At 42.1% G+C, this 119827-nt stretch overlaps 5 protein-coding genes and 1 pseudogene across 10 annotated transcripts in view; 2 read left to right on the plus strand and 4 right to left on the minus strand.

Moving 5' to 3' along the window:
- Positions 1–1010: 1010 nt before the first annotated feature.
- LOC116466905 (phospholipase A1 member A-like) lies at positions 1011–10236 on the minus strand. The gene is made up of 2 exons (XM_032150093.2): positions 10155–10236; positions 1011–1450 (listed from the first exon to the last, which is right to left on the minus strand). The coding sequence occupies exons 1-2, from the start codon at positions 10225–10227 to the stop codon at positions 1185–1187; spliced, it is 339 nt and encodes a 112-aa protein (XP_032005984.1). The 5' UTR covers positions 10228–10236; the 3' UTR covers positions 1011–1184.
- Positions 10237–18274: 8038 nt separating this feature from the next.
- ADPRH (ADP-ribosylarginine hydrolase) lies at positions 18275–28066 on the minus strand. Of its 2 annotated transcripts, none has more exons than XM_032150094.2 (4): positions 27934–28066; positions 25750–26083; positions 21582–21942; positions 18275–20762 (listed from the first exon to the last, which is right to left on the minus strand). In XM_032150094.2, the coding sequence occupies exons 2-4, from the start codon at positions 26045–26047 to the stop codon at positions 20348–20350; spliced, it is 1074 nt and encodes a 357-aa protein (XP_032005985.1). In that variant the 5' UTR covers positions 26048–26083; positions 27934–28066; the 3' UTR covers positions 18275–20347. The 2 variants fall into 2 exon arrangements, with proteins under 2 accessions (XP_032005985.1, XP_032005986.1); XM_032150095.2 differs by lacking the exon at positions 27934–28066 and adding an exon at positions 27746–27832 and having other exon boundaries at positions 18667–20762.
- A 21982-nt stretch (positions 28067–50048) lies between these two features.
- Positions 50049–86111, plus strand: CD80 (CD80 molecule). Of its 5 annotated transcripts, XM_032150097.2 has the most exons (7): positions 50050–50585; positions 52073–52372; positions 65126–65443; positions 72619–72900; positions 80120–80215; positions 82202–82310; positions 84251–86111. In XM_032150097.2, exons 2-6 carry the CDS (start codon positions 52273–52275, stop codon positions 82270–82272), a joined length of 867 nt encoding a protein of 288 aa, XP_032005988.1. In that variant the 5' UTR covers positions 50050–50585; positions 52073–52272; the 3' UTR covers positions 82273–82310; positions 84251–86111. The 5 variants fall into 5 exon arrangements, with proteins under 5 accessions (XP_058293435.1, XP_058293436.1, XP_032005989.1 ...); XM_058437452.1 differs by lacking the exon at positions 80120–80215 and having other exon boundaries at positions 50049–50585; XM_058437453.1 differs by lacking the exons at positions 82202–82310; positions 84251–86111 and adding an exon at positions 77032–77117 and having other exon boundaries at positions 50049–50585; positions 80120–80153.
- Positions 77124–78993, plus strand: LOC131383238 (cysteine and glycine-rich protein 2-like; annotated as a pseudogene).
- TIMMDC1 (translocase of inner mitochondrial membrane domain containing 1) lies at positions 85938–111808 on the minus strand. The gene is made up of 7 exons (XM_032150100.2): positions 111420–111808; positions 109505–109670; positions 106744–106832; positions 106341–106408; positions 96317–96395; positions 92727–92837; positions 85938–86399 (listed from the first exon to the last, which is right to left on the minus strand). Exons 1-7 carry the CDS (start codon positions 111611–111613, stop codon positions 86249–86251), a joined length of 858 nt encoding a protein of 285 aa, XP_032005991.1. The 5' UTR covers positions 111614–111808; the 3' UTR covers positions 85938–86248.
- A 3945-nt stretch (positions 111809–115753) lies between these two features.
- Positions 115754–119827, minus strand: part of POGLUT1 (protein O-glucosyltransferase 1) — a 25603-nt gene continuing 21529 nt past the window's right edge. Inside the window, exons 10-11 of the mRNA XM_032150101.2 lie at positions 118748–118804; positions 115754–118053 (exon numbers count right to left, since the gene is read on the minus strand). Coding sequence (XP_032005992.1) covers positions 117897–118053; positions 118748–118804 — 214 coding nt within the window. The 3' untranslated portion in view covers positions 115754–117896. The remainder of the gene's footprint in view (positions 118054–118747; positions 118805–119827) is intronic.

Raw genomic sequence — 119827 nt, forward strand, 5'->3', positions numbered from 1 at the left:
TTTTTTTTTTCCTTCTTTCTCTTTCCTTTCTTCCTGTCTCTTTCTTTCTTTTTCCTTCCTTCTCCTTTCTTTCTCTCATTCACCCACTGATTTATTCAACAAATATTTATTGAGTACCCATGGGCCAGGCAGTATGCTAGGTGCTTTCCAAAAAATAAAGACAAATAAGATATAGTCCCTATCCTTCTGGAACTTACAGTATAATGGGACTTTTCCAGGAAAAGGAAAATGATAGAAAAACGTTTGGAAATCTTTCCCAACAGATTGGGATCAGGAAATAAGTTTTTTGATGGCTCCCAGTATAGAAGCAAAGAGAGCACGCTCGTGTGGACAGAGGAACGTGGACTGGGTGTGTGCCAGGGAATGGGGTTGCGGGATTTAAGAGCAGACAGAGTGCCTCGCCTGACGAGCTCTCCACCTTTATTAGCTACCCTTGGGTTGGAGGTACACACTCAGCCTTGGAAAGTGGTGGAATGTAAGATATGCTAGAGGAGAGGCTTTGACACAAGAGCAAGGAGAGATGCCTAAGGAAACATGTGGCTGAGTCCCCGGAGTCCAGGGATCTGAGAGGCAGAGACAGGCCAGAGATCAGGAAATGGTGGTCCTTTGTGCACAGCCTTTGTGTCTACCTTTTCACTGGGTGCCCCAACTCTACTTGCTCCATAGTGCTGTTACTTTACCATTTTCTCTCCCTCTTTCCTCCCAGAAACCTTTCTCTGTTTCTAGCCCTATAGATGGGCTTTGGAGAAAAGCTGTTAAAAGAAAGGATGGTGATTGGAATTGAGACCCAGTGACTGTATATTACAGCAAAATGTGGCCTGGAGAGTATCAGAGAAATTGAAGAAGAGAAGTGCATAGCTCCATCAAAGCCATAACCTCTGGGTATGATGGAAGTAGCACCCATAGATGGAAGTTTCTTAGGTCATAAAACCAAGAAAAAAGTGAAGAAGGGAAATAAAACCCTGGGTAATAAAGGTCTGTGTATGGAGATTTGTCCAGTCACAGACATGTACTGTTTGTGAGTGTGTAGACAAGACTGGGTGGAGAAGTAACGTATACGACCAATAAGAATGAACACTATGTGTGCATGTTGACATGAGACCCCATCAAAGACAGCAGGATATGAGGGATGGGACAGGTGACCATTGGTAAATTCATTCCTCCTCTTGTTGCCCACTAACTTCTTATGGTATTATGGTTACTTGATCATTCTTAGCTGAGAGGTCCTGTTGGTTATTTAACTCCCACCTGAATCCATGGATAATTAGTTTGGTTCCGAGAGTGGCATTGAAACCAGAGTTTTGGAGGTCACTGCTTCCTTCTACTAGCTGCCCACAGCTAGGATTCGAACGGACAAAGAGGAGAAACTGGACTTTGAGATCGGTGCCTTCAAAAAGGTTGGCGCTCTGGAAGTCAGCGCACTTTGGCTGTGGGGTAGGAGGTGCATCCCCTGGAGGAAAACAAAACAAAACAAGAAACATCCAAGGTGAGGTCATCTGTTCTTAGAAGCAAGAAAGACAACCTTGGAAGGAAGCAAGAAACGGGGGCCTATAGGCATGGGATTTATTACACATCCGCTAGTGCAATAATCACTCGTTTATTACAGCCTGCATCACTTCTGTAATGAAGCTGTGTGAATATTTTTCATGCCTAAGGACAAAATAGCAGAGAAGGAATATTGTTCAATTAGACGAGATTAAAGGCCATGGTAAAATGGCTGTTGTTCCGGGCTGAACTGAGTCTCATCCCCCAAAGTTCATATGTTGAAATCTTAACCCCCAATACTTCAGAATGTGACTGTATTTGGAGATGAGGGTCTTCACAAAGGTTAAAAAGAGGCCAACAGAGTGGGTCTAAATCAATATGACTATTGTCTTTATATAAAGAGGAAATTTGGACACAGACAGAGAGAGGATGTTGTAAAGACATAGGGAGACAGTGGCCATCTACAAGCCAAGGACAGGGGCCTGGAACAGATCCTTTGCTCATTGCCCTGAAGGAACTAACACTGCCAACATCTTGATCTCAGACTTCCAGCCTCCAGAACTGTGAGGCAATACATTTCCATTGTTCAAGCCACCCAGTCCATGGCACTTCGTTATGGCATCCCTAGCAAACTAGTAGAGAATTCTAAATAGAACCCTGGGCAGCCAAATGAACAGTTGCCCTGGGGACTAGCCTCACTCTAGTCTGAACACTCCCTCCCAGAAGGATTTCCAACCCTTTAGCCCCACCTAATCACTTCTTGTCCTTATGAGCAGGCAAGAGCCCTGCCATAGCCTTCCAGTGCCCAGCCCATGGCCTAGACAGATGGTAGAGAAGAGCCTTAACAAGCCTTACCTACTTCACAGCACCTTACAATAGATACCTTTACAATGGAAATCCTCTGGCCAAGGTAACTGCAGGCCTTTAAAAAACACTGAACAGAAAAGGCAACACGAAACTCCTGCTTCCCACGGAGCTGAAAATCTGGCCCATTTTCAGCACCCAGCATCCCACCCCAATCCCCACTTCTGTGATGCAGAGGTGTGGTCCCTGACTTCCATGCATCCCACAGGGAGACTGGCAGGAGCAGCAGGGTGCATGCTGACCCACAGAACACAGCCCCACACAGCATTGCTGCCACCAGACAAAGTGATTCACAGAATCAGAGGTTCAGAGGAGACGTCCAGATTGCAGACTTTGGTTTGTGTGGGCCCCTTTGTCGAGGAAGACAGTAACTTTAGATTTCTGGAGTGATTATCTGCTATCAGAGGTAACTGGGAGCCCATATACAACAGGAGTGTGGTTCTGGGGTGCTCTGGGATATAGTGCTATGAGTGAATTGTGGGAACCCCACCTGTGGAGAATACCTCAAGCCATGAGGCCTTCTGGAGCATTGCTGAGGTAGACTAGAGGTTTCCCCATCACTGCTTCTGAGCCCCAGACTTTGTCCCCAATCCCCTTGCAGAGGCAGACCAAGGAGGCAGGTTTGGAGGCTCCTGGAATGAAGCCCACTCTGAGAGTGTGGGCCCTAAGCTCTTCAGCCTGCGGCTTGAACTCCCACAGCACAAGAGAGATAATGCCTGACTCCATCATTTTACCAGCCTCCCCCAGCATTTGGCTCTTTAAAGAAAAGATGAAAAGACTGTGCTTCAGCATGAGATACAAACCACATTAATGAGTCAATCTGCTCTATTGTTCATATAGGGCAGCCTGCATCCATCAGAGAGTTTGAGTTCTTTTAAATAAGCATAATATGTCACAAAACAGGCCCAAATAATCACCAAGGAATCAATATCATCTAAATAAAATGTAATAAAACTAGAAATCAATAACAAAAATTATTTTAATATACATTTGGACATGTAAAAACACCCCCTCCCTTTTTTTTCAATAGGACAAGCCCATCCCATGTGCCTGTGGTATTTTTACCAGCCCATACAAAGAGAAACTCCTGGGCACAATTCCTCATGGACATATATTGCTGAAGCTTGTTCAAGATTTTTAAAAATTTTTTATATTCAGGTAAAAAATATATATAAATTATCATCTTTACCTTTTTTAAGTGTACAGTTCAGTGGTAATAAATACATGCACATTCTTTTCTCCCCTTCATTCCCAACTCCTCTCTCCTTCTCAGCCTCTGTGAGCCACAGTCTACTACTCTCTATCATCATAAATCCACTTTTTTAGCTCCTGCATATGTGGGAAAATGTGATATTTGTCTTTCTGTGCTTGGCTTATTTCACTTAACATAATGGCGTCCAGTTCCATCCATGTTGCTGCAAATGACAGGATTTCCTTCTTTTTAAAGGCTGAATAGTATTCCTTTGTGTATATATACCACATCTTTTTTTTATTCATTCATCAGTTGATGGGCTGTTAGGTTGGTTCTATATCTTGGCTATTGTGAACAGTGCTGAAATAAACATGACAGTGCAGATATCTCTTTGATATACTGACTTCCTTTCCTTTCTTTTGGATATATATCCAGTAGTGGAATTGCTGGATCATATGGAAGTTCTATCTTTAGTTTTCCGAGGAGCCTCCATCAGTGGCTATACTAATTTACACTCCTACCAACAGAAAAACACCCTTTTAACATTTTAAGGAAGGTATGGGTTAAAGAATAATCACAATGAAAAGTACAGAATATTAAAAACTAAATGACAATAAAACCAGCACATATCAAAACTTGCAAAGAGTGGCTAAAACAGCACTTGGGTTGTTAAAATAATTATTTGGGAAGCCATTAGACTGAGGAAGCTCTAGTGCTTGAGTTCCTACAGAAGCTCACCACACCCCAACTCATATGAAGAGCTGTGTCCTAGGAAATTGAGGCTTAAGCTTTACCACTCAGAAGCTTCCAACTAACCTCTGACTAGGGACTTTAAGGTACTGCTCCACTTTAATCAATCAAATATTTTCTTTGCCTTGCTTCTTTCATAGGCACCTTATAAAATTTCTTCCTCACATCCCTTTGGTGGAGTCCTGAGCCACTTGCAGTGTGAAGCTGCCCAAACCATAAATCACTGTTTGTTCAAATAAACTCTTTAAAATTTTAATATGCCTAAGTTTACCTTTTAATAGGGAAAAATGTGTAACCTTACATGCAAATGTTGGTGCGGGTGGGGGGGAAGGGAAAGACTTAGATTAGATAAGTTAATATTTTAACTCAGAAAAGAATACCACAATAATTCCAAATAAAATATAGGGAAAGAAATATAAAGGTAATAGTTGAAATCGAAGAAATAGAAAATAAGGAAATAGGAGCAACATTGGTAGCAAGTTAGTCATTACAATTTCTCAGGCTTTGCAAAGTTGCCTGGGATGTCTTTGACTCTTCCCTATCTCTCACATCCCACATACAGTTGGTAAGTTCTGTTGGCTTGACCATCAGAATGAAATATTTGGAATCTAACCCTTCTCAGCACCTTGGTCCAAGCCACCATCATCTCTCACAGCCACTGCCATAGCCTGCAACTGCGTTTCTTGCCCTCTCTTTTGGCCTCTTCAGTCTGTTTGCAGCACAGCAGTCACGATTTTTTTTTAAGTCAGTCAAGTCATGTTACATCTCTGTGCAAAAGTCTCCAAGCCTTTTCACTCAGATTGAAACATGAAGTCCTAACAATGGACTGTAAGGCCCTAACTGAGCTAATCTACCCCGCTCCAAGAGTCATTTGCCTTATGCTACAATCACTCACTATTGCAGCCAGTTGTTCTCCTTGCCCTTCTTCACTCTAGATGGCTTCCTGCCTGAGGGTCTTTGCCCGGCTGTTACTTCTGCCTGGAATGCATTTCCCTTATGTATCTACATGGCAGTTCCTTCCCCTCCTCCAAGTCTTTGCTTGTCAAGTGCTCTCTTCTCTACTGTCACATCCTATTTCAGTTGTAACCTGCTTGTGTTCCTCACCTCATTTCTCTCAATCATCCTTCCCCTGGTCTATTTATTTGTTAGCAATCATCACCTTCTAATCTACTATGGAATTTGCCAAGTTATTATACTTATTGTCTATTAGTGGTCAGTCCACGTTAGAATGTACTTTTGAACAAAGCAAGGATTTTTAAAATCCATTTTGTTCACTCTACTGCCTAAAGTAGTACCTGTTACACACAAAGAGCCAGTACCCAAAACTGGCTCTTTGAAAAGAATAATGAGCTAGATGTACTTTTGATAAGACAGAATAAGAGAACAAAGGGAAGTTAAAAGTAAACAATATCAGGAATAAAAAGGGGATATAAATACAGACAGTAGATTTCCTTACACCATTAAAGAGTTTATATCCACCCCAAAACTGAAAATACTGATATTTTGCTAGGAAATGGATGATTTACTAGAAAAATGTAACTTACCAAAACTTAGTCAAGAAAGGAAAAACAGAAAATCAAATGTAAAACTATAGCATAAAGGAATTGAAACACTAGTTTCAAAACTATCCCTCAGAAAAGTCTAAGAGGCCTAAGAGTTTCACAGAGGAATTCTATTGATCCCTAGCTTACACATGCTGTTCCAGGAATAGAAAATGGGAGACAGGATTCCAGTTCATTCTACGAGAATATCCAAGGTACCAAAAGTGCAAAGGACAGGGGAGAAGGAAAAACTAAAGGCTACTTTCATTCATAAACATAAACAGAAATCTAAGATAAAATATCAGCAAATCTAAATCCATCCAGGATAACAAGACCACAAAGTACATCATGGCCCAGTAGGGTTTGCTGGGCCAATTCTTTGCAAAGAACTAAAGGCTGTTTTAACATTAGAAAAAGTATTAATATAATTCACATATGAACAAATTAAAGAAGAAAAACCATATGTTCATCTCAATGGATGAGCAGAAAAAAAGAACACTTGACAAAATTCAACACTCTTTAACATAAGAAAGGATATCTACTAAAAGCCTATAGTAAGGATTAGATTTACTTGGAAATATTAGAAGTATTCCATCTAGAACAGGGAACAGATAAGAAATGTCTGCTATCACTGCTTCTATTAAATATTGTGCTAGAGGTCCTAGTCCTAACCACTGAAACAAGACGATACAATGGGATAAAAGTTATAAAGTTTGAAAAGGGAGAGAAGAAAATTGCCAGTATTTGAAGCTGATAAATAGGGAAGCATATTCAGATACTGCCTCTACCTAGCCACCACTCCAACCAAAGAACAGTGACAGATGAGTATCTGGCCAGGCTGACCAGAGGTTTATAAACAATAGAAATGAGGGGTGCAGAATGAAATACTGGTTTGTCTGAGTCTGAAAAGAGCCTACGGTTTTCCATTCTTGAGCCTTTGACACTGAAGAAGTGTTAGAGAAGGGTGAGTAAGGCCTGCTAACACCCATGTTTCCATAATGGAAAGTGACTCTCAGGCATATATGACAGAGCTCCCTTCACCCGCCTGGGCTGCTCATGGCTCCCATGGGTGGCCTCTGTGATCTGTAAATGCTGGAAAGGTGCTCCCCTACACTCCCACCTGCACCTGTCTCAGGTGTGTTCTGTAGATCGGTATCCCCCATGGTCTTTTGTTTCGTACAAGTGTTATTTTGCTAAAACAGTTTTGATGTGTGGCCTGGACCAAGAAGGGATGGGTGCTCTGGCAGTGACAGAGTTGGCACAGAACCACATCAGACACTTTGTTATCAAATGTAGAGATGACCGAGGAGCCATCGGTGCATGTGTTGGGAAGCGGGCGCCCTCCTCCAGGCTCCTCGGGAAGACACTGCAGGAGGGGAGGAGGGCAGAGGCCCCCTCCCAGTAGCTGACTTGAGGGTGGCTCTGCCACGCATGTAGGGTGTAGCACGAGCTTCAGGCCCAGGCTGGCCTTACAGAGGCTGGTGTCACAGGCTGCTTCTGCCGCCAGCTCAGCACTATGGGCCACTGAACTTCTTGCCACCCCCTTGAGCCCTGGGCTCCCCACAGACAGAGCTGTGCTATCAGATGACCTGTGGATCGAGGCATCAGCAGCCAGGAGTGTCTCTGAAATGGGCCACCTTCTGGAACCCTTCTTTGGCTGAATTGTTTCAGGATGAGTGTCACTTAATCAATCTGCCCTAATGTCAGGAAGTAGAGATGAGGACTGCAGCCCGCTCAATTTCTTTCTTCACAGTTACCAAGGCCTTTGGCTTATTGAATGTGTCCTGTGTGCCTGGGCCTGGGTGAGGCTCTGGGGATTCAAGAATGAAGAAGACGCCAGCCATAACTGCCCTTTGGGAGCTCAAAGTCTAACGGAGAAAGGGAAAATAAGCAGGAAGCCCCACAGCAAATAGGGATGTAAGATCTGTGACCAGGAAACATGGGTACTGAGAGAACACGAAGAAAGACCACCTACCCCAGATGGAGGAAGACTTGTGCACCCACCTGGAGGAGAGGGCGCCTGAGCCGGCCTGGAAGCTCAAGGGCCAGGTTGATCAAGGAGCTCAACAATCTAAAGCTCCACAGTCCAAGGAAAAGCTGGGTGTGATTGGGGTTGTCATGAAAGATTGTCTGGGCACACAGCCAGGAAAGTGAGTGGAGGCTGAACTTCCAAGAGGCCCATGTGGGTCAGCTACTGCCCTTGTGTGACAGCAGGCACCTGGATACCTCCTGAACCCCCTCCCTCCTGATCATTTGAGCTCTTCCTTTCCTTTACCTTGAGCTCTCTGCATCCGGCATCCTCTTTCTTTCCACCTACTTCATCTAGGCTGTCCGAAGACAATTACATCCTTTTTCCTTTTCCCTTTGGCATATTTCTATCCCTCCCAGCCACAAACACACACACACACACACACACACACACACACTTCTATCTCTGCCTATCCATCAACTCACTTAATTTCTGAGATAGCACTACTAAAAAAGTAAGAATAAGGAACATTAACTTAATAAATATTGTCGCTGTTGACAGTGAAACACTCAGTTAAGGTGGGAAAGGAAGAGAAGCAGATGGGAAATAGAGAATACCTCACCGGGTAAGTGTGAAAAGAAAGATACCAGAGACAAACAAAGGCAAGAGGACAGGGCAAGGAAACACCCAGGCCCTGCTAACATGTCATTACAAGTCCACTTCCTGCCCAGAGCATCTAGAATGATTCCTACATATGTGGCTGGAACCTGATCAGCTTCTGCCCTGACCCTAACCCTGCTACCTGGTTCAGAATTTCTGAGCTTCTCTTATCTGTGTGACAGAAGCCGCAGGCTTACTGACAGATGAGCTTCCAAAAAGAGTTTGATGCCAGTTTGCTATTAGTCCTCCCACTCCTCAACCTTCAAATCAGGACAACTAGCAAATGCCTTCTAGCCCCTAAGGAGGCCTGGGGCTCCTGAGCAGGGACAAAGTGGGCCTGCAAAGCCCACTTATCAGAATGGGACCCACAGCTCTCCTAGGTGATACCTCCCACCTTCTCTCCAAGGTGGCTCATGACAGCCCTGTTCCCTCCACTTCCATCAGCCTAGACAACCATTTGCTAATAATAAAATCACAAGGGAATAAGCAACTGCAAAAGTCAGACCGTGTGCACAGATGATCTCATTCAGTCCTTACAGCATTCCTATCTGGTAAGGATCATCTCCAACTACAGGTAAAGAAAGCCACTTCCTTAAGGTCACATAGCTACAAAGAAACAGAGCCAGGATTCCAGTCCAGGTTAGCCTGACCCAGACAGAGCCTATTCCCCATCAGCTCAACCCATTGCCTCCTCTAAGCATCAATGCAGCAACATTCACTGGACATCTGCTGTATACAGAGCACAGCACTAAGTATGCTAAAAGAGACAGAAGCCTCAAATCCTTGCCTTTTAGGAACAACTAATTGAGGTAGGAGAAAGCACATACAGAGCTCAACAGCACCTCCGAAAAACCACCCACGAGTGCAAGGAGAGCATGCAGTCACCCAGAGGAACTTTGTAGCAGGGAGGGGTGCTAGCAGAAAAAGAATGAGTACAAGGGAGATAGGAATACAGAAGCCCCCTTGGAAGATGCAAAGAACAGAAATCAATCCAAAGGTGATGTAAGCAACTCCAGGCAGAAGCAATGACATATTCTAGAGCCAGGGAATGAGAATTACATGTCCGGCGGAGAAGACAGAAAAGCAGCCTGCTGTTGTGAGCAGAGGGAGGGGATTTTTCTAAGGGTGAGGTCACCACCAGAGGAAGGAGTCTTACGAGAACTTCTGAGAACTCAAAGTAGAGCAGGTTAATTTTCCCAGGGGCATCTGAGGTTAGCAGGGACTAGTTCCCATCACCCAGCCGGGATGACGAACCACTTGAGTTAGGTTGCTGGATTAGAAAGGACATCTAACAATCTCGGTGACAAAATCGTTATTAGTTTGGAAAACCTAAATTTTAAAATTAAATATATCTTGGAATGGTGGATATTTATGGGGTGAAAAATGAATATCTTAGAATTAACCAGATTTTATTTTCTTACAGTTGGTCCTGGCTTATGCAAGGTGAAAGGGTTTTTTTATGTGGGCTTTAGAAAAATGAGTCGGATAACCAGGGAAAGTTCAGGTTTTGTGACCTGTTTACCATCATTCCGATTATGATAAAAGGGGTTTTTTCCCCTACTCTTTTAAATTCACCTCAGAAGAGGCAAAAGGCTTTCAGGGGATCTTCCAAAAGTTAGTACTGCATAAGTAATTGGAGAAATACTATCATTGACTGAAATAAGTTCCTCCCAAGGCCTGAGCCCTGGCTTACCTGAACTTCCAACGCTGAGCCACAAAAGGAGGCCCCCCACCCAGAAGCAGCTCTCCCAGGGACCTGGGGGCATTGCTGAGCTGGAAATCTCAGAGCTGGTATGGAGTAATTCCCTAAAGCCAAACAGATCATATAACCCAGCCTCTCAGAAAACACCCACGTGGATTTCACTAATCATTAACTAGCCTCATGACCTGAAAAGGAAAAATAAATTCTTCCTATTTATGTAAATGCCAGAGTTTTCGGTTTCTTCTTCTCAATGAAAATAAATACACTTTCTTTTTTGTTAACCAGAGTGCATTGAAACACACTGTCCCTCTTTGAGCCAAACATGATCAGGAAACTATTTCCTGCACCTCTCCCACTTCCCATGATAGGATGTTAGTAATAACCAAGCCAGAAGTCCTGCATCTCTGGGCGGCCAGAAACCCCTTATTGTGTTGGAGTTATCTGTGGACATGTGTGTCTCCCTAGAAGATTCTGAGTGACTTGAGAGCAAAGGCTTTCTCTTTTCATTTTTGAATCCCCAGTGCCTAGCACATGACTGAGATAATACTATATATTAAGTGTCTATTTAATGGGTAGAAGGGAAGAAAATGTTTCCTCTGGAGAGTACTATCATTTTGTAGAATCTTGGGGCTAGGAGTCAAGTCCAACTTTGGAGATGTTCAACTTCCTGAATTCACAAGGAAACTGCATATTAGAAAAAGAAAATGACCTGTAGCGATCCCGTTGGTGGAAGTGGCAGAGCTGGGCCTGGAACCAAGATGGTTCCAGCACCTTATGGCCTCTCCACCCAAAGAAGTGGCAGAAACCACAAAGAGCTATTTCTAGGCACGTCAGTGGGGCAGAGGCAGAGGGCAGGGCACTTCCCCGCCACTCCCTAAATCATAAAACATTGCTGCGAGGCAGACAGCCCACGGGCAGGGCCAGGATCATCTTTTCTGAACAATAACTCTCTGAGGTGAGTATTATCACAGAGAAGTTAAGTAATTTGTACAACAAATTACTTATTTGTATTATTATTGTATACAAATTACTTAACTGTGATAATTACACAGTTAGTAAGCACAGATAAGTACAAATTACTTCTCTGTGATAGAAGTAATTTGTATTAAGTACAAACATTTGTGTTTTTCACAGCTGGTAGGGCACAGAGAATTTAAGTCATTTGCCCGAGGTCATGCAGAGCTGGGATTTAAAGCGGGATGAGCCAGCCCCAGAATCCATGCTCTGAGCAACGATACTCTACAGCAACAACTCCTGAAGAGGCGCTGGGACCATGTCATCATGGCTGAACACAGGATACAAGTATTTTGGAAGGGCTAGCCCTTACATCACCTTGTGCACATGATCTCACTGCTCAAGTGCTGCTGCAACCAGGAAGGAGTGTGGCAATAAGTAGCGGCACAGCAGAAGTCACTACTGAAATCTGTCTTGATATTAGAGATCAAGCCAAGTGTATGAGTTCAGGTCCTCGGAGAAGAAGACGCCAAGATAAGACAAGATATGCAAGAGATTTATCGGGCTAACACCTGTAAAGAATAAGAGGTACTAGAGAAGGCAGGAAGAGCCTTTAGATGGTGGTGAACATCTGATACCTGTGAAAGAGAATGGGCAGGAAAGAGAGGATTACATAGGAAGAGTCTCGGGCTGCAGCGCAGTTTCTAGAATATTCTGACCAGGCCAATGGGGACTCCTCAGGCCAAAGTCTTTTGTGACAGCAGATCTGTGTTTTGTAGAAATGAGCCTGCATTAGCAGCCACAACCTGCTTGGTCATTAGCCGAAGTGAGCCTCAGCACAAAGACAGAGGTAGATTCAGAAGGCAGCAGCTGGAGCCATCAGTCAATCATTTTCCCTACAGCAGGAGACCTGAGGGCTGTTTTCCTGGCCACCCACAGCATGGCCAGAGATAGTTAATCCAGGGTGCCCTTGTGCATGGCATGAATAAAGCTGACGTTGAGAGAGCACTTTCACTTTCTTTCACATCCAACATCTAGCACAGAGCTCTCCAAGCGGGGTCAGAGTGGTCCCTTCCAGAACCACCTGCCTCACAACCATCCAGTTGACTTGGGACAGATTGCTGGACCCACCCCAGACACACAGAATGAGAATCTTTGGAACTGGGCCCAGGACTCTGTAGTTCCAGCAGGCTCCTCTGGTGATCATACACATGCTAGAACCGCTAGTCTTCTGTTAATACTTACAATAGCCATGTCCATTTCACCAGTGGAGAAACTGAAGCTCAGATAGGCCAGGGGCCTAGGGACACTGCTTGAGAGGGCCAAGGAGAAACAAGATATGCAAGAATTTTATTGGACTAAACCTCATACTTCTGAAAAGTGAGATTACATATTTTAGAAGGTGAGGATGAGACCCTTCTACCTGGAGACACTGAGAGAGCCACAATTCATATTCAGTGTGTGCTGTCCATCTCCCCCAAGGAGAATGTCAGCCTCAGAAGGGCGGAATCCTGGCCTGTTTTGCTCACTGAGATATCCCAGTACCTAACACAGTACTTGCTACACAGCCAGTGGTCAATAAGTATTGCCAGGGGAAGGCATTGTTCAACTGGTAGGGTGTGCTGGTTAGTTCCCACCCCTCTTTTAGAGAGGGGGTCCTACTCATTTTAAGGTGGAGTCAGATGGTTTTATTTGCCTAGGATCTGGGAACACAAGGAGCAAGGGACCGGGGCATCAATGTTCAAAATTCTGAAATGCAGTGGTGTGATAATGGCTCAGCACAGCCTCACCTCTTGAGCGCATGCAATCCTCCTGCCTCAGCCTCCTGAGTAGCTGAGACTATAGGTGCACACTACCACACCCAGCTAATTTTATTTATTTATTTATTTTTGAGACAGGGTCTTGCTCTATCACCCAGGCTGGAGTGTAGTGGTGTAATCGTGGTTCATGGCAGCCTCGACCTCCTGGCCTCAAGTGATCCTCCCACCTCAGCCTCTTAAATAGCTTGGAGTACAGGCACCCACCACCATGCCTGGCTAATTTTTTTTAATTATTTTGTAGAGATGGAAGTCTTGCTGTATTGCCCATGCTGATCTCAAACTTCTGGTCTCAAGCAGTCTTCCCATCTCAACCCCAAAGAATTGAGATTAGAGGTGTGAGCCACCATATCTGGCCTAATATGTATTTTGTAATAGGTCTGCATATATATGCTTTTTTAAAAAATACAAAAACATGGTTAAAAATAAATCTCCATCCCCTTCCCCCAAGTTTCCCAATCCTACAGAAATCAGGCATTGTCATGGTTTTCTTGCTTATCCTCCTAAAGATATTCTATCTCATGCCTTTTAGATTTTTACACCCTTCTTTTGATCTACTACCTTTTTTTTTTTTTTTTGACAGTGTCTTGCTTTGTCACCCAGGCTGAAGTGCAGCAGTGCAATCATGGCTCACTGCAGCCTTGGCCTCCTGTGCTCAAGTGATTCTCCCACCTTGGCCTCCCAAGGAGCTGGTACAGGCACACACTACCATGGCCACCTAATTTTTCTTTCTTTCTTTCTTTCTTTCTTTCTTTCTTTCTTTCTTTCTTTCTTTCTTTCTTTCTTTCTTTCTTTCTTTCTTTCTTTCTTTCTTTCTTTCTTTCCTTCCTTCCTTCCTTCCTTCCTTTCTTTTCTTTCTTTCTTTCCTTTCTTTCTTTCTTTCCTTTTCTTTTCTTTCTTTTTTTTTTTTAAGAGACAGGGTTTCACCATGTTGCCCAGGCTGGTCTTGAACTCCTGGGCTGAAGTCATCTTCCCACTTTTGCCTCCCAAAGTGCTCAGATTCTACGTGTGAGCCACCATGCCCAGGCTTACGCAAACTCTTTTGAACATTGAGTTTCACGCTAAACAAAATACTTTGGAGCTGCCTCATTCTTCTTTTAAGGTTGCATAGAATTCCATCAGATAGAATGTGTCATGCAATTTTAGTGCTCAACCCAAAATGGCTTGAAGCCCTTATCCTACCTGATTTTCAGAAAGTCCAATCTTGCCAGATTCCAAATTGAGGTGAAGAGCACGATTATGGAGTCTCTCCACTCCTGCTGTCCTATATGTCCTGCATGTGAACATGGGTACATGCACGCGCGTGCACACACACACACATGCACCTTCTCAGAACAAGTCATAAAATATAAGTGTAGTGCAGGACAGTTTTCAAGGTCTTGCACTGGGCCTGGTTCTTTCAGCTTTCTGGCTTATAGTTCTCAAGAATAACTGTAGAATGTGCTGGCAATCCAACATCTTGGGATCTGTTCCACTCCCCCCACTACCCCACACCACCAAAATATGATATCCTTCAATGCTTTAGCTCAGTGATTCTTGTTTCCCTTGAATATAAAACCCAGGGTGGGCTGCCTTCCTGGGGGTCCTCCACTGTGGTACAAGTGGGCATGTGCAGATGAGGCTCTGTGTGCCCCAGGCAGCTTTCCTAAGCCTTGGGGACTGGCTCACATGAATTTCAGGCTTCTGTTGTCTGCTGCCTAGCTGTAAGTGATAAGCCAGATTCCTGTAACTTATTGCGTGCATAGGTGTTCTGTCTCCCAGGACTCAGACAAATCACAGTGAACCTGCTTTTCACATAGGACAGTCTAAAACCTTATGGAGAAAGAGAACATTTCATGCCTCTAATATGCCAAACCACATTATTTTAGCTTTCATTTAAAAACATCTATATTCTGTCTCTGTTTCTCCAGGAAGAATAAGTAGAGACCAGCTTTGTATTAGCCCCAACAAAAAGGTCACTTGTGGTTTTGCCAGAACAGAGAAGCTGTGCCAAGCCTGCAAGTGTTGAGAAGGCTGAAAATTATTTGTAGCTTTAAAATGACAGTTTGATACTAAAATTCAATGGTTTAGTGTTTATTCCCTGAGATCACCTAACTTCAAAGTAAAATTGTGAACCTTAAGGGCTTATCTTTGGGTGTGCATTATGGTAAGGGTGTATTGTGAGAAGGCTGAAGAGAAAGAAAACCCTGTGAGTACCCAGGGTTGTGTCAAAAGTTTCCCAAATGACAGAAGAAACTGGCTGGAGGTGGTTGTCTGGGAATTTCCCTGGGTCTCTCATTTCATGACAGCTTGGTAAGAAGAAGACATTAGGCACATTTTTTAAAAGCTATCAGTAATATATAGATAGTATATGTTAATATATCTTTTTCCATTTTTTGTTTAACTGCTTATTATATGCTAGATACTATGCTGTGTAAAATGTACAACAATCCCACAAGGTAGATACTATTATTAACCCCACTTTCCACGTGCAGAAACAGGCAGTGCAAGGTTTAATAACTTGCCCAAGGCTACACAAAGTGGCAGAGCACGGATCTGAATTTGAAAAACTACCACCAGCAATAGGTCCTTATCCATTCCACTGAATTTATGCTACCTACTCTCATTCTCACCATTCTCCTCAAGGTGGGCATTATTAGCCTCAACTTATATTAGTCCTGAGCAACCTGAGGCTCAGAGGCATCTGGTGGCAGAGCCGGGTTTTAATGGCAGCTCTCTGGAAAAGATCACAGAGTACACCTTTTCTAAGTCCTAATTACATAGCAATTACCATGTTCCTGCAACAAGGAAAAAATTCACACCTTCAGATCACCCTCCTCCTAGGTCTCCTGGATTTAGGGCTGGTGGAATAAGGGACAGTAGAGAGTCCACCTCACCCCAGAATGTCACCTCCACTAGAGCAGTCTCCAATAGAAAGTGTATTTTAGAAGGAAGATATAGTAAGAAGACACAGCCAGCCCCTGAAGTGGGCCAACAGATGGACTATGTCACTTCCACCTGCTGGCATTGACAATGGGGAGGAGGGTTGTCCATATACCAGCCAAAATGATGAGAAACACTGCTTTGAAGCATGGCTCTCTATTAGTAAATACCTGTTTCTATCCACAGCTCTGTAGATTGGGAGACCAAAGGATTCTTTCTTTGTTCTTATCTCCAAGTTAGACAACCCCATTTTAGACTCATGTTCTTTGGGCGTTAGTATTGAAAATTCAGGGGCTCCAATCTCAAATACCCTGAGAGGGGTCACTTGCCTGAGGCTACTAGTTGGTAGAGACAATGACCTCAAGGCCCACAAAGGTGAAGGACCTTGGCAAGTGGGGACAGATATAACCAAACGCAGTGCGAACAGATAAGTCTAGATCATGTCAGAAGCACCGGGTGGGGTCTCCACAGTGACCAAGGGGCAAAATGAGTGCAGAGGTGGGGGAGCTGCCTGAGAAGGGGAAAGAGCCTGAAGGGGAATGAAGATTCTCTGCCCACTTCACAATTTTTCCTGGGCTCACTCTGTCCCTTCCCTTCCCCTGCTGCCGAATGTGGATCTCAAACCCACACCCAGCCTTTCCTCTTGACATCACCATTTAGTTGTAGGAAGGTGAAGAGAGCACAAGCTTACACTGTCACCATATTACACCATTTTGACTCTAAGGAATGATTTTCTAATACTTAAACAGCTAACAATTAGAGTGTAGTAGAGTGCGTACAAAGAAAATGGGCTTTAAAGACTGTGGTATGATGATATAGTAAGAAATATGTATTTGGTCTCTACCCCTGAGTTTCTGATGCAGAGCTCCTAAAACGCTTGTAGATAAGGGTGCTAATCTTTTGTTCAAATATTTGGTCTTTGACCCTGGTTCCTGACACAGAACTCCTAAATCCCTTGATATTTCCCGGGTGAGAGGAGCATCTTTTGTTCTAGTGAGGTGACTTTTTGGTGGGCTCCTGGATAGCCTCTGGATGGGGGCTTGTTGCCAGGGGGATCAATCATGTGATTAGAGGGTTGCAGCTTTTGTCCCCATCCACCTCATGACCCGCAGGGAGGGGTGGGGGCCTAAAGGCTGAGTTGATTCCAAATGGCCAATGATTTAGTCAATCATGCTGGCACAATAAACCTCTAAAAAAACCTAAAAGAACTGGATTTGGACAGCTGAACCCATGGAGCTTCCTAAAGGGTTGTGTACCTGGAGAGGTCACTGAAGCTCCACACCCCTTCCCACATGCTTTGCCTTATACATCTCTTCCAACTGGCTAGATATTTGTAGCCTTTGTAATATCCTTTAACAAACTAGTAAACTAAGTGTTTTCCTGAGTTCTGTGAGCCACTCCATAAAATTAACCAAATCTGAGGGGGGTTTTGTGGGAACCTGATTTACAGCTGGTTGGTCAGAAGCACAGGCCACAACCTGGGACTTGTGGTCAGCATCTGAAGCAGTGGTGGGGGGGAGGAGGGGGCAGTCTTGTGCCTTAACTTGTGGAATCTGATGCTATCATCCAGAAGATAGCATCGGAATTGAATTAGAGGACACCCACTTGGTGTCTGTTAGAAACTCGCTTGGTGCATGGAGAAGCAACTCTCACACCTTTGGGTGTCAGAAGTGTGAGTGTTGCATGAGACTGGGAAAAGCACCTTGGTTTGGTTCTTTTCCATCCTTTATAGGACAAACAGACCTGATTTTAAACACCAGTTCCATCTCATCCTGTGTGACTTTGGACAGATGGCAACCTCTCTGAGCCCAATTTCTTCATCTATTAATGGGTTGTTGTGAATGATCTGACATACAGCAAAATTCTCTTCCTCTGTTCTTTATCCTTCCCCAAATGGAAAGAGCCTCACCTACTCCCTAGGAGTTACTCTTCTCAACCCCCAAGCCCAAAGAGTAAAACAAATGATGGTAGGCTGCTCCCCAGTCCCTATCTAAATGACCTGTGGGTCCTCAACCTGACCCCAGGCAGCCATTGTTGAGAAGCTGGCCCCGGAGCCTGGTTGGATTGTGAAGTTAGTCCCCATTCCTTCCCCTCAATGTCCTAGTAGCTCAGTGGCTGTTTTAAAAAGATGCAAGTTTACTCGCTCCAGAGAGGTACAGAAAGAAGAATAAATGGAGAATGTGGTGGTTGGAGAATCTTGAAGAAGGGTGAATGAGGTCAATGCTAATTTTGTAGATCTAAAACAAACAAATAAACAAAAAACAACTATTGCCAAGACTTCTAGACAACATGTAGCAATCTTGGCTAACAAAGAAAGCAAATGAAGCAGCATCACACAGCAGGTCCAAAAAGTATCATTTCAAATGTCACATATGACCTCTTCTGTTGTTCAATATGCTGATAAGAACGGCAAATTCATACAATGTGTCAGACCATCTTTATTGATTTACCCTAATGTTATGCATAAAGTTTATCTCTTCCCCTCATTCGTTCTCATCCTCCCTTCTCTCTCTCTCTCTCTCTCTCTCTTTCTCTGACACACACACACACACACATAAGGAAGCAAAGTCACCAGCTGAGAGCGAAGTTTGGGGTGGAAGTTTTGAGGTTTGAGAAAAAAGAAGTCTGAAAGTCTAACCTCTTTTTGAAATGTGCCTGTGATGAAGAGTGACAATCGACAAAGCAAATCTAATAGGATCTCTAAAGAGCTTTTTCCTGTTGTTTACAATTGTGGCTAAAGCCTTGCACTAGAAAACAACAAATGCTAAGATCCTCCCTTCATCCCCTACCCGCCCCCCCACCCCCTGCGGCACACACAACCCTCCTCCACTACATTCTAAAAAGACTGGAAGGACTTGGAAAAACATTCCTATGGGATGAGCTAGAAGGTGGCAGGACTGCTATCATGAGACCTCATTTCCCCACCTCTCCCAGCTGAAACCCAGGGATTTCACAAAGGAAAAGTCATGAGAGTCATAGTTCTGTGGTTTTCTCAAAAGGAGAAGGAAGGGACGCTCTTCCTTCCCACCCCTGAGAACAGGCCAAATGAGAGCAAGCCCACTGGCTGGACTGAGGGTGACCAAATGAATGTGACGATGGCATCTCATTTCCCAGGTGGACATCTGCTGGGCAGCATGTGCCTAGGATTGACTCAGAAGACACACAGCACCACACAACAGGATTGATGTGATGACAAGGCCAGGACAGAAGGCTGTGGGAGGAGTGAGGAGAAGGTGGCGAAGTGCCTGAACAATCAAAGCAGGTTTCACCCAGGAAGCTCTATCTATCTGAGTTGGGTCTTGAAGGACAAGTAAGAATTTATTATCAGGTAGACAAGGATTGGGAAGAGCATCAAGAAATGAAGAAAGGGTGATGTATTCATTGGAACATGATTAGACCATGATTAGTTTAGCATGGTCAGTTTGTTATTCATAAATATAACTCTGGAGGGTAATGAGGGAAGCATGAGCTAGGAGGCTAGTTCATAACACTCAATAGATACTGATTAATGCCTATTGGCTGCCCAAGTACTGTGCTAGCTTCTTTCTAGAAATAATGCAAACAAGCAAATAGACAATAACAAAATTGGTAATGTGTTAACTGCCATGATGAGGAGAGTACTGAGAGCAGCTCAGAGCAGCATCTCCCAGACTTGAGTAGCTTGGATTGCAGAAATCCAGCTGAAAAATCCTCAGTGCAAGAAGGTAATAGAGGTGATAGATTCAGAGTATATTTAGGAGGTAGACCAGCCTAGCAGATATTGTTAGGACCCCACATATATCCCTCACAGTTCCCATGCCCTTTACAGCTTGCCCCTGCAAGTATATCCGAGTTTTTACCTGAAGACACTCAGGTTTGGTTTGTAAAAAGGGCAAGCCAAGAAGTACCAGGGAGTTAGCATCCCTGGCAGTGGTCCTCCACCAGTGTCAGATGGAAGTCAGTGGATAAATACCCCAGGTTTGCTTGCCCTTCAAATGGGACAGTTCTGAGGAATGCTTTAGGCAGAGGACTCAGATGGCAGAGTGCCAGCTGCCCACAGTGAAAACATGCTCATTAACATACCCCGTACTAGCTCCCTTCCCTTCCTGGTTTCATTTCCCCATTCTCATATCGGTATTTCCTGGAATCATCTCCCATATAAACTGCTTGCATTCAGATCTTTGTCTCAAAGTCCACTTTGTGGGAACCCAACTTTAGACAAACAGAAAAAACTTTTAGAACAAGTAGATGATGAAAATGAAGACTCAGATATGAGGTCATGAGATTTTTTGCTTGCGAGACACTGACCCTATCAATTGAGCTAAAAGACCCTTCAGTGTAAGAAAAGGGATGAGCCTGAAAAAAACTGAGCTTAAGGTGCCCAAGGGACTTGTTACCTCAAAATTCCCTGAGTACAAGGTTAAGACTCTTGACTTCGGAAAAAGTGAAAAGAAATAGCAGAAAAGGAAATACAAAAAAGAAGAATCCATCAGAAGTGAACATCACATCTCCCTAAAGAGAAATTACAGAGTCTTCTTTTGACCCGAGAGAATATAAAGCCCTAGCTGTCTCTTCCAGCCGGTTTCTGTATTCTAGTTTCTCATAGTTGGAGGGACTCACTCCTTTAAAACCATACATAACTCCCCACCAGCAGCCAGCAATGGCAGCTGTAGAATCACTGTCTCCACCATGGAAAAAGGCTCGGTGGGCAAGCTCCTTCCAGGAGTCTCCTGCAGCAAGAACAGCATCGTAGGCAATCATGGGGGCATCATGCCCACTGCTGCCACCCCAGCCAGAGTAGCTCAGGGAGGTGTAGAACTGATCCCTCTCCTTCACACCGAAAGGCTCAGGGAAGGTAGGGGCTGATTCTCCATCCAAAATCCCTCTAAGTTTTAGGTAATTTTCCCATTTGGTTTGGAAGTAGGACCTGTAGAAAGGAAAAAATCTAGAGTCAATTGAAAAAAATAAAGTGAAAAGTCAAAACAAAAAGCACCAGATGGATGTGTGAACAGAGAAACATCCAACATAACTTCGGCTTCTTGCAGTAATACCATAAACTCTTTAAACATCAAAATTATTTCTATATAAGTACCATTCATTCAATACATTTTTCATAAGGATCTACATAAATAAGGCATTGGTCCTGTTGCTAAATAAAGAGATAATATCAAGTTAAAGGGTAAGAAATACAGGTTTGTTTTTCCTGGGAGGGTCGAGAGTAATGACCTTTTAAAGGGGAACTTCAAGACATCACAACTGTGGGTGACTTCAGCAGAAAGCCTCTTTTTATACTAAGAAAGATAACGTGAAGTGAACTCACAAGAAGGGGAAGATGTAGCCTTACCACTTATTAGTTAGCTAGTGGAAAAACCTATCTCTGGCATTTTAACCAAGGATTTCAAAATATTATTTGTGTACCAAGACAACACTGAAAAAGCAAATTCCAGGAAAGTAGGAAATAGGCATGAAAATTCATGGCAGAATAGGATAGCCACAAAAATGACAGGATCCCTGTGTAAGAGGGAAACACCACAGCTGCCCTATTCATTGAGGTATCCACTTGGCTACTTTGTACAATCATTACTGGAAGGGAACTTGAAATCCTTAGCAGATGGGTAGAAAGGGGGCTGGGCGGTGAAAACCATGAGGGTTGCTGTGATCTCTGAATACAAGACATATATGTGCAGGTGGAGGTACACACACAGATTCAACCATGTTTGAGCAAGGCATGCACCTACAGACTCACCAGTGTTGAAGATTTTCCTCTACAAAGTAGCCTGATTGGACAATGTACTTTTTAGCTTCTGGTAGCAGCTCCATCAGTCCTTTTCCCCACTGCAAGGGTGGTCTGGCATTCACAGCATAGGCTGTAAAAAGAGCAGACGCAAGGGCCCCCAGGTAGCCTGTTGGGTGGTGGTGGGTCATCCGACCGCTCTCGATGCTCACTTGGATCAGTGTGTCCAGCTGGCTATGGTGTGGGAACCTGAGACCGATGCACATGGCCCGCATGGCGGCCCCACAGCCACCCTCATGGCTGTTGAAGGGAATCCTCCAGCCATTGGGCTTGCCGGGCTTCAGCTGCATGGCGTTGTGCACCGAGGCATTACCTGGGGAAGAGTCGGATAAGGGATGGGGGTTAGCATAACCAAAGCAAAGGCCCCAGCAGGAATACATAACTAAACTCTATCTCCAAGTATTTTTGATGGAAAGGGAGGGCCAAAAAAATATGATGATGCATGCCCCAAAACTCCAAACCCCACCCAACAATGTGCCTTTCTTTATGTATAACCCTTGGCAAGATAACGCTAATAAAGGCAGCAGACTCATATAGGGACACTTTGAATCTTTACCAGTCATTACTGAGACATCACAACAAATTTAAGAAGTATATTATTGTCTTTTTAAGTAAATAAGCCTTTTAAGCTCAGAGCCTAAGAAACTTCCTCAAAATCACATAATCAACTAGTTAGTGGCTGGGTAAAATCCATCAGACTCCAAAGCCCAATCCCTTATGAAGTCCAGTAAGAACCTTACAATTAGGCTGGGCACAGTGGCTCATGCCTGTAATCCCAGCACTTTGGGAAGTGGAGGCAGGCAGATCATGAGGTCAGGAGATCGAGACCATCCTGACTAACACGGTGAAACTCCGTCTCTACTAAAAATACAAAAAATTAGCCGGGCGTGGTGACAGGTGCCTGTAGTCCCAGCTATTTGGAAGGCTGAGAAAGGAGAATCGTTTGAACCAGGGAGGCAGAGGTTGCAGTGAGTCGAGATTGCGCCACTGCACCCTGGCCTGGGTGACAGAGCGAGACTCCGTCTCAAAACAAAAAACCAAAAAACAAAAAACAGAAACCTCACAATTGGAGTTCCTGAACATCAAAAAGAGAGAAAGAGGCCACAAATTCTAGAGTGAAGCCCTGGGCTCAGATGAGGAGCAGTGGATTCAGGGAAACAATGTGTCTTTGGTGAGTCACTGAACCTCTGGGCCTCGGCTATCCCCTCGTGACAGTGATGTAAGCAGGCTCGTCCCCCTGACCTGTCCTACTGGGGACCTGTGAATACGCATGCGAGCCAAGCGATGGCAGCAACATACGATGGAGTGTGGCACTGCTGTTCCTTTACTGGTCAGTGTTTTCACAACAATGTTCATGGACAGCACAGGTGGACAAAAAAAAGTTTCCACTTGCTAAACTGATGAGCTATCAGATGCCGAGAAAGAATGAACAGAGATTGGCATCTAAAGCCAATCCTTGGAGTGCCCCTTGGTATGGTAATGGGAAGCTTTCATCAGGAGGTGTTATGTGCTGAACTGAGTCCCCCAAATTCAAATGCTGTAGCTCTAAGTACCTCGATTTGGAGATAGGGCCTTTAAAGAGGTGGTTAAGCTAAAATGTGGCCTTTAGGATAGGCCCTAATCTAATCTGCCTGGTGTCCTTATATGAAGAGGAATGTGAACACACAGAAACACCAGGGATGCATGCACACAGAGGAAAGACCATGTGAGGACACAGCGAGGCGGTGGCTGTCTGCAAGCCAAGGAGAGAGGCCTCAGAAGAAACCAAGCCTGTCAATACCTTGACTTGGATTTCCAGTTTCCAGAGCTGTGAGAGATAAATTTCCATTGTTTCAGCCACTCAGTCTACGCCACTTTGTTATGGCAGCCCTAGCAGCCTCAAATAGGAGAGGTAGGTCAGATGGGCCAGAGAAAATCACCTGGTGGCCCAAGTGGCACTAAGTTGCCAAAGTGGGCAAGAACCACTTGTGAGCAAACCTGTAGCCAGAAGTCTCTACAAAACCCTTTGCATTTTTTTTTTCTTGAGATGGGGTCTCACTCTGTCGCCCAGGCTGGAGTCCAATGGTGAGATCTTGGCTCACTGCAACCTCTGCCTCCAGGGTTCAAATGATTCTCGTGCCTCAGCCTCCTGGGTAGCTGGGATCACAGGCGTGCACCATCATGCCCAGCTAATTTTTTTATTTTTAGTAGAGACAGGATTTCACCATGTTGGTCAGGCTAGTCTCAAACTCCTAACCTCAGATGATCTGCCCGCCTTGGCCTCCCAAAGTGCTTGGATTACATGCATGAGCCACCGTGCCCAGCTGCATTTTTCTTTAAAAATAAAAAATATACATTTTTCTTTTTACTTATTCATCACAGAAAACTTACAAATACAAATAAGTAAAAATAAAAAACTATAAATACTCCCATCACCCAAATATAATTAGTAACATCTTTGTACATGGTATTCAAGACCTTTCTCAACACAGAAATACATTATCTAAAAAAAAAATTTTTTTTTTGGCCGGACATGGTGGCTTATGCCTGTAATCCCAGCACTTTGGGAGGCTGAGGCAGGTGGATCAACTGAGGTCAAGAGTTTGAGACCAGCTTGGCCAACATGGTGAAACCCCATCTCTACTAAAAATACAAAAATTAGCCGGGCATGGTGGTACATGGCTGTAATCCCAGCTACTTGGGAGGCTGGGGCAGGAGAATCACTTGAACCTGGGAGGCAGAGGTTGCAGTGAGCCGAGATCGTGCCACTGCACTCCAGCCTGGGCAACAGAGTGAGACTCCATCCCAAAAAAAAAAAAAAAAATTTTTTTTAACTGGCCACTCAAAAAAATTTTTTTAGAAGACAGGCTTTTGCCATGTTGCCCAGGCTAGTCTCAAACTCCTGGACTCAAGCAATCCTTTCGCCTTGGCCTTTCAAAGTGTAGGGATTACAGGTGTAAGCCACAGCACTCGGCCCCACAGATCTATTTTTTAAAGGACAGTAGGTTCATAACATACATATTATTTTATAACCTATTAGTGTATAATAATACCTTTCAATATTAGTAAATATTATTTGCAAATTTTAAATTTTTATTAATATTTTAATTGACAAATCACAATTATATACATTTATTTGGTATAATGCAACGATTTGATATATGTAAACAATGTGGGATGATCAAGCTAATTAGCATATCTATTGCCTCACTTATTTTTTTTGTGGTGAGACATTTGAAATTTACTCTCTTGGTTATTTTGAAATATACAATACATTGTTATTGAGTACAGTCACCCTGAATAATTTTAAATGGTTGCAAATGTGTCAGCTTAATTAATTATGAGAGATTTAGGTTCTTTCTATTTATTTCTTTATTTTTTAGAGTCAGGGTCTTGCTCTGTCACTCAGGCTGGAATGCAGTGGTGCGATCCTAGCTCACTGCAGCCTCAATCTCCCTGGCTCAAGCAATCCTCCTACCTCAGCCTCCCAAGTAGCTGGGACTACAGGTATGTGCCACAACACCTGGCTAATGTTTTAAAAATTTTTTTGGAGTGGTAGTCCCCAACCTTTTTGGCACCAGCGACCGGTTTCACAGAAGATAATTTTTCCATGGACAGGGTTGGTTGGGGGAGGTTTTGGGACGAAACTGTTCCACCACAGATCATCAGACATTAGATTCTTATAAGAAGCCCACAATCTAGATCCCTCACATGTGCAGTTCCCAACAGGGTTCAGGCTTCTATGAGAAACTAATGCACCACTGATCTGATGGAGGCAGAGCTCAGGTGATGACGCTCCTTCGTCCATCGCTCACTTCCTGCTATGTGCCCCAGTTCCTAACAGGCCACGGAGAAGTACCTGTCTCTAGAACAGGGATTGGCTACCCCATTCTAGAGTCAAGGTCTCAGTATATTGCTCAGGCTTGTCTTGAACTCCTGGGCTTAAGTGATTCTCTCACCTTGGCCTCCCAAAGAGCTGGAATTACAGGTATGAGCCATCACCACGGCTGTTATTTCTATTTTTATCACATTTACAAACACTATTGTCTCAGTTATTTAAATCTCCATCAACATTCTTAATGATTTCCTCAAGGTTGTTTTATTCTTTGCCCTCCTTGCACCTCCCACCGGCTGTGCTCACCTGGTGCCCGCCCATCCATGTCTTCCATGCAGTCTTGGTAATGCTTAGCAAGGAGGTAATACAGTCGAGTCAACTTAGGTGCTTTCCCAGCTTCCACAAGAGCTTCTGCTGTGGCCAAGTGCATCACTGTGTCGTCACTAACTCTCCACCTTCCCACGTCTAGGGCATCCAAGCCACCCAGCTGGGTCAACTGCCGGTGTATCTTCTCCCCATCCTGGAGGAACTCCCACTTCCCATTGTAGTACCCCAGGGCATCTCCAGCTGCACTCAGCACCATAGCAGCCACATACTTCTCCATCAGTCCCTCACACTTGCTGGGCTCTGCAGAGGGTGTCTTTGTGGGGAAATTAAGACAAAGGAAATAGGATGAGGAGCAAGAAGAATCAGAAAAAACGACTCCAGCTATATTTTATTGAGCACTCACTACTTGCAGGCATTGTATCAGTGGCATCTCATGTAATCCTCATCCCTGCTCTATGAGGAATGTAAAGCCCATTTTATGTATGAGCAAATGGAGGATCATGGAGATAATGCAGTTTCAGAAATGTTCAGTGACTTGTCTCAGGTCACAGAGCTAATAAGTGGCAGGGCTGGGATCCCAACCTAGGTCCATCTGACTCCGAAGTCTATCATCATAACTACAACTGTATCTCTTGCCTCTTGGTGAGTAGTAAGCCCACTAAATTCTGCAAGTCAAACCCAGCTCATCATTTTCTCTTCTTAGCTGGGATTTGGCCTTAGAAGTGCAAGGCTTAACACTTCCAATTAGTGTCACAATTCGTAGTTCACAAAGCACCTGCACATTCATTGTCTCACTAGTAGGGAGGGATTACAGTATGCATTTCACAGATACGAAAATGAAGGCTCAGATAAGCTAAATTCACAAAACAAGAGGAGTGGAAGTACTGGAACCCAAATCTTCTGATTCCAGCCAAGCCAGGATGCTTGGTATCACACCACTCAGCCTCAGCCCAGATCTTCCTACCTTGGGCAACCTCTTGGTGCCTGAGCCTCCACATTTATAAAATGGCACTGATTTTAAAAAGTAACAACCTCCTGGATTTGTTGTTAGGAATAAATAAATTAAATTTCATAAAGTTGGCTGGTCACGGTGGCTCACACCTGTAATCCCAGCACTTTGGGAGGCCGAGGTGGGTGGATCATCTGAGGTCAGGAGATCGAGACCAGCCTGGCCAACAGGGTGAAACCCCATCTCTACTAAAAATACAAAAATTAGCCGGATATGGTGATGCGTGCCTGTAGTCCCAGCTACTCGGGAGGCTGAGGCAGGAGAATCGCTTGAACCCGGGAGGCGGAGGTTGCAGTGAGCCGAGAGGTGAAACTTTTCCCTCCTCTCCACTTATCTAAACCCTATTTACTCAAGGTCTAGTTCAAGTCACGGGGCTTCCAGAAGTGCCTCTGCAGCTGCACTGCTGTTGGCCATGGAATGCAGGCTGGAGAGCCCCCTGGAGAAGGAGTAAACGACGAAGATAGATGCGTTCCAGTACCCAGTTACTGGTAATGCTGAGTTTCTGAGCTCACAAAGGATATCTGTAAATGTTATTTACATAGTTTATTATTTACAGTGAAGCCTAGGCACTGAGGTTCTGGGCTACTGGACCTGACTCTGCCGAGACAGAATTGTGGAAGAACAGACACCCGGGACCGCGGTTTGCCCATCTGTAAATTGGAGGGGGAAGTGGGGAGGTATAGGCTCCCGGAAGTTCCGTCCCGCCCTGTGATTTTCAGACACTAGCTCCGCTTCTTGGCCTCTGAGGACTAACTTTAACCCCCCATACCCTCTCTCTCAATGTCCTCATTGTCCTTTCCGTAATTCCTTCTGGCTCCTCCCTAATGTGTGTTTCTGTGAGTTGCAAGCTGGGATGGGGGAAGAAGACCGGCATCTTTTTTCGGTTGTAAATTCCCTTTAACGTTCGCTTTCAGAACGCTGTAATTACTTAACTCCTCTGAACTTTCACGGGTCACATTCTCGTACCTGAACTATACATTCAGAACTAAGATCTGATCAGCTGCTTCTGGGCCATGCCCGGCTTTGGAAAGAAACGGGGAAGTTGACACGCTCCCACGATTTGCAAGACTGGGAATCCTCACGGCCCCGCCACACTCGGAGCGCGCCAGGGGCCGGGGAGGGGAGCGCGGGGCCGAAGGCCAGGGTCGCGGTACCTGCTCGTAGCCTGGGCTGGAACGCGCGAGCGAAGGGCGCGGCGCGGGCTCCCGGGGCCGGGAAAGAGGCCTGGCTGCTGCCGGTGGGCAAGGGCGCGGGCTGGGGCGGAGCCGGGTCCCCGGGTCAGCAGCGCGGCGGCGAGCGCCCCCGCACCTGCGCTTGGCGGCGCTGAGTTTGAGCGAATCTTGGAGCCTCCAAGGCGGCTTCCCGGCACCGCCGCGCCCTTCTGCACCCAAGCGACAATGGACAGGACCTCCGTCGCCCGCCCCAAATGCTCTGAAGAGCCCGGAGCCTGGTGCCCGGAATGTGGCGACACCGGAAAGCCGGCTCTCGCCTGGCTGTGGTCAGTGACTTCCGTGTGGCCCAGGCTGACGCCTTCGCCCGTGCTCTCGTCCGACTTTGTAGGACTGTAGTGGACCGGGTGTGCCCAGATGCTTGGAAGAGCGTACCGAGTGCGCCGCCCTTGCCAGGGTTCTGGGCCCTCACGCATAAAGTGGGATAATAATATCTGCCTCTGGCCGGGCGCGGTGGCTCACGCCTGTAATTCCAGCACTTTGGGAGGCCGAGACGGGCGGGTCCCGAGGTCAGGAGATCGAGACCATCTTGGCTAACACGGTGAAACCCCGTTTCTACTAAAAATACAAAATATTAGCCGGGCGCGTTGGCGGGCGCCTGTAGTCCCAGCTACTCGGGAGGCTGAGGCAGGAGAATGGCGTGAACCCAGGAGGCGGAGCTTGCAGTGAGCCGAGATCGCGCCACTGCACTCCAACCTGGGGGACACAGCAAGACTCCGTATCAAAAATAATAATAATAATAATAATAATAATAATAATATCTGCCTCTTAGAATGGTTGTTAAGGATTCAGTTAGTTAATTTTAACTAGTCATTTATTTGGCAGCAGCGTAGAATTCTTTTATCCTGATCGTAAATATAAGCAAAGAAAAACGAAGAGTATTTTTGTCTAAATACATTAATCATGTCACTTTTAAAGCAAATCAGAATCACCATATGCAAGTATTCTATATATTTCTCCAAAGTTTTAAATTTGCTATGCCTATTTTCTTGCTGTAATGATTAGCCTCGGTCTGACAGCTTTTTAAAAAATTGATATGTAATTTATATATAATGAAATGTCCTTACACCATAATCAAGATATGAAATATTTCCATCACTTTAAAACATTCTCTTGTGGCCTTCCCCGTGAATACCCATCTCCATCTCCAACTCTAGCCTAAGTGACTTTTGAGTGTTTACAAAAATCAAGTTCACCAGTAAGGGAGGCAGAGATCACCTCCAATCCCCAACACTCTTTAGCTCTTAATGGGCTAATCAGCTGCATCTAGAAGCCAAATTGACACTAGGCAGATTAACAAGAGAAAAGTATACAAATTTTATTAATTTTACATGTACATGGGGATGTTAAGAGACTGAATCCTGAAGAAAGTGTCCAAAGCAAGATGCTTTTATACTTTTTAGAAAAAGAGTGATAAATTTAAGAAGAAACGACAGGACAAAGAAAATCCGGCTAGGGTGGTAAAAATTTCTAGGGGAGCCCCTAGGAGATATATGGGGGATGGGGTGTAAAACAGGTGGAAGATAATGGTTGCTTTGCAAGAATATTTATTCCAGTCCAAATGCCACCTCCAGTTCCAAATCTCTGGTGATAAGGGCTATTTTCACACTCTGGCATGGAGAACATACCTCTCCTAGAGGAATCTTTATTGCTGGCTGCATGCAGGAAGAGACAGTTCAGCTCCTGTCAGGGAACCAGGCTCATTTGCCTTTCACACAGTATGCCAATCACTGAGGTGCACAAGTTTTGCAGTAGAGAAAGGGTGTATTCACAAGGCAGCCAAGACAGGAGACTGGAGGACAGGCCTCAAATCTGCCTTTGCAAAGATGGAATTTTAGGAGTGCTTATGGGATAGGGGAGGAAGGTGGTCCAAGGTTCAGAGAAAGATGAGGTAAGGAAAAGTGAGGCAATCGGTAATCTGAGCAAGCATAGTCAAGCTTCATGGCTGTTCATAGAACACATGTTCACAAAATCGTCACGTTAGCATGATCTGAGGGTGGAGCTTTGGGCCTTCTGATGTCAAAAGGTCACCCATTGGACACTCACGCAGGCCTGGATGAAGGGCTGTTGGCTTGAACTGGACAAGAACTGACTCTAAGTTCCTGAAAAATAACTTAAGCAATAATTTCCATGGTGTCCTATCAAAGAAGTTATCTATAAGGAGGCAAGTGGAATTTAGTTATGTATTGTCTAGCTACATGACTTTTAGCTACGTAGGTTTTAAAATCGACTAGAAGCAAGTGACTAAAAGCAAGCAAGGCAAATTAAGTGTCAGGCCTAATCAGGTCAGCCCTCAGTTTTACCCTTTCTGAAACTATAATTTCTTTAATGTTTTCAACTCAAAGTAATCAATATATTATATGGCATATTTGGGGATGGCACATCCTTCGTTCTTTCAACTATCAAAGATTTTCAGCCTCTGAGGATACAGTCAAAGCAAGTTCTGTAGTAAGAGACATTTTTAATAATAAGCATCCTGATAAAACTCAACACAGTTTCAGCTTAAGATGTCTGCCGAGGATATTGTTCATATTATATAGTGATCTTTCTGTGAGAATCCATGGGAAAGGGTGATTTTTTGTTTTTGTTTTTGGCTTAAATGTAAAGAATAACTGGGGCTGGGCACAGTGGCTCATGCCTGTAATCCCAGTACTTTGGGAGGCCGAGGGGTTCAGATTGCTTGAGAGCAGGAGTTTGAGACTAGCCTGGGCAACATGGTGAAACCTGTTCTCTACAAAAATACAAAAAGTATCCAGGCATGCGCCTGTGGTCTGAGCTACTCAGGAGGCTGAGGTGGGAGGATTGCTTGAGCCCAGGAGGCAGATGTTGCAGTGAGCTGAGATTGTGCCACTGCACTCCAGCCTGGATGACAGAGCAAGAGCCTGTCTCAAAACACAAACAAACAAACAAAAACAAAACAGAAAAACTGGGGTTGTTAGCAATTAGTTTGCTTTTAACTTTATGGTGCCTATGAACTTTGTGACCATTAGCATAGACTCCTGACACATCCATGCTATCTGGTTTCAAACCCTTGTAACAACACTTGGGGGCCGGGCACGGTGGCTCACGCCTGTAATCCCAGCACTTTGAGAAGCCAAGGCGGGTGGATCATGAGGTCAGGAGTTTGAGGCCTGACCAACATGGTGAAACCCTGTCTCTACTAAAAATAATAAATTAGCAGGGCATGGTGGTGGGTGCCTGTAATCCCAGCTACTTGGGAGGCTGAGGCAAGAGAATTGCTTGAACCCAGGAGGCGGAGGTTGCAGTGAGCCAAGATCGTGCCACTGCACTCCAACCTGGGTGACAGAGTGAGACTTCATCTGAAAACAAAACAAAACAACACTAGCTTGAGTAAGTGACTTTAGACAAGTCACTTCATCTTGCTAAGCTTCACTTTCTTTTATAAAGTAGGAAAAATAATAGTACATATTTCATAAAGTTGGTTTGAAGATTGCATGAAATAATTAATTGAAAAATTTTAGCACAGTGCTTATCAATGTAGTAGTCATGCAAGAAAAAATTACTACCAGGTCAGATATTTCTCTGTATTCCCAGCTCTCATCTCCATCACACACATGAGCCATTCTACCTTCTTTTCACATTAGTTAACACCTACTTACATCCTTTCTCTTCTGTCAAAATTAGAAAATGTTTTTGGGCATCAAGGACATTGTCGTGTAAACCAAAAGGATAATTTATCAGTTAGCATGTTTCCAGCTCCAAATAATGGCAAATAACCATCACTCTTCCCCACCCCCAAAACACCGCATACTCACCAGGCTTAAATAATAATGACACTTATTATCTTATGTAACAAAATGTCTAAAGGTAAGAAGTCCCAGGGTTAATTTAGCAACTCAATACTATCATCAAAGGCCCTGTTCTTCTTATCTTTCTGACCTACTATCTTCAGTTATTTTTATCCCCAGACTGACGTTTTTAACTGGCACAAGATCATATTTTTCCCCATTTTAATTCATTTTATCAAATGTATATAGAGGTCCTATCCTTCGGTGTGTTTTTGTTTAAACCATTTTGCTATTTTGTGTCTGCTAGCAAGCCCAAGAGGCCTTGCCTATTAACCATTTACTGTTAATTCCTTCGAAAATTTTTGTTTAGCTCTGATTATTTAACTAGGCAGTCAAGATAATGTGTATGCATAATAACACATTGCAGTTACAGTTATAGACAGTGTCCAGTGGAAAAATAAAGTGTTTCTTCTTTCAAGATGAAGAAACTATTCGCAAAGATCCTCCAGAAGTCTAAACCAATTCCTGGCAGGCAGGTTGGATTATGACGTTTCCCTTAGATCAAGGACAGACACATCTTCCCTGAGAGGTAGAGGTAGGTTCTTTTACAAAAATCAGGGTTTGTTTGCAAAGGAAACAGTGAATGTTGTTCTGCCAAGAAGAACAAATAGTTACTTGGCATCTTACTAGGTGCTAGGCATTAGTATAGGTCCTGGAAAGACAAATATGTTGCATACTTGGTTCCTTGCTCTTAGTTTTATTGAGGAAGACACATCATAGGCATCTTCATTATTCACCAATGCAGAATCAATTGCTATGCTGAGGCTCTTGCTGAGAAATAAACTTGTAGGCCTTGGACCTGATCTTAAGATACTTCAGACACTTCATCTATAAGGTCGGAACAATGACACTGTTCTTAACAAACTGGTCACTTACAAGAATGATCTTTATACATTCTTCAGACATTGAACAACTGCTGTGTAAGTATATGCTAGGCCCTGACAGCCCCTGCTCTTCTAGGGCACTCAAGTGATCTCATTTTTCGGCTGCTAACATATTTTTAAAATTACCAAAAAAAGTGTTTATATGTTTTCTTAAATCACTTTATTGAGATATGACTGGCATACAAAAAGCTGTACATATTTCGTGTATACAACTTGATGAGTTTGAAGATAAGTATGGTAACTTTTTATGACAAAAGTAATGTATAATTGTAGTCAAAATGTTCTAAAAGAAATACCCACACACATTCACAAATATAAATGTTTCTGGATGTTCTGCACAAAATGTTCCCAAAGGGAGAAAATTGGAAATATCTTCAATATCCATCTACAAGGGAGTATTCGTTTCCTTCCCCTAAATTGTGACATAACTATTTATGGAAAAACTATACTGCTGCTTAAAACCATGAGATAGACATAGACATGCTCACCTGGGAAAAGCTTAGAGACACTTAACTGAAAAAAAAACAAAATTTTAGGCTGGGCGTGGTGGCCCACTTCTGTAATCCCAGCACTTTGGGAGACCAAGGTGGGTGAATCACTTCAGGTCAGAAGTTCAAGACCAGCCTGGCCAACATGGCAAAACCCTGCCTCTACTAAAAATACAAAAATTAACTGGGCATGGTGGTGCAGGCCTGTAGTCCCAGCTACTCGGGAGGCTGAGGCAGGAGAATCGCTTGAACCCTGGGGGTGAGGCTGCAGTGAGCCAAGATCACGCCACTGCACTCCAGCATGGGCAACAGAGCAAGATTCTATCTCAAAACAAACAAACAAACAAAAAATTAAAAAGATTTAAAAAGATGAATATATATGGCCTTATTTTATTCGTGAAAAAAGCTCTGTGTTTGTGCATGCGCAAATGCAGGTATATTGGTGTAAAATGGCTAGAAGCATAAATATTGAATTTTTAATAATGATTACAGTTATCTCTGACGATGCGGATGGGAGAGTTGTCAGGGATTAGGAAGAGAGATAAAGGGAAACCTAATGTTTGCAATAAGCATTTTTGTATATTATGTGTATAAAGAAATTTTAGAAAACATAGACAAAATAGAAACCATCCACAGTCCACAGTCCATGATTCAGGTTGTATATATTTACAGTCTTTATTTTATGTACATGTTTTTTCAACAAAAATGGAATAATTTTGTGTATGCAATTTTATATCCTTTAAATAAAACTACTTACTTTTACATTATAAGCGTGTCTGTCTCGTTTGCAATAGTATTATGACCATAATTGATTCTAAATGTTCAGATAAGGTCATGCTTTTAGAATAAACTCCCTTCCAGTTTGATACAAAAAAGTTTAAGGCCCTGGTGGTCAGCTCCTTTCCTACCACATGGTGGCTAAGACTGCTTCAACAGAAGGCAGAATCAAAAAACAGGAATTAACTCTTTGCCACTTTGTGGGGCTGAAAATGTGATTATACATACATGACTGCCTAGTTAAATAATCAGAGCTTAAAAAAAAGTGAAAGAAAAGGGTGTTAACAGGAAATGGTTGATAGGCGGGGCCACTTGGACTTACTAGCAGACACAAAATAGCAGAAAAGTTTTGAAAAAACATACTACAGGATAGGACCTCCATATACATTTGTTAAAATGAATTTAAATGAAGGAAAATGAAGAAAACAGAAGAAAGCTAGTACAGGAGAAATAAGAAACCAAAAGTAGCTGCTCACGTATCCTGTGTTGTCAATTCAATTCAAGAAGATTTAGTGAGCATCTGTGATGGCTAATTTTGTCAGCCTGGCTAGGCCACAGTGCCCAGATATTTGGTCAAACATTGTTCTAGATGTTTCTGTGCTGGTATTTTTTAAGATGAGATTCACATCTAAATCAGTAGCCTTTGAGTAAAGCAGATTACTCTCCCTAAGGTGGATGAGCCTCATTCCAATCAGTTGAAGGCCTTTAACAGAAAAAAGACTCGCCTCCCCCAAGGAAGAGAGAATTCTGCCAGACTGCCTTTATACCGAGCTGCAACTCTTTCCTGGGTCTTTAGCCTGCTGGCCTACCCTGTCGAACCTGCCAGCCTCCACAATTGTATAAGCCAATTTCTTGAAGTAAAGTAAACTTTCTTTCTCTGAATGTGTGTGTGTGTGTCCATCCTATTGGTTCTGTTTCTCAGAAGAACCTTGACTAATACAGTATCTAAAATGTGCCAGCCAGTCTGGCACGGTGGTTCACGCCTGTAATCCCAGCACTTTGGGAGGCCGAGGCAGGCGGATCACTTGAGGTCAGGAGTTCAAGACCAGCCTGGCCAACAGGGTGAAACCCTGTCTTTACTAAAAATACAAAAATTAGCTGGGCATGGTGGCGGGTGACTGTAATCCCAGCCACTTGGGAGGCTGAGGCAGGAGAATTGCTTGAACCCGGGAGGCGGAGGTTGCAGTGAGCCAAGATTGCACCAATTGCACTCCAGCTTGGGCAACAAGAGCAAAACTCTGACTCAAAAATAATAAAAATAAATAAATACATAACTAAATAAATAAATAAATAAACAAACAAAATGTGCCAGCCAAGCACATGCTTGGTGCTTCTTGCACGTACAGAGGTAAGGCAAAAATCACACGAGGAGAGAAGACACTGTATAGTATAATGGCACGAGGCCTTGAGGAGTATGGAAACAGAATGTTCAAGGTAGATGGTTGGCAACTATGAGAGAGTTAATGGTATCAGCTCCGTCAGGGTGTTCGGAGGCGGCATCCGGAAGATCAGCTCATCAAGGAAAACAGGCTCAGACTCCACCGCTGATTTCAACCAACCACATGACTGCTGTCCCTTCCTTTTGCAGTTTTGACACAACTGACCATCATTCTGTCCTCATAAGAGACCACCAATCACAGATTGGTTCTGGCCAGCCTACAGAGGACCTGTAGTGAGGGTTTTTGTGTCCTCTGCTTCACCTTTTAACATCAGAGGGCCGAGAACTCCACCGCCAGATCATGCTAATGCTGCCATTTTTTTGTAAAAGGGACTCTTGAAGGGGCATGAAGCTCAATTGCACATGTTTCTCCTTTCATAAATATTCATGACTCCTCCTATAGCTTATTAAATATGTGTATTTTTGTAATCCTAGCTACTTGGGAGGCTGAGGCACGAGAATCGCTTGAACTCAGGAGGTGGAGGTTGAAGTGAGCTGAGATTGTGCCACTGCACTCCAGCCTGGGTGACAGAGACCTTGTCTCAATAAATAAATAAATAAATAAATAAATAAATATGTGTATTTGGCCGCTCTGCTCAGCATACATTCCTGTTCCCTTTGCCTTTCCCTCGAGGTGCCTCTTTTTGGCTTTTGGCTGGAAGGCTACACTTCCCAGACTGAGAATGGCCACCCTGCCGTCTGCAACCCTTTATGAAAAATAAAGCTCTCTTTTCCAGATTTATAAACCTTGTCAATTTTCAGTTGACAATAAGTTTCTTTTTTTTTTTTTTTGAGATGGAGTCTGGCTCTGTCACTCAGGCCTGAGGGCAGTGGTGCAATCCCAGCTTGCTGCAACCTCCACTTCCCAGGTTCAAGCAATTATCCTGCCTCAGCTCCCCAAGCAGCTGGGATTACAGGCGCTTGCTACCACGCCCGGCTAATTTTTGTATTTTTAGTAGAGCGAGGGGTTTCACCATGTTGGCCAGGCTGGTCTTGAACTCCTGACCTCAAGTGATCCACTTGCCTCAGCCTCCCAAAGTGCTGGGATTATAGGCATTAGGCACCATGCCCGGCTGACGATAACTTTCTAGGGAGGAAGCTGAGGCCAGTGAAGACAGTTACTCAGAGTTTATATAACTCAGTTTCACACATGGAGAGAAGTGGGCCTGGAGCCCATGCCCTCTGAACTCCCAGCCAGGACTTCTTCCATTCCTTCTACTGTCACTTAGAAAAAAATTGAAAAGACATGGTAGACTAAACATCTATTAAAGATATGAACCTCCTGAGTCTGATTTTTTAAATATTTGCTGGGCGCAGTGGCTCATGCCTATAAACCCAGTATGCTGGGAGGCAGAGGTGGGAGGATCACTTGAGCCCAGGAGTTCAAGACCAGCCTGTGCAATAAAGTGAGACCCTGTCTCTACAAAATAAATAAATAAATAAAATTATCCAGGTGTGGTGGTGCACACCCGTAGTCCTAGCTACTGAAGAGGCTGGGGCAGGAGGATTGCTTGAGCCTGAGAGTTCAAGGTTACAATAAGCTAGGGTCACACAACTGCACAGTAGCCTGGGTGACACAGTGAGACCCTGTCTCTAAATAAATAAATAAATAAATATTCTATACCCCGCCACCAAAGAGCCTTAAGCCTCTTGTTAATGACAGTCTAAAAGTTGTATTTAAAGAAAAATCTAAGATATGCATTGTAATTCTAACAAGCAGGCAGTAATCAAATATAGCAAGAGATAGAGATGGGAGACTATATGGAGAGAAGCAAAAGAGATAAGTGGATACAAACTGGTGTTTTAAAACCTAGGGGTGGCCGGGCGTGGTGGCTCACACCTGTAATCCCAGCACTTTGGGAGGCCGAGGCAGGTGGATTATGAGGTCAGGAGTTCAAGACCAGCCTGGCCAACATGGTGAAACCTCCTCTCTACTAAGAATACAAAATTAGCTGGGCGTGGTTGTGCATGCCTGTAATCCCAGCTACTTGGGAGGCTGAGGCAGGAGAATCACTTGAACCTGGGAGGCAGAGGTTGCAGTGAGCCAAGATCGTGCCACTACACTGTAGCCTGGGCGACAGACTGAGACTCCATCTTAAAAAACAAAACAAGACAAAAAAAAACCCTAGGAGCAGCTTCCACCCTTCTATGCAGAGCAGAAAGAGACCCGAGGGACGTCCATGTGGATGTGAATCCTGCTCCTCCCAACAACGCAGTAGCCTGCTCCTGTAGGTCAGGGCTTTCCAGCCTTTGCTCTGGAGATTCACCAGTAATTTTCAAATCTTCTTTGGCACATTTCCTAGCAGATGACCTCTGTTGCTCCCTTTCTCCTGGTTTTGCTGGGATTTCCCACAGGAAGAGAAGCTCAGCTGGCCAGCTGAGTCCCAAGTTCCGCTTCCAGGGTTTGCAATGAAACATCAATGCTCCTGCACACAGTCCCATCCTAAGGGGACTTTACTGCCTCCTAGACTCTCAGTAGGTGAAAATACAGCTTCTAGGAAGTAAAAAGTGACTGCTCCCTAAACCAAAAGTTTGGGGGGCCTTACTGAAGTTATCTTTCTTTCATGTAGTCTCTGCCCCACAATCCCTCCACTGGGGTCAACCTGGGCAAACATACATGAATCTACTCTCATTTCTATTTCTAGAAGAATCCTTGAGACAAAAGGTAAAGAAAAATCTAGTCAGGGGACATTTTGTTCCTCTTATTTTTCCAGCAAGCTCCTTCTCCCTCTGATGAGGCAACAGTCCCTCATCCCTTGGTCTCTGGCATTCATTCCTAAGATTACTCTCTAGAGAGAACTCCTGAAGTTTAGGGTGGGGCATCTAAACAAAGGACACCAAAAGGTTTCAAATGGATGCCAGTTTAGGCACATTTCCTAGTTGTGTCTGGGGCCATTGGAGGAGTCACTCAACCCCAGTGGCCACTGGAGAAATCAGTTCAAGGCTCAGGAGAGATTCAATCTGAGAGTGTTGTTAAGGATCTTCACTCCATAAAATCCTGTTCTTCATCATGTGGTACTTGTATAAATCAGGCCCTCAAGTGGTCAAATTCCTTCTCGTATTCAAATAATAGGTAAATATCCACATAAGGTTAACTTTTTTGGTTGTTTTTTTTTTTTTTTTTTTTTGAGTCAGAGTCTCACTCTGTTGCCCAGGCTGGAGTGCAATTGTTCAACCTCAGCTCACTGCAACCTCCACCTCCCAGGTTCAAGCGATTCTCATGCTTCAGCCTCCAGAGTAGCTGGGATTACAGGCACCCACCACCATGCCCAGCTAATTTTTAAATTTTTAGTAGAGATGGGGTTTTGCCATGTTGGCCAGGCTGGTCTCGAACTCCTGACCTCAAGTGATCCACCCTCCTTGGCCTCCCAAAGTGCTGGGATTACAGGTGTGAGCCACTATACCCGGCCACACGTTAAGTTTTAAATGTTGACCCTTCTAGAAAGAGGTAGTGAAGGGGAACTTCCCCTTTCCATTCAAGCCTCGCAATTTCTCTTTAATTTTAGGAACAGAATCAAATTCCTTTTCCGAAATCTGGAAACCATGACCTTTGACGTTGTGGACCAACGTAATATAAAACAAATGGCAACTGTTTGATTCACTTTTCAGAATAATACAAAAAAAGGAAGAAGTGGGGGGCAGAGCTGGGGAGGAGAGAGGGAGGAGGAACAGGCTGTCTCCATGACCCTTAAGCTCTAATTCATTCACGCCATGGTGACCCACTTTGAAAGCATAGATCATGTCTGGCTTCTCCTACTGCCTAGTCCTTGGTTCCTGTTTCTCAGGGGACAGGGAAAATGAAATAGAAAACTGAAAAGGGTGACTTTTGTAACTTTGTTAGTGGTTCCGGTGGACAGTGTGGTAAGGCGGGGGATTGGCAGCCAGTGGCAGTGACATTTAATGCCTCAGGTCCTAGAATCGTGGACGGCCTAGGATTCCACCATAGTCCCTTACTTTCAGACAGAGAAATCTCTGTTTTCCCCAAACAGGATTTGTCTCTTCTCTTCTTAAAGCATCAGGCAATAAAAATTTGCAACCTTCTTTGAAAGTCACCTTTTCCAGCTTCAACACAAAAAAAATGCTTCCTTAAACACAATCAAAATTTATCCTGATTACATGTAGATTATTTTCTCCAGTTTGGTCTCCTACAGATGTAGAAGGCATTTATGTCCATGACTAGCTCAAAACAAAGAAACAGACACACCTCAAAACCACAGAGGATCATTACCAAAGACCTCAAAACCACTTGGCCCGTCTAAAACATCTTGGCTCCCCATTCCTCTGTTCTCTGAGCTGCCCAGTTTAGCATCCTTTTTGTTATTGTTTGTTACCTTCTGAAGGATCCTCTCCACATTTAGTTTGAAATTGGACGTAGTATTTCAATAAGGATCTGGGTTCATGTAGAAAGAATCCAAAAAGATAATTTCTGGCCATGGTATGTCATATTGCCACTCATATCTCGCAATATTTTGTTGGCATTTTTGCCACACTGCAGACTTAAATTCAGCTAGCTGCCCTGCTCTTTTTCTGCTACTGTTTCTTTTACTTAGGATCTGTCCACGTTGTCCTTATCTCTCCTGGTCAAGCCATTTTGCTTCCCCAATGTTTGAACCCTTCCAGGCACATAGTAGGCACTCAATAAATTTGGGGGGGTGGGGAGGGATTGGATTGGTGCTAAATGAGTGGCACAGACATAGGACCTCAGAGAAGGGAAAGAGCAGATGGAGATTTAGAAGAGTCAGGAAACCTTCTTGGGGAAGTAGCATTTGGCCTGGTCCTTTGAGGAAGAAAGATGTTTAGATGGGCAGAGAGAATGGAGAAAGGCAGCCAAGGAAGTTGGGGGACAGTGTGTCAAGAGTCACAGGCAAGGATTATGAGGCAAGATGGCCGAATAGGAACAGTTCCAGTCTACAGCTCCTAGCATGAGTGACGCAGAAGACAGGTGATTTCTGCATTTCCAACTGAGGTACCAGGTTCATCTCACTGGGGTTTGTCGGACAGTGGGGGCAGGACAATGGGTGCAGCCCACTGAGTGAGAGCTGAAGCAGGGCAAGGCATCGCCTCACCTGAGAAAGGCAAGGGGTCAAGGAATTCCCTTTCCTAGCCAAGGGAAGCAGTGACAGACGGCACCTGGAAAATCGGGTCACTCCCACCCTAATACTGCACTTTTCCAATGGTCTTAGCAAATGGCACACCAGGAGATTATATGCCATGCCTGGCTTGGAGGGTCCCACGCCCACAGAGGCTCACTCATTGCTAGCACAGCAGTCTGAGATCGAACTGCAAGACAGCAGTGAGGCTTGGGGAAGGGTGCCCACCATTGCAGGGGCTTGAGTAGGTAAACAAAGTGGCCAGGAAGCTCGAACTGGGTGGAGCCCACCGCAGCTCAAGGAGGCCGGCCTGCCTCTGTAGACTCCACCTCTGGGGGCAGGGCATAGCTGAACAAAAGGCAACAGAAACCTCTGCAGACCTAAATGTCCCTGTCTGACAGCCTTGAAGAGGGTAGTGGTTCTCCCAGCACAGAGTTTGAGATCAGAGAATGGACAGACTGTCTCCTCAAGTGGGTCCCTGACCCCTGAGTAGCCTAACTGGGAGGCACCCTCCAGTAGAGACAGACTGACACCTCACACAGCTGGGTACCCCTCTGAGACAAAACTTCCAGAGGAACGATCAGGCAGCAACATTTGCTGTTCAGCAATATTCGCTGTTCTGCAGCCTCTGCTGCTGATAACCAGGCAAACAGGGTCTAGAGTGGACCTCCAGCAAACTCCAACAGACCTGCAGCTCAGGGTCCTTACTGTTAGAAGGAAAACTAACAGATAGGACATCCACACCAAAACCCCATCTGTATGTCACCATCATCAAAGACCAAAGGTAGATAAAACCACAAAGATGGGGAAAAAACAGAGCAGAAAAGTCGAAAATTCTAAAAATCAGAGCACCTCTTCCCCTCCAAAGGAACACAGCTCCTCACCAGCAACAGAACAAAGCTGGATGGAGAATGACTTTGATGAGTTGAGAGAAAAAGCCTTCAGATGATCAAACTTCTCCAAGCTAAAGGAGGAAGTTGAACCCATCTCAAAGAAGCTAAAAACCTTGAAAAAAGATTAGACGAATGGCTAACTAGAATAACCAGTGTAGAGAAGTCCTTAAATGACCTGTTGGAGCTGAAAACCATGACACGAGAACTACGTGATGAATGCACAAGCTTCAGTAGCCGATTAGATCAACTGGAAGAAAGCGTATCAGTGATGGAAGATCAAATGAATGAAATGAAGCAAGAAGAGAAGTTTAGAGAAAAAAGAGTAAAAAGAAATGAACAAAGCCTCCAAGAAATATGGGACTATGTGAAAAGACCAAATCTACATCTGATTGGTATACCTGAAAGTGACAGGGAGAATGGAACCAAGTTGGAAAACACTCTGCAGGATATCATCCAGGAGAACTTCCCCAACCTAGCAAGGCAGGCCAACATTCAAATTCAGGAAATACAGAGAATGCCACAAAGATATTCCTTGAGAAGAGTAACTCCAAGACACATAATTGTCAGATTCACCAAAGTTGAAATGAAGGAAAAACTGTTAAGGGCAGCCAGAGGGAAAGGTCAGGTTACCCACAAAGGGAAGCCCATCGGACTAACAGTGGGTCTCTCAGCAGAAACTCTACAAGCCAGAAGAGAGTGGGGGCCAGTATTCAACATTCTTAAAGAAAAGAATTTTCAACCCAGAATGTCATATCCAGCCAAACTAAGCTTCATAAGTGAAGGAGAAATAAAATCGTCTACAGACAAGCAAATGCTGAGAGATTTTGTCACCACCAGGCCTGCCCTAAAAGAGCTCCTGAAGGAAGCACTAAACATGGAAAGGAACAACTGGTACCAGCCACTGCAAAAACATGACAAATTGTAAAGACTATCGATGGTAGGAAGAAACTGCATCAACTGACAAGCAAAATAACCAGCTGACATCATAATGACAGGATCAAATTCACACATAAAAATATTAACCTTAAACGTAAATGGGCTAAATCCTCCAATTAAAGGACACAGATGGGCAAATTGGATAAAGAGTCAAGACCCATCAGTGTGCTGTATTCAGGAGACCCATCTCACACGCAGAGACACACATAGGCTCAAAATAAAGGGATGGAGGAAGATCTACCAAGCAAATGGAAAACTAAAAAAGGCAGGGGTTGCAATCCTAGTCTCTGATAAAACAGACTTTAAACCAACAAAGATCAAAAGAGACAAAGAAGGCCATTACATAATGGTAAAGGGATCAATTCAACAAGAAGAGCTACTTATTCTAAACATATATGCACCCAATACAGGAGCACCCAGATTCATAAAGCAAGTCCTTAGAGACCTACAAAGAGACTTAGACTCCCACACAATAATAATGGGAGACTGTAACACCCTACTGTCAACATTAGACAGATCAACAAGACAGAAAGTTAACAAGGATATCCAGGAATTGAACTCAGCTCTGCACCAAGCAGACTTAATAGACATCTACAGAACTTTCCACTCCAAATCAACAGAATATACATTCTTCTCAGCACCACATCACACTTATTCCAAAATTGACCACATAGTTGGAAGTAAAGCTATCCTCAGCAAAAGTAAAAGTACAGAAATTATAACGAACTGTCTCTCAGACCACAGTGTGATCAAACTAGAACTCAAGATTAAGAAACTCACTCAAAACCGCTCAACTACATGGAAACTGAACAATCTGCTCCTGAGTGACTACTGGGTACATAACAAAATGAAGACAGAAATAAAGATGTTCTTTGAAACCAATGAGAACAAAGACACAACATACCAGTATCTCTGGGACACATTTAAAGCAGTGTGTAGAGGGAAATTTATAGCACTAAATGCCCACAAGAGAAAGCAGGAAAGATCTAAAATTGATACCCTAACATCACAATTAAAAGAACTAGAGAAGCAAGAGCAAACACATTCAAAAGCTAGCAGAAGGCTAGAAATAACTAAGATCAGAGCAGAACTGAAGGAGATAGAGACACAAAAACCCTCAAAAAATCAATGAATCCAGGAGCTGGTTTTTTGCAAAGATCAACAAAATTGATAGACCGCTAGCAAGACTAATAAAGAAGAAAAGAGAGAAGACTCAAATGGATGCAATAAAAAATGAAAAAGGGGATATCACCACTGATCCCACAGAAATACAAACTACCATCAGAGAATACTATAAACACCTCTATGCAAATAAACTAGAAAATCTAGAAGAAATGGATAAATTCCTTGACACATACACCCTCCCAAGACTAAACCAGGAAGAAGTTGAATCCCTAAATAGACCAATAACAGGCTCTGAAATTTAGGCAATAATTAATACCCTACCAACCAAAAAAAATCCAGGACCAGACGAATTCACAGCCAAATTCTACCAGAGGTACAAGGAGGAGCTGGTATCATTCCTTCTGAAACTATTCCAATCAATAGAAAAAGAGGGAATCCTCCCTAACACATTTTATGAGGCCAGCATCATCCTGATACCAAAGCCTGGCAGAGACACAACCAAAAAAGAGAATTTTAGACCAATATCCTTGATGAACATTGATGCAAAAATCCTCAATAAAATACTGGCAAACTGAATCCAGCAGCACATCAAAAAGCTTATCCACCATGATCAAGTGGGCTTCATCCCTGGGATGCAAGGCTGGTTCAACATACACAAATCAATAAATGTAATCCAGCATATAAACAGAACCAAAGACAAAAACCACATGATTATCTCAATAGATGCAGGAAAGGCCTTTGACAAAATTCAGCAGCCCTTCATGCTAAAAACTCTCAATAAATTAGGTATTGATGGGACATATCTCAAAATAATAAGAGCTATTTATGACAAACCCACAGCCAATATCATACTGAATGGGCAAAAACTGGAAGCATTCCCTTTGAAAACTGGCACAAGACAGGGATGCCCTCTCTCGCCACTCCTATTCAACATGGTGTTGGAAGTTCTGGCCAGGGCAATCAGGCAGAAGAAATAAAGGGTATTCAATTAGGAAAAGAGGAAGTCAAATTGTCCCTGTTTGCAGATGACATGATTGTATATTTAGAAAACCCCATTGTCTCAGCCCGAAATCTCCTTAAGCTGATAAGCAACTTCAGCAAAGTCTCAGGATACAAAATCAATGTGCAAAAATCACAAGCATTCTTATACACCAATAACAGACAAACAGAGAGCCAAATCATGAGCGAACTCCCATTCACAATTGCTTCAAAGAGAATAAAATACCTAGGAATCCAACTTACAAGGTATGTGAAGGACCTCTTTAAGGAGAACTACAAATCACTGCTCAACGAAATAAAAGAGGACACAAACAAATGGAAGAACTTTCCATGCTCATGGGTAGGAAGAATCAATATCGTGAAAATGGCCATACTGTCCAAGGTAATTTATAAATTCAATGCCATCCCCATCAAGCTACCAATGACTTTCTTCACAGAATTGGAAAAAACTACTTTTAAGTTCATATGGAACAAAAAAGGGCCCGCATTGCTGAGACAATCCTAAGCCAAAAGAACAAAGCTGGAGACATCACGCTACCTGACTTCAAACTATACTACAAGGCTACAGTAACCAAACAGCATGGTACTGGTACCAAAACAGAGATATAGACCAATGGAACAGAACAGAACCCTCAGAAATAATACCACACATCTACAACCATCTGATCTTTGACAAACCTGACAAAAACAAGAAATAGGGAAAGGATTCCCTGTTTAATAAATGGTGCTGGGAAAACTGGCCAGCCATATGTGGAAAGCTGAAACTGGATCCCTTCCTTACGTCTTGTACAAAAATTAATTCAAGATGGATTTAAGACTTACATGTTAGACCTAAAACCATAAAAACCCTACAAGAAAACCTAGGCAATACCATTCAGGACATAGGCATGGGCAGGGACTTCATGTCTAAAACACCAAAAGCAATGGCAGCAAAAGCCAAAATTGACAAATGGGATCTAAATAAACTAAAGAGCTTCTGCACAGCAAAGGAAACTACCATCAGAGTGAACAGGCAACCTACAGAATGGGAGAAAATTTTTGCAGTCTACTCATCTGACAAAGGGCTAATATCCAGAATCTACAATGAACTCAAACAAATTTACAAGAAAAAACAACCCCATCAAAAAGTGGGCAAAGGATATGAACAGACATTTCTCAAAAGAACACATTTATGCAGCCAACAGACACATGAAAAAATGCTCATCATCACTGGCCATCAGAGGAATGCGAATCAAAACCACAATGAGACACCATCTCACACCAGTTAGAATGGCCATCATTAAAAAGTCAGGAAACAACAGGTGCTGAAGACAATGTGGGGAAATAGGAACACTTTTACACTGTTGGTGGGACTGTAAACTAGTTCAACCATTGTGGAAGACAGTGTGGTGATTCCTCAAGGATCTAGAACTAGAAATACCATTTGACCCAGCCATCCCATTACTGGGTATATACCCAAAGGATTATAAATCACGCTGCTCTAAAGACACATGCACATGTATGTTTACTGTGGCACTATTCACAGCAGCAAAGACTTGGAACCAACCCAAATGTCCATCAATGATAGACTGGATTAAGAAAATGTGGCACATATACACCATGGAATACTATGCAGCCAGAAAAAAGGATGAGTTCATGTCCTTTGTAGGGACATGGATGAAGCTGGAAACTATCATTCTCAGCAAACTATCACAAGGACAAAAAACCAAACACCACATGTTCTCACTCATAGGTGGGAATTGAACAATGAGAATGCTTGGACACAGGAAGGGGAACATCACACACAGGGGCCTGTCATGGGCGGGGGGAGGGACAGCATTAGGAGATATGCCTAATGTAAATGACGAGTTAATGGGTGCAGCACACCAACATGGAGCATGTATACATATGTAACAAACCTGCACATTGTGCACATGTACCCTAGAACTTAAAGTAGAATAATTTAAAAAAATTTGATAATAAAATATTAATAAAAAAAAAAGAGTCACAGGCAGGAAGAGTAAGATGCCAAGTATAGGAGGAAGAGTGGGTTGTGGGCAGTAAGAAGAGGGTCCTCACTTTGAACGAGGGCTAGCTCTGAAAGTCCACTTTTTCATTTTAAGCATTTTGGTGATTTCCATCTCAAAGAACCAGAAAGAATGTGACAGCATTTTAAGAGGAAGAGGTGAATTCTCCCACTTTGATGAGTTTGCTGCCAGCTTTAGCAGACTGTGGCACTCCAGGGGAGCACCGTAGCCTTAAAGCCTAGATCAGCCGCCCTATGAGGGGTGCAGGCCTTATAGACATGCTGGGTTAAAGTAGGGAAAGGAGCCAGGAGCATTTCAACCCTCCACGGAGAAGCTGAAGGTCACTGTCGCCATATTCTGTGACAGAAACCAGTGTGAAGACGCTGGGGAATTGTCTTGAAATGGTCAGAAGGCTTCCTGTCATCCTTCACTGCCACATCTACAAATGAACTTCTAAACTTCACTGAAGGGTCATGTTAGAACATGAAAAACTCCCCTGAAAATTTTTGTCAATGCAATAACAGGTTTTGTTTCCTTGGCAACAGTGAGCCCACTGTAGGAAAGGGGTTTTCCCAGCAGTCAGGCTAGCACCGTGGGCCCTGAGTAGGCAACATGAAAATGATAGCACTTACAAGAATTCTGAGGCCACTGCAAGGAGCCAGCCCAGCCCTCCCTGTGGATGCTGAAAGGAAGGGTAGGAAGGTTGAGCTCAGGCCGACTTAATCAGCATGAGGAGGTGAAGCGGCTCCAAGGTCAAGAGTGGAAAGATGGAACCTTCATTTCCACAGAGATCATCCTGTTCAGGGGTAAAGCAAAGGGCCAGGCTTCCCCTATGGTGTCGCAACAGCCTCTGCACCAATCTCTGAGTGGCAAAGCTGCATCTCCCTCTCGTCATCTCTTCCTGCCGGGTCCTCTACAGTCTGTGATTGTGTTTTCCTTCCTCCTATACTTGGCTTTTTGAGACGGAGTCTTGCTCTGTCGCCCAGGCTGGAGTGCAGTGGCGCAATCTCGGCTCACTGCAAGCTCTGCCTCCCGGGTTCACGCCATTCTCCTGCCTCAGCCTCTCCGAGTAGCTGGGACTACAGGCGCCCGCCACCACGCCCGGCTAATTTTTTGTATTTTTAGTAGAGACAGGGTTTCACCGTGGTCTCGATCTCCTGACCTCGTGATCCGCCCGCCTCGGCCTCCCAAAGTGCTGGGATTAGAAGCGTGAGCCACCGCGCCCGGCCTGTGATTGTGTTTTCATTTCATTTATGGTGTCTTTCATTGTGCAAATATTTTTAATTTTTATGAACTCAAATCTGTGTATCTTTTCTTTTTATGTGGCTTCCAAGTTTTGTATCTTGCTCACCCTAGAATTATAAAAATATACTTTCATAAATTTATCCTTTTAATTTTTCACATAAAAATTTTTAAAAGAATTTCTTTCACTTTTATTACAGTAAAGCCAAGGATGGATTAAAAAAATAAGTGGCACTGAAGAATTTACACTGAGGAGCAGTAATTCCTGCTCTATTCTTCTCCAACCCTGGGCCTGCTCCTCAGAACAAACTCATTTAAAGTTTTTTTGTTTTTTTGTTTTGTTTTGTTTTGTTTTTGAAACAGAATCTTGCTCTGTCACCCAGGCTGGAGTGCAATGGCACAATCTTAGCTCACTGCAACCTCCGCCTCCGAAGTTCAAGCAAGTCTCATGTCTCAGCCTTCCGAGTAGCTGGGATTACAGGCGTGGACCATCATGCCCAGCTTTTTTTTTTTTTTTTTGTAGAGATGGGGTTTCACCATGTCGGCCAGCTGGCCTCGAACTCCTAGCCTCAAGTGATCCACCCGCCTTGGCCTCTCAAAGTGCTGAGATTACAGGCATGAGCCACTGCACCCGGCCTCCTTTTAAATATTTTACTTGGTTTTGTTTTGTTTTGTTTTCCAGTAATATAGGTATTCGGGTTCAGCTTCCTTTGCCCTTCTTCATCCATCTCACCTTCAGTGTCCAGAAATTTACCTTAGAAATCTGTGGTCCACAGGTCATGCTCCTAGACCCATTGTAGGAGGAAGAGGAATTAAACACATCCCGTTAGTACATAATCTTTGAAGAGAAGCCTGAATTTTACAATCAGGATTGCGGAAACCCTGCAAAGTACCTGTCTGGTGTTCTTTTCTTCCAGCCTCTTTGATTAAGTCACATCAAGATGCTAATGGCAAAGTTGTTTAATGTGTGTTTTTCCAAGGCAGGTTAGGATTTCACTGGGATTCTTAAAATTTGAGGGTGTCTGTAATCATCAAAATTTTTATTCATATAGTCCCTCATGAAATTTCTAAAACTCGGCTGGGTGTGGTGGCTCACACCTGTAATCCCAGCACTTTGGGAGGCCGAGGTGGGTGGATCACAAGGTCAGGAATTGGAGACCAGCCTGGCCAATATGGTGAAACCCCATCTCTACTAAAATACAAAAATTAGCCTGGCGTGGTGGCACACGCCTGTAGTCCCAGCTACTCGGGAGGCTGAGGCAGAAGAATTGCTTGAACCCGGGAGGCGGAGGTTGCAGTGAGCCAAGATTGCACCACTGCACTCCAGCCTGGGTGGCAGAGCAAGACTCCATCTAAAAAAAAAAAAAAAAGAAAAGAAAAGAAATTTCTAAAACTCTGTATTTCTTTGCTCTTTTAAGTTGACATCTCTAACTTTCTATTACTTTAAATACCTGGAAAAAAAATCACTTCCAGTGCATTGTAATAATGTATCAAGTAGAAGTGGCAAAAATCAGTGAAAACATTTCTTTGATCTGAATAAATGTTCAAGAAAATAGAAAGCATGAACTTACCTCTAATCTATGTTCCCTTTACTTGAAAATGTAATGTTGATCTACTAGAGGTAAGGCAGGAATTGTCAAGTCCATATTCCTTGCAATTATTCAAAATATGCATCTGAGACCAGAACAAGACACAGGTGAAGAAGGGTGCTCACTAGGCCCCTTCTGCCAATACAGAAGGTGACAGTGCAGTGGAGTCCTTTCATAGCAAGTTCTGCCTTCATGATTTCCAAAGCTTCAGTATTCCAAATCTAAGGTGAACAGGGTGGTATCCACTAAGCCCTGCCACAAACTTATTGCTGAGATGAAGGAAGTCGCCGCTGCAGTCAGTATTTCTCACCCACACGCTTTGCTCTCTTTCTGGCTGGTATGGGAAGGATGGCGCCTTTTTTTTTTTTTTTTTTTTTTTTTGAGACGGAGTCTTGCTCTGTCACCCAGGCTGGATTGTGGTGGTGTGATCTCAGCTCACTGCAACGCATACAAGGTGCTGTCAGGTTCCACCTGTGCAAACAAGCACACTAGTCCAGCATGGGTCAGCTGCTCACTCACAGGGGCTCCAGAATCCTACAAAGGGACACACAGGGGTGGGTGGCAAGCTAGTTGGAAATGGGAGTGATGGGCATGACTAAAGTCTTCCTCACCCCACCTGAGATGCACTCAACTGTGGCTAGGGTGACCAGAATTCACTGTCCAGTGTGGCTGGCAGGAGCCCACTCTCTGAAGATGGTGGGATGCAGAGGTGGGAGTACAGTTGGGTGGTCCTGTGAGCTGAGCACTCTCCCAAAAGTGTTCCCTACATATGAGGTCGACAGCTTATTCCTGCAGGGACTCAGGATTAACTCTGGGTGCTAAAACAAAACTTGAGACCAGCACAGAAACAGCCAGCCCATGAAGCTCGCCTCCTATCACACAGCAAGGCTAGCGAGATGCTCCTGCCTCTTCTAGGGCACCATTCTTCTCTTCCCCTAGGCCGCCTGGTGCTCGTGGTTTTCATGTTTATTAGTCTGTGCACAGTGGTGAGGGAGGCTGCTGTGTGATTTGCCCCAGCCACAGCCTCTACAAAAGCAACCAGGAGAAGACAGCAGCAGACGGCGCTTCCTCAAACACCCTGTCCAACTCCTGGCACTGAAGAAGTACTTCTGAGCTAACTCAAACCCTCTGTCAAGTAACGGAAGTTAGAAGGGGAAATGTCACCTCTCTGAGAGATCACCCAAAGAAAAACGGAGTGACTTGTCATTGCTTTACAGACTGTAAGAAGAGAACATCTCAGAAGTGGAGTCTTATCCTGAAATCAAAGGATTTAAAGAAAAAGTGGAATTTTTCTTCAGCAAGTAAGTACATTTACTATTATCTTACTATGGGATAGCTTGGTAGAACTAGTTACCAGCAACCTCACTGCTTTTTAAACAAACAATACCTCCACTACCGTCTCCTGGATCCATGCTTGCCCTCAAAGGAACCCTCAGGGTCTCATTCCCACAGGAGGCTGTGGCTTCCCGACATATTTGGAGCATCATAGTGAGAATTGTGGCCCATTATTTTAAAATGTCCTAGATGCTAGCAAATATTGTTTTTGTGGGCCATATTTGAATTTTCAAGCCAGTAAAATTCTAGTGAAAGTGGGAAAATCGCTTGAGCTCGGGAGGTTGAGACTGTGGTGAGCTATGGTCACGCCACTGCACTCTAGCCTGTGTGACAGAACAAGATTCTATCTTAAGAAAAACAAATTCTGGTGAATAAATCTCTTTTAACTAATCCTGCCTAAAATGGATGATGGCTAATAAAACAATATGGCGTGGCTGGAACTCTAGCTCTAGGGTGGTCTCCAGAGAGGACACTCAAGCATTCTCTGAGCAGCACGGGGCTGTGTCCTGGTAGCAGCCTGAAGGGGTGACAGTGGAGCACAGTGTTCATTTTCATTTCTCAATTTTGACGTATTTACTGGAAAAATTAATCCCTAGCCACCTCACATGAGAGTACATAATTTTTTTTTTTTTTTTTTTTGAGACGGAGTCTCTGTTGCTCAGGCTGGAGTGCAGTGTTGCAATCATCTTGGCTCACTGCAGCCTCCACCTCCTGGATTCAAGCAATTCTCATGCCTCAGCCTCCCAAGTGGCTGGGATTACAGGCACCCACCACCCCACCTGGCTAATTTTTGTATTGGTAGAAATGGGGTTTTGCCATCTTGGCCAGGCTGGTCTGGAACTCCTGACCTCAAGTGATCCGCCCACCTCAGCCTCCCAAAGTGCTGGGATTACAGGCGTGAGCCACCACCCCTGGCCCTGGAGTACATAATTTTAATAAGTAACGTTTGCAGTGTCTTTTTTCCCTCCCTTTTTACAGATAGACTTTTCTGGTTATTGAGATCTCATACCCCTCTATGATATATTATTTGAGCAGAGGGTTTAAAGAATTGAGATACTTGTTTTCTTATGTTAATGTCAAGAAAGAAGTTATTTCATAACTTAGGTCCTGCCTTGGACAAAATACACCCTTACTCTCTTTTCTGTGTTTCTTGGTATGTTCAGAAGAGGATTTGAACTTTAGTAGTTTGGCTAACAGTTATGGAGGGTCCTTAGAGCTCTCTTGTTTCTGACCAAATCTTAACCCCACCTATTAAGTAGAAAGCCTTTTAATGGAAGGGCTGTGGTTGGTTCTTGGAACTGGTCCTCTCATAGAATTTCAATTCGCTTTTCCTCAGGGTCACGCCCTGCTTTAGAGGTTGCTCCAACTAATTTTGGCAGGCAACTCGGGAGTTTTACAACTCACAGTAGGCACACCTTCCTTCCTGAATGACTTTTATTTGTTCCTTTTTCAGGTTGTGAAACTAAATCCACAACATTTGGAGACCCAGGAACACCCTCCAATCTCTGTGTGTTTTGTAAACATCACTGGAGGGTCCTCTACGTGGGCAATTGGATTGTCATCAGCCCTGCCTGTTTTGTACCTGGGAAGTGCCCTGGTCTTACTTGGCTCCAAATTGTTGACTTTCACTTTTGACCCTAAGCATCTGAAGCCATGGGCCACACACGGAGGCAGGGAACATCACCATTCAAGTGTCCATACCTCAATTTCTTTCAGCTCTTGGTGTTGGCTGGTCTTTCTTGCTTCTGTTCAGGTAAGCAACTTTCAGAAACTTAACTGAATCAACTGCTACAGGGTTAAGAGAAAGTAGGTGGGGTTCTCTGAGCTGCTCCCTTCTATTATCCTATAAGCCGGAAGGAACCTTCAGGGTGTTTTCAGAACGTTTTAAAGATGAGAAGACTGTGGTCCAAAGAGGTTAAAGGACCTGCCTATCATCACACAGCAAGTTAGCAAACAAGTTAACTCAAGAACCCAGGCCTTCAAGGAAGCATGGAAGGGACAGTGCTATTTTAACAAAACCATACAGCCGATTCACAATGGTCTCTTCCGTGAATATTAGATGCTCATTTTCATTCTGTGATGTGCCAATACTGGCCTCGGAGTCTAGTCTCAAACTGTTTTCATGATACAGCTCAGCGAAAGCGTCCTGCTTCTAAAATTGAACAATGGTGAGCTTCTTTCCAATATTGAAGGCAGGAGAGTAGTTGAGGACAATTCCTCTTAATGACATTAATCTTCTTAACCTTCTTAAGTTCCTCTTAATACATTAATCTTATTTGTTCTGCTTTGGATGCTGAGATCTTTTTTCAACATTGGCATCTGACTTTAAGTGGTATCAGATTTAACACAAAATTATATTTTTAGTTATTTTTAATCTGCCACATAGGTATTATATACACATCCTGAAAGTAATAATTTGACTTCTAGAGGCTTTTGTTCCTGCTCAGGTGATCTTAAGAGTGCTGAACTTTTGGGACTGTCAAGAAGGTTGAGGCTTGTCCCTGCTGGCAGGATGGTTCTGATTTTTTATTTTAAATCAGAAAACAAAAGATCTGTTTTCTAGTGAGCAGCATACCTCTCAGTTTCCCAAAAATAAAGAAGTTTGGGCTCCAGCATGATTTGCCAGTCTGCAAAGACCTAACTACTAAGGGTCCTTGTCTTAAAAACTTCTCACGTAAAGTACTGCCTACAATATCAGAGGTGTGAGAGAGAGGTAGAGGGAAGGGAAGAGGAGTTGGGGGCACACAGATTACTTGACTGCAATGGCGGTCATTTACAATTTTCTGTCCAGAGCTATTTTACATTGTTTCAGAACCAAGAGAACCATGGCTTACATTTCACAATTTACACCTCAGATTTTGTATATATTTGACAGTTACATTACATTTCCAACAGTTACAATTTCCTTCTGGGGAGTTGGGGAAGCATTCCCAAACTAGTCTTCTGGGGAGTACAGAGGAGTTTAAGTTTAAAATATTTAGAAGGAAATTTGTACAGGCTTCCCAGAAATAAGGGGGGCAGGGAGGAAGAGACATAGAAAGAGGGAGAACAATAAAAAAGTAAAAGAAGACATAAAATAAAAATTAAAACCCAGACTTTAGAAATTGTACCAGAAAAATTAGGGTCAGAGGTAAATGGAAAGAGATCTTTGAGCTAAAGAAAGATGTTTAGGAAAGCACCTTGTTCTCCAGCTACATCCTGGTTTTGCTGCTGTGACTGAGTCAATGAAGCACCTACTGTGCGTCAGGTGGGCCATAAAAGTTGAGGCTAGGATTCCTGCACTCAAAGAAGTCTGCATATGTTAGTTGGGGAAATATAAACCTAACCCATGTAGAACAAGCAAAGAGCAATGAAATGCTTTGCCCTGATTGTAGGAGCCCAAGATCTGGGAAAGTGGGTACCAGACTGGGCTGCAGCAAGGAGGGCAGGCTTTACAGAGGCAGATGGATGATGGAGAGAGAATTCTGGTCAGGGCAACAGCCTGGACAAAGGCACAAAAGTAAGGATGAGGCTGGCACAGGTGTTCATTCTTTTGTTTAATCATTTATTAATTCAACAAACATGAGCATCTCCTAAAAGCAAGAGACTTTCTTGGTCCTGGGGACATGGCTCTTGCGTTTGTGAAATTTACTATCATTAGAAAGAGGAAAAGTAATCCAATAGCCACTCAAATGAATGTGTTAAGGTGTGGCCAACAAACAAAGCCAAGTGCTTTGAAGGCAGGGCACAGGCACTGCCTGAGGAAGTGCTGTCTTCCCCTGCCAGCAAGGAGGGGCAGTGAGCTAGGGAAGTAGCAGAGGAGGGACTGGCCCAGTGAGCAAGAACCAGACCCTGCAGCACTTGTGGGCTGTAGTCATGAATCCGCATGTTATTTAGGAAGCTGGAAGGGCTTTACCCAGGAGAGTGGCGTAGTCTACCCCAGCTCTGTTCACTCTTTACACATACCAATAGCCTGGGGGTTTTGCTAAATTGCAGTTTCTAGCACAGGGAATTTTTTAGAGAAGTGAATCTATTTTGCATAATACTGTAATGATAGATATAAGTCCTTGTAAATTTGTCCAAACCCATAGAATATGCCATACCGAGTGACCCTTATCGTGAACTCTAGATTTGGGGTGGTAATGATGTGTTAGTGTAGGTACATTGATTGTAACAAGTGTACTGCCCTGGCGCAGGATGTAGACAGTGGCGGAAGCTGTGAATATGTGAGGAGGGGGTATATGGAAATCCTCTGTGCTTTACACTCATTTTTTCGATGAATCTAAAGCAGCTCTAAAAAATAAAGTCTATATAGTTTTTTAAATGCCGTTTCTGCTTAGGTGGGTCTGGGATGGGGCCTGAGATTCTGCATTTCTAAGAAGCACCTAGGTGATGCTGATGCTGCTCCACCATACACTTTGAGTTTCAGTAGTAAAGGTGTAAATAACTTTAAAAAGAAAAACGTGTTACTGAAGAACAGAGTGGCTTGTAGGGCAGCCACAGTGACTGTGCAAAACCTATCAGGAGGTTATTTCAGTAACTTACAGTAACTGATGATGTCTTTGATGAAAAGAATTGGATCAGAAGGAAGTTGATGGGTTGGAGAGTGTGTACCATGTAAAATTAGTGAGGACTGCTCAACGGGAGTGTAGGTGTGAGTTGTGCATGGTCTGTGGGAGGCGAGATTCAGTGAATACAGTGGAGTAGTATTATAGAGGGCTTTATTCAGGGCAGAGATTTGCCACACTAGGCCTTCCTCTCCTGCCCTAGGTCAGGAAGCCACACCATGGCAGAGGTGTTCCCCCTCTCCTCCTGCCCAGCCACTGATGCCCAGGGGAAGGGACTCCTCTTTCATGCACAGGGTGGAACCAGCCAGGCTCCTCTCCCCTCCCCGAGGCCTGCAGGCACTGTCCATGGGGGCAGAAACGCCTGACTTTGTACTCCAGCAACTGGTGGCAGTAAGGCAGAGGCTCTAACAGGGCAGCCCTCAGAGGGGCCAATGTGGGCAGCTTTTCCTTCAGAGCTGGAGTCCTTTAAGAGAGGGTCAGGTCTAAGGAGAGGGGAAAGGCCTCCTATAGGAGGAGGCAAGAGATGTAGGAAAAACATTGCCTATAAGTTTATAGTCTGAGAATTCAGAGCTAGGAGAAAAGAGAATGCCCCAAAGTGCCACCATTCACAGAACACATCCTCCTCTCCCCGCAACATACACCGCTATGCTGCCGGCCCAGGGGTCCCATGAGCAGTGATTGTTGCTGTCATCACCCTGACAACAGCTGTTCAAGTCCCTGATCATTTTAAGGATATAAATACTGTTTAGAAAGAGAAAAAGTAAGGATCAGATGGTACAGAGTATATGAGCAGGGTCTAAACAGGGGGAAAAGTCAGGAACAGTGTGAACACCAGGAGACACAGTTCTCAAGCCTGCGGCTGCCAGAGGCAGCTCTGCCTGTCTCCTTTGTGTGGCTAGCACCTAGCCCAGGGCTGACACCAGCCCTGTCCATGCTAGTTCACCTAATCAAACATTTACAGGGAGGTTACTCCTGTTGGAAGAGTGTGCACAAACCAGGAACGGTAAAATCTCCAGGTGGTGAGATAATAGGTGACTTTCACACTTTTCTATATCTTCCATTCTTTCTAAGAATGTTTATTTTATAGTCAGGGAAAATGTTTATTTAAAAAGCACACTTGTGTTTCCAGGGAGATCATGTATGTCCCGTCATTTAGTGAGTTAAGAGATATTGTGTCAACTGCTTCTTTCCCTTCTCCACCAGCAGTGGTGATGCAGCTCCCAGACCCCTGCAAGGGCAGCCTCTCTAACGGCTGCTGAGGTTGAACTCCCTGGGAGGGGCACTGCAGACTGGCCACTGCATCCTCCAGGCCTCCAGGCTGTATGGAGAGGGTGAGAAAACTCAGGTCTTCCTGGTATGGATTTTTTTTTCCCTTCATGTTTTATTTGCAATGACATAAAATTCAACGTTTTAAAGTATACAATTCAACCAGGCACAGGTGGCTCACTCCTGTAATCCCAGCATTGTGGGAGGCCGAGGTGGGTGGATCGCCTGAGGTCAGGAGTTCGAGACCAGCCTGGCCAAAATGGTAAAACCCTGTCTCTACTAAAAATGCAAAAATTAACCACACAAGGTGGCCTATGCCTTTAATCCTAGCTACTCAGGAGGCTGAGGCAGGAGAATCTTTTGAATCCGGGAGGTGGGGGTTGCTGTGAGCCAAGATCATGCCACTGTACTCCAGCCTGGGCAACAGAGCGAGACTCTGCCTCAGTAAACAAACAAACAAACAAACAAACAAAGTGTACAATTCAGTGGGTTTTAGTATATTTGCAATGTTGTGAAACCACCATCACTATCGAATTCCAGAACGAAATGTTCTGGATGATTATGGAAATCATCATCCCAGAAAGAAACCTGCGCCTATTTGCAGCTACTCCTCATTCCCCTGTACCCCGTCTCCTCGTAACCACTAATTTACTCTCTGTCTCTATGAATTTGCCTGTTCTGGACATTTCTTTTCTCTTCCTTTTTTTCCAGAATCCAGGTAAGAAAGAATATTCTGGACATTTCTTACAATATGTGGCATTTCGTGACTATTTTCTTTCACTGAGCATTATGTCTTTCAGGTTCATCCATGTTACGTATGTCTTAGTACTCCATTCGCTTTTATGGCCAAATAATATTCTGAAAGAATATTCTGTTGTAGATTGAGATCTACTTTTTCTTTTTGTAGCGATGGGGTTTTTGCTATGTTGCCTAGGCTGGTCTCGAACTCCTGGGCTCAAGCAATCCACCCGCCTTGGCCAGCTCCCAAAGTGCTGGGATTACGGGTGCCTGGCCTAGATTGAGTCCTTGAGAGGTCCTTTTTTTTTGAGACAAAGTCTCGCTCTGTCGCCCAATCTGGAGTGCAGTGGCACAATCTCTGGCTCACAGCAAGCTCCACCTCCCGGCTTCATGCCATTCTCCTGCCTCAGCCTCCCGAGTAGCTGGGACCACAGCTCATAAAAGTCCTCCACACAAAAATTAGCCCACCACCACGCCTGGCTACTTTTTTTTTTTTTTTTGTATTTTTAGTAGAGACGGGGTTTCACCGTGTTAGCCAGGATGATCTTCGATCTCCTGATCCGCCTGCCTCGGCCTCCCAAAGTGCTGGGTTTACAGGCATGAGCCATTACGCCCGGCCGAGAGGTCCATTATTTGTCTAAAACTAGTGGTCTCTACATTTGTTGGCAAATAGCTTCCTCTCCTGGGTGGCTAGCAGTCCAGAGTTGAAGTGGTCAGAGCAGGAGGGTGGCCAAGGGGTCAGGAGAGGCAGAGGCTGAGGCCAGCACTGTTGAGTGTCCCCATTGTGCCGTACAGGTGGGCAGTTTCCATGCATTCGCCAGAAGGCAAGCAGCGTTGCCGTCCATCTCTGCCTTCTCTCTGCCTCGTCTCACAGCCTCTGCCCCTTTCTGACTGCTGCTGGGTAGAGGTGCAGGATGGGCTCCCCATGCCAGCTATGGGCACTGAACTCAGTTCAAGAATCAGCCAGTTACCATGGTGATGCTGGTCCTATGGGGGTGTGGTTCAGCAAAGCAGGCTGTTGTGCATGAGAAAGAACAGCCCCATTAAAAATCTGTAGAGCATTCTACAGTTAAGAAAGCACTTTACATCTGGTATCCTGTGATCGCTGTGATAATTATGTGAAGCAGGGAAGATCGTTATCTCAGTCTGTTTTGTGCTGCTATAACAGAATACCTGACATTGGGTAATTTAGAAAGAACGGAGATTTATTTCTTACTGTTCTGGAGGCTGGGAAGTCCAAGGTCAAAGGACTCACATCTGATGAGGACCTTCTTGCTGCATCATCCCATGGCAGAGGATAGAAAGGCAGGAGAGCACGCCCAAGACAGAGTGGGAAGGAGGCCAAAACCATCCTTTATAAGGAAGCCACTCCTGCTGTAGTGAACCCACTCCCAAGAAAATGGCATTAATCTATCCATGATGGCAGAGTCTCCATGATCTAATCACCTTTTAACAGTCCCAGTTCTCAACACTGTTGCACCTGGAATTAAATTTCCAACACAAAACCTTTAGGGGACACATTCAAATCACAGCAATAGTATTATGACTGTTTTACAGAGATGGAACCTGAAGCCCAAAGAGGTTACCCAGCTTGCTCAAGGTTATGATTCTAATACACAGTGGATGGAGCCAGACCTCATTTCCTCATGCCTAGACATGTATTCAACAAGTATTTACTGAGCACCTACTATGGGCCAGGCCCTGTTCTAGACACTGCAGATATGGCAGTGAACAATGGAGGAAGCCTCTGCTCCATAGCTCCATATGTAATTATGTATCACATATACCTGTAAATATACATCACAGTTGTAAAAATATATATCAGTTGGAGACAAGCCTGAAGAGAAACAAATCAGGCAAAGAGACTAAAGAGTAGCAGGATGGAGGGGGGCAGGGAGGATGGCACTGTTCAAGGAGAGTCAGGGAAGGCCTCTTTGACAAGGGGCCACGAGAGTAGATGTGAGCAAAGTGGGACCTGAACTGTGTGGATCTCTGGGGAAGACACTGGCTCCTTCTAATGTCCTAGGTACTGTGGAGGACTTTTATGAGCAGTATCTCATTTTGAATCCTTGCACCCACTGGGTTGGGTAGGTGTTACAATGCCCATTCAAAAATGGCAAAGCAAGCTCAGAAGTTCAACCAGGTTTGAGACAGTAATATTGAGATTTCCAGGCGCTGACTTTCCCCGCCAGAGTCACTGAAGCAGACAAAATCGTTAGAGACATTTCAGTTTCAACTGCTTTTTGTCTGTGTGTGATAGAGTCCCTAAAACAGACAAAATTGATATAAATTTGTTGGGCAAATTTATAATGACTGTTTTCTGTCTCTGTGTGGTGGAACCCTGAAAACTGGGTTCCTATGTGAATTTCCAAATTGTTCGGAAGATTTTGGGTTCCTCTTTTTAGTCCTGTTCTTCCTCACGCTTATTCTCAGAAGGCGGGACAAAAACTCCTTAGAAGCCATCACCGAAATTAGATAGTTTCTCTTTCAGCTATGCTTTCTGCTTTTGCTAACATCACCACATACCAAAATCAGTGAGAAATATTGGATTCTTTTTGGGTGAGAACGAATAGTTCAGTGGGGAAAGACCCTATTGTTGGGAGGCCCAGATAAGTGAGTTGCTGTCTGTCTGGCCCATAGCAAGACCAGAGTGCTATATATCTGACATGACCCTTGAGTGAAATGAAAGGTAAGAGTTGGCAGTGGGAGGAGGGAGAAAGAAAAATGAAAACTCTTACAGAAGACCTGCTATGTCCTTGGGACTTTTTATTTATATTATTTAATTGAACTGAATTTTCCAATGATCCCAAGGGGTAGGTGTCATACCTATTTAGAGATGAAGAAACAGATGAAACAGCAAGTGGCTGAGCTGGGACTAGAATCCAAGTCAATGGAGATGGATAGCCCATGTTCCTTCTACGTCTCATTTTGCTTTCCTTGCAACACTAGGAGTGTCTGGGTTGTCATTTGATCTTTAGCTAATATAGCTTCACTTTGAAATATGCTCCCTTCAAGTATGTCTTTTTATTTCTTCCTTTCTTTCAGTTATATTCCCTAAAGCAGGGACTGGCAACATTCCACACAATTGCTGAAGAGGTGTCTGAACCATTCTGCATTACCTCACTTTGCTATGCAAATACCCACCATCACAAAACTCTCTTGTTCAGTGCTGTGGTGGGGCCGTATCCAGTCTGACAGAGGCCTGAGAATGGCTGGTGAGATGGAAAGGTGCTAGTGCCCCATGATCCTGCTATCTAAGAAGAGAGAGGGCTTGGAAATGAAGTCCCTAGACATGGGTCTCCCTAAGGGGATCTGTGTGGCTCCAGGGGATACAGGGCCCAGAAGGCACAGTACGATAGCACTGGGCAGGGGGCACTGGGGCCTTAGAGGGATGCTGCTTTTAGGTCCTACAACAGCCTAGGAGGAATGACCATGCCTCCTAAACCAAAAATCAGAAAATACAGCCTGTTAAGGAATTTTGGTGCTATTGACACAGAGACTAGTTTAGATATCGATGTGCCGGTATTTCTTGGTTATATGGATGGAGAAATGAACAGAATATTTTAAATAAAAACTCTTTCAGGAAATCCAGGCTGGAGGGTAACTGTATGGCATGGACTGCAGATAGCCAAAGAGATAAAGGCAGGATATAGGATCCATTTAGGGTACCTGAAGATGGTAGAAATAGTCCAAAGGTGTAAGCATGGGAGTCATTTCAGCCTGAAACCATGGGATCAATCAGGCCTAGAAAGAAAGGGACTCTGTTTCTTATTTATTTATTTATTTTTGAGATGGAGTCTCACTCTGTCACCCAAACTGGAGTGCAGTGGTGTGATCTTGGCTCACTGCAACCTCTGCCTCCCGGGTTCAAGTGATTCTCCTGCCTCAGCCTCCTAAGTAGCTGGGATTACACGTGTGTCCCAACATGCCCGGCTAATTTTTTTGTATTTTTAGTAGAGATGGGGTTTCACCATGTTGACCAGGCTCGTCTCAAACTCCACCTCGTGTTCCGCCCACCTCAGCCTCCCAAAGTGCTGGGATTACAGGCTTGAGCCACGATGCCCGGCCTGGGACTCTGTTTCTTATAGCAAAAGGGCTCAGTGGTAGGGCTGGATTGGGGTGGGTGGGTACAGTGTTGGCTTAACTTACTGACTGTGGCCTAAAACTGAAGAAATCGGTAAACAAGAAAAATGGCCCTAAAAGCCTGGGCCAGAAAGAAAAAAATGTGTAAAACTGGGGCAGTTTCTTTTCCTCAGCTCAGTTTCCTCATTTGTAAGATATGGCCATGAGAATGAATGATCATGGAAGTCCCTTCCAGATCTCACATTACTTACTATGACTTTCATATCCCCTGGGGCTGAGTACATTGTTTAACCCATGGTTGGCACTTATATCCAGGTCTTCTCAGGGGACCAGTGGACTTTCTCCCTCACTAGGGATCCCTGTCTCTGTCCCCAACTCCTGGCCCATAGGCATCTGGCTATATAAATAAGACAAGCAGGTGCCTTTCCATATTTCTGAATGCTCAAGATGTCTCGTCATGCCAGGCGTGGTGGCTCACACTTGTAATCCCAGCATTTTGGGAGGCTGAGGTGGGCAGATTACCTGAGATCAGGAGTTTGAGACCAGCCTGGCAAAGATGGTGGAAACCCTGTCTCTACTAAAAATACAAAAATTAGCTGGGCATGATGGCGGGCACCTGTAATCCCCACTACTCGGGAGGCTGAGGCAGGAGAACTTCTTGAACCTGGGGGTGGAGGTTGCAGTGAGCTGAGATCATGCCACTTCACTCCAGCCTGGGCAAAAGAACAAGACTCTGTCTCAAAAAAAAAAAAAAAGAAAAAGAAAAAAGAAAGAAAGATGTGTCGTCTTATGGAGATGCAGGGAAGGGGAAGATTCTGGATAACTCTTGAAAGATAACATCACTGGAAGAGCTTTACCCATTTGGTGGGGTGTTGAACTGGATGTAGGGGCAGCACACAGTGGTATGTGTAGGTGGAAAAATAAGGCAATTTGCTTGTCACTATATCAATAGTTATATCAAAGGTGTAAGGTAGCTGCTAATATATTGAATTCAACTTTAGGCTGCAAACATAGATTTAGGTAAAGGAGGTGACAACCCGGTTCTACTCTGAGCCAATCACACAGTGGATGTCTGGAATGTTAGATTTAGTGACTTTGCTCTCTCAAAAATATATACACACAAATCAAACTGTGTAGTGAGGAAAGTGAGGGTACCTATTTTCAGTACATCAACAAGGAACAGGGGCAGATGGGAACCTGCAGAACTATCTGAGAGAGAATATAAGTATCCTCAGATATCTGCAAGTCTTGTTACGTAAGAAGAATGAGATGTGTTTTGTAATGCATGTAGAAGCTAGAGGGAAACAGACTTCAACGTAAAGCAAAGCAAAACTTCCTCAGTCAAATTGTCCAAAGATGAAATCAAAAGCCTTAGAAGTTAGTAAATTCCCCACCCCCTTGGAGAAAGGAGAATGGGATTCATATTTGGTGTGTGTCTAGGCATTGAATTACGGTATGTGCTTGCCATAAATTATCTCATTTAATCCTCATAATAACCAATGTGAAGACTGGGGTTCAGAGAAGTAAAGTAAGTTGCTTAAGGTCACACAGCTACTGTGGATTTTATTGAATAAAAAAAGCCCATGTTCTTTCTACACCAACAACCAGGAGTCTCTAGGCAAGGATGTTAGCAGGGTGCACTTAGTCATGATTGCCTTTAAGGTAGGTAGGGAAGTAGGCAGTCCTGAGAACTTTAAATCCGAAGTCACTCAAGTGAAAAGAGGAGGAATCAGGATGTGTATTAAGGTGACAGATGAAGGTTTTATTCCTGTGCCAAACCAGTGAAGTCACATGAAATGGATTGTCTTTAGCTCACTTAATCTGGATAAAATTTATTCCTAGATTTTTCCCATGGTTAAATGCAGTTCTATAGTTTAAATGAATGTGTGTACATGTGCTTATCTGTGTGTGTGTGTGTGTGTGTGTTGTTGCATCACGTGATTGTGGGGAGGGGGGCTGTAGGAGAAACGCAAGGGAAAAGGCAGTGAGCATCAGAGACTAGGTCTGTATAGTGAAATTCTTCCTTATTTCTCAAGGCAGTAGTAGCTGAAAATTACCTAATCAAGTGACCAGGCAACACAGCCAAGAAGGAGGCCTTCTGTAAGTGGGAATTCATAAATAATGAAGATTGATTATATTCCCTACCTATTTAAAGTATGGCCCTATTTTTTCTTCTTAGTTGACCTCATCTCCCTCCCTTATTCTTCGTCATGACTGCAGAATCAAAGGCCCTTGGAATCTCAGGCTGACCTGCCCTGTCCTAGACTTCCTGAACCTCTCAATCTCTCAGTTGTCTCAGCTGCAGAATGGGGAAAATAATACATATCTTGTGGGGTTGTTGGGGGATTAAATGAAATAGCACCTGTCCCCTCCATAGAGCCACCACAGAAGAAGCAAAAAAAGGAAATCGTATGAAGAGTAATTCAGTATAGGCTATCTAGACAGAGGTGGGCAGCAGCACCTTGCCCTCCTCCACCACCACTGTACCCAGAACCTTAGTCAGGACTGACTTCTCTTAGGGGTGGTATTGTGTTAGGTAAACCAAATAAGAAGTAATAGGACTAAAAATTGCCTGCTGTGAGAGAAGGCTCATATGCTCCTAAATCTTGCATGTCTTTGGAAAATTCTCAAGAAAAAGGAAGGGGATAGGTTATGTTATAATGATTGGTCCATGAGTCCGATTTTAGTGATTTGTCTTCATTGTTTTCGAAACCAAATTTGTTTTTTATGCAATCACATTTAGTTTTTCTAGATAGTAACTTCCAAAACCTTTAACAAGCATTGCGGGTGCAACTGCTATAGAAAACACTATTGAAGTTCCTCAAAAAATTAAAAATAGAACTACCATATGACCCCAAAATTCCATATATCCATAAGAATTGAAAGCAGGGTCTTGAAGAGACATTTGCACACCCATGTTCATAGCAGCACAGTAGCCAAGAGGTGGGAAGCAAGCCAAATGTCCATCTACAGATGAATGGGCAAACAAAATGTGGGGGGTGTGTGTGTGTAATATTATTCATTATCCTTATGATCACATCATTACCATTCCAAAGGAAGGAAATCCTATCATATGCTACAACGTTCATGAACCTTGAAGTGCATCATGCTAAGTGAAATAAGCCAATCATAAACAGGCTGTTACTGTATGATTCTATTTCTATGAGATATTTAAAGTAGCCAAATTCATTCAAACAAACAGAATGGCAATTGCCAGAGGCTGAGGGGAGAGGGGGAAAGGGGAGTTGTTTAATGGGCATAGAGTTTCAGATTTGCAAAATGAAAATTTCTAGAGATGTTTCACAACAATGTGAATATACTTAATGTTACTGAACTGTACACTTAAAAATCAATAAGATGATAAATTTTATGTTATGTGTTTGTTTGTTTGTTTGTTTGTTTGGAGATGGAGTTTTGCTCTTGTTGCCCAGGCTGGGGTGCAATCTCAGCTTACTGCAACCTCCGCCTCCTGGGTTCAAGTGATTCTCCTGCCTCAGCCTCCCGAATAGCTGGGATTACTACACCTGCCACCACACCTGGCTAATTTTTTGTATTTTTAGTAGAGACAGAGTTTCGCCATGTTGGCCCAGCTGGTCTTGAACTCCTGACTCAAGTGATCTGCCTGCCTCGGCCTCCCAAAGTGCTAGGATTACAGGTGTGAGCCACCACCCCTGGCCTGTTATGTGTTTTTTACCACATTTTTAAAAAATGAAGAGAAAAAAAGCATTGAGGACCCAAAAAATCAAACTGGATTGATGCTTAGTTACTAAACACAACACCCTAAGTTCTGTTACTGCTGACTTTGGATTCCTGACTGTGCAGGAATCTATATTTAATAAATATACAATCTTGTTCTGTTTGCCTCTCTATAGGTGTTATCCACGTGACCAAGGAAGTGAAAGAAGTGGCAACGCTGTCCTGTGGTCACAATGTTTCTGTTGAAGAGCTAGCACAAACTCGCATCTACTGGCAAAAGGAGAAGAAAATGGTGCTGACTATGATGTCTGGGGACATGAATATATGGCCCGAGTACAAGAACCGGACCATCTTTGATATCACTAATAACCTCTCCATTGTGATCCTGGCTCTGCGCCCATCTGACGAGGGCACATACGAGTGTGTTGTTCTGAAGTATGAAAAAGATGCTTTCAAGCGGGAACACCTGGCTGAAGTGACGTTATCAGTCAAAGGTTGGTGGGATTTTCTGATTTTACTCTAGGCTGGCAGATTCTTAATGCCCTTAAAGACACATGACTATTGATTTAAGTGAAAATTTTACCAAAGAGGAATGTATCTCACGTCATTTCTTGGAGTTAAGTCTCTAGTTGTATGATAAACCCTAACTGGTTTCTAAAGATGTCCTGGAAATATCTGTTAATGTGCATTTCTTGTTCTTTGACAATCCAAGTTCATGACAATCATCCTGGGGCACTGTAATGACCTAAAGAGACTCTCAATCACCAAGGGGCATCTTTGTTTTGATGTAGCCTTGCTACTAACTGCACTTGACCCAGCAATATATGCCTGTGAAAGAATGCTAAAAAGGTAACGGGACTGGGTATGATGGCTTATGCCTGTAATCTCAGCACTTTGGGAGGCCAAGGCGGGCGGATCACTTGAGGTCATGAGTTCAAGACCAGCCTGGCCAACATGGTGAAACTCCGTCTCTACTAAAAATACAAAAACTAGCCAGATATGGTGGCGCATTCCTGTAATCCCAGCTACTCTGGAGGCTGGGGCAGAGAATCGCTTGAATCTGAGAGGCAGAGGTTGCAATGAGCTGAGATTGCATCACTGCACTCCAGCCTGGGTGACGGAGCAAGACTCCATCTCAAAAAAAAAAAAAAAAAAGGAAAGAAAGAAGAAAAGAAGAGGTAAAAGAAAAATAGAAGCATAAATCTTTTTTGGGTAGTATGTGAATGTCTATTACTATGGCTATCTTACTATTATATTCTAATATTTTCAAAGTGATAAGTTACTTATTGCATATCTGAAGCTCTAATCTAGCAGTCAGTCCTGAAAAGTTAGATGTTAGAGAATTAGGCCAGGTGCGGTGGCTCAAGCCTGTCACCCCAGCACTTTGGGAGGCCAAGGTGGGTGGATAGCTTGAGCTCAGGAGTTTGAGACCAGCCTGCCTAACATGATGAAACCCCATCTCTACTAAAAATACAAAAATTAGCCAGGGACATGTTGGCTACTCAGGAGGCTGAGGCAGGAGAATCACTTGAACCTGGGAGGCGGAGGTTGCAGTGAGCAGAGATGGTGCCACTGCACTCCAGCCTTGGTGACAGAGCAAAGACTGTTTCAAAACAAAAAAACAAAAAACAAAAAGCAAAGCAGACTACAGAGGAGGGTGAGCATTTTCCCTAGTGGTAGAGACTCTGTCTTAAAAAAAAGTTAGAGAATTGGATGCATAATTAATTCCTGCCACAAGGAAAAAAACTAATTTATGAATCAAAGCCCTGTTTATGTACCTACTGTGGAAGGCAAGCATTTCTGGTCTCGGAAAGAAAGGACCCTTGCTTTTGTAACCACCCAAGGCGTTTACCTCGCCTGCTGCCTAGATAGAGCCGATTCATCAAGACAGGGGAATTGCAATAAAGAGTAATTCACACACAACCGGCTGTGCGGGAGACCGGAGTTTTATTATTACTCAAATCAGTCTCTCCGAGCATCTGGGGAGCAGAGTTTTTAAGGATAACTAGGTGGGTCGGGGGAAGTCAGTGAGCTGGGAGTGCTGATTGGTCAGGGATGATATCATAGGGAGTTGAAGCTGTCTTCTTGCACTGGGTGGGGGCCACAAGGTCAGATGAGCCAGTTTATTGATCTGGGTGGTGCCAGCTGATCCAAGTGCAGGGGCTGCAAAATAGCTCAAGCACTGATCTTAGGAGCAGTTTAGGGAGGGTCAGAATGTTGTAGCCTCCAGCTTTATGACTCCTAAACCATAATTTCTAATCTTGTGGCTAATGTTAGTCCTACAAAGGCAATCTAGTCCCCAGGCAAGAAGGAGTCTGCTTTGGGAAAGGGCTGTTACCGTCTTTGTTTAAACTATAAACTATAAACTAAGTTTCTCCCAAAGTTAGTTCAGCCTACGCCCAGGAATGAACAAAGACAGCTTGGAGGTTAGAAGCAAGATGGAGTCAGTTAAGTTAGATCTCTTTCACTGTCTCAGTTATAATTTTGCAAAGGGGGTTTCACTTTAATCACAGTATAACAGAGGACACTGAAGGAGCCAGAACCCTTTTTGAGAAATCATAGCCCTGAGCCATTTTCTCACAGTTGAAATTTGAACATATTTCTTTTTCCCCCTGGGACTTGAGCCTGTAGTGAAAACCAAACTTCTTACTTAATAAAACATAATGATTAACCTTGATAATAGATAACTTCAGCAGATCCTTAGTGAATTCCTTACTGTTCTTCTTTGTTTTGATCATTAGCTATGAATCTTTACTTGTGACATCCAAATCACATCTAAAGTTTTGGGGAGTAAGCCAAAGTTACATGGAACTATCTTAAACTTCACTCAGTGTTTTCTCTGCTCTTGGATAGAATAAATTATTAAATGGTGATGTGATTTGAGGGGTACTAAGAAGCCTACCTCTTCCACAATTTTCACCTGCATTGACTCCTGAAATTCTCATCATCATAGCCATTCCTGCTAATTTCTCCATTTTCCTCCGAAAAGATCCCTGTTAAAATGAAAATATGTTTCCTGGGGTGGGGGGTGGGGGGTGGCACCAAAAATATATTAGCCTGTATTAGTTAATTACATTAGGTACGTAGTCCTCTAATGGACTACCCAGAGAGAAGTAGACTCAGGTCAGCTGAATTTGGATAGAAAGATAAAGAAGAAAATCCAAGAGTGAGAAAAGGAAACATTTCAAGGGGGGCAGGCCCTATTAGCAGATTACTGTAAGAGACCAAGGACAGCTAAGGGGACAATGTGAGATTTCTGGGGTACTCAGAACCGAGGGTGTGGGGGTGGACAAAATCCAGTAAAGGGAAGACAAAAAGGTCACTTGCTTAATTTTACTGAGAAGCATTCTGAATTTTCCAATTGAGTCAAAGCAGTGCTTCTCAAATGCTTACATGCCTATGAGTCATTTGAGGGTCTTGTTAAAAAATGCAGATTTAAGTTCAGTAGGTCTGGGGTTTGGATCTGAGATTCTGCACCTCTAACAAGCTCTCAGGTGATGCCTGTGCTGCTGTGGAGGACCACAATTTGAGAAGCAAGGAATTAAGCTCTCATTTGACTAGAGTGACCAGTTATCCTCTTTGCTCAGAACCAAAGGGTTTATTTGGGGCACAAGATTTTTGGTGCTAAAACTGGGAAAGTCTCAGGCAAATAGGACAAGTTGGTTACCCTATATTTGTCTAAGATTGCAAAATGGTAATATAATATCAGCATAGCCATATGAAAACCTCCATTAACTGGCATGTTTGAGAACTAGCTACATTAGTTAACAGCTTAACTAGGTTAATGGATTTTTCCTCCTAAAACGTGTGCACCTATTCCTTTCTTCGTAAGACATTCTTACCCTTTCCTATTAAGAGTGGTAAAAATTGGGTTAACTAATTAAAATGAGATACAAAGGTCACAGTCTTAGAACATCTTTGATTGTTCACAACCTCACAAGACCTTAGGAATGGTTACCCTAAAGAGATCACCTTAGAAAAAAGGTGGGAGATGGAGTTTAGGCTGTTCTAAGCCAAGAAAGATTTTGAAACTTTTTTTTTTTTTTTTTTGAGATGGAGTCTCTTACTCTGTCACCCAGGCTAGAGTGCAGTGGCGTGATCTCGAGTCACTGCAGCCTCTACCTCCTGGGTTCAAGCAATTCTCCTGTCTCAGCCTCCGAACTAGCTGGGACTACAGGCATGTGCCACCACGCCTGGCTAATTTTTTATTTTTAGTAGAGACAAGGTTTCACCATGTTGTCCAGGGTGGTCTCAAACTCCTGACCTCAAGCAATCTTCCTGCCCTGACTTCCCAAAGTGCTGGGATTATAGGCATGAGCCAGTGCGCCTGGCCTTGAAAAGATTTTTAATACAATTCCTGGTATGAGTGGCATTCCTGTAGTTTATTTCCCAGAAAAGCAGAGCACAGAAATGAACATGAATCATATTAATAATTTAGGATATGAGTTTTTGGATTTGTTATTCCTAGTTATAACACAAAACATATCGATGTTATAAGAAAGAGAATACTCTAGATGTCAGCTGCCTGTGTCATGAGTCGATCTTATAGGATAAATTAATAAGTGGGAAATAACAATGCCAACTAAAAATGGCTCAGGAACATATCAAACTTCATTTAGGGACAGGGTTCATTAAAAAAAAAAAAGGTAACTTCACCTCCAACCAAATCCAACTTTTCCCCTTTCCTGGCAATTATAATCATTTGTCATGGCTTCCCTTTATCCTCATTATTCTAAGTGCCACAAGGCATTCCTGGAAGTGTTTGCCTGGCAACCTGATTTAAATGAGGGGGCTTACCTAAGAGAGGATAAATTCAAGACCCACTTAAATATAGCTATCATTGGCTGGGTGTGGTGGCTCACGCCAATAATCCCAGCACTTTGAGAGGTCGAGGCTGGTGGATCACGAGGTCAGGAGATCGAGACCATCCTGGCTAACACAGTGAAACCCCATCTCTACTAAAAATACAAGAAATTAGATGGGCGTGGTGGTGTGTGCCTGTAGTCCCAGCTATTCTGGAGGCTGAGGCAGGAGAATGGCTTGAACCCAGGAGGTAGAGGTTGCAGTAAGCCAAGATGGTGCCACTGCACTCCAGCCTGGGCAACAGAGTGAGACTATTTAGTTTCCTGTGTGTCAGGCTCTGTGCTAAGTGATTTCTATGAATGATGTCATTTAATTCTTACAACACTGGGTATTAGTATCCCTATCTTATAGATGAGCAAACTAAGACTAAAGGTGGGTAAGTTATTGACCCAGGGTCACAAGGCAGAACCGGTTTTAAAATCTGCTCTTGATGACCTTATGCTACATGACATCTCTGTGGGGCTCAGAATTCTGAAAAGAAAGCTAACTCTATGGGGAGATTGAATCCCTACATTCATGCTAAGAAGCTAAACTCTTTATGTGTAAGAATAAGTGACGAAGCCGCTAGGGTATCTTTCTCCTATGTTCTCTGCATTTATTTTCCTGTACTTTGTACTTCAGTATCTTAAGGGGAGCAAATATATAAATGAAAGAGTGCCTCAAGTGTCTTAGAGGAATGCTAGGAAGGCCTTCCTGTCCCTTTAAGGCATATCAAAATAGTAAGAAAATCAATAAAGTGTGGTGAATGAGGTTATAGGCTCAATGTTGTAGTTTGGATATAGGTTTTTCTGAGTAAAAGATTACTTTTTTTTAAATTTCAACCAGGTATTTAATTGGTCTGGCAACTGCACGATATACAAATTTCTGAAAGGCATCTCCTGTTTGAAAGCTAGCATAGCTTCATCCCAGTAATTAATTCAGACAAATATATAGGACACCGAGAAGTCATAAATTATGCATGGGAGACTCCCAAACCAAGTAACAACTAAACTCAATCTATACAGCTTTCTATTTTTCAGGCTTCCATATACACATTAAATAAATAAACAGCATGTCTACTATCAAAATAATTTAAAAATTCAAATGAATTCAAATAAATTTATTCAAATAAATTTCAATGATATTTTCAAATGAAAATATTACTGATGTGGTTCACAGTTTTTCTTCTCACCTAAAATGAACAGCTTTGCCCATGGTCTCAGGAAAGAATAAAGAGAGGGGAAACCCATCCAGAAATAAATACGCAAATTTAAAAATACTGGTCATGGGTATTTTTTTGGGGGGTGGGGTGTTGGTGAGACTCAGTAGAAGCAAAAAGCTCATGACTATAGTTCAATGTCTGCCCCCCACTCACACGCACACAATGCCCCCTCAAAAGGCAGGTCACAGGTTTGCAAATTAGGCAGCATTTTCCTTTCTCCAAGATCTCCTCTCCTTGACCAGATTTATGTTTTCTCTCCCCCCATCTAGACCCTTTCCAAACGAAAGTTCTATGTTAGGCAAAGCCTTTTCTATTTATGTATTAAGCTTAGGTAGTCAGAGAGAAGAGGGAAACATGACCTCATGGAGCCCTTACTTGTATCAGACTTAAGAGTCAGTGTCCAAAGGATAAGGCCAGAAAGGAGGACATGAGAAACCATTCTCAAGAGCAAAGGGGTAGGCCTCTCATATAAAAGACAACCTCTTAAAAAGCAAGGAAATGCTAACTACAAATTTAGGATAGTGATAGTGATTACCTTAGGTAAGGGAAAGAGGGACAGGATAGGTGACACCATATCAGCGGATTTACCTAAGTTACTGTCAGTGTTTTGGGTCTCAAGTTGGATGGTGGGTTTTCAGGTGTTCATTATAGTTTAGTAAATAAATAGATAACATAGAAGAAAGCCACCTGTGTACCTGAAGCATCAGGAAGGAAAGAAGAGAAGAAAAGGAAAGGGAAGAAAAGAAAGAAAGGCAAGGTCAAGAAAAGACAGGCTCTGGTGTCAGACAGATTTGAATTCTGCCATTACTGGTTAGTTATAATTTCTCTAAACCTCAGTTTGATTACTCATAAAATGGAAATTATATTAGGTTAAATCATATGAAATTACTGATCTTTGACCTTTTTAGATCTACAACCTACCTCTCTAGGGTTTCTGTGAGGACAAATCAGATAAGGTCCAGGCCTAACAAACAAGAGCTCAGCAAATGTTGTCTATTACTCTTCTCTTCATCTCTTACAAGTGCAAGTACTCTGGCAACATTTATTCACATGAACCTACTTCTCTAATAAGTGCCCTCCTATCTCCATCAAAAGTGGCAAAGAATTGACATAACCAATTCAAATCAAAGTTAGTCTTTGGATTATACGTAACTATTAATGATTAATGGGAAGTTGCAAATTATATCTCATTTTATCATTCTTGTTTTGTTTTGTTGTTTTTGAGATGAAGTCTTGCTCTTTTACCCAGGCTGGAGTGAAGTCGTACGATCTCGGCTCACTGCAATCTCCACCCTCTGGGTTCAAGCGATTCTCTTGCCTCAGCCTCCTGAGTAGCTGGGATTATAGGCGCCTGCCACCACGCCTGGTTAATTTATATATTTTTGGTAGAGATGGGGTTTTGCCATGTTGGCCAGGCTGGTCTCAAACTCCTGACCTCAGGTGTTCCACCTGCCTCAGCCTCCCAAAGTGCTGGGATTACAGGCATGAGCCACTGTGCCTGGCCTTTATCAATTCTTATTAAAGCTAGAAAATTATTTAAAAATAAACCTCTACACACATAGGTTTGTAACTATATGTAATTATATATTCTTGTTCTTTCTTTAGCTGACTTCCCTACACCTAGTATATCTGACTTTGAAATTCCAACTTCTAATATTAGAAGGATAATTTGCTCAACCTCTGGAGGTTTTCCAGAGCCTCACCTCTCCTGGTTGGAAAACGGAGAAGAATTAAATGCCATCAACACAACAGTTTCCCAAGATCCTGAAACTGAGCTCTATGCTGTTAGCAGCAAACTGGATTTCAATATGACAACCAACCACAGCTTCATGTGTCTCATCAAGTACGGACATTTGAGAGTGAATCAGACCTTCAACTGGAATACACGTAAGTGACATTGTTCTGGGGAGTTTCTACTATATCGAATCTAAAAAGACAACATAGTCACGTGTCATTTAATGATGTGGATACATTTTGAGAAATGCATCATTAGGCAATTCTGTCATTGTCTGAACATCAGAGTGTATTTACATAAACCTAGATGGTATAGCCTACTGCACACCTAGGCTACATGGTACAGCCTAGTGCTCTGAGGCTACACACCTGTACAGCATGTTACTATACTGAATACATAGGCAGTTGTAACACAATAAGTATTTGTGTACCTAAGCATATGTAAACATAGGAAAGGTACAGTAAAAATGCGGTATTATAATTTTATGGGACTACCATCATATATGCGTAATGTTGTTGAAAACGTTACATGGCACATTACTGTAACTCGGCCAGATATATTTTAGAATTGTCATATTCACTTTGATAGTATTTTACAGTACTTTTAGATACATAAATGACATGTGCTATTCTGACTTATTAAAGTCACTGTGAGGCTGGGCACAGTGGCTCACGCCTGTAATCCCAGCACTTTGGGAGGCTGAAGTTGGAGGATCACTTGAGCCCAGGAGTTCAAGACCAGCCTGGGAAGCATGATGAGACCCTGACTCTACAAAACATTTAAAAAATTAGCCAGACTTGGTGGCACACATGTATAGTCCTAGGTACTTGGGAGGGTAAGGCAGGTGGCTTACTTGAGCCCAGGTGTTCAAAGTTGCAGTGAGCTATGATCATTCCACTAGACTCCAGCCTGGGCAACAGAGTGAGACCCTGTCTCTAAAAGAAATAAATAAAATAATTAAAAAATAAATTAAAAAAATAAAGTCACTGTGCAAGGTGTGATATTGTTACAAATTTTCTTTTTATTTTATTTATTTATTTATTTTTGAGACAGAGTCTTGCCCTGTTGCCCAGGCTGGAGTGCAGTGGCACGATCTCGGCTCACTGCAACCTCCACCTTCCGGGTTCAAGCAATTCTCCTGCCTCAGCCTCCCAAATAGCTGGGATTACAGGCGCCAGCCACCACCCTTGGCTAATTTTTTCTATCTTTAGTGGAGATGGGATTTCACCCTGTTGGCCAGGCTGGTCTCGAACTCCTGACCTCGTGATCCGCCCGCCTCAGCCTCCCAAAGTGCTGGGATTACAGGTGTAAGCCACTGCACCCGGCCTTATTTTCTTGTAATAAATATTCTAAAATTTATATATACTAACCACCACTATCCATCAAGCATTCATCTTAAAAAGTTTTTGTAACAATAGTGTTATTGAAAGCAATAAAATGTGCCCTTTGCAATTGCCCTTAGGGATTTGGTGTTCTTTTAGGGCATGCCGCCGACACGGTTCCATGGTGCCAAACAATTTTTTTTTGTAGGTGAATGTGCTTTTTAAGAACTACTGGTTCATTCTGAACCAAGTCTGGGAAAGGTGAGTGACAAACTCCTTAAAGACAACGCCTGAAAAGGGTCATTTTGGAGCAAATATTTTACCCTACTGGTAGTAAACTCAGAGAATTCTCTTTCCCCAAGAGGTGAAATCATTTGAAAATATAAAATGAAAATGTTGGGTTTATATGAATATATACATCTTAGGCCTATAATGGCTTAAGATGGCTTACTTACAAGGTGAACTCAGATGCTCGAAATATTAATACTTGTTTAAATTGTATGGCTGATCATACAGAGGACCACACGTCTCTCTCCCTACCCCTAGCCCCACTCCCAAGGATAGGTTTTGTGACTGTATAGTAAGAAACAATACACTGAGTTTGATAATACAGTTGCACATAAGTATATAGCACAATATATACTATATGGCATGTCTTAATTCTTCATGTCTTTACTTGTAGTTGCGAAGTGGATAATTTATTTTAGATGGTCTAGTAATTCATGCTAGTATATGATTTACTCTAGATCTTTCAGTGTTACAGCAGATTTTTTTTTTTTTTTTTTTTTTTTGAGACGGAGTCTTGCTCTGTCACTCAGGCTGGAATGCAGTGGCGCGATCTCGGCTCACTGCAACCTCCGCCTCCCAGGTTCAAGCAATTCTCCTGCCTCAGCCTCCTATGTAGCTGGGACTACAGGTGCCGGCCACCACACACAGCTAATTTTTGTATTTTTAGTGGAGACGGAGTTTCACCATGTTGGTCAGGCTGGTCTCGAACTCCCGACCTTAGGTGATCCATCCACCTCAGCCTCCCAAAGTGTGGGGATTACAGACATGAGCCACCATGCCCAGCTACAGCAGATTCTTTATTTTCCTCAATGAGATAAAATTTCCTGGGAAAATTAGTTCAAATATAAACCAAACTTTGACATGACTATTGATACTCCCAACTTACCAGTCTCAGTCATCTTTTATGTGTTGTAAAAATTTTATTAAAATGAGGCTTCAATCAGTTTATTAAGTCTCTATTTTTACTTTCTTGTTATAGCATTATTCAACCAATTTCACATTACTCTGATTGAAGGCAGAAAACAGTAGAGTACTGATTATTAAATCAGTAATACTAGCTTGGATTGCATTTTGATTTGGACATTATTTATATTGGAATATGGATATATGTGACATTCTAGGACAGGGGTTGGCAAATTTTTTTCTGAATAGAGCCAGATAGTAAATATTTTAAGCTTTGCAGTCACAGTCTCTGTTGCAACAACTCAATTCTGCTGGTTGTAGCAAAAAAGCAGCCACAGACAAGACATAAATGAATGACATGGCTATGTTCCAACAAAATTTCTTTTCTTTCTTTTTTTTCTTTTTTTTGATACAGAGTTTCACTCTCGTTGCCCAGGCTGGAGTGCAATGGTGTGGTCTGGGCTCACTGCAACCTCTGCCTCCCAGGTTCAAACTATTCTCCTGCCTCAGCCTCCCAAGTAGCTGGGATTACAGGTGCCTGCCACCACAACTGGCTAATTTATGTATTTTCTTAGTGGAGATGTGGTTTCACCATGTTGGTCAGGCTGGTCTCGAACTCCTGACCTCAGGTGATCCATCTGCCTCAGCCTCTCAAAGTGCTGTGATTACAGGCGTGAGCCACCATGCCCAGCCACAAAATTTCATTTTTAAAAACAGGTGTAGGACAGGTTTGGCCCATGTGCTATAGTTTGCTAACTTAAGGTTTTTGTCTTTGTGGTTGGAGAGCTTTAGGGTATAAATGTCTCAAATCTCATTAATTGGACTGTGTGGGGATTCTTTAGAATAAGATTCAAAAGCAAATAATGCATTTATGGGAGGTCAAGGGCTGACTGCACTAACAAATATACATTAAGTGTATAGTTCATAGAAATGTTACAGGTCAATGTGAGTAAAGCTTTGACATGAAAATGTATTAGTCCATTTTCATGCTGCTGATAAAGACATACCTGAGACTGGGCAACTTACAAAATAAAGAGGTTTAATTAGACTCACAGTTCCACGTGGCTGGGGAGGCCTCACAATCATGGCAGAAGGCAAGGAGGAGCAAGTCATGTCTTACATGGATGGCAGCAGCCAAAAAGAGAGCTTGTTATAAGGAAACTCCTGTTTTTAAAACTATCAGATCTTGTGAGACTCATTAACTATCATAAGGACAGTGCAGGAAAGACTCGCCCCCATAATTCAGTCACCTCCCACTGGGTTCCTCCCATGACATGTGGGAACTGTGGGAGTTATAATTCAAGATGAGATTTGGGTGGGGACACAGCCAAACCATATCAGTAAATAACTGATCTGGAAAAAAAAAACGCCCAAATGTATTAATTAAGTGGATTGCGCAAATGATTCTTTTTAGTGTAGTCCCACCAAATTTGTTTTCCCTTGATAAACTGGAAGGAGATAAATCTGAGAGAGCCATACTCATGGTATCTAATAAGCTACATGTGCAGATGCCCTCACACAGCTGTGTACCTTGGATTCTGGGTCTGCCCCTGTGGGATGTTACCAGGTTTCTAACAGGTGTCACAACAGACCTGGCTTGCTGCTACTGAGGCCTCCCTCTTTCCCTCACACACATACTCTCTCCAGGTTAAATGAGGTTTGTGGATGAGTGTAGAGTGGAAGCCAGGAATGAGCTGAAGCCTGTGAAACTTCTAGACTCCCAGGATAACGGAAATGGCTTGTTATTTTTTGTGTCATTCTAATCTGTAGAGGTCAACTCTGGTAATCACTTGATGTCTCCATGCAATCTGGTGTTTTAGAGAAAAAAGAAAAACCAACTCTCCTGTCTTTAAGTGGTAGGTACACTATGATTAAATAGGTGTTTTAGAATGATTACTGTGACAGCAATGTGCAGGAGTTATTAGAGCCTAGGAAACCTGAGGCAAAGAGACCGGTTTGCAGGCTACTAAGTGGGAGACGAGAAAAATCTCAGCTAAGGCAGTTGCTGCAAGAGATTTGGGAAAAAGCAGTAAGTTCCAGAGATATTCTGAATATAGAACAGAAAATACAGGGGAGCCTACTGGGAAGTGAGCACAAAGAAAATACCACACTCTTATTCGGGTAACTAAATGGTATTGTTATTCACTGAAATGGGAGAATACAGGTGGTAGATATGATTTGGAAAGCATGCAGTAAATTCAGTTTTAATCAGGTGGAGATGCTGGCATCCATCCAATACACAAATTTAGAAATCAGATGGCATTTCTTTTTTTTTTTTTTCCTTTGTCTTTTTCTGAGATGGATTCTCACTCTGTCACCCAGGCTGGAGTGCAGTGGTGCAATCTTGGCTCATTGCAACCTCTGTCTCCCTGGTTCAAGCAATTCTCTTGCTTCAGCCTCCTGAGTACCTGGGATTGTAAGCATGCACCACCACGCCCCGATAATTTTTTGTATTTTTAGTAGAGACAGGGTTTCACTATGTTGGCCAGGCTGGTCTCGAACTCCTGACCTCAGGTGATCTGCCCACCTTGGCCTCCCAAAGTGCCGGAATTACAGGTGTGAGCCACTGTGCCCGGCCTCAGATGGCATTTCAAATCTCGGGTGTGGAGGATATTACCTAGGAAGACTGGGGCCAGTAAGGGCAAGATGGGACCACAAACAGAACCATGGGAACAACAATAATTAGAGGACAAGAAGTGGAAGAACAGCCTTCAGAGAAAACTGAGTGCAACAAACAGAAACAGAAGGATGTGGTGTCACAGAAGTCCAAGAAGGAGAAGATTCCAACTGGCCAAATGCTGATGAGAAGTCCAGTAAGCAAAAGAATAAAACTAGGCCAGGCGCAGTGGCTCATGCCTGTAATCTCAGCACTGTGGGAGGCTAAGACGGGTGAATCACCTGAGGTCAGGAGTTCAAGACCAGTCTGGCCAACATGGGGAAACCCCATCTCTACTGAAAATACAAAAATTAGCTAGGTGTGGTGGCACATCCCTGTAATCCCAGCTACTCAGGAGGCTGAGGCAGGAGAATTGCTTGAACTCGGGAGGCAGAGATTGTAGTGAGCTGAGATCATGTCACTGCACTCCAGCCTGGCCTGGGGAACACAGTGAAAGTCCGTCTCAAATAAATAAATAAATAAATAAATAAATAAAACTTACCACTGGGTTTGGTAATCAGAAAAGTAAAAACAGGGATCTCGGACTCCCCGGACCCTCTCTCCAGCCCAGCCTTGCTAGCTCTGCCTGTGGTGCATGCTCCTGCCTCTGACTCAATGGTTTGCAGGAAAAATTTAGATAGCACAACAGTGGCAATTCACAATGAAGAGATCTACTGCAAATCCTACTATGGAAAGAAATATGGGACAAATGGCTATGGTTATGGCCAGGGCGCTGGCATGCTTAACATAGCGAGAGGCTGGGCATCAAGCCAGAGAGTGTTCAGCCTCTCAGGCCTACAAATCCAAACGCTTCTAAATTTGCTCAGAAATATGCAGGTGCTGAGAAGTGTTCCAGATGTGGGGATTCTGTATATGCTGCCGAGAAGATAATTGGAGCTGGAAAGCCCTGGCACAAAAACTGTTTCTGATGTGCAAAGTGTGGGAAGAGTCTTGAATCAACAACTCCGACTGAAAAAGAAGGTGAAATCTATTGTAAAGGATGCTATGAAAAGAACTTTGGGCCCAAGGGATTTGGCTATGGCCAAGGAGCAGGAGCTCTTGTTCATGCCCAGTAAGGTGTAAACCCAGAACTAAGCATCACACATTGAGAATCTCTTCGTAACCTAGGCACAGATAATCTTTAACACTAAACTACTGTGAAATTCTACCAGCATTGAGTACTGTATATTACCCTGTACTTGGATAGGCTGGCTAACTCATAGGGAGAGAGCACTGTATCGTATCTTTTTGCTTTATTCACCAGCATTTTTGGGGAACATTTTACGTTTTAAATAAAACTTCAGCATGAAAAAAAAAAGTAAAAACAATAAGTTAGTAAATACTCATTTATTTGTAAGCCATTTCAGAGAAATCAGAAGATGAGCTGCTATAATTTGTGTCCCTGCCATTTTTCCAGATGTTGCTAATGATTCCTCAAAGCAGCTGAAGAATAAATACTGTAGCTGCTGCTCCTGATCTGGAGGGATGGACCCGCAGCACCATATTCACCAACACCTTTCTCCTCCCCACCCTCATTTCCTTGTGTACTTCTTGTGCTCTCTGTGGGACTGAAACTACAGCTGATAACCTTGAGAGCTCTCTTCTAGGATGGTCCCACCTAATACCAAGCCATATCCACACTTAGTTCTTTGCCAGACTTGTTCTGTATTTCCAGTAGCTAGAGGGTGAAAAACCTGTATCAGAAAGTGAATGCAAAGTGGCTCCTGTAGCTTTAGGGCAGCTACTGTGAGTTAAGGGTGTGTGTGATGTGTATGTGTTGAGAGAGAATATGGTAGGAGAAAGGCAGAAGGCATGACAGAACTACAGAAGGAAAAATAAAGTATACCTAGAACACAACATCAACCCGTTAGTAGTAACACATAGTTATAATCAGCTATAAAAGTGAGATACTACAAGATGGCTTGTAAAAGATTTCCTTAGAATCTTCCTTATGTCAACTTAACTCACTAAATGCAGACATTCAAAGTATCTTTTTCACTTTTAATATCTGACATCTGAATATTAGTTGCCCACAAGTATGTGCCTGATTGAAGAATTATGCAAGAAAAATGCTAGCAGCTGCATACTGGAGAGCTGACCAGGCAAAGAATACTTCACAGTTGCGTCAATAGAAAAGGCACAGAATGAGTATCAGGCAGTAGGAAACACATTACAGCTGACATTATTCTTTTCCCTCCATAGCCAAGCAAGAGCATTTTCCTGATAACCTGCTCCCATCCTGGGCCATTACCTTAATCTCAGTAAATGGAATTTTTGTGACATGCTGCCTGACCTACTGTAAGTACTATCATACTGATCTCAATTCTGGAAGATCAAACTTTATTACCATGGTTCGGCATCTCTCTGAGGTTTTAGCCTATTTGCTTCTCATGTTTACGGCAAGTCTGTGGAAACATTAGCATCTCGTTTATTTGTCTCAACAAGTTCTGTTCATTCACTGGACATTTTCCGGACACCTCCTACGTGTGGCACTCTAGTAGGCACTGGAATTGCAAAGACAAGAAGTCACTGCCCTCAAGACATATTCTAGTTTAGTCCGTTTATTTTTTCCCTGACTTTATATATTTTTGGAGACTGGGGTTTGCTAACTAATTTGAAAACGTTTCTGATGCTAAATGATATTCTAATTTTTTTAAGGGCTAGTCGATTTGGCAGGTGAGTTGTTACACATTCCTTAGTGAATTCCAACTTCCATGGCCACCATCCTGCTGATATTCTAATTTTGATTTGGAGTTAGAGAAAAGACAAATTGACAAAATTTGGAGCCAAGGATCATTTTCTTGGAGGAAGGCAAGATGCACTAATACAGTTGAGAAACTACATGGCTACAGGTGATCTCACCAATTCTCAGTTCTTGGGCCGGGTGAGGTGGATCACGCCTGTAATCCCAGCACTTTGGGAGGCCAAGGCAGGTGGATCACTTAAGGTCAGGAGTTCGAGAACAGCCTGGCCAACATGGTGAAACCTTGTCTCTACTAAAAATACAAAAATTAGCCGGGTATGGGGGTGTGCACCCGTAGTCCCAGCTACTCAGGAGGCTGAAGCAGGAGAATTGCTTGAACCCAGGAACCCAGGAGGCGGAGACTGCAGTGAGCCAAGATCATGCCACTGCACTCCAGTCTGGGCGACAGAGTGAGACTCCATCTCAAAAAACAAACAAATTCTGTTTTTTTGTTTTTTTTTTTGAGATGGAGTCTCACTCTGTCACCCAGGCTGGAGTGTATGGCCCGATCTCAGCCCACTGCAGCCTCCACCTCCCAGGTTCAAGCAATTATCCGGCCTCAGCCTCCTGAGTAGCTGGGACTAAGGTGCGTGCTGCCACGCCTGGCTAATATTTTTTTGTATTTTTAGTAGAGACGGGGTTTCACCATGTTGGCCAGGATGGTCTTGATCTCCTGACCTAGTGATTCGCCTGCCTTGGCTTCCCAAAGTGCTGGGACTTCTTGTCTTTGGAATTCCAGTGCCTAGTAGAGTGCCACACACATAGGTGTCCAGAAAATGTCCATTTTCTCAGTTCTTTAGAATACATTTTTGGATGAAAGATCAGGAGTGGCTGATGAAAGAAGAGATTTCTAAGATATTTTACCCTATGAATTTACACTTTGGGTGTTAGACATATGCTGCCCTCAATCTCTATGATTAAATGAAGAGGAACTGCTAGTTCTATGGTCCGAAATAAGGCCATAATCACTATGAAGGGGTACCAACTCTTCTTTGAGAAGAAATCATGTACACTGATCAAATAAAATCGGAAGATCAACATCTGCTGATTTTCCCAGGCTTTAGCACCAAAAAAACCCAAAGCTCAGTGAATTCTTTAGAGAGTATGTGCTGTTAACAACTTATCCCAAGGGTAGGATAAAGAGGTCTGGTGGGCTCAAGGATGTTTCTAATACCAACTATCCAGTGTTACCCCTTTAATTCAGGGGTTCTCATCCTCAACATTATTGGCATTTTGGGCAAGATAATTCTTTGTTTTGGAGTGCTGTTCTGTGCACTGTAGGATGTTTAGCAGCTTCCTTAGCCTCTATTCACTACATGCCAGTAGCACTCCTTGCCCGTTGTGACAACCAAAAATATCCCCAAGCATTGCCAAATGTCCCCTTGGCAAAGAGGTGAAGAGGCAGCATTGTAAATTACCCCTGGTGTAAGAACCACTGCTCCAGTTCTAAGCCAGTCTGAAGGCTTGCTAAAGTAAATATTAATATATGGGCACAATTCAAGGGAAACTTATCATTTTTATTGTTTGTTCTTGTCTCCAAGGCTTTGCCCCAAGATGCAGAGAGAGAAGGAGGAATGAGAGATTGAGAAGGGAATGTGTACGCCCTATATAACAGTATCCGCAGAAGCAACGGGCTGAAAAGATCTGAAGGTAGCCTCCGTCATCTCTTCTGGGATACATGGATCGTGGGGATCATGAGGCAGTCTTCTCTTCCTCTTAACAACAAATTTAAGCTGTTTTACATACTACCTCACCTCTTAAAAACCTCTTTCGGATTAAGTTGAACAGTTACAAGATGGCTGGCATCCCTCTCCTTTCTCCCCACATGCAATTTGCTTAATGCAACCTCTTCTTTTGCCATGTTTTCATTCTGCCACCTTGAAATATTCCCATCTTGTCAGCGAATTCCATGTCTTTTATTATCTATTAAACACTAATTTGAGTTCATCTTGAATATTCCTGTGGTAACTTCTTATTCTGATCATTCATTTTTCCCTGTATCTCTCAGTATTGATGGACATGGGTTGGGGCCACTTTGTATTAACACGGTAACATTTTCATTGGTTTCTCTGCCTCTTACTAACAGACTCATCCTACTGACCAATCATGGAGCCAAATTTCATAAAGAATTACTCTGTCATGTCATTTTCCCACTCAAAAACTCAGAAGAGACCCCACTGCCTACAGAAAAAACTTCAAAGCTTTTTAACTTTCCACATTCCAGCTGATCTCTTCAGTCTAAATATCCTTGAATTCTGTCAATTGTTCCTCACATGGCATGGTTTCCAGTGCCTCACATGAATGGGGTAAACGGAACCCAAGACTTTAGATTTGGTCTTAATGACTCTACATACAATGAGATAATTATTATCTGGGGTCTGGAATGTCCATCCTGTTAAGAGAGCCTAACACAGCACTAGCTTTAGTGAGTCACAAATCCCCAGGTATTTTCATGCAAGAGAAACTTACGTGGGACATTAGAATCCAAGAGACTGATATCAGGTCCAAGGTAGTTATAAGCCTCCCTAAACAGTTCAGCTTTGACTTGTGAAGGTTGGAGTTAACACCAGTATAAGAATTAGTCTACAAAATTATCTTTAAAAATAAAGGAAAGCAAGAATTGTCCTGGGCAGGAGGGGGAAACATAAAGAAAAATGAAAAATAATACCTGAGACTTATACAACAGGTTGTTTTGCAAAAACACTATTTCATCTTAGTCTTATAAAAATCTCTATGAGCAAGATCTATTTCCATTTTATGGGAGAGAAACCAGAGGCTCCCAGAGGTTAAGTGATTTGCTTGAGGTAAGGTCATACAGATGAGGAATAAAACCAAGATTCAAACTGGATATCAAATTCAGGCTCCTTTCCCTACAACCTGGCAGCCTATGCATTTTTTCCCCCAAGGCAGTGTCTCAACTTCCCATCCTGTTTTTTCATTTCCACTGAATGCTTGCTCACTCCTCAGAATGTCTTTTCCAGGATGTTGCTCTGGCTCAGTTCTGTCATTATCTACAATTTTCTTGACTTTCTATCTAAAGTCTTCTGCTCAGTCTGCTGATACTTCAAAATGAAGCCGTGTAGCCAATCTTCTACACAAGGCCTTCTGTGGCCATCTTGTCCAGCTCAAGCAGTGCCACCTCTATAGTACATCTCATACCACCAGCATAGGTTGATTTTCATGTACCACATCTTCCTTCTATCCTTTACCGGACTGTATGTAGGCTTATTGAGAAAAGTAACCATGCCTGAAAGCCCCATACATAGAAGAGTGCCTTGATCAAGCATTTGGTCGTTTGGTAATAGCTGGTAATAACTAAACATTTGCCTGATCAATATTTCATGTGACAAAAATTGCCAGAGTAGTTTTAAGTTCTCTCATAATTTAGCTTTCCCTTCACATTCTTCAGCTATCAAGGCTACTGTGTACAAATTGGGAATACCCTTGATCTTGAGATTAAAATGTAAAGAGATTAAAATTAAAATCTTAAATTTATTTATATATTAAATTATACATGTATAAATAGATTTAAGATGTTTTCCTCCTTTGCCAATATAGGGTTTGATGTAATCATTTCTTTGTTTTCTCAGGTCCCACCTCCATTTGCAATTGACCTCTTCTGGGAACTTCCTCAGATGGACAAGATTACCCCACCTTGCCCTTTATGTATCTGCTCTTAGGTGTTTCTTCACTTCAGTTGCTTTGCAGGAAGTGTCTAGAGGAATATGGTGGGCACAGAAGTAGCTCTGGTGACCTTGATCAAGGGGTTTTGAAATGCAGAATTCTTGAGTTCTGGAAGGGACTTCAGAGAATACCAGTGTTATTAATGACAAAGGCACTGAGGCCCAGGGAGGTGACCAGAATTATAAAGGCCAGCACCAGAACCCAGATTTCCTAACTCTGGTGCTCTTTCCCTTCATCAGTTTGACTGTGGCCTGTTAACTGGTATATACATATTTATGTTAGGCAAAGTGCTGCTGGAAGTAGAATTTGTCCAATATCAGGTCAACTTCAGAGACTATCTGATTTCCTAATGTCAGAGTAGAAGATTTTATGTTGCTGTTTACAAAAGCCCAATGTAATGCATAGGAAGTATGGCATGAACATCTTTAGGAGGCTAATGGAAATATTAATTGGTTTTTACCCAGTATTCCATTTTTTTCATTGTGTTCTCTATTGTTGCTCTCTCACTCCCCCATGAGGTACAGGAGAAAGTAGAACTATCCAAAACTAATTTCCTCTGACATGTAAGATGAATGATTTAGGTACGTCAAAGCAGTAGTCAAGGAGGAAAGGGATAGTCCAAAGACTTAACTGGTTCATATTGGACTGATAATCTCTTTAAATGGCTTTATGCTAGTTTGACCTCATTTGTAAAATATTTATGAGAAAGTTCTCATTTAAAATGAGATAGTTGTTTACAGTGTATTTACTAAGCAGTAAGCTATCTTCAAATCTCTAAGGTAGTAACTTTCCATAGGGCCTCCTTAGATCCCTAAGATGACTTTTCCTCCTTGGTACTTCTGGGTCTTTCTGACATCAGCAGAGAACTGGAAAGACACAGCCAACTGCTGTTCATGTTACTCATGACTCCTTTCTCTAAAACTGCCTCCCACAATTCACTAGACCAGAAGTGGATGCAACTTAAGCTGGGATAATCACATTATCATCTGAAAATTTGGAGTTGGACAGCAAAAGAAGACAACATTTCTCAAATGCACATCTCATGGCAGCTAAGCCACATGGCTGGGATTTAAAGCCTTTAGAGCCAGCCCATGGCTTTAGCTACCTCACTGTGCTGCTTCACAAACTTTGCTCCTGTGAAAAACTATATTCTCAGTGTAGGGCAGAGAGGTCTAACACCAACATATGGTATTAGCAGTGTTTCCCGTATTGACAGGAATACTTAACTCAGTAATTCTTTTCTTTTCCATTTAGTGACAGTTGTGATGACTATGTTTCTACTCTAAGTAATTCCTGTATTCTACAGCAGATACTTCGTCAGCAATACTAAGGGAAGAAACAAAGTTGAACTGTTTCTTTAATAATGCTGATCTACTTTTTGTTGAATTTGTATTTTATTTCAAGTGCCAAAGAAATCATCTTTGTTCATTAAGATGAAACCAAACACTACTACACATTTACACTCACACTGCTTCCAGGACCCAAGGGTTTCACAGACCATTTGCCTACCTGGTTCTTTCCTCTCCTCCTTCCAGTGACTTCTAGAATACCCTTTCAAAGGACCACATGAATATACGAACTGTAAAATTCAACTTTAATCTTTTGCGAAATGTTTTATTTACTGCTTAAAATCTAGGTGGGTGGATATATTCATGTATGTGTATATTGATAGATTAATACAAACATGAATATGTATTTAAATTTAAGGATAAGTGAAGTGAGAGTACGACAGCCCCATTCTTAGTTAAAAAGAAAAGAAAAAGACAAGAGTAAGCCACTGCCACCACAGGTACCAGCACTTACATTTGTCAGCAGGCTGACCAAAGAGTGGCTTATCGGCATTCAACAGACATGGCAGCATAGCTCCCTTCAACTCTCCAGTGAGTTTCAAGTTCAGAGCACTTTCAGTCCTTGTCTTGTTTATCTATTACTGAAGGGTTTCTAGGAAGGTTTAGCAGTGCTTCAATTTTCTTAGCATCATTCTCAGGTTCATTTTTCTGTAAACTACTTTCAATTTTCTCAGGGAGGTGCTCAGTAACTTGTAGTCTGTCTTTCCTGTAATCAAATAAAAAGGATAAATCAAATACTGCCCCATTTCTTTAGTTCTTACAGATTTAAAACAAAAATGGTAGCATTTGTCTTTTCCTCTCTGCTTTGGTATAGCAACTTAGAAGCAAATACTGCTCCCTGCCCTTCAAATACAGTAACTTTCTTCTCTCTCCTAACCTCACAAGCCAATTGTGATTTCCACATTACCATAATGGATACCGTTGTGGTGATGGCTCTGATCCATAAGATATTCCTAGTATGCTGGGTCCTAGAGTTCTCACAGGAGTGATGTGTGGGAACTGACACATTTTGTGCTAAGGTGTGAAGGCTTGAAATCTCGCTGTCCTCTTGCTCCCAGGGCTGGGGGAATGTAAGTACCCTGCCACTCTCAAACTCTGTGACCAGACCTTGTAGGAACTGGACAAAGGCTATAACAATGGTAATCCTAGGTAGAGAAAAGTCAGATAGAACAACACTATAGATTTATATTTATGAAGAGTTAAAAACTAATTTCCAAATAATAGATCAGTTCTGTTTCTAAATCAAGTATTAGTGTCTTCCTTAAGTGATTATCGGGGTTAAAGTTTCTTCTCAACTCTTCACAGATTTGGTCATTTGTTCTTCTATATCTCTATGTTCAGTTTTCTACATTTTCTGCTCATTGAGGCAATTTTTTTTGACTCTCAATTTGTTTGATTTTCCTGTATTATTTTCAAGCGAAGAAGTAGGCACATACAAGACACTTAAACGTTTATTAACTCTCCTTAGAAATATCACACACAAACACACGCACATATAAACACACATACGTGTATATGCTATACAATTTTGACACTTTCATTCTGCCAAAGTATTCTTTCATTACTATGATTCAAGTTGTTTTAATCCATCTTTCTTAAAATTGATACTAATAATTGTACATATTTATGAAGTACAAAGTGATATTTTCATACATATACAATGTGTAATGATCAAATCAGGGTAATTAGCATATGCATCACCTCAAACATTTATCATTTCATACTGTTGGGACCATCCAAATATCCTCTCTTCCAGCTACTTGAAAATATACAATAAATTATTAACTATAGTCATCCTACAGTGCCACAGAACACTAGAATTTATGCCTCCGATCTAGTTATAATTTTGTATCCATGAATCAATCCCTTAAATCTCCTCCTTATGCCCCTCCCTGTCCCCTCCCCAGCCTCCAGTAACCATAATTCTACTCTTTACTTCTACGAGCCCATTTTTTAGCTCCCACATGAGCAACAGAACATGCAGTATTTATCTTTCTGTGTATGACTTATTTTACATAACAATGTCCTCCAGGCTCATCCATGTTCCCACAAATGACAGGATTACATTCTTTATTATGGCTGAATAGTATTCTATGGTGTATATATACCACATTTTCCTTATCCATCCATCTGTTGATGGACACTGACGTTGATTCCATACCTTGGCTATTAGGAATAGTGCTGCAATAAGCATGGGGGCGCAGATAACTCTTTGATATGCTGGTGTCTTTTCCTTTGGATAAATACCTAGTAGGGAAGATTGCTGGATCTTACAGTAGTTCTATTTTTAGTTTTCTGAGGAACTTCCATACTGTTTCTATAAAGGCTGTACTAATTTGCATTCCTACCAAAAGTATATGAGTTCCCTTTTCTTTCTACATCCTTGCCAAAATTTATTTTTTGTCTTTTTGATAATAGACATTCTAATTGGGATAAATATCACTCCAATTTCCCAAACTGTCCCCAAACCACATTTCATTGTGGTTTTGATTTGCATTTCCCTGATTAGTTATGTTGAATACTTTTTCACATACTTGTTAGCCACTTGTAGGTATTTTTTGAGAAATACAAGTTTCCCCCAAGCTCCCCCGCCCACTTTTTTTTTTAAAGAGACAGGGACTCTGTTGCCCAGGCTGGAGTGCAATAGCACGATCATGGCTCATGGCTGCCTTGAATTACTGGGCTCAAGGGATCCTTTGGCCTCAGTCTCCCAAGTAACTGGGGCTATAGGCATGCACTACTGTGCCTGGCTAATTTTCTTTTGTCTCATTCTGTCACTCAGGCTGGAGTGCAGTGGCGCCATCTTGGCTCATTGCAACCTCCACCTCCCAGGCTCAAACAATCCTCCTGCCTCAGCCTCCCACGTAGTTGAGATTACAGGTGTGCACCACAATTTTTGTATTTTTAGTAGAGATGGGGTTTCACCAGGTTGGCCAGGCTGGTCTTGAACTCCTGACCTCAAGTGATCTGCCTGCCTCGGCCTCCCAAAATGCTGGAATAACAAGTGTGAGCCACCGTGCCTGGCCTCCAATGCCCTTTATTTCTTTTTCTTGCCTAACTGCTCTGGCTAGGATTTCTAATACTATGTTGAATAAGACTGGTAAGAGTGGGCATTCCTATTTCATTCCAGTTCTTTGAGGGAAAAGCTTTTCACTTTTCCCTGTTCAGTATGATATTAGCTGTCAGTCTGACATACATGGCCTTTATTGTACTGAGAAATAGACCTTCTACCCCTAACTTTTTGGGAGGTGTTATCATGACGGGGTGTTGAATTTTACCAAAGGCTTTTTCTCATTTATTGAGATGATCATATGGTTTTTGTCCTTCCGTTTATATGATGTAACACATTTATTGATTTGTGTATGCTGCACCATCCTTGCATCTCTAGGATAAATCCCACTTGTTCATGATGTATAATCTTTTTTATGCACTCTTGGATTTGGTTTGCTGGTATTTTGCTAAGGATTGTTTTGTAGAATACATTGGCCTGTAGGTTTTGTTGTTGTTGTTGTTTTCTAATGTGCCTTTGTCTGTTTTTTGTTATATAAGGGTAATGCTAGCCTTGTAGAATGAGTTTGGAAGAATTCTCTCATCTTCAATATTTCGGAATAGTTTGAGAATTGGTCTTAATTCTTCTTTAACTGTTTGGCAGAATTTAGCAGTGAAGCCATGTGGTCCTGGACTTTTCTTTGTTGGGAGACTTTTTATTACCAGTTCAATCTTGTTACTTGTTATTAGTCTGTTCAGGTTTTCTATTACTTCTTGGCTCAATCTCGATAGATTATAGGGGCTCAGGAATGTATCCATTTCCTGTAGCTTTCCCAATTTCTTGGCATATAGTTGTTTCATAATAATCTCTAATGATATGACTATGTCCATGGTATCAATTGTAATGTCTTTTTTGTTTTTCTACCTTAATTGGGTCTTTTTTCTTAGTCTAGCTAGTGGTTTCTTGATTTTGTTTTCAAGAAACCAACTTTTCATTTAGTTCTTCTTTCGTGTTTTTGTTTGTTTGTTTTTAAGTCTCTATTTCACTTAGCTCTGCTCTGATCTTTTTATTTCCTTCTACTGATTTTGGGTTTAGTATGTTCTTGCTTTTCGAGTTCCCTGAGGTGCAGTGTTAGGTTGTTTATTTGAAATATTTCTACTTTTTGATGGAGGCATTTATTGCTATAAACTTCCCTGTTAGTGATGCTTTTGCTGTATCCCATAGGTTTTGGTATGTTGTGTTTCTATTTTCATTTGTTTCAAGAAATTTTTTAATTTCCTTCTTAATTTTTTCATTGACCTATTGGTTGTTCCGGAGCATATTATTTAATCTCTGTGTATTTGCACGGTTTCCAAAGTCCTTCCTGTTACTGATTTCTAGTTTTATTCTGCTGTGTTCTGAAAAAATATTTGATGTTATTTTGATCTTTAAAAATTTGTTGAGACTTGTTTTGTAGCCTAACATATGGTTTATCCTGAAGAATATTTCAAGATAAGAAAAATGTGTATTTTGCAGCTGTTGGATGTGATGTTCTGTAAATGTCTGCTAGATCCATTTGATCTATAGCACAGTTTAAGTCTGATATTTCTTTGTTGATTTTCTGTCTAGATGATCTGTCCAGTGCTGGGAGTGTGGTGTTGAAGTCCCCAGCTATTACATTAGGGTTTATCTCTCCCTTTAGCTCTGTATTATTTGTTTATATATATATATATAATATATATATATATTATTTGTTTATATATATATATATGGATGCTCTGGTGTTGGGTGCATATATATTTACAGTTGTTGTTTCCTCTTGCTGAATTGATCTCTTTACCATTATATAATGACCTTGTCTCTTTTTATAGTTTTTTATTTAAAGCCTATTTTATCTAGCATAAGTATAGCTATTCCTGCTCATTTATGGTTTCATTTGCATGAATTCTATCCCTTTACTTTCAGCCTATCTGTAACTTTACAGGTGAAGTGAGTTTCTTGTAGTCAGTATATATAGTTGAGTCTTTAAATTTTTTTTATTCATTCAGCCAGTCTAAATCTTTAATTGGGGAATTTAAAGTGTTTATATTCAACATTGTTATGGATAGGTGTGGATTTACTCCTGTCATTTTGTTAATTGTTTCCTGGTTGTTTTGTATAATCTTTGTTCCCCTTTCTTCCCCTCTTATTTATTTTCACGGATGGTGGATTTTTGTAATTATAAGGTTTGATTCCTTTCTCGTTCTTATTTGTGTATCTGCTCTACCAGTGAGTTTCATTCTTTCATGTGTTTCCATAATGGTAGTTACCGTGCTTTTGCATTCAGATGTAGGAGTTCTTTAAGCATTTCTTATAAGGCAGTCTAGTGGTGATAAATTCCCTCAGTGTTTGCCTGTCTTGGGAAGACTATTTCTCCTTCATTTTGGAAAAATAGCTTTGCTAGGTATAATACTCTTGGCAGGAGGTTTTTGGGTTTTGTTTGTCTGTTTGTTTGTTTTTTCCTTTTAGCACTCTGAATGTATCATCCCATTCTCTCCTGACCTGTAAGGTTTCTGCTGGCAAATCTGCTGTTAACCTGAGGTGGGGAGGTAAATGGTGGCAGCGGGCCCTGGATGAGCCAGTCTTCAGGGGGTGCACGTGGCAGCTCAGCCACTAGAATTGGCAGGGTTGCCAGTGGTGGAAGACTCCAGGTGAATGACCTTAGAATGGCCTTAGCCAGCCATTCTTAAGCTTTTCCATCTCAAAATCACTGATCTCTAAATCACTGACAAACGTCTGCAGTTTTTAATTTTTCATTTACTTTTCTAATTTTTTTTTTTTTTTTGAGATGAAGTCTTGCTCTGTGGCCCAGGCTGGAGTGCAGTGGCACGATCTTGGCTCACTGCAACCTCAATGCTTTTCTTCTCATATAGCACTTATGTCCTTGGATGATGGACCTACAGCTCTTAAGAATTTCCGTGTGTGTGTGTGTGTGGTTAGCAGAAATGGAGGTTTCAAATGAAAACACTGGAAAAAAATGATTTCTCATCTATCCAATTATAATACCAAAACAGCAACAGCAGCAGCAGCCAATGCTGTCTTAGGTACCCAGGAAGCTGAACTAGTGAGAATCATTTGTACTCAGGAGCACTAGATGGCAGCCTGTTATATTCATCTTACATATTGAATCTGTGCAAAGTCAACTATCAGTCTGATTGCCCTATCCCACAAATTGCATCCCAGGAGATGGTTAGATGCGACAGGTAAAAGTTTTCATGTTCCTCGGTGGCATTCAGTGCATGAACAACCACTGTCCACCTAATTCTTCTGTGTCTACAGCAAGAAATAGAATCTTTGTGGAGATTTAACATGCTGTGTCTTACTTACATATGTATGCAAAAAAAAAAAAAAAAAAAGATGTCACTTTTTTTCTTTTTTGAGGCCGAGTCTTGCTCTGTGGCCCAGGCTGGAGTGCAATCATGGCTCACTGAAACCTCCACCTCCCAGGTTCAAGTGATTCTCCTGCCTCAGCCTCCTTGAGTAGCTGGGACTACAGGCACATGCCACCATGTCCAGCTAATTTTTGTACTTTTAGTAGACATGGGGTTTTGCCATGTTGGCCAGGCTGGTCTCGAACTCCTGACCTCAAATGATCCACCTGTCTTGGCCTCCCAAAGTGCTGGGATTACAGGCGTGAGCCACCCTGCCCCGCTAAGGATGTCACTTTTTAAGTAAGCCAGGTAAAGCTCACTCCTTGGTGAATATTCCCTTTAGGTAATTTCCTATGCAGTTAAGAACATAGGAAAAGAAAAAACATGCAAGCAAGTAATATTTACACCATTTTAACTTAAAAAGATATCCAAAGAAAGATCTTCATTAAATTAAAACTAAAATTAATGTCTTTCATTTTTCCATTCTCCTTAAATAGATTAAAAGACAATGTACAGTATGAGTTGAAGGACTCAGTAAAAATAAACTCTTCTTTGAATTGAGTGGCAATTTAGAGTACATAATTTTAACAGAGCACCACTATATAAGGCCTGGGGCAAGACAGCCAAGATTCCCTGGGCTCAACATGTTCCTTACCACTCTTCCAGTTTTAGCTCATGGAGTGCCTTTCGATCCTTCTGTTTTCTCTCCTGAACAGTCTCACCAGAGTACTTCTGAAATGCCATCAGCAGGCCTCCAACAGGAGTGCTGAGAAGAAAGGAGAGGGAAAGCTTAGGAAAAAAGAGTCATTAGACCTTGCAACATGTGAGATTCACCTTAGTGTGAGCAACACCAGGGCCACTTGTTCACTATTAGGTATAGGAACATTTGAGAATTAAAGTGTCCCTGTCAAATAAAGAAAAACATTGAGGTAATCTCTTCTTTGGTCTGAACAACAGAGAAAAACAATCACTACAACCTCCTAAAGTTAACTGATATATAATAAAACAACAGATCTAGAAACTGGCTGTTTTTATGAGGAATGAGAAATAAATCAAAACAAAGAGGAAAAAAAATACATATTTATGACAAGTTCTAGTAAGTAGCCCCACACCAAAGATTTCTCAGAAATGAAATTTCTAGTTCAGAATGGCACCAGCTCCTCTAGGAGACAGGAAATGTGGAGGGCATTTTTGGTTGAGGGAGGGATGCTACTGGCTTTTGGGGGTGGGACCACCAAAATATCCTAAAGTTCAAGAGTCTGGCGTAACTGTCTCACCCACAATGCCAATAGCAACCCATTGATAAACTGATTTAGATAATTACTATTATAGTGATGAAGAGAGTTTGGTTCTTGTGTTCTCAGACTAAAAGTATTTGACCTTCATATACCTTAAATTTCCTCCAGCTACAATTTAAGTAACCTCATACTAATAACTATTTTTGCTAAGTGGAAGCAACATAAATGTTCACTGACAGATGGTTAAAGAAAATGTAACATACACATACAATGGAGTATTATGCAGCCTTAAAAAAAGAGGGCAATCCGTCCGACAGGCTACAACATAGATAAACCTCAAGGATATTATTATGCTAAGTAAAATAAGCTAGTCACAAAAGGACAAATAGTGTATGATTCCACTCATATGAAGTATCTAAAGTAGTCAAAATCTTAGAAACAGAAAGTAGAAATATGTTTGCTGAGGGCTGGAGGGTATGGGGAGGGGAAATTAATTTTTAATGGATATACTTTCATTTCTCAAGATAAAAAAGTTCTAGAGATCTCATGCACAATGTGAATATACTTAGCATTTTTGAACTATACACTTAAAATATGATTAAGATGGTGAATGTTATGCTATGTGTTTATTACAATAAAAAACATTTTTGTTGCTAACTCCTACAACTTTTCCCTTCGAACCAAACTGGTATATTAACACTACAACAAAAGTAATGGCAGCAGTAGATTATGACATGCTGATTTTATTTAATTCAAATAAAAAAATCATTAAATCTATAGCATTACCTTCTCCTTCAAAGGAGGTAGACAAAGGGGTGAACAGGTGGAGGACGAAGGTAGCACTCTTCTAGTCAGACAAATACCAACTAATAAAGACAGAAGAACTGACAGAACTAGCTTATCAACATTTACAACCACCTTTCTAGTAACCAACCGATTACAGCATGGGTCGTCAATGGATCATTAAAAACACATGATGAAAAGATAGCTGCAGAGCAGGATATTCAGTTTCACCCTCCAGGTTACTAATTAATCACATTGGGAAAAAGATATCTTTGCAATGGAGACACTGAAGAGATAACATCTTAACCAAGTGTGGTAGGCAGAATTCTAAAGTGGTCCCTCCAAATATCCTGCCTAATCCCTCAACTGTGAATATATTATGCCCATGATTGTATTATCTTACATGGCAAAATTGACTTGAGAAATGTAATTAAGGTTACTAATTAGTTGAATCTGAGGTAATGAAAAAGGAGATAGGTATCTGAATGAACACTCAAAAGCAGAGTTTTCCCTGGCTGGTGGCAGAGTAGAAGTTGAAGATTCGAAGTATGAGAAGGAGTTAATGTGCTGTAGCTGGTTTAAACACAAAGGGGCCCTGGGAGAAGAAACGTGGGTGGCCTCCAGGAACGGAAAATAGTCTGGCTGACAGCCCGCAAGGAAACAGAGACCTCAGACCTCAAGGCACAAGGAACTAAATTCTTTTTTTGTTTTTCCTCTTTTTTTTTTTTTGAGACGGGAGTCTCACTCTGTCGCCCAGGCTGGAGTGCAATGGTGCGATCTTAGCTCACTGCAACCTCTGCCTCTGCCTAGGTGAAGGGTATATGGGGTTCAAGCAATTCTCCTGCCTCAGCCTCCCGAGTATCTGGGGATTACAGGCATTTGCCACCATGCCTGGCTAATTTTTGTATTTTTAGTAGAGACAGCATTTCACCATGTTGGCCAGGCTGGTCTCAAACTCCTGACCACAAGTGATCTACCCGCCTCGGCCTCCCAAAGTGCTGGTTTTACAGGTGTGAGCCACTGTGCCTGGCCACAAGGAACTAAATTCTGTCAACAACCTGAATGAGCTTGGAAACAGATTCTTCCCCAGAGCCTCCAGGTAAGAGCCTAGCCCGGCCAATACCTTGACTTTGGCCTTGTAAAATCTTGAGCAGGGAAACCCAGCCAGACTTATAATCTACAGAACTACAAGGGTGTTGTTTCACATGCAATACATGCTCAGTTTGTGGTAATTTGTTGCACAGCAGAAAACCAATATATCAAGTAATTAAAGTTAATATTACTTATAATGGGTGACAGAATATCTCCTGATGTGATACATGAGAATACAACTTCACCTATGTTGTATTCCTGACAAAAATACATTAATCTAATCATGATGGGATGATTAAACAAAATGGAGAAACATGTAGGCATTAGGATGATAATTGAGGAGTTTTTAATATAGACCCTAACTTAGATAGATGTGTTGAAACAATGTTTACTGTGATAATTGTATTATGATTTCATGGAATAGTATTCTTCATCCTGGGAGATACATGCTGATATATATGGGGGTGAAGTATCATGAGGTCTCAAACAGTTTAGCCAAGAAGCAAAGAGAAAGAAAAAGAAATATATTCACATCCCACACATATACACAGATATGGAAAACATCACCAAGGCGTTAACAATTGGTGAATCTAGGTGAAGGGTATATGGGGTTTCAATGTACTAATTCATTCAACTTTTCTGTAGGTTTGAAATTGTTCAAAGTAAAAAAGTTGGGGAAGAACATTTTTTAAAAATGTATTAAGCAAAACAAACAAAATCCTACTAACAATTTTTGCAGAATATGCGTGTTAACTGTTTTTTGTTCTTTTTTCCCTGCTCCCATAAATACCTTTGTTCAAACTATAGTTTCAGGTGTTAGCAATATTTAAACAGTTTTATCTGGTAAAAAGGCATTTTGAATAAGGGCCCTATCTTAGATAGTTGTATTGAGTCAATGTTATTTATTGTAATAACTACTAAGTAAAATAAACTATAAATAAAAACTGTAAGTAAGATAAACTATTGGGGTAGAATTAGGATGGACAGTCAAAGCTACTGCCAATGCAAGACTAGAGATCTTTTATAGATTCTAAGGATTAAATTTGTTCTTTGAAAATAAATGGAACTTTTTAATAGGCAAGGCATTAATGAAAATTGTGCCAATTTAGAACCAGACCATGTTAATGCTTACCCCAGCAAGGCTCCAATTATACCACCAGCCACCAGGCCACGCAGGCCTATGTTTATTCTAAAAAGACTTCCCGTGACAGCTATTTAAAAACAAGAAAGGCAATATTAAATCATCTTTAAAACTAGAATCCTATTTTAAAACTTTCCTTCTATAAAAAGGGCACAAATCCCTAAGTGAGCTTTCTGAATCCAATGTTAATATACTACTACAGCCTATACTTCCTGAATCTAAAATGCCAACACAGGTAGCTTCCCATCCACTCTGCAGATTCAAAAGAAGAAACATCCCTTCTACAAAAATAAATCTCCAATATGCTCTATGGATCCATTCATTCTGCTTCATTTTTGTCCATCTCTCCTTAAAAATCTGAAAATGTTTTTCCCCTTCTCTTTCTTTCTTCTTTCTTCAAGGAAAATAAAAAAGCAAAAAACCTTCACTAGCCCCTCCAGTTTGTGCCTTCCCCTAGACTCACTCTCTCTGTACTGCTACACGGCACCACTCAGGCGGGGCGACAAGCAAGCAGCATTTGGCCTACAATGCTACCTGGTGCACAGAAAGACGTCTTTCCTTTCTGCTGGGACTGTGCATCAATCATGCTCATTCATTTTCCTTTCTCTATGCACAATGCAACTAATGCCATCTAAGGTGGTAACACTTTTTAAATAATAACATTTGAGGCCAGGTGCAGTGGACACCTGTAATCCCAACACTTTGGGAGGCCAAGGCAGGCAGATCACTTGAGGTCAGGAGTTCTAAGTCAGCCTGGACAACAAGGCAAAACCCTGCCTCTACTAAAGATACAAAAATTAGCCGGGTGTGGTGGTGCACACCTGCAATCCCAGCTACTCAGGAGGCAGAGGCACAAGAATTGTTTGAACCCCAGAGGCGGAGGCTGCAGTGAACAGATATCGCACCCCTGCACTCTAGCCTCAGCGGAAGAGACTCTGTCACAAAAAACAAAATAAATAACAGCTGAGGTTTATATTTTTAAGTACTATATATTCATTTTTTAAATTTTCAAAATTAACAAGAATCACAATCACCTTTAATCCCATTACCCAGAGTCAGTAATAAGTTAGTCTTTTTTTCTGATCCTCCAAACAAAATAAAAAAAAAAACAAAAAACAAAAAACAAAAAAAACAACTGGGGCCGGGCACAGTGGCTCACACCTGTAATCCCAGCACTTTGGGAGGCCGAGATGGGTGGATCACAAAGTCAGGAATTCAAGACCAGCCTGGCCAAGATGCTGAAACCCCGTCTCTACTAAAAATACAAAAATTAGCCGGGCATGGTGGCACACACCTGTAATCCCAGCTACTCAGGAGGCTGAGGCAGGAGAATCGCTTGAACCTGGGCGGCAGAGGTTGCAGTGAGCTGAGATTGCACCACTGCACTCCAGCCTGGACAAAAGAGCAAGACTCTTTCCAAAAAAACAAAACAAAACAAAAACACAAAAACTGGGGCCATGGTGTACATACTAAATTTTTTATTTTCACAGAACATATTATTAAATTCTGTATCACTAAGTTTTCTCCCACCTGGTTCCACTGCATGGAGGTACCACAAATTTTTGTCTAACACTTAGATTTTCTATTTATAGATATTTTAAATAAAGGTATGATGATAATCCCTCCACAAATAATCTTTTTATACATTTGATTGTTTCCTTAGGACAAACTCACAGAAATGAAATTTCTGGGTCAAAAGGTATAAGTATAGACATTTTTAAGGCTTTTGACTTAAATTACTAAACTGCTATTCAAAAAGGATGCATAAACTTACTTTCCAAATAAAAGTATGCAAGTAATCTAGTCTTCTGCATTCTCTTAGTTTATTTTTTCCAATTTGATAGGCCAGAAGTGGTATGTAATTTTTAAGTTGCATTTCTCTGATTAGTAGAGAAAAGAAGTTGTTTTTCCCTAGGTTTACAAGTTATTTGTGGTACGTCTGTGAATTACAAATTCATGTCCTTTGTCCAATCTTCAACTGAGCTATCCTTTCTTTTTGATGTATTAGGGCTTTTATCCATTACCTGCACGTATTATTATTTTGGCATTGTTTACATTTAATGTCTTCTATAGTATTTACGACATAGATAAGTTTAAAAATTCTATGTGGCCAAAACTGTGTTTCCTGTTTCCTAGTTTCTTAGTTCTTATGCTTAAAAATATATACAGTTGATAAACATGAGTTTGAACTGTGCAGATTTACTTACACCCGATTTTTTTTTCTTTTTCTTTTTTTTTTTTTAGACAGAGTCTCACTCTGCTGCCCAGGCTGCAGTGCAATGGCACGATCTTGGCTCACTGCAACCTCCGCCTCCCTGGTTCAAGCTATTCTCCCCCACCTCAGCCTCCCAAGTAGCTGGGACTACAGGTGCACACCACCACACCTATTTTATTTTTTAGTAGAGACGGGGTTTCACCATGTTGGCCAGGCTGGTCTCGAACTCCTGATCTCAAGTGATCCGCCAGCCTCGGCTTCCCAAAGTGCTGAGATTACAGGCATGAGCCACCATGCCGGGCCACATGAATTTTTTTCAATAAATATATTGAAAAATGTTTTGGAAATGTGCAATAACTTGAAAAAACTCACAGATAAACTGTCTAGCCTAGAAATATCAAAAAAAATTAAGAAAAATGTATCTCTAAGTGCATAAAATATACGTAGATACCAATCTATTTATGTGTGAAGCAACTGTTTATGTTATTGGTAAGGCCTCTGGAGAATAGCAGGCCACTAGTAGTTAAGTTTTGGGGGAGTCAAAAGTTATATGCGGATTTTTCAACTGCACAGGGCAGAGGTCAGCATTGCTCTTGTGTTCAAAGCTGTTTTCAGTGTTGTTCGAAGGTCAGCTTGTATATGTACACATTTATATATCTTCCTACTCAGAAATCAGGGACACATTTACTTCTATATTTTCCCTAATCTTTCATGGACGTTTTTTACATAAGCACCATAATAAATGTTAACTAATTTTGTTGTACTGAATGTAGTTATAATTTCTTTCCAACAGTTAATAACTGTTCCAGCCCATGAATGATCTATTCTTAAACCACAAATGTGAAGTATCACCTTTACTTATTTGTGTGTGCTTGGTTTTGTTCCTGACCTTTGAATTCCATTCCACAGATCTACCAATACCTCACTGTCCTCTTTATTGTAACTTTATATAGATTTTAATTTTACAGTTGCAAGAACCCCTCATTATTTTTTTCTGAAATGTCTGCTATGCTCTTATAATCAGTATTTTAGATATGATTTAGACATTGTATCAAGTTCTTTTTTTAAAAAAACCCTGTAATATTGATTTGAACTGCTTTCAATTTATAAATGAAGTAGAAAAGCTGGGCGCGGTGGCTCAAGCCTGTAATCCCAGCACTTTGGGAGGCCGAGGCGGGCGGATCACGAGGTCAGGAGATCGAGACCATCCTGGCTAACACAGTGAAACCCCGTCTCTACTAAAAATACAAAAAAAAAATTAGCCGGGCGTGTTGGCGGGCGCCTGTAGTCCCAGCTACTCGGAGAGGGTGAGGCAGGAGAATGGTGTGAACCCGGAAGGCGGAGCTTGTAGTGAGCCGAGATCGCGCCACTGCACTCCAGCCTGGGTGACAGAGCGAGACTCCGTCTCAAAAAAAAAACAACAACAACAACAAAAAAATAAAAAATAAAAAAAATAAATGAAGTAGAAAAATACTGGGTTAACTATCAACTGTTTCCCCATTTTTATGACTTGTAATTTTCTCCAGAGAAGTTGTACATTTATTCCTTATTATATTACCTTCTTAATACTATTATTAAGAAAATTTTTTACTTTTCAAGTAACTGCTGAAATATAAAAAGGCTATTTATATATTTACACTTTACTGACTAGCAATAATTTTTCAAGTCAACTTTTAAAATATTACCTACAAATACAGACAATTTTGCTTCCTCCTGTCTAAAAGCACTGCCTTTTTCCCCTTCTGTGTTAATGTATTTTTAACAGTTTTATTGAGGTATAATTTACATAACACAAAATTCATCTAAATGTACAATTCAATAATTTTTAGTAAAAAAATGTAGTGGCCCGGCACAGTGGTTCATGCCTGAAATCCCAGCACTTTGGGAGGCCGAGGCGGGCCGATCACGAGGTCAGGAGATTGAGACCATCCTGGCTAACATGGTGAAACCCCGTCTCTGCTAAAAATACAAAAATTAGCCGGGTATGGTGGCATATGCCTGTAGTCCCAGCTACTCAGGAGGCTGAGGCAGGAGAATCGCTTGAACCCGGGAGGTGGAGGTTGCAGTGAGCCGAGATCGCACCACTGCACTCCAGCCTGAGCAACAGAGCAAGATTCCGTCTCAAAAAAAAAAAAAAAAAAAAAAAAAAATTTAGTTGCATTGCTATATTATCATCACCAAAATCCAATTTTTAAATGTTCCATCATTACAAAAAGATCCCCCATGCCCATTTGTGGTTACTCCTGGTTCCCAGTCTCACCTCAATCCACTAATGTACTTTCTAACTCTACAGATTCGATTATTCTGGACATTTCATATGAATAGAATTATACAATGTGAAGTCTTTTGTGTCTAGCTTTTTTCACTTAATGTTTTTGAGTTTTATTCATGTTGCAGCATGTATCAGTTTTTTACTGATGAAAATATTCAAGTGAATGGACATATCATATTTTATTTACCCATTCACTAGTTGATGAATTTATGGGTTCAGTTTGAGGCTGTCGAGAATAGCACCACTATAAAAATTTATATATAGGTCTTTGCGTGGACATGTTTTCATTTATCTTGGGCAGATTCTAAGACACGGAATGGCTGAGTTGCACAGTAAATTATGCTTAACTTTTTTTTTTGAGATGGAGTCTCGCTCTGTAGCCCAGGCTGGAGTGCAGTGGCACGATCTCAGCTCACTGCAAGCTCCGCCTCCCAGGTTCACGCCATTCTCCTGCGTCAGCCTCCCAAGTAGCTGGGATTACAGATGTGCACCACCATGACCAGCTAATTTTTTTATTTTTAGTAGAGACGAGGTTTCACCATGTTGGCCAGGCTGGTCTCAAACTCCCAACCTCAAGAGATCTGCCTGCCTCAGCCTCCCAAAGCGCTGGGATTACAGGCATGAGCCACCACACCTGGCCTTCCAATGGTTTTCTTAATTCATTTGGATTTTCTACTTGCAAGATGTTGTGGTTACCCTCCAGAGACAATAAACCCCCCCACCCAAAATTTGAATCAGATATTGAGATGCCAAAGTACCAAGAGGTACTAAGAGGATACCAAAAGGTTTATTACACACATAATGAGGCTTTCCAGGGAGAGCAAGGTAAGATCCCAAGCATGTCCCAAAATGACTTGAGAATCTGAAGGGTGACTGACTGGCTTGTGGTTTTAGAAGGTGGGGTTAAAGCAAGAGTTCCCTCATGCAGGCCTGAGCTTGCATGGTTGAAAATTCCTGCTGGTGTCAATCAAGGTAGCACTTGGGCTTTCTTATCAGCTTGTCAAGATGTGGGGCAAAAAGGAAAGGGAGACTTCCAGTTTCTGGTATGGCATGTGAGAGGTTTAGAATTTATCACTTATTCCTAACAACAAGTAAAAAGCTAAACAAATGGAAAAACTGACAACTCTTCTTAGATCCATCAAAGAAGTGAGATCATGGGTAAACTGCTGCCCCAAAATAGGAGAGACAGACAGATAAATACAGAGAATCACACCTTATTAGAGCAGAAACCCACGAGCAGAAGCCTCCATGGAAACCAGTACCAGAGTAGGAAACCTTGACTATAAATGATAAATTGCTGGAAGCTCAGTGTAGAAAAGTCTAAGACCTAAAAACTGTAGGGGGCCCAATCATAGAGGGTCCCCACGCTCCAGGAGCTCTACCAGGTTCTCCCAGTAAAGATCTGAGAAAAATCCCCTCAGGCTTCTGGCAAGGGGGAAGAAAAGTAACCATTTTGAAATATGCCAGAACATTCCGTTATTCTCACCAAGGCCTGCCCTCAAGATAAATGGTTTTGCACAGCCCAACCTATTGGGGTTTTGTCAGAGATTAACCAACCTGGGGAATATCCAAATGCAACTGCTCTAGCCTCCCATGTGGGAGAACGGAAATACCCATTCCAACCCACTGTAGTATCCTGTCCCACCAAAGGAGAGGAAAAAAACTGAAAAGCACTTGTGAAGTTAACAGTTCAGAAGCACAGTCTCACTAAAAGACTAAGAACCTAATCATAGGACTGCAAAACACGTTCCCTCTCCCACATCTTAATACCAAATTACTAAAGACCTATTTACCACAATTCCTTTTTACCCAGGTACATCATGTCCAGCTATCAAGAAAAAAAATTACGAGGCATCCTAAAAGGCAAAAGCAGTTTGAAGAGACCAAGTAAGACTAACAGAGTAAGCACCAAAACCAGACTCAGATATGGTGGGGATACTGGACTTATCAGATGAAGAGTTTAAAGCAACTATGACGAATACACTAAGGGCTCTAATGGATAAAGTAGATAGCATGCAAGAACAGATGGGCAATATAAGCAGAGAGATGGAAATTCTAAGAGAGAATCAAAAAGAAATGTTAGCGATAAAACAAATTAAAAAACCCACTGTAACAGAACTGAAGAATAGTAGACTGGACACAGCTGAGGAAAGAATCCCTGAGCTTGAAGAGATATCAACAGATACTTCCCAAACCGAAAGACAAAGAGAAAAAAGATGGGAACCTCCTCCACCAAAAACAAACAAACAAACACAATAAAATATCCAAGAATTGTGAAACAATTACAAAAGGTGTAAGTGTATTAGAACAACAGAAGGAGAAGAGAAAGCTAAAGAAATCTTTGAAACAATAACTGAGAATTTATCCTAAATTAAGTCAGACAACAAACCACAGATCCAGAAAGTTCAGAAAACACCAAGCACAGTAAATGTTCCTCAAAATTACACCTGGGCATATCATTTTCAAACTGCAGAAAATCAAAGATAAAGAAAAAAATAGTGAAGTATGTGAACACAGGGGAAAGACAGCTAAATAGAACTAAACATAGGAAAATGGCTAGGGAGAACTCTCTAGGGAAGCTGAGGCTGACAAATGATCTAGACTTTGAAAGGTAAGGTTAAGTAGGAGCCGAACAAAATTAATTGTGGTAGTGGGAAAGTGCATTCAAGAAGAGGGACTGATTCACAGAAGGCAAGAACATGCTGGGAAATCCAAGGAGATTGTAAAGTGAAAGCAAAAGAGTGGCACATGGACGCCAGATCAAGAATTGACATTAACGTGACGGGAAACTATAGAAGAATTTCAAACAGAAAAGTGGCAAAATCGTATTCATATTTCAAAAATCTAACTAGGTTACAGGTAGAGCACATCAAGATTAGAAACAGGGACGAGACGATAGTAGCAGTGGGAAAAAAGAAGAAGTGAAAGAATCCATATATATTTAATGAGTATAATTAATAGGACAAGAAGTGGAAAGAGAATGAAGAGCAGAACCATATCATTCCTTGGTTTCTGGTTTTGACTTTTTTTTTTTTTTTTTTTTTTGAGACAGGGTCTTGCTCTGTTGCCCAGGCTGGAATGAGGTGGCATGATCACACCTCACTGTAGCCTCGACCTCCTGGGCTCATGCCATCCTCCCACCTCAGCCTCCTGAGTAGCTGAGACTACAGGCATGAATCACCATGCCCAGATAATTTTTTGCAGAGACAGGGTCTTGCCATGTTTGTTGCCCAGGCTGTTCTCAAACTCCTATACTCAAGTGATCCGCCTATCTTGGCCTCCCAAAGTGCTGGTTACAGGCGTGAGTCACTGTGCCTGGCCTGGTTTTGACATTTAACACATGACAGAGAATGTAACAGCAGGAGCAAGTAAGAAAGTAAAAGTGGGAAGACAAGACCCATGTAAAAATGCTTGCAAATTTAAAAATGAAACAATCTGGCTGCTCTAACGCTATTAATGCCTATTTCTAGTTTTGTATTTTAAAAAGTTTTCATTAAAATGTTGTTTGAGGATCAGGAAAAACAACTAAGATACTAGGCTTAATACCTGGGTGATGAAAGAATCTGTATAGCAAACCTCCATGACATGCATTTACCTAAGTAACAAACCTACACATCCTGCACATGTACCCCTGAAGTTAAAATAAAAGTTAAAAAAAAAAGTTTAAATTGTGTATGTGTTTTCCCATGTGTGTACACATATACAGAGAGAAGAGGGAGAGTGCATGCAGTAGCAAGAAGATAAAGCAAGTTGTCTGACTTAATTTAGGATAAATTCTCAGCATGAATTGTTAACAATGGCTAAATCTCTGTATGTGAAGGATAGAGACTGTTCTTTGTATTATTTTTATTTTGCTATCTTTTGTAAGCTTATTTCCAAAAAAACATTTAAAAACTGCTATGTTCAGGCCAGGCATGGTAGCTCACGCCTATAATCCCAGCACTCTGAGAGGCCGAGATGGGCGGATCACCTGAGGTCAGGAGTTCAAGACCAGCCTGACCAACATGGAGAAACCCCTTCTCTGCTAAAAATACAAAAAATTAGCTGGGCATGGTGGCGCATGCCTGTAATCCCAGCTACTCGGGAGGCTGAGGCAGGAGAATCCCTTGAACTTGGGAGGCAGAGGTTGCGGTGAGCCGAGATCACGCCATTGTACTCCAGCCTGGGCAACAGGAGCAAAACTCCATCTCAAAAAAACAAACAAAAAAAACTTGTGTTCAGAATACATACGTGTGTTGTTGTACATACAAGAATGTACATGAGTTAGTGATTGAGTGTATATGGCAGTTAATCTACCTTTCTGAAATGAATGCTCATTTTAAAATTATTTTTTAAATCTGACAAGTAAAAACTGTACACATATGGTGTACAACATGTTTTGCAGTATGTATATATTGGGGAATGGCTAAATTAAGCTAATTAACCTACATGTTACTTCACATACCATTTTTTTTGTGGTGAGAACACTAAGTGAGACAGAGTTTCACTCTTGTTGCCCAGGTTGGAGTGCAATGGCGTGAACTCGGCTCACTGCAACCTCTGCCTCCTGGGTTCAAGTGATTCTCCTGCCTCAGCCTCCCAAGTAGCTGGGATTACAGGCACCCGCCACCACACCCAGCTAATTTTTGTATTTTTAGTAGAGACGGGGTTTCACCAGGTTGGCCAGGCTGGTCTCAAATCACTTCTGGTGATCCACCTGCCTTGGCCTCCCAAAGTGCTGGGATTACAGGTGTGAGCCACCACTTGGCCAAAATCTACTTTTTAAAAGCAATTTTGAAGTATACAATACACTGTTATTAACCACAGTTACCATGTTTTAAATAGGTCTCTTGAACTTATTCCTTCTATCTAAATGAAATTTTGTATCCTTTGACCAACATCTTCCCAACCCCATATCCAGTCTCTGGTAATCACCATTGTACCTTCTATTTTTAATGCTCATTAAAAAGAAAATACATATATATATACTAGAGGCAGAGAGCTTTAAAATAAAATCCAAGTTCTTACCATAAAAAATCTAGTCCCTTCCTACAGTCCTCACCAATCTCATCTCAAGCTACTCTTCCCCTCACTCACCAGGCTATTATCCTGTTTTTAAGGAAATGTATTGCCTTAGAGCCTTCCCCCTTGATGTTCCCTCTATTTAGGACACCCTTCCTTGCAAGTCTTGTTCCTTCCTATTCTTTGTTATCAGCTCAAATGTCACTTCCTCAGAAAGGCCTTCTCTGACTACCCTGTCCATATGAGATCCCATTGTTCCACCGAATTGTTACTTTCTATCACAACAACCTGTATTATCACATACATATTAGACATTAAAATTCAAAGAAAGCAAGGGCCTTGTTGTTTTGCCCATTGAGTATATCAAGGGTGAAGCACAACACTGTCCATAAACACATTTTGCATCAATGTTGATGAGATGTGATGGGAAGCCAACCAAAGAATTCAGTAGTTCCGATGTATAAGTCCTTACACATTTTCTAAACTATATTTGAGAAGACTGAAAAATATAAACAAAAATATCTTACCTCCTGCAATTACAAAATGGCTTAAGGCATCTTTATTTCGGTATACATTCAGACTAGTGTTCACTGTGCTGGGAAAAAGGGAAGAGAAGGAAAATATAAGATTTAAAGCATATCCCATTTACCTTCTTGAGTGTTATTTTCACTGACTTAATAGATTTAGAAAAGCCTACTATATCAATCCCTGGTTCTAGCCTAGGCCCCGTCAATGTGTTCCAGACATGGTTGTAAAACCATAACTGCACCAGTCTTTTACACAGACAGAAGTTCTTGAAAAAAAAAAAAAAAGGCATTATTAATCACTTTCATGTGGGTATTCAGTTTTCATAACCCCACCTGCTCAAAAGACACACTCCTAAAACAATATCAAGAAAATTCACTATCTCACAATTCAGAGTGAACTTACTTGAATATAGTCACAAACACTGCAGTTCTCCAACCCCAGCGCCAGCCATAACGAATGAAGCCTCGTGTGGCAGCACGATGTGCAGATTGCTAAAGTTAATTAAAAAACTGTGAGGTTCTAAGACACCATCATATTTTCCTTATTCTAGAACTGCAGTAGAGGAATTTTAGCTATGGATTAGTCAGGTACACCCAAACAGATAGAAATACTAGAAAATCTCTAGAAATATTATTCTTTAAGTATTGAGGCTTACATAAAAGTTCCATGTGTAGCCTATCCTATCAGGATATGAAAAATGGTTGAGTATCCCTTATCTGATACTTGAGACCAGATCCCTTATCTGATACTTGGATTTAGGATTTTTTCAGATTTGGGAATATGCGCTTTTAACACTTACTGGTTGAGCATCCCAAATCCAAAAAACTGAAATCTGAAATGCTCCAATGAGCAATTCCTTTGAATGACGTGTCAATGCTCAAAAAGTTTTGAATCTGAGCATTCAGGATTTCAGATTTGTGATGCTCAACCTGTAACGAATTATAAATCTATAGCATAAAATAAGAATCCATGAGTCCCTACTGATAGAAATAAATTATAAATAGATAAATAAATATGTAAATAGAGGGGGAAGGGAAAACACTTCCTTAGAGCATAATACTAACCAATAAATGTACAAAGAATGATAGACTTTAGAAAATGCCCATTTGGCCACCACAGTCATAATTGTTACAGGCAGAATCATCATTAAATGCTAAAACTGCCTGGGTATGGCAGCTCACGCCTGTAATCTCAGCACTTTGGGAGGCAACCAGGGAGGATCACTTGAGCCGACAAGTTTAAGACCAGCCTGGACAACATAGCGAGATCCTGCCTCTACAAAAAAAAATTAAAAATTAGCTAGGCATGGTGCTGTGTGTTTGCAGTCCTAGCTACTTGGAAGGCTGAGGCGGGAGGAAATCTTGAGTCCAGAAGTTTGAGGTTGTGGTGAGCCATGATCGCGCCACTGCACTCCAGCCTGCACTGAGGCAGCAAGACCCTGCCTCAAAAAATTTCAAAAAAAAAAATTAATTAATTAAAAAATAAAAATAGGCTGGGCACAGTGGCTCACACCTATAATCCCAACCCTTTGGGAGGCTAAGGAGGGTGGACTGCTTGAGCTGAGGAGTTTGAGACCAGCCTGGGCAACATGGCAAAACCCTGTCTCTACAAAAAATACAAAAATTAGCTGGGAATGGTAGCACATGCCTACAGTCCCAGCTACTAGGGAGGCTGAGACAGGAGAATCAAGTGAGCCTGGGAAATGGAGGTTGCAGCAAGCCAAGATTGTGCCACTGTACTCCAGCCCAGGCAACAGAGTGAGACCCTGTTTCAAAAAATAAATGAATACATGATTTTTTTAAAAAAATAAAAAAATTATAAATGCTAAGATAGCATTTATAATTTAGAATAGTTTTTAGAGAGTAGAACTATTACAGTTTATAATAGCATTTAAGTAGTAGAAATTTGATGAAAAGCAGGATATTTACATAGTCTCAAAGGAACTAACAAGTACTCAAAATACTTACAAATTACAAAGGGAAAACATAGTAATTTTACAGTGTATAGTTGGCAGAGGCCATCTTAACCAAGTAACTGAAGTAAACATCACCAGTAAAGGGACAGAGATATCATGGGTTTCTAATTTAATTTCAGTTCTAGGGTATTCCTGTCAAAAAACATAGCCTGAATGCAATCATGAGAAACCATCAAACAAACCCAAATTGAGGGATATTCTACAAAATAAATCACCCATAGTCAAGGCCATGAAAGACAAAAACAGAGAAACTCTTCTAGACTAAATGAGACCAAAGCTGCATGACAGGCAAATTCAACACGTGATCCAGGGTCAGATTCTGGACCAGACAAAAAAAAATTTAATTAATTAATTTTTTAATAAGAACTCAAGCCTAACTTCTGAAAAATACATATTTTTTATTTATTTTTAAAATAAATCATACTTTGGGATAACTAGCAAAATTTACAGGTCTTTAAATAAGATAATAGTACTACATCAGTGTTAATTTCCTGATCTTGATTTTATAATTGTGGTTGTATAAGAGAATTTCCTTGTTTTTAGGAAATACACACTGAAGTATTCATTATATCTATAACCTACTGTCAAGTAGCTCAGAAAAAATTAGTACATATTATACAGAGGGAGAATGATAAAACAAACACGGTAGAATGTCAACAGTGGAGAATCTGGATGAAAGGTATATAGGAAATCTTTGTACTAGTTTTGCAACTTTCAAGCCTGCCATAATTTCAAAATAAAAAGTTAAAAATTCTCTGAGCTTTAATATTCTCACAGAAGAACTGATGTACTGATCTAACGATGTAACAAATGAGTTAGCACTCTATAAAGTTATAAATGTTAACCATTGCTTTAGTGTGAGCTCCTATACTCATGGAGGCTTTGTGAATGAGGTAAATATGTTACAGCTGTGCCTTGACGACTTAGCAGGGGATTGGAAGAAATGTATTTGAGAAAGAAAAGCCACAGTGGTGATGCCAAACATGGCTGTTCTGAAGATAAGAGTCTCTCAAACCACATGCGGGCACTTTAACATTAGTACTTCCACTGTTATTAAGTACAGACTTTATTTCTTTACTCTGACACCTTAAAACAACCCTCCATCCCCACAACCTAATTGAATGATTAAGTGTAAAGTGAATTGCTAAGTCAGTGTGCCCCAGATTTCTTTAGATCACCAGTACATACCACAGCATCAAACTGGTTATGATAAATTTCTGCCTGGCTCTGCTCAATGTATTGTCGTTTAGCATGAATAAAAGCTGGTATTCCCCCATACACCCAGCCAATGACGCCTGCTGTAGCTGCCGTCTTACAGATATCAGCAAGTTCCTTTGAAATTCTCTGCTGTTCACTACAACATTAAAAAGACAATGTTGGTTTGGGATTAGTTTATGGACATTGCTCTCCAAGAGACTCTATAATCAGAATTATCCCAAATGCTAACACCACAACATTTTTCATCATAGGTAGAATTCTCAGATGAATTAAACAGTTCAGTTATATTAAAAGGAATGTAAGTCTCAGACAAAACGAAGCTATGCTGTTAGAATTAGGATAGTGGCAACTCCTGAAAAGACAATGACCGGAAAAGGCATAAGGGGAGCTTTTGGGATGTTATAATAGTTGCCATTTCTTTCTGAGTGTTCGGTACAGCTATGTTCAGTTTGTGAAAATTCATTCCTCAGTATACTTACGTACATTTTTTGAAATGCATTTCCTACTCCAATAAAAAGTTTTTTAAAAGGTGCTTTTATTTGATGACTATTACACCCCTAGAAATAGGAAGAATTTGTGAGTTGGATAGAGAGACCAATATTTCCGTTTAAATCTTAAGTTAACTTTTAGAAATCACACCAACTCGTGAGATTTTAGGGCAATGTATTAAAGAATAAAAACGTGGATGTAAGACAAAAAATCTAAATTCTATTTTACTAAATAATTTCATGAAATACTCAGATAGGACTCTATTAATAAAAGCACTGGGCTGGGCACAGTGGCACACGCCTGTAGTCACAGCTCACTTAGGAGGCTGAGGTAGGACTTGAACCCAGGAGTTCAAATCCAGCATAGCAACATAGCAAAGATCCTGGCTCTAAAAATAAACAAACACATTTTTTTTTTTTAAAACGCACTGGGAAAGTTTACTATGCAGTGGGTGGCACATGCCAATCTAAAATAACAAGGAAAAGCTACTATTTAATTCGATTTGTTACTCTCAAATGCATAAGAAGCTAGAACTGCTAATGAAGCTCCCAAGATGTCATCCTGAAACTGCTCTAACAAATAGCCGTCTTAAGTATGAAGTTACTATAAAATAATTGCCCTTCTAGGCCAGGGGCAGTCCAGCCGCGGTGGCTCAGGCCTGTAATCCCAGCACTTTGGGAGGCGGAAGCAGGCAGATCACGTGAGGTCAGGAGTTCCAGACCAGCCTGGCGAATGGTGAAATCCCGTCTCTACTAAAAATACAAAAATTAGCTGGGCATGGTAGTGGGCAACTGTAATCCCAGCTACTCAGGAGGCTGAGGCAGGAGAACCGCTTGAACCTGGGAGGTGGAGAGTGCAGTGAGCCAAGATCGCACCACTGCACTCCAGAGAGCGTGACTCAGTCTCAAAAAAAAAAAAAAAACGAGTTTGGGCTGGCGCGGTGGCTCACGCCTGTAATGCCAGCACTTTGGGAGGCCGAGGTAGGCGGATCGCCTAAGTCCAAGAGTTCAAGACCAGCCTAGGTAACATGGTAAGAACCTTGTCTATAAAAAATACATTTTAAAAAAATTAGCCAGGCGTAGTGGGGCGCGCCTGTAGTCCCAATTAATCGGGAGGCTGAGGTGGGAGGATCACTTGAGTCCCAGAGGCAGAGGCTGCAGTGAGCCGAGATAGCACCACAGCACTCCAGCCTGGGCGACAGAGCAAGACCCTGTTTGGAAAAAAAAAAAGAAAAAGAAAAAAGATACAAGCTTGGGTTACAAATATCAGAACCTCAAATCTAATTTAAAAATGAAGCACACCATCCTGGGTGTCCTAAGGCTGACCCAGGCTGCCAACGCTGCAGGACACCGCTTTCGCAGCCCCCTACCCCACTTCAGACCCTAGGCACTTTTACTCTTTGCCAAACAGCTCCCGGAGGCGGTCCCATCCAGATTCCGGGTAATAGGGCTCTGGGACGACGAGAAGCCGCTTCTGACGCTCCTCAAGGGCTTCCGAATCGGCAGTCACAGCTTCGGCAGCAAAGACTCGGGGAAATGGACACAATGCTCTACAGAGAAAGCTCCGCGGTGCCGATGGCGGCACCTCCATGGCCTTCTCTCGACCTACGGACAAACTTGAGCGCTCAGGACCTCAAGTCCTCCCGGACGTGCCGCGGGAGGGCGTTAAGTGTACGAGGTGAGAAACCGTGCATTTGATCCAGGATAACCCTCTGCCAGAGTGCTCGACACACACGCCTTCAGTCCCTGGCCTCGCTTTGGAGTCCTTGGAAATACAACACAGGAAGTCCCGCCCGACCGGGGCAAAGGCCACGGGGCGGGGCGACAGCGAAGCCGGAGCCCAAAAGACTCCGGTTGAGGGCGGGTTGGGCCACTGCTGTGCTGAGTCCACCCCCGGAAGTGAGTTGCCTGCCGGTAGTGCAGCTCAGCGTGGTCCCGGCAGGCTTTCGCTCCGTGTCTCTGTTTCCTGGGTCATGCAAACGGTGTCTGCGGCTAATTATATTAAGGTTGAGGTTGAAGTTATATTAAGGTCATAGGTTGAAGTAATTTATCGTATTTAAAATGCCAGGAATTAGCCGAGCATGGTGGCGGGCGCCTGTAATCCTAGCTACTCGGGAGGCTGAGGCAGGAGAATCGCTTGAACCCGGGAGGCGGAGGGTGCAGTGAGCCGAGATCACACCACTGCACTGCAGCCTGGGCAACAAGAGCGAAAATCCGTCTCAAAAAAAAAAAAAAAAGCCAGGAATCCCGCTTCAGTATGGAAGAAAATGCAATATTCAGTACAGGTGGAGTAGGGAAAGAGGGAAAGGCGATTTGTGCAAAAACAAGTCCAACCTACTCTGCCAACATTAGAGAAGGCTTCCACGCTGGGCGGGGTCCATTTGTACCTTGTCAGTTCTGCCGGAAAAAAAAACGAGACATTGGGGATGGGTGTTGGTGCCAGTTACACTAAGATTTCGAGAACACTTTTTTGAAGAATCAGCTTTTTGGCAGGTCTTCCTAAGGTGGATTTCACTCCCTTTAGTTCATATGCCTACTGCTTCTCAAAAGGCAGGAGAATTTCTGGAATTTCTATCAAGTGTTTGTATAATTTGCCGTCACTACAACCTCTGCTAATAGATGCTTCGAAGTATAGTTTTCATTAAAATGAATGCATTTAAAATATTCTCAGTATTCGTGTAATTTCATTCAATCCTTGTTAACAAGCATACTCCCTTATTTTGCCAATCCCTTCATCTCCTTTATTCCTTTCTAGTTGTCAATCAAAATTGCCACACTGTAGTAGAATACAGTAAGTAGACTTAGGAATTTGATAGCTGGAAATGCTACACATAAGTCCCTGAGAAGTGACTGACTAGAGTGACCAGCTCAATTAGTGACAGTGCCACAAAGACTACTCTGGGATACGAGATTTGATTCAGCACTCATCATAGCACTTACAACACTACATCATAATTTCCTATTTGTTAATCTGTCTCAATAAACTATCCTTGAGATCACAGGCCAAATATATTCATCTCTATCTCCAGGACCTAGAACCGCAGTAGGTGCTCAGTAAATATTTGTTGAATGAATAATTCAGATCCCCTGACTTCTGGCTCTGGGTTACTGCTTATCCCATGTCAGGTAGAAGTGGCACCAAGATAAGTTACCAAGGCCTGAAAGCCCAAGAAAATGGCTGTACAGTCTGTTTCTAACCTATATGTAGAAAAAGCGAAATGCATAAGATGACCCCAGAATTATTCTGGGATGAAGGAAGACTTGAAATGGGTAGGAGGGTTTGGGTGGGTGTTGGGAAGATACTGACAAAATCACTTATATACAACTCAAATGCCCCAGGATTCACTAGCCTGTAGATGAGGTCATATTAACAGGCAAATTTTAAATTCTATAACTTGTTTCTCCTTTGGGTAACTGAAGACTCATTTGTAAGGTTCCTTTTGCCACCTAATAACTCAAGAAAGTCCCCTCCTTTGCCTATTGCTCGCACTGCTGCTGCTCTTCCATCTGAGCCCTCCCACATTTCCTACTTCCCCAATCCCTTACGGCTTACCTTCTTTTAGAACAAGGGAAATGCTCACCCTCCTCTGTAGTCTGCTTATTTTATTTTATTTTTGATACAGTCTTAGCTCTGTCACCCAGGCTGGAGGGCAGTGGCACGATCTCGGCTCACCGCAACCTCTGCCTCCTAAGTTCAAGCGATTCTTGTGCCTCAGCCTCCTGAGTAGCTGGGATTACAGGCATGTGCCACCATGCCTTGCTAATTTTTGTATTTTTAGTAAAGATGGTGTTTCACCATGTTGGCCAGGATGATCTCAAACTTCTGGCCCCAAGTGATCTGCCTGCCTCAGCCTCACAAAGTACTGGGATTACAGGTGTGAGCCACCAAGCCCAGCCCTGTAGTCTGTAGTCTGCTCTTTTTGAAGCTTCTCAAATCAACACAGTCTAAGCCAGAGGTGTCCAATCTTTTGGCTTCCCTGGGCCACATTGGAAGAAGAAGAATTGTCTTGGCCCACACATAACACTAACTGTAGCTGATGAGCTAAAAAAAAAAAAAAAAGAAAAGAAAAAGAAAAAAGTCATGCATAAATCTCATGTTTTAAGAACGTTTACAAATTTGTGTTGGGGCACATTCAAAGCTTTCCTGGGCCGCATGCAGCTCGTGAGCCATGGCTTGGACAAGCTTGGTCTAAGCCAAAAGGTGTTATGGGGTTTACTGGACCACTGTTTCACATATGGCTTTCTTGTCCCCAGGACATGTGTTTGCCAGCAGAGTAACTGCATCAGGGAAAGATTTCAGTGCAATCAACATACTGCCTGGAACACCATTCTTCCACCATCAGCCCTTGTTGCTGAATTCTGTTTATAGAACCTAATAGTTTCTTCCCTCACAGTGAATTTTTTTCTCAGGGGTCAGCAGGTTCCCTTCCCTGCCAGGTTCACCAAGTACTGCCCTTGCTACGTATTTTACATTTTGTTACATTATATATGATATAAAACTTTTCCACATATGGAGAGAGAATGAGTTTTGAGAACTCCAAGAACCATTTCATTTACTTATCCTTCATGGTATAAATTAATTTTTACCTCCACAAAGTTTCCCATCTGCTCCAGTTGGAAGTTTATTCTTCCTCTAAACTCCAGATCCACATTGTCTTCATGAATAATCGGCACTCCTGTTGCCTTAATCACCTTCCACGTACGTATGATGCCTCTCATATTGTTTATCATCTCAACAGCACAGCCCCTTGAGGTCTGGGAGCCTCTTGTAAACTTTCCTTGTCTCTGTGCATAGTAGATGCTTAAGAAGTATCTGGTAAGTATTAAATCAGTGACTCGTAAATATAACTCTCTGCTCCATCCACAACACCTTACCTCTGGATGCAGTAAGATTATCCTGAGAGGGCATCTTTAGATTCATGTAAAGATAGACTTTTGTGTATGTGTGCTTTTTTTTTTTTTTTTGAAACAGGGTCTCATTCCCATTGCCCAGGTGGGAGTACAGTGGCGTGATCATGGCTCACTGCAGCCTCAACATCCTGAGCTCAAGCTATCCTCCTGCCTCTTTTTTTTTTTTTAGAGCCAAGGTCTCACCATGTTGCCCAGGCTGGTCTTGAACTCTTGGGCTCAAGTGATCCTTCTGCCTTGGCCTCCCAAAGATCTGGGATTACAGGTGTGAACCACTGTGTCTGGCCTGTTTGTGCTCTTGTTTGTAGTCAGTCTAGGGGTTAAGTGTAGGGAACTCTTGGAGGTGACCCAAATGAGCCCATTAAATTTTTTGCCCTTGGGAATTTTGGGCTGAGACAGAGCCCAATAGGTAATGGAACTGCATTATAGTAGCACCCTGGAAACAGTCAAAATTCTTGCTGAGATTCCTGGAGGTGCCCTTGCTTCTATCCTTCTAACCACTATGAAACCTTTTTAGATTCCACGAGATGCCCTCATATCCTTCTAATAAGTTACTTTGCTTAAACTAGCTACAGGCAGTTTCTGTTCTTGATCACCAGGATAATCTGACCTGTAGTAGAGTAAGGTGGGTCACTGACAGCACATAGATAACACTCCCGAAATAAATAAAGACAAAGCATTATTTGTGTTATCCAAGTATCCCACTTCATTCAAATAAATTATTCTTTCCTTGAAGAAAAGCATGGCCATTAGCTCTCTGAAAAGGAAAGGGTAAGTTTGGGACTGAACTAGTAACAACAACAACAAATAAAACCTTCAAAAGTTGTAGGGAAACAAATTATTTTCAAAAACAAACAGTTTACATAGTTATACCATCCTCATACCATCTACACTGAGGTAAACAGATAGACAAGTACAAAATCTGAATAACATTTTCTGTATTTAAAGACAAAGATGCCCTTCTTGGCTCCTCAAAGGGCAGGTGAGGATTTACATTGATCCAATTCTTATGGTCTTATCTACTCATCCTTTGGAGCCAGTAATAATCTGTATATAGGATCTAGTTAAGCCAACTGTCTCCATTCCTCCATCCATCCACCCACCCAATAGTTCTTTGTGTGAGGCACTGTGCTGGATCATGGAGCCATCAAGATGAGTAAAACTAGATTCTCACCCATTAATAAGTTCACAGAACGGTAGGAGAAACAGTCAAGTAACTACAGTGATGTCATATAATACAGGCATAAGCAAAGTACTATGGTAGCCCCTTACTGCCTCGAGGAATGAATGAAAGGAGTCAGAAAGAAGGTGATGTTTGAGCTGAAACCTGAAGCTAAATGGGAAACATTCCCAGGGAAATGAATCTTCAGCTCCTAATCTAAAGGATAGCAAATTTTGTTCCTATTTTAATGAGAGGAAATTAAAATTCAGAGAGAATGCTTACACCTAGTAGGGCCTCATAGTGACAAGGCAAAACCATAGTACAACTCAGAAATCTGTACTGCCTATTGCTAGATTCACAGACTAAGAACCTAAGAACATGGTCCCTGTGCATTGCTGGTACTCAAAAAAAAAAAAAAAATCCAACTTTAAACATCTGCTTATTCCATGAAATGATCTTGCCAGGCATGCTCAACTTCTCTAAGGTCATTAGACTAAAAATTTTGTGGAAAGGAGTTTAAAGATCCAAATACATTTCTGACAAATGGAATGTCTGATAATTATGTGACTGAATCTCACATTTACTAATTCTGAAACTAGTTAATACCAAATAGTTCTTAAAAGACAAAGGAAGAGAGGTGATTTCTCTGTGGAAAGGTTGGGCCTAAGGGTCAAGGATGGTTCTAAGTCATCAGACTACAGAGTTTTAATCTAAACATTTTTCTTCATTTTTTACTATGTTAGAAAGAGCACCCTGAGATATTAAACTACTACCCAAAACATCTTTTTCAAAAAGGGAAAAAAGGAAAAAGGAGGCACTCCAACATGGATTTGCACTAAAACAAGTATCTTCTATATATTTGAAGTTGAATGCTCTTAACTACCAACTGAACGGCACGTTCACATATGAAGACTTCTTGTGGTTCCTGCAAGACAGTGAGAGTGTGAATGACCCCTGCTGTGGCCAATTTAAGAAGGAAAAATATTAAAGGTATGCAAAGGGTGAGGAAGAGCTGCTGTTCTATGTATAGTTCCATTAAAGAATGAGGACTACTTCCTAAATTTATTAAGAGGATTTGTCTTTTTTTTTTTTTTTTTGCTTTAGAGAAACATTAAGAAGTAGGGTATGAAGGCACAAAAAGGGAACCTGAAATCCAATTGCAATAATTACTCATGCAATTGGCCTCTTTCTATGTGGCATTATAGAAACCTCCTGAGTAACAGAGTTTATGGTTTTACAAAAGAGAACTCCTACATCATTGCATGGCATGGCTACCGCTTCCTTAGACGGTTCAGAGAATGATCCCCAAGTATTTTTCATAAACACCATAGGGTTTCCTACATTAAAATAAAGTGACAGAGATCATGCCTAGAATAATTTCACAATTCCAGCAATGAGTTGTACTACTTCCAAATGATTAATTTTCTGCTCCAAATAATGGGACAAAGGGCATCATCACATGGACACAGTCAATTTCACAGTGATGGACACACACAGGTGGATGATCTGAGGCACAAGCTGTGATTGGTCTTAAGAAAATGAAAGGTAGAATTGGGTTCAAAATCCACATCTCATAATTTCTGGTCCTTATTCATCCAAAAAGTTGAACTGCTTCATATCAGTGTATTAGACATATTTTAAATCTTTCTCAAGAGTTGCTCTGGGTGCAGCATGATAAGGAAAACCAGGTATTTGGCTTGATAACAGGTATTCAAGGTATAAGTGCCAAGCTTATGGTAAGCTTCTCACCATAGGATATCTGAGATCTGTTGCCACAAACAGGACTACGGTCCTATGATGACTACTATAGTTCAGTTTTCAACATTTTGGGAATAATTTGATTATAACCTTTCCTTCTTGTTACATTGTAAGACAGGAATTTAGAGTATTCACTCAAGAGGTTCTCCCAGTAACAGGTGATGTCATCCATCTGCAAATGGTTCCTAATAAACTGGCTTCCCCTAGAGACAAGATTTAACAAGAAAATGTTAAAGCACAGAATTTAATAATAATAACAGTCTGCATTTGAGTGCTCACCTTGTGCCAAGCATTATTCAGCATTTTATATAAATTAATTCATTTGAGCCTCAAGAACCAACCCTATGGCAATCATATCCACATACATGCATGTAGCAATACAACTTAACATCTTTTTCCTTATTTATTTTATTTTATTTTGAGACGGAGTTTCACTCTTGTTGCTCAGGCTGGAGCGCAATGGTGTGACCTTGGCTCACTGCAACCTCCACCTCCCAGGTTCAAGTGATTCTCCTGCCTCAGCCTCCCAAGTAGCTGGGATTACAGGCACGCACCACCACACCTGGCTAATTTTTTTGTATTTCTAGTAGAGATGGGGTTTCACCTTGGCTAGGCTGGTCTTGAACTTCTGACCTCAGGTGATCCGCCTGCCTCGGCCTTCCAGAGTGCTGGGATTACAGGCGTGAGCCACCACGCCTGGCCTATCTTTTTCTTTAAAACAAGCATACGTAGACATGTGTCTATGTTTTCCCCCAGGACAGCTTTAGTTCTGAATTATCTCCATATAATGAGGATAAAATACAGATGTCACTATGATACCAATATTCAGATAACTTTGGCTAGGGCATAATGGGGATGGCAAAGTAAAGTGGAAAAGGGAAAATGAACGGAACTCACCTTTCAGCAATCTCTTGAGCTACATCATCATTTGCTTTTACAAATTGTAACAGCTCTCTAAAATGAAAAGAATTTCAGACTGTGAAATATAGACCAACTTCATTGGCACTAAGTCAGAAAGACCATATAGATTGAGGTCTACGGATAATTTTAGGTATGTGGATGGTGGATTATTTCCTCCAAGCAAAGATATCAGGGTTCTCTCAAGAACAAAATAATAATTAAAAAAAAACCCGGCCGGGCGCGGTGGCTCACGCTTGTAATCCCAGCACTTTGGGAGGCCGAGGCGGGCGGATCACGAGGTCGGGAGATCGAGACCACGGTGAAACCCCGTCTCTACTAAAAATACAAAAAATTAGCCGGGCGTGGTGGCGGGCGCCTGTAGTCCCAGCTACTCGGAGAGGCTGAGGCAGGAGAATGGCATGAACCCGGGAGGCGGAGCTTGCAGTGAGCCGAGATTGCGCCACTGCACTCCAGCCTGGGCGATAGAGCGAGACTCCGTCTCAAAAAACAAACAAACAAAAAAAAAAAAAACCCACACACTGATTAAAGATAACCCTATTGTAGATTTGGGACATATTTGAGAAAATACAAAAGTTACCTTATATATTTACATATATTTTGTATATTTATATTATATATTATATTATATATTTGTATTATTTATTTTACATATTTATATATAAATATATTTATATATTAAAAAATATATATACAGAGATATCACCATGACGACAATATTCAGATAACTCTGGCCCTTCTCTATACCTCTTCCTAGTTCCTCCCGTCATGAAAAGAAATTTGCTGAAACTTCACTTGAGTCAATTCTCATGCTGTATCTGAAAATCCTTTTGACAATATAATAAGATTGAATATCCCTATCTTTAGTCTTGGAGAGATTAGAGCTTTTTAACTTCATTTTATCTGAAGGTTTCATTTGAAACCAGTATTAAACCGCTTTTTCAAATTAAATTCCACTTATAGCCTACTTGGATAATAATGCAATACTATATATATGCAAACCTAGAGGAAAAAAAGCTTTCAATGGAAAAAAATCGTAGGACTAAATGTCTTACATGA

This window comes from Hylobates moloch, unplaced genomic scaffold, assembly GCF_009828535.3.
Source record: "Hylobates moloch isolate HMO894 unplaced genomic scaffold, HMol_V3 SCAFFOLD_4, whole genome shotgun sequence".
Taxonomy (NCBI): Eukaryota; Metazoa; Chordata; class Mammalia; order Primates; family Hylobatidae; genus Hylobates; species Hylobates moloch.

Coding starts and splice junctions, on each gene's coding strand:
- TIMMDC1 (XM_032150100.2), bottom strand. CDS start 111,613: ATGGAGGTGCCGCCATCGGCACCGCGGAGCTTTCTCTGTAGAGCATTG. Junction 109,671..111,419: donor CGGGAGCTGTTTGGCAAAGA/GTAAAAGTGCCT, acceptor TTAATGTTGTAG/TGAACAGCAGAGAATTTCAA. Junction 86,400..92,726: donor GAGCTAAAACTGGAAGAGTG/GTAAGGAACATG, acceptor ATTTGATTACAG/GAAAGACAGACTACAAGTTA.
- ADPRH (XM_032150094.2), bottom strand. CDS start 26,047: ATGGAGAAGTATGTGGCTGCTATGGTGCTGAGTGCAGCTGGAGATGCC. Junction 21,943..25,749: donor CATGGATGGGCGGGCACCAG/GTGAGCACAGCC, acceptor ACTCTTCCCCAG/GTAATGCCTCGGTGCACAAC. Junction 20,763..21,581: donor GAGGAAAATCTTCAACACTG/GTGAGTCTGTAG, acceptor TCCTTTCTACAG/GTCCTACTTCCAAACCAAAT.
- CD80 (XM_032150097.2), top strand. CDS start 52,273: ATGGGCCACACACGGAGGCAGGGAACATCACCATTCAAGTGTCCATAC. Junction 52,373..65,125: donor TCTTTCTTGCTTCTGTTCAG/GTAAGCAACTTT, acceptor GCCTCTCTATAG/GTGTTATCCACGTGACCAAG. Junction 65,444..72,618: donor AGTGACGTTATCAGTCAAAG/GTTGGTGGGATT, acceptor TTCTTTCTTTAG/CTGACTTCCCTACACCTAGT.
- LOC116466905 (XM_032150093.2), bottom strand. CDS start 10,227: ATGCCCCCAGGTCCCTGGGAGAGCTGCTTCTGGGTGGGGGGCCTCCTT. Junction 1,451..10,154: donor GCTCAGCGTTGGAAGTTCAG/GTAAGCCAGGGC, acceptor GTTTTCCTCCAG/GGGATGCACCTCCTACCCCA.